Source organism: Scyliorhinus torazame, chromosome 3 (assembly GCF_047496885.1).
Source record: "Scyliorhinus torazame isolate Kashiwa2021f chromosome 3, sScyTor2.1, whole genome shotgun sequence".
Classification (NCBI taxonomy): domain Eukaryota; kingdom Metazoa; phylum Chordata; class Chondrichthyes; order Carcharhiniformes; family Scyliorhinidae; genus Scyliorhinus; species Scyliorhinus torazame.
Genome location: NC_092709.1, coordinates 304465071 through 304581426, shown reverse-complemented (window position 1 = coordinate 304581426; position 116356 = coordinate 304465071). Strand labels below are relative to the sequence as shown.

Genomic DNA, 116356 nt, shown 5'->3' with positions numbered 1-116356 from the left:
TTTTGCAGCCATGTTAAGAAATAGCTAAAACAGATTTGAGGTGAGATTTGGTTTAAAAACACATTGCCACTTGTTTTTACAGGAAATATATATTTCTTGAGGGGGTCTTGTTCACACTTGTCATACCATAATCAACATATATTTTAATCAAAGGGTCCCCTTCACCCAAATTATGTTAGAGACACTGTTTACAATTAAATACCCAGATAAATAGTTGCTATGAAAAAGTAGTAGTGTATGCTATGCACAAGCTAAAGAGAGGAAGAAATTAACCTGTTGATATATGTTAGAGTTCAGCGGTATCCTGTGAGCACTATTCTGTGCTGCAGAATAGGCTTGAGGTCTGGCTTATCTAGATTAACAGTACTGTGGTTCACTCTTTCACTACCTTCATGGTTTGGCTCAGTTGGCGAGACAGCTGGTTTGTGATGCAGAACAAGGCCAGGAGTGCGGATTCAATTCCTGTACCACAGGTTATTCATGAATTATAGACTCATAGAATTTACAGTGCAGAAGGAGGCCATTTGGCCCATCGAGCCTGCACCAGCTCTTGGAAAGCACCCCACACCTCCACCCTGTCCCCGTAACCCCACCTAACCCAAGGGCAATTTAGATTTGGCCAATCCACCTAATCGGCACGACTGTGGGAGGAAACCAGAGCACCCGGAGGAAACCCACGCAGAACGTGCAGACTCCGCCCAGGCAGTCACCCAAGCCGGGATTCGAACCTGGGACCCTGGAGCTGTGAAGCCACTGTGCTGCCCTGCTCAATTATGCCCCTTGCCCAAGGTGTGGTGATCCTCGGGTTAAATTGCTACCAGTCAGTCAGCTCTTCCCCCCTCAAAGGGGAAAGCAGCCAAAGGTCATCTGGGACTATGGCAACTTTACCCTCTGAAAGGGCCCAGCAAGCCACGCAGTTGTATCAAATCACAATAGAAAAGCGGAATAAATTTAAAACTGGCTGGGTCATCTTGCATTGACCAGGACACGAAGCAAAGGCACACTCTGGCCAGTCAATACTGCAATGTTGTCCATGACTGGGACCTCTGTCAAAAGTGGGAGAACTGTCCCACAGACTAGTCAAGCAACAACATGACAAAGTTATGATCATCGACTCATACCTTGCAGCCAATGTCCCAGACTTGTGCATTACTATCTCTGGATAATTCCCCCCTCACTGATGTGGCAGCAGTGATACACAATCAGCAGAGGGTGGCCCTGGGAGTCCTCAACATCAAATCTGCATCCCATGCCGTCTAATTGCATTACGTTAAGCAGAGACAAGGAAACCTGATTACCGTTTGACACCCTTCCTCAAGTGAAGCAGTGCTCCTCCCATATTGAACACTTTGCAGAAGCACTAAGCATACTGATGCACAATCAATACTCTTGAGACAGAGGAGTCATATCGAATCAGCTTTAACCAGCTAGAACTGTATCCAGCAGCGATGATACAGAAAGTGAAGGCTGCTGGGACGCCATTGGTTCTTAGCCCTGCCCTGAGAGGCGGGGTATATGTACATTAGCCAATGGTAGACCCCTAGGTCTAGCCAATGGTCATTCACCTCTCGGGTACTGCAATACCTGGTATTACCACATTCACCCCCTGTTAAAAAAAGAACCCAGCGGGGTGATGGCCAGCTATTACTGTCGCCTTTTGCATGGTAGGACCAGGTATAGAGGTACCGTGATGTTGAGGGTAACGGAAGAAGAGTCTACAGTGCAGCAATCAGACGATCGGGTGGCCTGGTCGTCCTTCTGGAGCATCTGAGTTTCGGCGACGATCCTGGTGGTGGCTCCGTGAACGTGGTGTCTTCCAGGCAGCTTCGTCACCCTGAGGTGGCGCTGTTGGGGTGAAAAGTGGGCAGGGGGGGGGGGTGCCTGTAGGGGGCGGCGGTGCCTGTTCAGCGCTGGGTAGGGGCTCCGGCGGCAGTACTGACCCTCCGGTCAGGTGCTGCGGGGGGTGTGGGGGTGGGGGCAATGGTATGGGTGCGCGTGGGGCTCCGGTGGGCGCCAGGTCCCGAAGGGAGACCGTGTCTTGGCAGCCGTCGGGGAACGCTACGTAGGCGTACTGGGGGTTGGCATGCAGCAGGTGGACCCTCTCGACCAACGGGTCCGACTTGTGCGCCCTCACATGTTTCCGCAGCAGGACGGGTCCGGGTGTCGCTAGCCAGATGGGGAGCGAGGTCCCGGAGGAGGACTTCCTGGGGAAAACAAGGAGACGTTCGTGAGGTGTCTGGTTTGTGGTAGTACATAGCAGCAACCGAATGGAGTGAAGGGCCACTGGGAGGACTTCTTGCCAGCGGGAGACTGGGAGATTCCTAGACCGAAGGGCCAGCAGGACGGTCTTCCAGACGGTTCCGTTCTCCCTTTCTACCTGCCCGTTTCCCCGGGGGTTGTAACTGGTCGTCCTGCTCGAGGCGATGCCTTTGCTGAGCAGGAACTGACGCAGTTCGTCGCACATAAAGGAGGACCCCCCCTATCACTGTGGATGTATACGGGGAAACTGAACAGTGTAAAAATACTTTGGAGGGCCTTGATGACGGTGGTTGTGGTCATGTCCTGGCAGGGGATGACGAAAGGGAACCGGGAGTACTCGTCAAATCATGTTCAGGAAGTACGTGTTGCGGTCGGTGGAGGGGAGGGGGCCTTTGAAGTCTATGCTGAGGCGTTCAAAAGGACGGGAAGCCTTTATCAGATGCGCCCTCTCTGGTCGGTAGAAGTGCGGTTTGCACTTGGCACAGATTCGACAGTCCCTGGTGACTGTCCTGACCCCCTCGATGGAGTAGGGCAGGTTTTGGGTCTTAACGAAATGAAAGAACAGAGTGACCCCCGGGTGGCAGAAGTCCTCGTGGCGGGCTCGGAAGCGGTCTACTTGTGCGGTGGCACAAGTGCCGCAGGACAGGGCTTCAGGAGGTTCGTTCAGGTTCCCGGGACGGTACAAGATCTCGTAATTGTAGGTGGAGAGTTCGATCCTCCACCGCAAGATCTTGTCGTTTTTTATCTTGCCCCGCTGCGCATTATCGAACATGAAGGCCACCGACCGTTGGTCCGTGAGGAGAGTGAATCTCCTGCCGGCCAGGTAATGCCTCCAGTGTCGCACAGCCTCCACTATGGCCTGGGCCTCCTTTTCGACCGAGGAGTGGCGAATTTCAGAAGCATGGAGAGTGCGGGGGAAGAAAGCCACGGAACTGCCCGCTTGGTTGAGGGTGACCGCCAGAGCGACGTCAGACACATCGCTCTCGACCTGGAAGGGGAGGGACTTGTCGATGGCACGCATCGTGGCTTTTGTGATGTCCGCTTTGATGCGGCAGAAGGCCTGGCGGGCCTCCGTCGACAGGGGGAAGGTTGTGGACTGGATCAGGGGTCAAGCCTTGTCGGCGTAATTAGGGACCCATTGTGCATAATAGCTAAAAAAACCGAGGCAGCGCTTTAGGGCCTTGGGGCAGTGAGGGAGGGGGAATTCCATGAGGGGGCGCATGCGTTCAGGGTCGGGGCCTATGACTCCACTTCGCACTACGTAGCCTAGGATGGCTAGACGGTCGGTGCTAAACACGCATTTCTCCTTATTGTAGGTCAGATTGAGGAGGTGCGCGGTCTGGAGACATTTTCGGAGGTTGGTGTCGTGGTCCTGCTGGTCATGGCCGCAGATGGTGACGTTATCAAGATACGGGAACGTTGCGCGTAAGCCGTACCGGTCAACCATTCAGTCCATCTCACGCTGGAAGACCGAGACCCCGTTCGTGACACCGAAGGGAACCCTTAAAAAGTGGTAGAGCCGCCCATCTGCTTTGAAGGCAGTGTACTGACGGTCACTAGTACGGAGGGGTAGCTGGTGGTAGGCAGACTTGAGATCCACCGTGGAGAAGACCTTGTATTGCGCAGTCCTGTTTACCAGGTCGGCTATACGGGGCAGAGGGTACACGTCCAGCTGCGTAAAACCGGTTGATGGTCTGGCTATAGTCTATGACCATTCTATGTTTTTCCCCGGTCTTTACCACCACTACTTGAGCCCTCCAGGGGCTGTTGCTCGCTTCGATGACCCCTTCCTTCAGCAGCCGTTGGACCTCGGACTTGATGAAGGTCCGGTACTGGGCACTGTACCATCTGCTCCTGGCGGCGACGGGTTTGCAATCCGGGGTGAGGTTCGCAAACAGGGAAGGCGGGTCGACCTTAAGGGTCGCGAGGCCGCAGACACTTAAGGGGGGGGGGGGTATAGGGCCTCCAAATATAAAAGTCAGGCTTTGTAGGTGGCACTGGAAATCCAGCCCAAGAAGGGTGGTGGCTGCGCAGAGGTGCGGCAGCACGTACAGGCGGAAATTGCGGAATTCCCTGCCTTGGACAGTGAGGTTCGCGAGGCAGAACCCCTTTATCTGCACTGCGTGTGACCCGGAGGCCAGGGAGATCCTTTGTTTGACGGGATGGGTGAGAAGAGAACAGCGCCTTACCGTGTCAGGGTGGACAAAGCTTTCCGTGCTCCCGGAGTCGATCAGGCACGACGTCACGTGGCCGTTCATGGCGATCGTTGTGGTGGCCTTCGCTAGCGTCCAGGACTGACTCTGATCCAGGGTAACAGAGGCCAGCTGCAGCAAGGGGAGTTCTGGTCAGGCAGCGCATAGTCAGCAGTGCTGGGGGCTTGAGGCCCCATCCAAGATGGCGCCGGCCATGGTTCGCACATGGAGACTGGGGACGGGAGTCCGAAGATGGCGGCGGCGAGGGACAAAATGGCGGCGCCCACCCATCCAGCGTGGTTGCCGGAGGGGGGGGGGGGGGGGGGGGCAAAATGGCCACGGCCGCGGGTCGCACGCTGCCTGGCGAGAAAAAGGCGGCGGTGGGCGTTGGACGGCCGGGACCTGCAAGAAAGACTGCGGTGGGCCTTGGGCTGCCGGGACCTGAAAGAACGGCTGCGGTGGGCCTTGGACGGCCGGGACCTGGAACAAAGGCTGTTGGTAGTTGCTGGAGACCGCGGCCACAGCGCAGGCCAGGCAGACCGCGGCATAGTGACCTTTCTTGCCGCACCCTTTGCAGGTGACGGTGCGGGCCGGGCAGCGCGTGCGCGGGTGATTCGCCTGGCCGCAGAAGAAGCAGCGTTGGCCGGCGGCGGTAGATGGCTGTCTTGCCCGCAGGCCTGCGGGGTTAGCGGGTAAGTCTGGGGGGCTGCCGCAGCGGGGTGCCACGCAGCCCAGGGGGGGCGCCATGCGAGCGGGGGCATAAGCAAGTGCGGTCTTGTACGCAACATCCATGGACCCTGCCAGGGCCCGTGCCTCAGTAAGGCCCAGTGTGTCCATTTTAAGGAGCCTTCGGCGGATGTCGGGGGAAGCCATACCTGCCACGAAAGCGTCCCAAATTAAAAGTTCCGCGTGCTCGTTCCCCGTCACTGCTGGGCAGCCGCAGTTTTGGCCCAGCACTATCAGTGCCCGGTAGAAGTCTTCCAGTGTCTCATCTGGGCTCTGCCGTCTTGTTGCCAGCAGGTGACGGGCGTAGACCTGGTTCAGTGGACGGATGTAATGTCCTTCTAGCAGCTCCATAGCTGCAGCATAGTTCACCGCCCCCTTCGTAGGAGGTGTATCTACTGCCTTTCCGTGGGGCTGTCGGCAGCCGTGTCGAGGTAGCTCTCAAAACACGCCAGCCAATGCTTAAAAATAGCAGCGGGGTTGTCTGCGTGGGGGCTGAGATGAAGGCACGCCCACTTGATGCAGAGATCCATCCTTCAAAAGTACTAGCTGATTAAATTGATGCACAATCAATACTCTCGAGACAAAGAGGAGTCATATCTAATCGGCTTTAATCAGCTAGAACTGTACCCAGCAGCGATGATACAGAAAGTGAAGGCTGCTGGGACGGCATCGGTTCTTATACCCCACCTCTCAGGGCAGGGCTATGTACATTAGCCAATGGTAGACCCCTAGGTCTAGCCAATGGTCATTCACCTCTCAGGTACTGCAATACCTGGTATTACCACACATACCTAGAGGGCACAGGATATACTTTGGTGAGAAACCTCAATGTCCATCATCGAGTAGTCCAGTAGCACCAGTAATAACGAGCTAGCTGATTCCTGAAGACTTTCTTGCCAGACTGGGACTTTGATAACAAGAAGGAAAACCTTCTTCACCAAGCTACCTTTCACAGATGCATCAGATGGTACTAGTCAGAGTTTATCTTTTTAATTGTACATGTGGGCATCACTAATTGCCCTTGAACTGAGTGGCTTGCTAGCCCATTTCAGAGGGCAGTTTGGAGTCACATGCAGGCTATTTTTTTTCCACCTAAAGGGCATTAGTGAACCAGATGGGATTTTATGACAACCAACAACGGTTTCATGGTCATCACAAGACTTATGAATTCAAATTTCAACATCTGTCATGCTGGGATTCGAACCTGGGTCCCCAGAGCATTACCCTGGGTGCCAGGATTCATCATCCAGTGATAATGCCACTCACTACACCACCGCCTTCCTTGACAATTAGTCCTTGGAGAGACAAAGCCATTATCAAGGTGCTAAATGGGATACATTCAAAATGAATGCAGAAATTCAATGCAACCTCTTGGCCTAGCATTTTCCTCACTGTATCATGACATTCAAGCCAGGAAACCAACCGATTCTATGAGAGCATGCGGGAGTAGAACAAGGCGTACCATAAAATGAGAAGCCAACCTGGTAAAATTGAAACACAACACTGCATGCATGAGTGGAAGAATAATACTATAGACAGAGCTAAGTGATCCCACAACCAACGGGTCAGAACAAAGTTCTGACATTCTACCACATCTAGTACTGCCTCATCCAGGCATGAATAGTGAACATTCAAACGACTAACAGCAGGGTGAAGCTTTACAAACATTCCCAACCTCAATGAATGTGAAATCCAATAGACCAGAGCAAAAGCTAAGCATTTATAACCATCATCAACTTGAAGTACCAAGATGATCTATCTCCACCTCCTCCTGAGGACCCAAGTATCATAGATGCCAGTCTTCATTCAATTCATAGACATAGGAGGCCATTCAGCCCATCAAGTCTGCACTGGCCCTTGGAAAGAGCACCCCACTTAAGCCCATCTGTAACCCAGCAGCCTCGCCCAAACCCTTTGGACACTAAGGGCAATTTACCATGGCCATCCATCTAATCTGCACATCTTTGTGGACTGTGGGAGGAACCCAGAACTCCCGGAGGAAACTCACGCAGACACGGAGAACGTGCAGACTCCGCACAGTGACCCAAGCCGAGAGTCAAACCTGGGACCCTGGAGCTGTGAAGCGACAGTGCTAACCACTGTGCTACCGTGCCACCTGAGATATCAAAGTGGACAATGTGGGCATCGATCCCACTACCTCTTGCATGCAAAGCAAGCGCTCCGCCATTTGAGCTAATTCCCCCAATCTGTGTGACATTGAGAAATAGTTGAAGACCCTGGATAGAAAATCAGTCGTTCTAAAGACTTGTGCTCCAGCAATAGCCACATCACAATTCACAAGAGTTAGGAGCAGAGGGGGTGCAATTTTTCGATTCTGGGGCTATGTCCTCACAACTGCATGGGAACGGTGGCGTTTAGCCTTTAAAGTGATAAAACTTGCCACAGTTGCTTCACTGAGATGTATCCAGAAATAAAATTGTTTGAGCCAAAGGAGGAGATATTAGGGACCAAAATGTGTTATAGTGGTGTTTGAGGGGGACCATGTTGAGGGTTTTAGAAAGAGAATTGCAGAATGTTGATCATTGGTATTTGCCTTCAGCTGCAAAAGGGCAAAGGAATGCATGAGAAATTAGAGTCAGAGACATGGAGAGCGAGATGGGCTTTGGATGGTTACAAAGTTAAACTCTGTGTGGAGTCTACACGTTCTCCCAGTGTCTGTGGGTTTCCTCCAGGTGTCCAGTTTCCTCCCACACCCCAAAGATGTGTAGGTTAGGTGGATTGGCCATGTTAAATTGTCCCTTAGGTGTCCAAAGCTGCGCTGTTTGAATGGGGTTGCATGGATAGGGCGGGATGTGGGCCTAGGTAGCGTGTTCTTTCGGGGAGGTCGGTGCAGCCTCCTTTTGCACTCAAGGAATTCTATGGTTCTACAGTAGTTACAGCAAAAATGTATGATTAAATTTCACAGTGACTCCAATGAACAAAGATGACTAAGCTGCTTTTTTGAAAAACAGTTCTGAATATATTGATCAAGCACTGCATTCAAGTGAAGAACCAATGAAATAATTGACTCCAGTTACAATGTAATTTTATTGTGCTTGGTACTGTACGTCCCTTAAGCTTTGACAGTTCAACCAGCTGCCTAAACACATGAAAACCAATTATGGCTGTGCATACTTTAAACTGCACACATTTCCCATAGAAAATCTAATTATTTTACATCTTACACTGTACGAGAGAGCATGCAAAAGAAAGAGTGAGAAACCTAGAATCTTTACAGCTGTACAAAAAATAGAAAAATGTTGTTAAATCATGCTGCCTCTGCAACAAATACTTTACAAAACTCAATGTGACTTTGCGAAGGCACCAGATACCAGGAAATCTGGCTTTCCAGTTCAAATCCCTCCGTTAAAAGTGAACCAAATCTAAGCTGCTAAATGATCTCCCCACAGTACAAACCAACTCAAGGCTGCAGCTACATGGTTCTCCTTTCAGCCGTAACTAAGGTCCACATGCTTTTCACAAATCAGAGTTTTCATGCTGGAGTTGTTGGTGTAGCTGGAGACTGGACCATCATTGAAAAAGACATCGACACCACAGGAGACAAAAAAAAAAAAACATCAATTGCAGGAAATCACTTCTCTATTCATCACATCCCACTCTCTGGTGGCCCCACATTCTGTGCCACAATCTGTTATATAGGTGTCCCCTGCAAATGTTTTAGAACCGTCTGTAAATACAATCATTGAAGCTCAGGTCAGTGGTAGTCAGGATAACAACATTGGATTTGGTCCACGGGTTCTTGGTCCTGGGGAATTCTCAGGACACGTTTGTGATAGGCTTGTACTTCTTCAGTCTGGTCCATTGGCCTGTGGCATAGTTCATTTCAAAGACTGTGTCTACCAGCATTGTGGTGCTCCCTGTGCCATCTGCCTTTGGTAGAACCTCTGTATGCTCGCTCAGTTTGATTTGAATGATATCACCTTGCTCTGGACATGGATTTTCTGCAGGAATGAAACAATAATCAGTTTTGCACAGTAAGCCATCCCGAAGCGGACTATTAACAGAAGTGCCGGTCAGACTATAGGCTTTTCCAATCAGTGATTCTACCACTTTGGCTATTTTCCTTCAAAATGAAACTAGAAACATATTCAGCTTCCTGCATTTTCCAGCACTGTTTGGCCCCAATTAACTTTCACCCATTTTGCCGCAACTGTGGAAGAGGAACATTAACATACATTTCGACGTCTAACATTGATGGGAGACAAATGTTTTAAAAAGTTTTTTTTAAAATTCCAATTAAGGGGCAATTGAGCATGACCAATCCACCTACCCCACCTTTGGGTTGTTGGGGGGGGGGGGGGGGGGGGGGGGGGAGAAAGAGAGAAATAGAAGGAAGATGGGGAAACCACAAGATAAGAGATGGGGAGATGGGAAAAATCCCTTTTCCCAGAAAAGAAAAGAAAAACACAGCTGAAGCCAAAGGGGGGGGGGGGAAAGAGAGGGGTCAACGGGGAAGGGGGAGGAACTATAGACCAATCCAGAGGGCAGTGAAATGTACAGAGGGTCAGTTAAACAAAGGACAAAATAAACCTCTCTGTACAATAAAGTAAATTAGTGCGGGCAAGAAAATATGTAATGTAGATATACAACTGTTTATAAATAAATATGAGAAATGCCAATAAAAAGATTTCCCCCCAGAAAGTATCTTTGGGTTGTGGGGTTGAGACCCACGCAGCCACTGAGAATGTGCAAACACCACACGGACAGTGACCTGGGACCGGGATCGAACCGGAGATCTCTCAGTGCCGTGAAGCAGCTGTGCTAACCACCGCACCACCATGCCGCCCTTGATGGGAGATAAAACTGGGACTTTCAACAAAAATAGAGAAAATCCAAAGGGTACCGCTCAATGGCACAGATGGTTAAGGCAATAGACTAAATCCCCAATCTGCTAAATTAATTAGCTCAGTGGGCTAGACAGCTGGTTTGTGATGCAGAACAAGGCCAGCAGCGCGGGTTCAATTCCTGCACCAGCTTACCTGAACAGGCACCGGAATGTGGCGACTAGGGGCTTTTCACAGTAACTTCATACTTGTGACAATAAAAGATTATTATTAGTATTAATTGAGCTATACGGACACTACAGGCGACCAGGGGTGGACGGTGACACAGTGGTTAGCACTGCTGCCTCACAGTGCGAGGAACTGGGGTTCAATCCGGCCACGGGTGACTGTGGAGTTTGTACATTTCCCCCAGTGCCTGCTTGGGTTTCCTCCAGGTGCTCCGGTTTCCCCACAGTCAAAGATGTGCAAATTAGGTGGATTGGTCATGCTAAAATTGCTCCTTACGTGTCCAAAGATGTGCAGGTTAGGCGGGGTTACGGGACGAGGGCGGGGGAATAGACCTAGGTCAGGCATTTTCAAACTGGGTGTCGCAACCCGTGAGTGGGTCGTGGGCAGGTGAGTCCAGCACAATGAGAGTTCTTCTTTTCGTGCCTCCACCTGTACTCATTTCTTTGGCCAGGAGTACCCCCCCAAACCAGTGAACCTGCATCCACTTATATCCAATATTCCCCCTATACCTGGATTCCCTCTAGCTCCTACTTTTCTTGATCTTTTGAGAACTGCTGACGTGATTTCTCAGCTCCCCTCCCTCACTCTAACCGGCTCCCCTCTGAACTTGCTGTACTCCATTCAATCTTTTTTTATTCAAGTAATTACAGCAGGTCAACACCTGTCCTTTTAGCTCCCGTCTCAATGTCCAAGGCCCAAAAAACTTCAACAATTTACTTCTACCTCTTTCAATTTAGGAGATTGTTGCTCACAACGTGATTGCCTCTACATTGGGGAGATCAAATGCAGAGAACTCTCACGTGGGCCACAAGTGCGGCCTTGAGCTTCCGGCTGCTTGCCACTTTCATTCACCACCTTGTTCTCACACTCACATTACTGTCCTCAGCCTGCTACAGTGTTTCGGTAAAGCTGAACACAAGTTCGAGGCCCAACACCTCTTCTGATTAGGCATTTTACACTCTTCTGGACTCACGTTGAGTTCAACAATTTCAGACTATGAAATTGTAATTTTTGCATTGTGCCAGGTTTGAATCTTGTTTTTGCTTTCAGAAAGAGTTGTTTACCATTCTGGCATTTACACTCTGGACAATTGCTTTGGTGGAATTTTGCATGAGTGTTGGCTGAGATGAAAACTGTCGTGCAGCTCTCCAGCTGCATAGCTGGGTTTTTTCTTCAGATAATCCAGCACCCTGTGCACAAAAAAACGTGGTCTAGCTGTCATGGTGGCGTGCGCAGCCTGATAGAAGGGTGCAATGGTCTGCGCTTAAAAATGCAACCCCTGCCACACCAATGTGGGAACGCCCCCTCCAAAAGGTACAGGACAATAACCTGCCACGCATACACAAGGGGAACCTCCTTTCCAATGGAGGTCCCAGAGGCCCCCCAAGCAGGTTCCCTTCGACTGCGACACGTTTTTAGAAAGCAGTTCTAAACCTCGTCGACAGAGAATTCTAAGTGTGGGGGGGGGGGGGGGGGGGGATTATCTGGCGGGGAAACCCGCTAATCAAAAGGGTGCGGACCTCGTTACGTCACCGGTGAGGGATGGGGAAAATCAGAATCTTGTTCATGTTGTAAAAGTAAAAATGGGAAAATATGTCATTTGAAACATGGAAGTCTGGCAATACCTGGATAAGGTACATGAGAAAATGTAGGGGAAAATCCCATGAAGGGTTAATAGCAGCTGCAAAAGAAGGTTTTGAAATGCAGATAGCCTTTATCAAACAGGCGTTAAGAAAACAGCTTGTGACTGTTCAAGCTGTAAAACTGATGCTGGTCTTTTAAGTCACAGCATATTGAACTTTTAGTTATATGGAAAAAAGCAATATTTCGGGGCAGTACGGTGGGGCAGTGGGTGAGCCCTGCAACCTCACGGCATCGAGGTCCCAGGTTCGATTCCGGCTCTGGGTCACTTCGTGTGAAGTTTGCACATTCTCCCAGTGTTTGCGTGGGTTTCGCCCCCACATCCCAAAAGATGTGCAGGCTAGGTGGATTGGCCACGCTAAAATTGCCCCTTAATTAGAAAAAATGAATTGGGTACTGTAAATTTAATTTTAAAAAAAGCAATATTTTGCACCTTCTTTGAAGTTAATTATTTTAGTAAGCAGCTAAAAAAAGAATTGCTAGGATCGTCAGGTGAATTGGGTGACCAAGTGTTTAGGTGTGAAATTCTGCTGACACCAGGTGAATATGGGAAGCTGGAAACAACGTGACAACCGGAACACACGTTAGCCCCAAATCGGAATCAGAGTTCTGAGCTGGGGCACTATTTGGTAATAAAGCAACTTTAGAAGTGACAGGAACCAGGGGCGAGATTCTCCGACCCCCCGCTGGGTCGGAGAATCGCCGGGGGCTGGCGTGAATCCCGCCCCCTCCAGTTGCCGAATTCTCCTGCACCGGAGATTCAGCAGGGGCGGGAATCGCTCTGCGCCAGTTGGCGGCCCCCCCCCTGGCGATTCTCCGGCCCGGATGGGCCGAAGTCCCGCTGCTAGAATGCCTGTCCCGCCGGCGTAGATTAAACCACCTACCTTACCAGCGGGACAAGGCAGCGCGGGCGGGCTCCAAGGCGATCAGGCCCCGGGGGGTGCCCCCACGGTGGCCTGGCCCGCGATCGGGGCACACCGATCCGTGGGCGGGCCTGTGCCGTGGGGGCACTCTTTTCCTTCCGCCTTTGCCACGGTCTCCACCATAGCGGAGGCAGAAGAGACTGCCTCCACTGCGCATGCGCGGGAATGCCGTCAGCAACCGCTAACGCTCCCGCGCAGCTGCTGCCCGGAGAGGTCATTTCCACGCCAGCTGGCGGGGCACCAAAGGCCTTTTCCGCCAGCTGGCGAGGCGGAAATTCATCTGGCGCGGGCCTAGCCCCTTAAGGTTGGGGCTCGGCCCCCAAAGATGCAGAGCATTCTGCATCTTTGGGGCGGCGCGATGCCCGACTTATTTGCACCGTTTTGGGCGCCAGTCGGCGGACATCGCGCCGATACCGGAGAATTTCGCCCCAGATGTAACACCCCTCTAGGATCAAAGCACTTTTGAACATCACAAGGGAAACAATGTAATCAGAGTTCGATGAGCTGAAGTCATGCTCAATATGAATACATAGTCGTGTTAGAAATAATTCAGATTAAAGGTCCTTGTACAATCAAGAGTAAAATAAAGTTACTTTACGATAATGTCATATAAACTTAATAACTGCTAGAAGAGGAATATAAACCCTAAAAAAGGAGACAACCAGCAGAGTCAGCTCTCATAGCTGCCCTCGGTCATGGGAAAGATAGAGCACAAAAACCGAGCAGAACAGCGAGTCCACCTGAGGAAGACCAAAAGCTAAAGAAGAGAGATTGTTAAGGTAGACCTGAAGGTCTTTTCAACCAACCAGGAGAATCCAGAAGCAAGATCTTTTTACTTTTCTGTAAAGACAGTGAATGCATCTTTTAAAAGAACAAAACTTAAAAGTTTTAACCTGAAACAGTGGTTATTACAAAGTCTACTTTACTTACTAAGCAACGCAGGACCCAGGAGCAAAGCTACTAAGTGGTAAGTAGATAAAATTCTTCTATGACGATGTGGGATATACCGGGGGATAATTTGAAAATATAGATTGAGCCGTAAAGCACCCACCTAAGTCTGCATAGGAGTCAGGGAGTGAGAATCCCTGTTCACCATTTAGAATGTCTTATTGACCCTTTTTGGTATTGGGGGAATTCTAAGAATAGTGGTGAGTTTTTTTACTTAGTGTCCCCATTCGTGCTCGCGGTGGCAGCACGGTAGCATTGTGGATAGCACAATTGCTTCACAGCTCCAGGGTCCCAGGTTCGATTCCGGCATGGGTCGCTGTCTGTGCGGAGTCTGCACATTCTCCAGTGTGTGCGTGGGTTTCCTCCGGGTGCTCCGGTTTCCTCCCACTGTCCAAAGATGTGCAGGTTAGGTGGATTGGCCATGATAAATTGCCATTAGTGTCCAAAATTGCCCTTGGTATTGGGTGGGGTTACTGGATTATGGCGATAGGGTGGAGGTGTTGACCTTGGGTGGGGTGCTTTCCAAGAGCCGGTGCAGACTTGATGGGCCGAATGGCCTCCTTCTGCACTGTAAATTCTATGAAAAAAAATTTGCACCCAATGTCTCTTTATTACAACGATTATCACTCCCTTTGACTTTGTTCCAAGACATTTGTCATTTAATCTCTCCCACCCTCCACCTGACTCCAGTCCTTCTTCCTCCTAGTTCCCCTTTCAAAGGCATATAACCCATAACCCATCACATTTCTACCTTCCTTCTGTTCTGAAGAGTCATATTTGACTTGAAACGTCAACTCAGTGTCTCTCTCCATAAGATGCAGCTGGGCCTGTTGAGTGTTTCCAACATTTACTGCTTTTTAAAAAGATTGTAGATTTTACCTTTCCTGAAGAATGAAACACTGGGTGAAGCCCACCAAACCACATTGCAGCAGGAATCAACACCTATGTTCAAGAGGTGGTCAGGATAAAAAGAAAAGTTTCAACGTACCTCTTGACCCTGCCATAAACCCAAGAATAAGGGCTTTCTCTGGCCGGGTAACCTTGTTGGCAGTCTTGAACATTTCTTGGGCTGCATACATTTGGTCTCTCTGTAACATTCGAATAAAACAAGCATTGGTGAAAATAACTGGAAGGAACTAAATGGCCTTACTTCCGCTCCTATGTCTTATGGTCTTAACCTTCTCAAGAGTCAAGAATTCCAGCAGGTCCCCCCCCCGCCACGCCAGGGAACAGGGTGGAGAGGTTGCTCTCCAACCCATCAGGATCCGCCTTCAGGCGATCAACGAGGCGAAGGTTACAACATCTGCCTCCGCACCCGTTTCCAACCCTGGCTGGTCCGACACCCTGAATATGGCCACCCAGGGGCCCGGGTCCAGTTTCACGTGCACCACTTTAGAAATTACCCTAAAAACCTCCTTCCAGTAATCCTCTAGCTTTGGACAGGACCAAAACATATGAACGTGATTAGCGGGGCCCCCCCTCCGCAACGTTCACACACATCTCCTACTCCTTCAAAGAATCAGTTCATCCTCGCCCTAGTGAGGTGTGCTCTGTATACCACCTTCAGCTGTATCAGCCCCAACCTTGCGCATGCGGTGGAGGCATCCACTCTCCGGAGCACCTCACACCAGAACCCCTCCTCCATATCCTCTCCCAACTCTTCCTTCCACTTTGCTTTGATCCCTTCCAGTGGTGCCTTCTCCTCTTCCAAAATAGCTCCGTAAACCGCTGACACTACCCCCTTCTCCAGTCCCCCCGTCGTCAGCATCTCCACCAGCAATGTGGAGGCCGGCTCTCCCAGGAAGCTCTATCTCCTTTCTGGCAAAATCTCGAACCTGCATGTATCTAAACATTTCCCCCTGCTCCAGTCTATACTTCACTTCCAGCTCCTTCAGTCCTGCAAATCGATCCCCAAGAAACAAATCTTTTAGTGTCTTAATCCCCTTCTCCTCCCATTTCTAAAAATTTCCATCCCACCTCCCTGGCTCAAATCTGTGGTTCCCCCGAATCGGCATTTCCCTTGACCGTGCCCCCAACCCGAAGTGTTGGCGAAGCTGCCTCCAAATTCTCAATGAAGCTATTATAACCAGACTCCGAGTATTTCCCTGGGGCTATCGGGAGCGGCGCTGTTGCTCGTGCTTTCAATCCCGACCCCCTGCATTCTCTCCTCCATTCTGACCCACTGAGAATCAACCCCTCTGACCCAGCGCCGCACCTTCTGCACATTCGCCGCCCAGTAGTAATACATCAGATTCAGAAGACCCAAACCCTCTGCCTGACTTCCCCTCTGTAGCAGCACCTTTCTAGATCTGGCCACCTTCCCTCCCCATATGAACGACGTAATCCTTCCCTCAATCTCTCTGAAAAAAGCCTTTGGCAGGAAAATCGGCAGGCATTGAAAGATAAACAGAAATCGCGGCAACACGTCCATTTTAACCGCCTGTACCCGACTCGCCAGTGACAGAGGGAGACCATCCCACCTTGCCAGATCAGCTTTCAATCTCCCCACCAAACTAGAAATGTTGTGAGTTCCTGCCCTACGGAATGGCAACTCCCCCAATCCCGGCCGAGACACCACAAAATACTCACACTTGTCTAGATTTAGTTTGTACCCCGAGAGAGACCCAAACACTCTAAGCAGCTCCAATATTCCCCCTATCGACACACTCAGTTCCGACATGTATAACAGCAAGTCATCGGCATACAAGGACACCCTATGTCTATCCCCCCCCGCACTATTCCTTTCCATACCCCCGAACTTCTTATTGCGATGGCCAATGGCTCAATCGCGAGTGCAAACAGCAGGGGGAACATAGGACATCCCTGCCTAGTCCCACGGTGGACAGAAAAGTATCTCGAGCTGATGTTGTTTGTGCGGACACTCGCCCTCGGCTCCTTATATAGTAGCTTTACCCAGTTCACAAATCTTGGTCCAATCCCAAACCGCTCCAGAACTGCCATCAAGTACCCCATTCTACCCGGTCAAACGCCTTCTCAGCATCCAATGCCACAACCACCTGTTTCCTTCCTCTCTGCTGGTGCCATAACGACATTCAATACCCTTCTAACGTTTGAAACGAGCTGCCTCCCTCTCACGAACACCGTCAGATCTTCACCCATCACCTTCAGGAGGCACACCTCCAGCCTACCCGTCAGCACCTTCGCCAATACGTTTGCGTCCACATTCAGAAGCAATATGGGCCTATACGACCCACACTCCGTCGGATCCTTATCTTTTTTTAGCAACAGGGAAATCGACGCCTGCCCCAAAGATTGTGGCAATACCCCCTTCCCTATCGCCTCTTCAAACATCCCCACCATCAGGGGTGGCAGCTTGTCCTTGAATTTCTTACAATATTCCACCGGAAACCCATTCGGCCCTGCTACCTTCCCTGACTGCATCCTCCCAACCGCATCCTTTATCTCCTGCTCCACTATCGCTCCTTCTGATGTAGCCCTGTCCCCCTCCCCTAACCTCGGGTACTCCAACCCATCTAGAAATTCCTGCATCTCTCGGTCTCCCCCAGGCGGCTCTGACCTGTACAACCACTCATAAAATTCCTCAAAAACCTTGTTAATCAGATCCGGATATTTGAGTTGTTGACTGATCATCAATCTCAATTAGTCTACAACAGACCCAGACATGATGGGAGGGAACCCAAGGTGGAGAAGTTGGGAATCATAAATACAAAATGTCCAATATGTTCCTATGTTTTAACATCATATCTCAAATTATTTATATGGTGCTTCAATATAAATAATAAATAAATTAAGGGGCAATTTACCTAACCTGCACATCTTTGGATTGTGGGGATGAGACCCACGCAGACTTGGGGAGAATGTGGAAACTGCACACACACACACAGTGACCCAGGGCTAGGATCCGAGCCAGGTCCTCGGCGCCTTGAGGCAGCAGTGCTAACCACTGCGCCACTGTGCTACCCTTGCTTGTGAGTGCGGAAACCCCCACCAGGTCCTGATCTCTCCTGATTGCCTGGAATCAGTTGGCCTCCTGGTTTTTTTTTTTTTACTTTCTCTAGATGGAAATTAGAAGTAGAATGATAACGAGGTCCTGCCATTAAATTTAACAGTATCTCAGCATCCTCAGGATTTCTAGGATTCTCCACCTGTGACCATGCACTCGTTCTTGTTTCCTGGAAACATCCAGGTCAGTAAATGAATTGGGTACTCTAAATTTATTTTAAAAAAACACCAAGGTAATGTAATACTTCATACAAATGCGTAAAATGCCGTTGCAAAATTCTGAGTCAATGATTATTATTCAACTGTCAAACATTTATTAGGGCCCAGTGATTAGGAGTAGTGAAGGAAAGATCAAGGCTTTGGTGGGGGATTGGGGACAGAAGGGATGTGATTGCAGGAATTGGCTGGAGATTATAGAATCCCTACAGTGCAGGAGGTCATTCAGCCCATCAAGTCTGCACCGACCGGACTTCCGGGTGCGGCGATGACCAGCTGAGTCGCACGTTTCGGCAGCTCCCGGTGAAACGGACTTTTGGGCTCTTGATAGGAGCCCCAACGGCAATTTTGACGGCTAAAAACACTGTACGGTAAACCAGAAGGGAATCCCCCCTGGATACGGATGAAAAAAGGAGGAGAAAGTGGCCGGATTGCAGTGGATCCTTTAGAACAGCGGCAAGGAAGGCAAGCAAAAACCAAGATGGCGTCGGAAGGTGGCAGTTTAACATGGGGCCCTGAACAACAAGAGTTCTTGAAATGCTGTGTGGAAGAGCTCAAAAAGGAAATGAAGAAAGAGCTGTTGGCCCCGATACTACAGGCGATCGAAGGGCTAAAGGAGGAACAAAAGACCCAGGAGCGGGAGCTTCGGGTCGTGAAGGCAAAGGCAGCCGAGAATGAGGACGACATACAGGGCCTGGTGGTGAAGACGGAGACGCATGAGGCACATCAGAAACGATGTGTGGAAAGGTTGGAGGCACTGGAGAACAACGCAAGGAGGAACAACCTGAGGATTCTTGGTCTTCCTGAAGGTGTGGAGGGAGCGGACGTCGGGGCATATGTGAGCACGATGCTGCACTTGTTAATGGGAGCGGAGGCCCCGGCGGGTCCGTTGGAGGTGGAGGGAGCATACCGAGTGATGGCGCGAGGGCCGAGAGCAGGAGAAATTTCCAGAGCCATAGTGGTGAGATTCCTCCGTTTTAAGGATAGAGAAATGGTCCTTAGATGGGCAAAGAAAACTCGGAGCAGTAAATGGGAGAACGCGGTGATCCGCGTTTATCAAGACTGGAGTGCGGAGGTGGTGAGAAGGAGGGCGAGCTTTAATCGGGCCAAGGCGGTGCTTCATAAAAAGATGATAAAATTTGGAATGCTGCAACCGGCAAGACTGTGGGTCACATATCGAGGGAGGCACCACTACTTTGAGACGGCGGATGAAGCATGGACTTTTATTGTGGAAGAAAAACTGGAATGAGCGGGTTATTAAAAAGAACGTTTGAACAAAGTGGTGGGGCGAATGTGGGGGGCAAAGAGGGGGGTTAAAAAGGGGGGAAAGAGGAGTTTTATGTACTAATCCTGCGATGTGGTAACTTTTCTCTCTTCCACAGGTGGTGATGGGGGAGGAGGGGAGGTGGAGGAGATGGGGCGTTGGCCATTGGGGGCGGGGCCAAGGGAGAAGCACGGGCTTGGTTCCCGCGCTATGATAATCATGGCGGGAATAGAGAAGCAGGAAGGAGGGGGCGTCGCACGGTGCGAGCCGAGGTCACGGGGGGGAAGCCGAGGTCGGCCAGAGTTTGCTGACTTCTGGGAGCAACATGGGGGGAGTAATTACGCTAGCGGGGGGGGGGGGTGGGTGGGAGGGGGGAATTACTGGGTTGCTGCTGCTGGGGAGAGGGGGGAGCTGGTATGGGGGGGGGGAATGGGCGGGGGGGCACCGCCTGGGGGAGATACAGCTGCGTGGGAACCGGGTGAGGAGCTGGAAAAAGGTGATGGCTAATCGACAAGGGGGGGTAGGAAGCCCCCCAACCCGGCTGATCACGTGGAACGTGAGGGCTGAACGGGCTGATAAAGAGGGCACAGGTACTCGCACACCTTAAGAAACTTAAGGCAGATGTGGTTATGTTACAGGAAACGCACCTGAAACTGATAGACCAGGTTAGGCTACGCAAAGGATGGGTGGGGCAGGTGTTCCATTCGGGGCTAGATGCGAAAAACAGGGGGGTGGCTATATTAGTGGGGAAGCGGGTAATGTTCGAGTCAAAGGCTATTGTGGCGGATAACGGGGGCAGATATGTGATGGTGAGTGGCAAACTACAGGGGGAGACGGTGGTTTTGGTAAACGTATATGCCCCGAACTGGGATGATGCCAATTTTATGAGGCGGATGCTAGGACGCATTCCGGACCTAGAGATGGGAAAGCTGATAATGGGGGGAGATTTTAATACGGTGTTGGAACCAGGGCTGGATAGGTCGAAGTCCAGGACTGGAAGGAGGCCGGCAGCAGCCAAGGTACTTAAAGATTTTATGGAGCAGATGGGAGGTGTAGACCCGTGGAGATTTAGCAGACCTAGGAGTAAGGAGTTCTCGTTTTTCTCCTATGTCCATAAAGTCTACTCGCGAATAGACTTTTTTGTGCTGGGAAGGGCGTTGATCCCGAAGGTGAGGGGAACGGAGTATACGGCTATAGCCATTTCGGATCACGCTCCACACTGGGTAGACTTGGAGATAGGGGAGGAAACAGGAGGGCGCCCACCCTGGAGAATGGACATGGGACTAATGGCAGATGAGGGGGTGTGTCTAAGGGTGAGGGGGTGCATTGAAAAGTACTTGGAACTCAATGATAATGGGGAGGTCCAGGTGGGAGTGGTCTGGGAGGCGTTGAAGGCGGTGGTTAGAGGGGAGCTGATATCAATAAGGGCACATAAAGGGAAGCAGGAGAGTAAGGAACGGGAGCGGTTGCTGCAAGAACTTTTGAGGGTGGACAGACAACATGCGGAAGCACCGGAGGAGGGACTGTACAGGGAAAGGCAAAGGCTACATGTAGAATTTGACTTGCTGACTACGGGCACTGCAGAGGCACAATGGAGGAAGGCACAGGGTGTACAGTACGAATATGGGGAGAAGGCGAGCAGGTTGCTGGCACACCAATTGAGGAAAAGGGGAGCAGCGAGGGAAATAGGGGGAGTGAGGGATGAGGAAGGAGAGATGGAGCGGGGAGCGGAGAGAGTGAATGGAGTGTTCAAGACATTTTATAAAAAAATTATATGAAGCTCAACCCCCGGATGGGAGGGAGAGAATGATGGGCTTCTTGGATCGGCTGGAATTTCCCAAGGTGGAAGAGCAGGAAAGGGTGGGACTGGGAGCACAGATCGAGGTAGAAGAAGTGGTGAAAGGAATTAGGAGCATGCAGGCGGGAAAGGCCCCGGGACCGGATGGATTCCCAGTCGAATTCTATAGAAAATATGTGGACTTGCTCGCCCCGGTATTGACGAGGACCTTTAATGAGGCAAAGGAAAGGGGACAACTGCCCCCGACTATGTCTGAAGCAACGATATCGCTTCTCTTAAAGAAGGAAAAGGACCCGCTACAATGCGGGTCCTATAGACCTATTTCCCTCCTAAATGTAGATGCCAAGATCCTGGCCAAGGTAATGGCAATGAGAATAGAGGAATGTGTCCCGGGGGTGGTCCACGAGGACCAAACTGGGTTTGTGAAGGGGAGACAGCTGAACACGAATATACGGAGGCTGTTAGGGGTAATGATGATGGCCCCACCAGAGGGGGGAAACGGAGATAGTAGTGGCGATGGATGCCGAGAAAGCATTTGATAGAGTGGAGTGGGATTATTTGTGGGAGGTGTTGAGGAGATTTGGTTTTGGAGAGGGGTATGTTAGATGGTGCAGCTGTTGTATAGGGCCCCGATGGCGAGCGTGGTCACGAATGGACGGGGATCTGCATATTTTCAGCTCCATAGAGGGACAAGGCAGGGATGCCCTCTGTCCCCATTATTGTTTGCACTGGCGATTGAGCCCCTGGCGATAGCGTTGAGGGGTTCCAAGAAGTGGAGGGGAGTACTTAGAGGAGGAGAAGAACACCGGGTATCTTTGTATGCGGACGATTTGCTACTATACGTGGCAGACCCGGCGGAGGGGATGCTAGAAATAATGTGGATACTTGGGGAGTTTGGGATTTTTCAGGGTATAAATTGAACATGGGGAAAAGTGAGTTGTTTGTGGTGCATCCAGGGGAGCAGAGTAGAGAAATAGAGGCCCTACCGTTGAGGAAGGCAACAGGGGACTTTAGTTACCTGGGGATCCAGATAGCCAAGAATTGGGGCACATTGCATAGGTTAAATTTAACGCGGTTGGTGGAACAAATGGAGGAGGATTTTAAGAGATGGGATATGGTATCCCTGTCACTGGCAGGGAGGGTGCAGGCGGTTAAGATGGTGGTCCTCCCGAGATTCCTCTTTGTGTTTCAGTGCCTCCCGGTGGTGATCACGAAGGCTTTTTTTCAAAGGATTGAAAAGAGCATCATGGGTTTTGTGTGGGCCGGGAAGACCCCGAGAGTGAGGAAGGGATTCTTACAGCGTAGCAGGGATAGGGGGGGCTGGCACTACCGAGCCTAAGTGAGTATTATTGGGCCGCTAATATTTCAATGGTGAGTAAGTGGATGGGAGAGGAGGAGGGAGCGGCGTGGAAGAGATTAGAGAGGGCGTCCTGTAGGGGGACTAGCCTACAGGCTATGGTGACAGCCCCATTGCCGTTCTCACCGAGGAACTACACCACAAGCCCAGTGGTGGTGGCTACACTGAAGATTTGGGGACAGTGGAGACGGCATAGGGGAAAGACTAGAGCCTTGGGGGGAGGGGGGGGGGGGGGGGGGGGTCCCCGATAAGAAACAACCATAGGTTTGCCCCGGGGGATATGGAATGTGGCAAAGAGCAGGAATAACGCAACTGAAAGATCTGTTTGTGGATGGGAAGTTCGCGAGTCTGGGAGCGCTGACCGAGAAATATGGGTTGTCCCAAGGGAATGCATTCAGGTATATGCAACTGAGGGCTTTTGTGAGGCAACAGGTGAGGGAATTCCCGCAGCTCCCGACACAAGAGGTGCAGGACAGAGTGATCTCAAAGACATGGGTGGGGGATGGTAAGGCGTCAGATATATATAGGGAAATGAGGGACGAAGGGGAGACTATGGTGGATGAACTAAAAGGGAAATGGGAAGAAGAGCTGGGGGAGGAGATCGAGGAGGGGCTGTGGGCAGATGCCCAAAGCAGGGTAAACTCGTCGTCCTCGTGTGCCAGGCTAAGCCTGATTCAGTTTAAGGTATTACACAGGGCGCATATGACTGGAGCACGGCTCAGTAAATTTTTTGGGGTGGAGGATAGGTGTGCGAGGTGCTCGAGAAGCCCAGCGAATCATACCCATATGTTTTGGTTATGCCCGGCACTACAGGGGTTTTGGATGGGGGTGACAAAGGTGCTTTCAAAAGTAGTGGGGGTCCGGGTCGAACCAAGCTGGGGGTTGGCTATATTTGGGGTTGCACAAGAGCCGGGAGTGCAGGAGGCGAGAGAGGCCGATGTTTTGGCCTTTGCGTCCCTAGTAGCCCGGCGCAGGATATTGTTAATGTGGAAAGAAGCCAAGCCCCCGGGGGTGGAGACCTGGATAAATGACATGGCAGGGTTTATAAAGCTAGAGCGGATTAAGTTCGTTCTAAGGGGGTCGGCTCAAGGGTTCACCAGGCGGTGGCAACCGTTCGTCGAATACCTCGCAGAAAGATAGATGGAATGGAAAAAAGAAGGCAGCAGCAGCAGCCCAGGATCGGGGGGTGGGGGGTGAGAAGGGGGGGGGGGGGGGGGAGGGGAGAGAGGAGGAACCAGAAGGACTCTCAGGGTTGTTAATATATACTGTATAATATGTATAGGTCGTTGCGACAGATAATTATATATTGGACTGTTAAATTATATTTTTGGAGAGTGTTACTTGTGATAAGGCAGTTGCCAATTAGGGTTAGTTTTCATTTTTGTTATTTATTATTTATTCATTTTTTGTTTATAAAATAGGCCATTGTTATTTGTGTTGTTATAATATTGTGTAAAGGATGCACAATGTACTGTGTTGGTTGACCAAAAATTTTCAATAAAATATTTATTTAAAAAAAAGTCTACACCGACCCTCCGAAGGGGGACCCAACCTCTGCCCATGCCACAACCCTGTAAAACCACCTTTTAAAAAAACAAACACCAAGGGCAATTTATCATGGCCAATCCACCTAACCTGCACATCTCTGGACTGTGGGAGGAAACCGGAGCACCAGGAAGAGCACACAGACACAGGCAGAACGTGCAAACTCTGCACACAGATAGTCACCCAAGGCCGGAATCAAACCCTGGTGCTGAGAGTCAGCAGTGCTGTGCCACCCTTCAGTGGGGGCTGGAGGTCAGTCAGTCTCAGTAGTGAGAAAAGGCCGTATTCGGCAGAGCGGAGGCCGAAGGTTTGCACGAGGGGCCCTGGGGAATATTCCTACATCCTGTGGCTCACAAGCAGTGCTCTAAAAAAAGCAAATACCTTTAAGGGCTGGGGACTCCCATCTCAACTTCACTGCTCAGTTTCCAGGGCTCTGGGAACGGAGCAATTTGCTTCTAGAGGAAGTAGAATCATTGCTGTGCAATTCATTATTTGACAACCTGGGGCATGCTTTCCAACAATTGATGGAATAAATGCGTGTCACGATTACTCGTCACAATTAACAAAGTAGCAAATGCAGCACCGCACAAATGCCTAACAGAACTCTAGGCTGCACGCGACTTCAGGGAGGCTTTAAAAACACATCTCAGTTGTTCTTCCACTGCAATCACAGCAATATCCTGTCCTATGTGGAGACCAAACATTTAATTCATTCAATACCTTGAAATGTTCTTTTTACTTACTGTGAGGGAAAGACTCTTGCGAGGTTGCTGCAGTGGCTGCGCCTGCTGCGGTTGTGTCTGCTGTTGGGTCTGCTGCGGTGTGGGTGTTGTTGGTGCTGTTGTAGTGACAGCTGCAGTACCTGGGGTAGTGGTGGTCGAGGTAGATGATGTCGTTGAGCTGCTGTTATAAATTGGGGGTCTTTGTTTGAACTGACCAGGTAGACCGGAAGTAGGCGCTGTTGACTCTTCTGGCAGTCTATTAGTCTGTGAAGCCTCCCGGACTGATCCAGCTGTATTAGCTGCATGACCATCCGTGGTGGGGAGAAAAGGAGGAGGAGAAAAAGAAACCATAAGTATAACAAAAAGCTGCCATCTCCCAATAATCAAATTGGTTACATTCTAATGCGTTATAGAGAGGAATGTGATCCTACTACTAATCTCATCATGTAAGCTGCATATTAAACATTTTATTTCAAAACATTTACCATCATTTCCTCCTCCTCATTCTATCTCTCAGAGCTACAGGCTCTTGCATAGAATCTTGCAAAAAACAGGCCATTTGTTCCATGTTGGTGTTCAGTCCACACAATCCCCTCTTCACCATACTTTGTCTCACACCATCAACATATCCTACTATTATTTCCTTGCTCACAATGTATTTAGCCTCCATCATTCCACGTGAAGGAGAATTCCACATGGTCATCATTCTCTGGGTAAAGATGTTCTCTCCGTATTCCTTACAGAATTTAGTGGTGATTGTTTTACCATATTGGAAATATCCTCTCCATGTCCAGGATATTGAACCCCTTCTTCCACTGGGCAGCACGGTAGCATAGTGGATAGCACAATTGCTTCACAGCTCCAGGGTCCCAGGTTCGATTCCCGACTTGGGTCGTTGTCTGTGTGGAGTCTACACGTTCTCCCCGTGTGTGCGTGGGTTTCCTCCGCGTGCTCCGGTTTCCTCCCACCCCAAAGATGTGCAGGTTAGGTGGATTGGCCACACTAAATTGCCCTTAGTGTCCAAAATTGCCCTTAGTGCTGGGTGGGGTTACTGGGTTATGGGGATAGGGTGGAGGTGGGCTTGGGTAGGGTGCTCTTTCTAAGAGCCAGTGCAGACTCGATGGGCCGAATGGCCTCCTTCTGCACTATAAATTCTATGTTTCTATGGTGCTTGATGACCCTCAGATCTTTCCCACACCCTAAAAGGGAGGTCTCTGATTTCTGGTGGCGGCCATGACCTGATCGGTCGCACACAGGGTGGCGCCTGCTTAAAGGTTTTGCTTTTGCCCCTGGCTGCCCGATTAATGGGCTCTTTGGTCGGAAATGGAGTGGAATAAATGGTGGGAATTGAATTCCCATCAGAGGTGGAATGTCAACAGGTTACTGCATCCGACAAGTCGAATAAGGAGATGGTGCTGGAGGATCTGTGCAGCACAATTACAGAAGACACGGCAGAGATGGGGAGGCGTTGTCGCCGTCCACCCCATTGTCAGTGGAGCTGTTGTAGGGATTAAGGGACAGCATCGGCTAGAGATGCAAGAGGATTGGTCGAAGGCGATTGAGGGAATGGTAGCCTCTCTTTACGGGGCCATGGAATGGGTGGAGAAGCGCCTGGAGTCGCAAGGTGCGACGATCCAATAGGTGGAAAGGGTGCAGAGTAATTGGATTGTGGAGTTGGAGGCAGAGGTGGTGATGTTGGAAGCGGTCTATAAGGAGCTGAAAGCAAAGGTGGACGATCAAGAGGATCGGTCCAGGCGACAGAATTTACACATTGTAGGCCTGCCGGAGGGGGTGGAGGGAACGAGAGTCACGGCTTATGCCTCAAAGATGTTGGCGAAGCTGGTGTATGAGGGGGTCGGTGAGAAGGCCCTGGATGTGGACAGGGCACATTGAACACTAAGGCAGAGGCCGAGAGCAGGAGAGCCACCAAGGGCGATGATAGTGAGAATGCACCAATTGCAGGAGAAGGAGCTGATCTTGAGGTGAGCGAGGATGACGAGAGATTGTACTTGGGAGGGCCAGCGGATCAGAATATACCAAGACGGGCAGCATGGTGGCGCAGTGGGTTAGCCCTGCTGCCTCATTGCGCCGAGGTCCCAGGTTCTATCCCGGCTCTGGGTCACTGACCGTGTGGAGTTCGCACATTCTCCCAGTGTTTGCGTGGGCTTCGCCGCCACAACCCAAAGATGTGCAAGGTAGGTGGATTGGCCACACTAAATTGCCCCTTAATTGGAAAAATGTAATTGGGTATTCTAAATTTATTTTTAAAAAGAATATACCAAGACCTGGCCAAGCGGTGAGGGGACTTTAATCGGGCCAAGACAGTGCTCCTCCGAAATAAGGTCCAGTTGAGGGCGCTGTACCTGGCTAAACCTCGGGTGACTTTGAAGTGGAAGGAATATTATTTTACGATGTCCAAAGAGTCACATGGTTTTATTAAGGAGCATGATTTGGAGGAGGGTTGATTGGGGAATATTCTTGATGTTTTGGTTTCTGAGATGTTTGTATAATGTTTTGTTCTGTTTTCACATGTTGGCCTTAGGCCATAAGACATAGGAGCAGAATTAGGCTACTCGGCCCATCACGTCTGCTCCGCCATTCAATCATGGCTGATATTTTTCCCATCCCCATTCTCCTGCCTTTTCCCCATAACCCTTGATCCCCTTATTAATCAAGAACCTATCTATCTCGGTCTTAAAGACACTCAGTGATATGACCGCCACAGCCTTCTTGGTAAGGAGTTCCACAGATTCACCACCCTCTGGCTGAAGAAATTCTTCCTCTTCTCGGTTTTAAAGGATCGTCCCTTTAGTCTGAGATTGTGCCCTCTGGTTCTAGTTTTTCCTACTAGTGGAAACATCCTCTCCACGTCCACTCTATCCAGGCCTCGCAGTATCTTGTAAGTTTCAATAAGATCCCCCGCTCATCCTTCTAAACTCCCAATGAGTACAGACCCAGAGTCCTTGTTGGTATTTTACAATCGTTGGGGGGGGGGGGGGGGGGGGGGGGGGGGGGGGGGGGGGGGGGGGGGGGGGAGAAAAGAGATGGATCGGAGTCCTGGGTGCCTCTCACCTGTTGGTAGAGGGGAGGGCGAGGGGTCTAGGTAGGGGTGGGGGGGGGGAGGAAGCGTGAGGTCAGGGTTAGGATCCCTCCAAAGATTAGATGTGGGAAGGCATTGTGGGGGAGGGGCAGTTTGGGCGTTATGGGCGGGGGCCTTTGTCTCAGTCTTCAGGCGGGTGTTGCCACGCTAGCAAGTATGCTGATGAATGGAAGCAATGTGGAGGTGGGGGTGCAACAGGTAGTTGAGGGGGGGGGGGGGGCACTGGTGACACAGGTGCGGCAGATAATTTATTGGGCAAAGGCAGACAGAGGGGAGCGGGTGGTTATTTTGGGTGAGTTGGACAAGAAAGTAAAATGGTTGACAAAGAATCATCCAGACTCTAAACATTTGCTCCCTCTTTCCATAGATACTGTCAGACCTGCTGAGATCATCCAGTATTCACTGCTTTTGTTTCAGATTCCAGCATCCGCAGTAATTTAGTTTTATTTTATATAAATTTAAGAGTACCCAATTCTTTTTCTTCGCCAATTAAGGGGCAATTTAGCATGGCCAATTCACCTACTCTGCACATCATTTTAGGTTGTGGGGGTGAGACCCACATAGACTCGGGGAGAATGTGCAAACTCCACACGGACAGTGACCCAGGTCAGGATTGAACCTGGGTCCTTGGCGACGTGAGGAAGCAGTGCTAACCACTGCGCCACCCGGTAATTTGCTTTTATAAAGGAAATGGGGCTGGGGTGGTTTGGTGATGGATTGGGATGGCAGATTCAACTGGTGGTGGTGGGAGGGGGGAATTCAATTCCAAGTTGAGAGGACAGTTTGTGATGGCCAGTGGGGCATTGGCAGTGCTGGTAAATGTTTAAGCGCCTAATTGGGATGATGTGGAGTTTGTTAAGCAGATGGTGGCAGACATCCTGGATCTGGACTCACAAATTAATAATGATGGGTGATTTCAACTGCCCGTTAGATCCTTGGTTGGACGTTCAAGCCCAAAGATATTGGTAGGTCGGGAAGGAGCTGTGGGACCAGATTTTTTGGGGGGGTTTGGGGGGGGGGGGTAAAGAGTTGGATCCTTGGAGTTTAGGCATCCGGGAGAGAGGGCCTTTTCTTACTTCTCCCATGTGCATTGGGTGTACTCCCATATAGATTTTCTTTGTGGTGGCCAATTTGATTCTCCCGGGATCGTGGGGATGGGGTATGGGACGATTATGGTTTTGGACCATGCGCCACATTTTATGGATGTGAGGCTTGGAGTGGGCCAGGCACAGGGACCCTCGGAGGATGGACTTGGTGTTACCAGCGGACAAAGAGTTGTGTGGAAAGCTTAACCAGAATGGGAAGGTTTCACCCTCCATTTTGGGAGGGTGTGAAAGCAGTGGTACAGGGGGTGATCTCATACAAGGTCCAGAGAGATAAGGTGAAGAGGATGAAAAGGCAGCGATCAGTGGATGCAATTTTGGAGGTTGATTGGAGGTACTCTATGGCCCTGACCAGGGAGCTCTTAGTGGGCGGAAGCAGTAAGGGGAATTTGATTTGCTGACGACAAGGAAGGCAGTGGGCCAGCCTTGCAGAGCGAGGGGGGTTCAGTATGAGAATAGGGAGAAGGCCAGCCACCTGTTAACGCATCAATTGAGACGAAAGTGGCCGCGTGGGGGATAGTACATGTGTCGCTGGGGCTACAGGAGATTATGAAAGCAATCAGGTTCATGCAGTCAAGGACGATGCCAGGTTTCCCAGTTGACATTTATAAACAGTTTCAGCGGAAGCGGAGCAACATCTCCTGGAGTAGTTTTTCAACTCTTTGGCATGGGTGGAATGTGGGTCACATAGGTCCATTTTCAAATTAAACACAGATGTGAAGTGCTGGCTAAAGTATTGGCGAAGCGGTTGGAGGACTCTGTGTTGGAGGATCAGACAGATTTTGTGAAGGGAGGCAGCTGTTGAGTAATATTAGACGTTTACTGAATGTGGTTATGACGCCGTCCAAGGGCAGGGCGCCGGAGGTTACTGTGTCTATGGCTGCGGAGAAGGAGTTTGATAGGCTAGAGTGGAGGTTTGATAGGGTAGAGTGGAGGTATTTGTTAAATGTTCTGGGGGAGGTTTGGGCCCAAGTTTCTCTCATGGGTGTGGTTGTTACATGCGTTAGGACAAATTTGATTAATTCGGGGACATTTCCGGTTACGCAGGAGTATAAGACAGTGGTGCCCAAACTTCTTGTATTATTACTGGGCTGTGAACGTGGAGAAGGCCTGGCAGTGGTGGGGCAGGAGGGGGTGGAGTGGGTGCAGGAGGCATTGTGTGTGGGGGTATGTTTGAGGGCTCTGGCTGCAGCGCCGCTTCGGTTTGCCCCGGGGAGATATACAGTGAGACCACGGGTGGCTTAGTCCTTAAAAGTCTGGTACCAGCTAAGGCAGCATTCTGGTGTGGGGGTATGTTGTGGAGAAAAGTACAGCTATTCGACCTTAAGTGTACTTCACTCATGAGGAACCAGACAAAGACTTTTGGAGTAAAGGATCCAGTTTATTCAGGTTATAGCTCTGGCTGCTTGCATTCCAAGTGGGACACCAGAGAAGCCCAGATTGCTTTAAAATTTAGAGTACCCAATTCTTTTTTTCCCAATTAAGGAGCAATTTACCTACCCTATACATCTTTTGGGTGGGGGCGAGACCCATGCAAACATGGGGAGAATGTGCAAACACCACACGGATATTTACCCGGGGCCGGGATTGAACCCGGGCCCTCGGCGTCGGAGGCCCAGTGTAGACAGTTTACTTCAAGATTCGATTACAAGAAATTAGCATATACCAATCATTTGCTACTAGTTATCTATGTTCAATCAGGATTATTGATTAAGGTTACATCATGAATAGTATGAGAATAATTAACCAAACACATTAAAGCTCGCAAGCTTAACTAAACAAAGGCAGGTATGATGGTTTGCAATTAGTCATATCAGTGATCTGATATCTCGGGTGTAGCCATCGATCTCTTTCCCCCCCCCCCCCCCCCCCCCCCACCCCCCCTCTGCCGTTTTACTGGCTCCTGTCAAAGTATGGATGCCATCCATGTATCCTTCCCACTGTTATCAGCAGACAGGTTGGAGCCACAGCAAATGGTACAGTGTCCCACACTGAACAACAAACCTTGAGACCCAACACCTGCAAATTCCACCCCTGGAACTGGCCTCTTCAGAGACAAATCATGTCCTTGTATTATTATACTCGTTTGTTTTAAACTGTGCAACTCTGTACCTTCTCCCAGTTTAATGAAACTATAGGTTCTAAACTTGCTGCATTGCAATATCTATCCTCTAATGCTGCCCAAATGACACTCTTCAGGGTGTGTCAGTGCTGGCTCCGATTTGTGGGGAACCACCTGTTCGCCCCGGCAGGGATGGATGCAAAATACAGGCGGTGGCATAGGAAAGGGGTGGAATGGGTGAGGGACTTGTTAGTGGAAGAAAGGTTTACAAGTTACAGGAGAAATAAGAGTTTGCAGGGCAGTTTGGAGTGAGATTATGCACCAGATGTCATCCTATACTAAATGAGCTTGGTACAGTTCGACATGGGCACAGATGAGTGGGTTCTTTTCCTTTTTGCAAAATACATTTAGAGTACCTGATTATTTTTTCTTCCCCAATTGAGGGCCAATTTAGTGTGGCCAATCCACCTAGCCTGCACATTTTTTGGGTTGTGGGGATGAGACCCACGCAAATTCAGGGAGAATGTGCAAACTCCACACGGACAGTGGCCCAGGGCCGCGATCGAACCCGGGTCCTCAGCGCTGTGAGGCAGTAGTGCTAACCACTGTGTCACCGTTCTGCCATAAGTGGATTATTTTCCGACGTAAAGAATAAGAGAGAGATGGGGTAGGGCGGGGGGCAAATCATGTCCGCATGTTTTGGTCAGGTCCAAGATTGGCGGGGATCTAGGGCCCAATATTTGAAGCATTATCAAAAACCGTGGAGTGGAGAGGTCACTGGGCCCCTCTGGTGGTGATCTTCGGGGTTTCGGTGCTGCCAGAGGGGAACGGGGCCGATGTGGTGGCCTTCGCCACTGGCGGAAGCGGGGATCGCGCCGCGCTCTTCGGGGGCCGTTGACAGTGGCCCCCCCAGGCGATTCTCCGGTCCCCGATGGGCCGAGCAGCCGCCCATTTTCGGCCAGTATCGCCGGCATGGATTAGACCAGGTCCGTACTGGCGGGATCTGGATCTGAGGGCGGCTAGCGAAGTCCTCGGGGGGAGGGGGCTGCGGGGGGGGGGGGGAGAGGAAAAAAATAAAAAAAACGGGATCCGGCCCGGGGTGGGCCCACAGTGGCCTGGCCCGCGATCGGGGCCCACCGATCTGCGGGCGGCCCTGTGCCGTGGACGCACTCTTTCACTCCGCGTCGGCCTCTGTAAAGCTCCGCCATGGCCGGCTCGGAGAAGAAATCCCTGCGCATGCGCAGGAAACACGGCAGCGGTTCTGGGAACACGCTGGCGCTCCTGCGCATGCGCCAAATCACGCCGGCCGACGGAGGCCCTTCGGCGCCGGTTGACGCGGCGCCAATCACTCCAGCGCTGGCCTAGCCCCCGAAGGTGCGGAGGATTCCACACCTTCCGGGCGGCCCGATGCCGGAGTGGTTCACGCCGCTCTTTGGCGCGGGCACGGCCCGCCAGATACCGGAAAATCCCAGCCAAAGTCACTGACGGCATTTCACATTAAGATAGCCAAAATTAACTACACATTGGCATTGAGGTGGAGCCTGCATTCTCCAACTGCCATGACTCAATTAACCTTAGTTTAATGAAGCTAATCCAAGGATAACTGACATACAACACAACAAATATTTCAGACTGTCACCTCTTTATTAGTGATGGTTCCTTACTATTGTGTTCATATTGCTGTCCACACAGTGATAAGATAGCGGCAGAAACATAGTAATAACCAGGAGGAGGCCATCTGGCCCCTTGAGCCTGCTCCGCCATTCAATAAGATCATGGCTGATGCTTTTGTGGCTCAGCTCCACTTACCCGCACGCTCACCGTAATCCTGAATTCCTTTACTGTTAAAAATCTATCTACCTGTACCTTAAAAACATTTAACGAGGTAGCCTCAACTGCTTCAGCGGGCAGGGAATTCCACAGATTCACATCCCTTTGGGTGAAGACGTTCCTCCTCAACTCGGGCCTAAATCTGCTCCTCCTTATTTTTTGGCTATGCCCCCTAGTTCAAGTTTCACCCCGCCAGTGGAAACAACCTCCTACTTCTATCTCATCTATTCCTTTCATAATTTTATATGTTTCTATAAGATCCCCCCATATTCTTCTAAATCCAAAAACAGCCTCTTTCTAAATGTTGGATTGACCAAGGAACTGATCATCTACTTCAGGAAGCGTAGCATGACACACACCCATCTACATCAATGGCTCCGAAGTGGAGATGGTCGATAGCTTTAGGTTTCTGAGGGTCACCATCACCAACAGTCTGTCCTCGTCAATTCACGTTGATGCAACAGTCAAGAAAGCCCAACGTCTCTACTTCTCTACTTCCTACAGAAGCTAAAGAAATTTGGCATGTCTACATCGACTCTCAAATTTCTACAGATGTGCCATAGAGAGCATCCTATCCAGCTGCATCACAGCTTGGTATGGCAACTGCTCGGCCCAAGATCGCAAGAAACTGCAGAGTGTGGTGAACTCAGCCCAACGCATCACATAAGTTTGCCACCCTCCCATTGATTCTGTCTACACCTCCCGTTGCCTCAGGAAGGCAGACAGCATTATCAGAGACCCCTCCCACCCAGGCCTTGCCCTTTTCCAGACCCTTCCATCAGCCAGAAGTTACAGAAGTCTGAAGTCCCACACATCCAGACATAGGAACAGCTTCTTCCCCACAGCTACTAGACTCCTCAATGACTCCCCGTTGGACTGATCTGTTCCCTGTAAGAACACTATTCATGACGCCCTATGCTGCTCTCCAATCACTATTTGTTGATGTACCATTTGTCAATGTACTCTGTCGAGACTTCCGGTGGCACCCTCGAGGAAGCAGGTCACAGGTCGGATCGCTCCCGCCCGCGATGGGCAAACGGACCTGTTTTGCAGGATTTCTTCGGGACCTGGCGGCCTGAATCGGCGGAGGAGACGAAAAGAAGAGGTTTTCCTCCCGGGGTATGGACAGTCGGACCAGAAGTGGTCGAGTGGAGCGGCGAAGTTCGAAGCAGGAGCAGCGGGGACCTCTGACCGGGCGGCGAAGCATGGCGGCCAGCAGGGAACAGGGAGCGGAGGCTCACTGGCCAAGGGAGCAGCAGATGGAGTTTTTCCGGAGCTGCTTCGCCGACTTGAAGAGGGACACGTTGGACCCGATGAGGGCGGTGATGGATTGAATGGTCGAGGCACAGGCGGTCCAAGAGAAGCTGCTCAGGGAGGTCGAGGTGAAGCTCTCCACCCAGGCGGACACAGTAACGGAGCTGGAGCACGAAGTAGAGGAGCTGAACACCCGCCAGAGGAGGATGCAGGAGCAGCTTGAAGAGCTGGGGAACAGAGCCAGGAGGCAGAACCTGAGGATCGTGTGCCTCCCCGAGGGCTGTGAGGGATCGGATGCGGGCGCATACGTGATGGGTATGCTCGAGGCGCTGATGGGACCGGAGGCCTTCCCTCGACCCCTGGAGTTGGATGGGGCGCATAGAACCCCCGCAAGGAAGCCCAGGACGGGTGACCGACCGAGGCCCTTGGTGGTTCGCTTTCACCGGCTTGCCGACAGGGATCGGGTGCTGCGATGGGCCAAGGCAGAGAGGAGCAGCAGATGGGAGAACTGCGAGGTGCGCATCTACCAGGACTTGGGAGCGGAGCTGGCCAAGAGGTGTGCAGGATTCATCAAGGTAAAGGCAGCCCTCTTCAAAAAGCAGGTGAGATTTGGAATGCTGTATCCTGCGAAGCTTTGGGTGACGTTTGAGGAACTTCATTACTACTTCGAGACACCAGAACAGGTTTGGGCCTTTATTAAAGAGAGGAAGCTGGACTTGAACTAACGGACATTTGGTTTGTTTTCCAATGCTCTACAGTGGCGGCGGTATGTTAACCTAACTTGTTTTGACAAGAAATGGACTTTTATTAAAAGAAGCTGGACTTGAACTAAAGGACTCTGGGCTCACAGAGCTGTTGTGTGGCAGTGGTCCGTTAAATTATCCTGCACTGTAATGTTTTATTTAAGATTGTATTCAGCCTGGACAGAGAACGGGGACTGGAGGGCACACTGCTTAGGGAGAGTTTGGGCGCTTGCAATGGGGGGGGGGGGGGGGGGGGTTAGAGCCACATTAGGTTAGTTGAGCACGTGGGGCATGGGTAAATAGAGCTGGTTGGGGAAGTGCTTTATTAATATGTTTATTCTCTCCCACTGTTCGTTTTCAATATGTTAAGGTTTTTGTATATGGCCTTTTTTCTCTGTAAATGTTACAAATCTGTTTTAAATTAAAAATTTCAACAAAAAAAAAAAAAAAAAAAAAAAAAAAAAAAAAAAAAAAAAAAAGGTACTCTGTCGATTATTCCTTTGTCTACTATGTACGTACTTGGCCGCAGAAAAATACTTTTCACTGTACTTTGGTACACATGACAATAAATATCAATCAATCAATTCCAATGAGTATAGTCCCAGTCCACTAAGTCTCTCCTCATAAGCCAATCCTCTCAACTCCAGAATCAACCTAGTGAATCTCCTCTGCTCCCCCTCCAGTGGCAGTACATCCTTTCTCAAGTAAGGAGACCAAAACTGTACACAGTACTCCAGGTGTGTCCTCACCAACACCCTATACAGCTGCAACATAACCTCTCTTGTTTTTAAACTCCATCCCTCTAACAATGAAGGACAAAATTCCATTTGCCTTCTTAATTACTTGCTGCACCTGCAAACCAACTTTTTGTGATTCATGCACAAGGACACCCAGGTCCCTCTGCACAGCAGCATGCTGCAATTTTTTATCATTTTAAAGACTATCAAAAACTGAGATGGTTGTTCTCAAAGTTGATTGCAACAAAGAGACATGCCCTATATTCCAAACATTTCTGCCGCTTACCTGCTCGTATACCATAAAAGGGCATGGCATTGTAAAAATGTTAATTCTCAGGATGTAGGCATCACTGGCAAGGTAAGCATTTATTGCCCACCCTTAGTTGTCCCGAATACAACTAAGTGGCTTGCTAGGCCACTTCAAAGGGCAGTTACAAGTCAACAATATTGGTGTGGGACAGAATTTATATGCAGCCTAGACAGGGCAAGGACAAATCAGACAGTTTCATAGCCACTTTCGCCATTATTTTCTTTTTAAAAAAAAAAGACAAACTCTAAGTATTTTTAAAACAGGAGTCACATTCACAAACTGAATTTCTTTGAATTCACCATCTGGATTCTTAATTCAAACCTCCAGATTGCTAGCTCAATAACATGGCTGTGTGTGGGTAGTTTAAAAAAAAAATGAGCCTGTATTTCAACTTCTGTTTTCAGTACAGCAAGATATTTTATAATCCACAAAATATGCAGGGCCAAACACTTCAGCCAATTAACCACTTATGGGAAAAATTCCATCCCAATATCAATCTTACATGACCAATAAAATTAGACAAGCCTGTGAACAATTGGCTTCAATTACAGTATGCAGCCACAATCAGCCCACTGTGTTCCTTACGCAATTTGTGAAACAAGTCAGATTTTTCCTGGAAGTTTATGATGAATCCCTCTTGATAAATTAATCAAATCAAAGGTCAGATTTTTCCTGAAAGTTTATGATGAATCCCTCTTGATAAAATAATCAAATCAAAGGTCAGCATTTCCTTCAAGTTACTTGGTACTTGACTTCCGGGTGCGGCGATGACCAGCTGAGTCGCACGTTTCGGCAGCTCCCGGTGAAACGGACTTTTGGGCTCTTGATAGGAGCCCCAACGGCAATTTTGACGGCTAAAAACACTGTGTGGTAAACCAGAAGGGAATCCCCCCTGGATACGGATGAAAAAAGGAGAAAGTGGCCGGATTGCAGTGGATCCTTTAGAACAGCGGCAAGGAAGGCAAGCAAAAACCAAGATGGCGTCGGAAGGTGGCAGTTTAACATGGGGCCCTGAACAACAAGAGTTCTTGAAATGCTGTGTGGAAGAGCTCAAAAAGGAAATGAAGAAAGAGCTGTTGGCCCCGATACTACAGGCGATCGAAGGGCTAAAGGAGGAACAAAAGACCCAGGAGCGGGAGCTTCGGGTCGTGAAGGCAAAGGCAGCCGAGAATGAGGATGACATACAGGGCCTGGTGGTGAAGACGGAGACGCATGAGGCACATCAGAAACGGTGTGTGGAAAGGTTGGAGGCACTGGAGAACAACGCAAGGAGGAACAACCTGAGGATTCTTGGTCTTCCTGAAGGTGTGGAGGGAGCGGACGTCGGGGCATATGTGAGCACGATGCTGCACTCGTTAATGGGAGCGGAGGCCCCGGCGGGTCCGTTGGAGCTGGAGGGAGCATACCGAGTGATGGCGCGAGGACCGAGAGCAGGAGGAATTCCCAGAGCCATAGTGGTGAGATTCCTCCGTTTTAAGGATAGAGAAATGGTCCTTAGATGGGCAAAGAAAACTCGGAGCATTAAATGGGAGAACGCGGTGATCCGCGTTTATCAAGACTGGAGTGCGGAGGTGGCGAGAAGGAGGGCGAGCTTTAATCGGGCCAAGGCGGTGCTTCATAAAAAGAAGATAAAGTTTGGAATGCTGCAACCGGCAAGACTGTGGGTCACATATCGAGGGAGGCACCACTACTTTGAGACGGCGGATGAAGCGTGGACTTTTATTGTGGAAGAAAAACTGGAATGAGCGGGTTATTAAAAAGAACGTTTGAACAAAGTGGTGGGGCGAATGTGGGGGGTTAAAAGGGGGGGGGGGGGGAAGAGGAGTTTTATGTACTAATCCTGCGATGTGGTAACTTTTCTCTCTTCCACAGGTGGTGATGGGGGGAGGAGGGGAGGTGGAGGAGATGGGGCGTTGGCCATTGGGGGCGGGGCCAAGGGAGAAGCGCGGGCTTGGTTCCCGCGCTATGATAATCATGGCGGGAATAGAGAAGCAGGAAGGAGGGGGCGTCGCACGGTGCGAGCCGAGGTCACGGGGGGAAGCCGAGGTCGGCCAGAGTTTGCTGACTTCTGGGAGCAACATGGGGGGAGTAATTACGCTAGCGGGGGATCTAGCAGGGGGGGGTGGGAGGGGGGAATTACTGGGTTGCTGCTGCTGGGGAGAGGGGGGAGCTGGTATGGGAGGGGATGGGCGGGGGGGCACCGCCTGGGGGAGATACAGCTGCGTGGGAACCGGGTGAGGAGCTGGAAAAAGGGGATGGCTAATCGACAAGGGGGGGGGGGGGGGGGGGGGGGGGGGTAGGAAGCCCCCCAACCCGGCTGATCACGTGGAACGTGAGAGGGCTGAACGGGCCGATAAAGAGGGCACGGGTACTCGCACACCTTAAGAAACTTAAGGCAGATGTGGTTATGTTACAGGAAACGCACCTGAAACTGATAGACCAGGTTAGGCTACGCAAAGGATGGGTGGGGCAGGTGTTCCATTCGGGGCTAGATGCGAAAAACAGGGGGGTGGCTATATTAGTGGGGAAGCGGGTAATGTTCGAGGCAAAGACTATAGTGGCGGATAACGGGGGCAGATACGTGATGGTGAGTGGCAAACTACAGGGGGAGACGGTGGTTTTGGTAAACGTATATGCCCGGAACTGGGATGATGCCAATTTTATGAGGCGGATGCTAGGACGCATTCCGGACCTAGAGATGGGAAAGCTGATAATGGGGGGAGATTTTAATACGGTGTTGGAACCAGGGCTGGATAGGTCGAAGTCCAGGACTGGAAGGAGGCCGGCAGCAGCCAAGGTACTTAAAGATTTTATGGAGCAGATGGGAGGTGTAGACCCGTGGAGATTTAGCAGACCTAGGAGTAAGGAGTTCTCGTTTTTCTCCTATGTCCATAAAGTCTACTCGCGAATAGACTTTTTTGTGCTGGGAAGGGCGTTGATCCCGAAGGTGAGGGGAACGGAGTATACGGCTATAGCCATTTCGGATCACGCTCCACACTGGGTAGACTTGGAGATAGGGGAGGAAACAGGAGGGCGCCCACCCTGGAGAATGGACATGGGACTAATGGCAGATGAGGGGGTGTGTCTAAGGGTGAGGGGGTGCATTGAAAAAGTACTTGGAACTCAATGATAATGGGGAGGTCCAGGTGGGAGTGGTCTGGGAGGCGTTGAAGGCGGTGGTTAGAGGGGAGCTGATATCAATAAGGGCACATAAAGGGAAGCAGGAGAGTAAGGAACGGGAGCGGTTGCTGCAAGAACTTTTGAGGGTGGACAGACAATATGCGGAAGCACCGGAGGAGGGACTGTACAGGGAAAGGCAAAGGCTACATGTAGAATTTGACTTGCTGACTACGGGCACTGCAGAGGCACAATGGAGGAAGGCACAGGGTGTACAGTACGAATATGGGGAGAAGGCGAGCAGGTTGCTGGCACACCAATTGAGGAAAAGGGGAGCAGCGAGGGAAATAGGGGGAGTGAGGGATGAGGAAGGAGAGATGGAGCGGGGAGCAGAGAGAGTGAATGGAGTGTTCAAGACATTTTATAAAAAAATTATATGAAGCTCAACCCCCGGATGGGAGGGAGAGAATGATGGGCTTCTTGGATCGGCTGGAATTTCCCAAGGTGGAAGAGCAGGAAAGGGTGGGACTGGGAGCACAGGTCGAGGTAGAAGAAGTGGTGAAAGGAATTAGGAGCATGCAGGCGGGAAAGGCCCCGGGACCGGATGGATTCCCAGTCGAATTCTATAGAAAATATGTGGACTTGCTCGCCCCGGTATTGACGAGGACCTTTAATGAGGCAAAGGAAAGGGGACAACTGCCCCCGACTATGTCTGAAGCAACGATATCGCTTCTCTTAAAAAAGGAAAAGGACCCGCTACAATGCGGGTCCTATAGACCTATTTCCCTCCTAAATGTACATGCCAAGATCCTGGCCAAGGTAATGGCAATGAGAATAGAGGAATGTGTCCCGGGGGTGGTCCACGAGGACCAAACTGGGTTTGTGAAGGGGAGACAGCTGAACACGAATATACGGAGGCTGTTAGGGGTAATGATGATGGCCCCACCAGAGGGGGAAACGGAGAAAGTAGTGGCGATGGATGCCGAGAAAGCATTTGATAGAGTGGAGTGGGATTATTTGTGGGAGGTGTTGAGGAGATTTGGTTTTGGAGAGGGATATGTTAGATGGGTGCAGCTGTTGTATAGGGCCCCGATGGCGAGCGTGGTCACGAATGGACGGGGATCTGCATATTTTCGGCTCCATAGAGGGACAAGGCAGGGATGCCCTCTGTCCCCATTATTGTTTGCACTGGCGATTGAGCCCCTGGCGATAGCGTTGAGGGGTTCCAAGAAGTGGAGGGGAGTACTTAGAGGAGGAGAAGAACACCGGGTATCTTTGTATGCGGACGATTTGTTACTATACGTGGCAGACCCGGCGGAGGGGATGCCAGAAATAATGCGGATACTTGGGGAGTTTGGGATTTTTCAGGGTATAAATTGAACATGGGGAAAAGTGAGTTGTTGAGGTGCATCCAGGGGAGCAGAGTAGAGAAATAGAGGACCTACCGTTGAGGAAGGTAACAAGGGACTTTCGTTACCTGGGGATCCAGATAGCCAGGAATTGGGGCACATTGCATAGGTTAAATTTAACGCGGTTGGTGGAACAAATGGAGGAGGATTTCAAGAGATGGGATATGGTATCCCGGTCACTGGCAGGGAGGGTGCAGGCGGTTAAGATGGTGGTCCTCCCGAGATTCCTCTTTGTGTTTCAGTGCCTCCCGGTGGTGATCACGAAGGCTATTTTTAAAAGGATTGAAAAGAGCATCATGGGTTTTGTGTGGGCCGGGAAGACCCCGAGAGTGAGGAAGGGATTCTTACAGCGTAGCAGGGATAGGGGGGGGGCAGGCACTACCGAGCCTAAGTGAGTATTATTGGGCCGCTAATATTTCAATGGTGAGTAAGTGGATGGGAGAGGAGGAGGGAGCGGCGTGGAAGAGATTAGAGAGGGCGTCCTATAGGGGGACTAGCCTACAGGCTATGGTGACAGCCCCATTGCCGTTCTCACCGAGGAACTACACCACAAGCCCGGCGGTGGTGGCTACGCTGAAGATTTGGGGACAGTGGAGACGGCATAGGGGAAAGACTGGAGCCTTGGGGGGGGGGGGGGTCCCCGATAAGAAACAACCATAGGTTTGCCCCGGGGGGAATGGATGGGGGATATGGAATGTGGCAAAGAGCAGGAATAACGCAACTGAAAGATCAGTTTGTGGATGGGAAGTTCGCGAGTCTGGGAGCGCTGACCGAGAAATATGGGTTGCCCCAAGGGAATGCATTCAGGTATATGCAACTGAGGGCTTTTGTGAGGCAACAGGTGAGGGAATTCCCGCAGCTCCCGACACAAGAGGTGCAGGACAGAGTGATCTCAAAGACATGGGTGGGGGATGGTAAGGTGTCAGATATATATAGGGAAATGAGGGACGAAGGGGAGGCTATGGTAGATGAACTAAAAGGGAAATGGGAAGTAGAGCTGGGGGAGGAGATCGAGGAGGGGCTGTGGGCAGGCAGATGCCCTAAGCAGGGTAAACTCGTAGTCCTCGTGTGCCAGGCTAAGCCTGATTCAGTTTAAGGTATTACACAGGGCGCATATGACTGGAGCACGGCTCAGTAAATTTTTTGGGGTGGAGGATAGGTGTGCGAGGTGCTCGAGAAGCCCAGCGAATCATACCCATATGTTTTGGTCATGCCCGGCACTACAGGGGTTTTGGATGGGGGTGACAAAGGTGCTTTCAAAAGTAGTGGGGGTCCGGGTCGAACCAAGCTGGGGGTTGGCTATATTTGCGGTTGCACAAGAGCCGGGAGTGCAGGAGGCGAGAGTGGCCGATGTTTTGGCCTTTGCGTCCCTAGTAGCCCGGCGCAGGATATTGTTAATGTGGAAAGAGGCCAAGCCCCCGGGGGTGGAGACCTGGATAAATGACATGGCAGGGTTTATAAAGCTAGAGCGGATTAAATTCGTTCTAAGGGGGTCGGCTCAAGGGTTCACCAGGCGGTGGCAACCGTTCGTCGAATACCTCGCAGAAAGATAGACGGAATGGGAAAAAGGCAGCAGCAGCAGCCCAGGATCGGGGGGGAGGAACCAGAAGGACTCTCAGGGTTGTTAATATATACTGTATAATATGTATAGGTCGTTGCGACAGATAATTATATATTGGACTGTTAAATTATATTTTTGGAGAGTGTTACTTGTGATAAGGCAGTTGCCAATTAGGGTTAGTTTTCATTTTTGTTATTTATTATTTATTCATTTTTTGTTTATAAAATAGGTCATTGTTATTTGTGTTGTTATAATATTGTGTAAAGGATGCACAATGTACTGTGTTGGTTGACCAAAAATTTTCAATAAAATATTTATTAAAAAAACAAGTTACTTGGTACTTACCTTGTGGCGTTTCAGAGCTGGGAATGTAGGAAGATGATGGCACCATACTTGGTGTAGCAGGCAAGTAACTAGTAGACGGTAGTGCATTATCATTATTCAAAGCACCAAGTTTCTGAGGGGAACATAGGGGAATAGGTTAGAAAAAGATCAATCATAAGAGTACAAGCATTTCTGAGTAGATGGCTGATTGAGGATGTGAAGCTTAAGGTCATACCGGTGAAATTAAAAAGCAAGACAGGTCACCATGGTTCCTTCCAACCCCTTAACTTACTCCTCTTTTTAATTCAACAATTTACTAAACTCTAAATTGTACAGCACAAAGATTACCAACTTCAAACAGTGCCATACTATCTCACAACAAACAAGCTATCCAAAATATTACTCAGCTCCACTCGGTTCCCCCTAAAAAACCCAAAACTATTCAAACCCCCAGACTTACTTGAAATATCTTTACAAATAATAGTAAAATTCAGAAGTGATTTTTAAGGTTAGAAGTAATAAAGATATCTCATAGCTGAAGTCTGCTAAGCAGTTCCAAACAGCAGGAAGAAACTATTAAATTATATCCTTAAATCAAATTACCAGTTGATTAAACAAAAATATTTACTGCCCTTAAGTCTGTCAATTAATTTTACTTGAACCAAAAACATCACAAGTTAGAACGATCTTTGAATTCTGCTGAGACACCAATTTACCTGTGTAGAGACCAGTCCAACAGCATAATCTGGTGTGACACTATCAACAACTGTTTCTTCTTTGGCAGGTTTTTCTGCGACTTCGGCATCTACATTTAAAAATGAATATTCAGTGAGCAATTTGAATTTTTATCCACTTATGGAACTAAAAATAAAATAATTTCTAAGAGTTCAAAAAAAATATTGACAACTTCTGAAATTATGTACACTTTGTATACTGGGATGAGGCAATTGTGAACAAGTTACCCACGGTTGAAAAGGAAGTTACCCTTGAACATCAACAGAATATCATTTACTGATATTTGAGAAGCAGGCGGATAATTCTCAAGTCCCAAATGATGCACATTTTCCTCGATTACATACGCAGAATGGGAGGTGGAATATGGAGTTTGTTTTTGTTAATTGTGATGGATGTCTGTGAGGTGACAGTGAACAGCAATATCTTTAGGGGCTGTTTAGCACAGGGCTAAATCGCGGGCTTTGAAAGCAGACCAAGGCAGGCCAGCAGCACAGTTCAATTCCCGTAACAACCTCCCCGAACAGGCGCCGGAATGTGGCGACTAGGGGCTTTTCACAGTAACTTCATTTGAAGTCTACTTGTGACAATAAGCGATTTTCATTTCATTTAGTAAAAGTGTAAACTAACAGGACCCATGTATCTCACTGTACTTGTTGTTTGTGGGATGTGTATGAATAATTAGAACTGTTTTCAGTCCTGCTAAACATTGATGCTTTGTGAAACAGGCAGAGTTTAAAAAAAAAAAAAATTAGAGTACCCAATTATTTTTTTCCAATTAAGGGGCAATTTAGTGGGGCACAACTTTTTGGGTTGAGGGGGTGAGACCCACGCAGACACGGGGAGAATGTGCAAATTCCACATGGACAGTGACCTGGGGCCGGGCTCGAACCCTGGTCCTCAGCACCATGAGGCAGCAGTGCTAACCACTGTGTTGCTCTTGAAGCTGGCCGAATTAAGCAAAGGTAATTTATCCATATCTTAAGGAGCATGTTGGTTTGGTCATTGTTCATAGTCTAAACTTACTGGGGAGCTTAAGTGGATCATATAATCACGGTAACTGAATCATTGGGAGAGATTAAGATGAACTCAAGTGCATCTTCTTAGCTCCAGGTTATAAATCTTTGTTAAAATATTTAGAGTACCCAATTAGTTTTTTCCAAATAAGGGGCAATTTAGCATAGACAATCTACCTACCCTGCACATCTTTTGGGTTGTGGGAGTGAGACCCACGCAGACACAGAGAATGTGCAAACTCCTCACAGTGACCCGGGGCCGGGTTCGAACCCGGTCCTCGACCCCATGAAGCAGCAGTGCAAACCACTGCGCCACCGTGCCGCCATCTTACTTTACTACTGATGTTACAAATTTTAAAACGTGCAATCCTTCTACCTAGCAAGACCACATTTATCTAGTGCCTGATGTCATTCATGTTGTTTCAAAAGCGGCAGCAGGTGGCATAGTGGCTAGCACTGCTGCCTCACAGCGCCCGGGACACGGGTTTGATTCTGGCCTTGGGCGACTGTCTGTATGGAGTTTGTACATTCTCACCGTGTCTGCGTCGGTTTCCTTCCACAGTCCAAAAATGTGCAGATTGGCTATGATTAATTGTCCCTTAATGTCCAAAGGTTGGGTGGGGTTATGGGGATTGGGCGGGCAATTGAACATGGGTAGGGTGCTATTTCGCAGACTCGATGAGCTGAATGGACTCCTGCACTTTATGGCTGTGTCTCACATGCAAGGAATTTGGAATGTGCTTAAATGTTTGTACCATGTATATCAATGTAAAATTTGTCAGAGGAAACTATTTATCATCAGTCTTGGAAGATTTATGCCAACCTACCGTTCATTTCAGCTGCACCATCCAGTTACAGAATTAATAAATCAGATAGCATGCTTTGACAAAGGGATGCCAGATAAATTCCGATAGAAGGGAATTTCATACACAGAGCACCACAAGATTTTTAGAAAATGAAGGCTGCCAAAACTTCCAAATGTTTTACCCAAATTCAAATATATGGTACAACTAATTACAACTCAGGGCAGCACGGTGGCGCAGTGGGTTAGCCCTGCTGCCTCACGGTGCCGAGGTCCCAGGTTTGATCCCGGCTCTGGGTCACTGTCCGTGTGGAGTTTGCACATTCTCCCCGTGTTTGCGTGGGTTTCGCCCCCACAACCCAAAGGTGTGCAGGCTAGGTGGATTGGCCATGCTAAATTGCCCCTTAATTGGAAAAAATGAATTGGGTACTCTGAATTAAAAAAACAAAAACAATTCAAGTTACAGAAAGTCAGGCAATGATTACACGGACGTGTAACTTTTCCTCTTCCTCTGAATTTGAATTATATGATTATAACTTAATGAAAGATCCCGACTTCATGGTGAGGAGGTGGGAAAGAGAGAGAATCACAGAACTAAAGTTGGAAGATGATTGGGGAAAGGTATGAAAGCATGGCAGAAGAGGCTGGTTTTGATAAGGCACTTGAAAGGCCTGAGGCATCATGGCGCACAAGTGGCTAAGGAAGAGAGTCACTCATTCTGAAGGTTCTGCCACTGGTATGAGAGTAATCAAAGTCAGAGTAGCAGAGGATGGAAATTAACATGTAGTTCTAAAAGCATACCATAGAATTTACAGTACAGAAGCACAGTGGTTAGCACTGCTGCTTCACAGCTCCAGAGTCCCAAGTTCAATTCCCGGCTTGGGTAACTGTCTGTGTGGAGTTTGCACGTTCTCCTCGTGTCTGTCTGGGTTTCCTCTGGGTGCTCCATTTCCTCCCACAGTCCAAAGATGTGCAGGTTGGGTGGATTGGCCATGCTAAATTGCCCCTTAGAGACCAAAGGTTAGGTGGGGTTACGGGGATAGGGTGGAGGTGTGTGCTTAAGTGGTGCTCTTTCCAAGGGCCGGTGCAGATTCGATGGGCCTAATGGCCTCCTTCATTAGATTCTATGAAGGAGGCCATTAGGCCCATCGAGTCTGCACCGCCTCTTGGAAAGAGCACCACTTAAGCACAGACCTCCACCCCATCCCCGTAACCCAGTAACCCCATCTAACCACCCGGAGGAAACCCACCCAGACTTGGGGATAAAGTGCAAACTCCACAGTCACCCAAGGCTGGAATTGAACCCGGGTCCCTGGAGCTGTGAAGCAGCAATGCTAACCACTGTGCCACTATGTTACCCTATGGCAGAGGTGAAGTGATACAACTCTAATACAAAGCCATGAGTGATTTGAATCCATCTCGGGACAAGAAGCCAGCTTATGAGCAAGTAGCAATTACAACAAGACAGAATATGAATGATGGACTTGAAGCTCGGCTTAGGGTCAAATAGATACCAAAGGCACTTGTAATTTTTATTGTGTCTGATTGGAAGTGCTTTTTGCATGAAATAATCAAACATTTTTTAAAAAGCCAACGTGTGCTATTCTCCTGGGATAGGTCAACAGGGCGTTTTATCAGTCATTCATCATCATTTGCAATCCCTGCTGGCAGACATGCAATGCCATACCCCAGACATCTGTATAAGACTGAAACAATGAGGAAGACAGGAAAATGTCAGCTCAGACTGGAAAACAAACTTTGCTTCCCTCTCGGGTCTCTCTCCCAACTCAGTTACAAACCCAAAGCATTTTTTAGAAAAGTCAGATTTTACTAACCCAATGTCTTCCTTCTCCTTTTTGCTTCCCGACCAGCACCTACCATATCCAGCTCTGATATGTCCAGCAACTAAAACAGAAGAGGATAATGTTAATATTGCAGTTAGGTTTTGGAATCTGGTCCTGACAGTACATCCCAAAGTACACAGATATTCTTTCCCACGTTCAGAAAATCACTTTCTACATCGTTCAAGTGATAGAACTGCTCATATTTGTTAGCAAGCAGTGAACTCAACCAAGTAACAAGTGAGAAGCAGCTCTCTTTTTCCCACCTCCCAATTTATGCATGGTTACAATTCAACAAACCAACAGTAATGAGCTACCATGCATTTACTAGTTGAATGACTGAAATTTGTACATTAAGTTTAAAAATAAATGAAGAATGCAACTTCTAATAGCCTTGACACTTTGTAGAATATGACTTCTTCAGACATACAGACAGATGGATGCACATTAAATTGGCACTGATATGTTTAGAGGTTTCAAATGAATGCTCTACTTTGTAGTAAGGACACCAAAATAAAATTAAGATTTTACCCACTACAAAATAAATGTTTTGTCACATTTAGAAACCTAGCTGCTGTTGGGGGGGGGGGGGGGGGGGGGGGGTATGGATGGGGTGAGAGTAGGGGTTGAAGCACAAAAAGAAAATCAATATTTTTTAAAAATACGAAGGCAAACCCCGAATACTTTAAGCCATTTTGACAGCAAGAAAAAAAAAGCACATGCCCCGAGCACAAGGTTGGGATTTTTCAAATAGAAATGAAAACTTGCAATTGTACCAGTTGCTCAAAATGAATTCCTCCAGAAATAACTAAACCATTCCATGGAATGGTTCACACTATGATCGCTTCGCGCTAAATAAACTCATATCAGGATCATACTCCAAAACGTCAAACCCATTAACAGAGACTTAATACTGTTAAAACGTACAAATTCTGCAACAAACTAAACTCACCTTTACGCCTCTCTCCTTGCGCATAGGTGTCCGAACAGCCATTGGCGTTCTGTTTGTTGATGGACTGAACACACTGGGCGTAGTGGGACTCCGGAAGGGAGCTTGCTTTGGAATCCCTTTGAGGGGAGCTGCATAGCCAAATAGTTGTTATAAATACATGAAGCCATAAGTTCATCTTTAGAAAAAAATAGCCTTTTTAGCTTAACTATTAAGTGCAAAACAAAGCATATTTTCCAAAGGTGAAATGTTCAAACAATTACTCAACACAAGGTAATTAGTTTAAAATTTTTCATCTACCGTTTTGTCAAGTCAGATTACTGAATTGAAGATAATTGAACTTTATTCCAGTAACTATTAATACATACTAGTGGTATCGAGTTTCTTAACCAAACCTCGTCCTTTGGCTAGAAAAGGCACTCCAGAGGTCTTTTTGAGCTGCTGAGCAGTTTCTGTTGCTGAAAAACAATAAAATAAATTTATTTTGAGTAATCTTCTGAAGGAGGATAAACAGGAGATAGAGAGAGAGAGAGAGAGAGAGAGAGAGAGAGAGAGAGAGAGAGAGAGAGAGAGAGAGAGAGAGAGAGAGAGAAAACAACTGAAAAATCCACTGAATCGCAAAAAACATCCGAGACTGGTTATTGCTCGAATAGCTTAAATGCAACAAATTGAATCCATAATTTGACAAAAATACTTTCTGTAAACAGTGAAAACAAGAAGCTACTCTGTCCCTTAACCTGAATGGTACATTGTGTTGTCAAACCACAAGACATGGGAGCAGAATTAGGCTACTCAGCCCATTGAGTTTGCTCTGCCATTCAATCATGGCTGATGTTTCTCATCCCCATTCTCCTGCCTTTGCCCCATAACCCCTGATCCCCTTATTAATCAAGAACCTATCTGTCTCTGCCTTAAAGACACTCAGTGATTTGGCCTCCTCAGCCTTCTGCGGCAAAGAGTTCCAAAGATTCACCACCGTCTGGCTGAAGAAATTCCTCCTCATCTAAGGATCATCTCTTCAGTCTGAGGCTGTGCCCTCAGGTTCTAGTTTTCGCTCTTAAATGAAAACATCCTCTCCATGTCCACTCTTTCCAAGCCTTGCAGTATCCTTTAAGTTTCATTAAGATCCCCCCTCATCCTTCTAAACTCCAACGAGTACAGACCCAGATTTCTCAACCGTTCTTCATACGACAAGCTCTTCATTCCAAGGATCATTCTTGTGAACCTCCTCTGGACTCTTTCCAAGGCCAGAATATCCTTCTTAGATATGAGGCCCAAAACTGCTCACAATACTCCAAATGGTGTCTGACCAGAGCTTTATACAGCCTCAGAAGTACATCCCTGCTTTTGTATTCTAGTCCTCTCGACATAAATATATTTGCCTTCCTAACTGCCTACTGAAGTAAGTCAGTCACTGAACTGGCATTTTCCATGCTGCTCTTTTTAAAAAAAAGACAATTTCCCCATCCTAATTTTAGTCACTTTCTTCCTTTCCCGTGATGCCAACTGTTATTGTGTACAGTAGGCACAGTCAGTTCCCTAGCACTGCGTGCAAGTGGTCAATCGCCTTTTTGTTTATTTACTCTTGAGATATGGGCGATGTTGGATAAGCAACATGCAGAGTTGTTATAGCACAGGAGGCCATTCAGCCCATCGAGTCCATTGGTTGCTCACCGGCACTTGCCTGAAGACAAAAGTCCACTCCACAGTTTGGGGTTGGAATAGTGTAGTTGGTCCCCTTTCCTGGAGGACATTAGTGAACAATTTGGGCTTTTGCAAAAGGTTAGCAGTTTCTCATGGTCATTATTTTCTGATATTATCCTACAAATGACCAGATTTGTTGAATTCAATTTCACAACCTGCCCTGGCAGGATTTGAACCACATAACTTGAGCTTAAGATAACTTGAGCTTAAGATAATGAGACCTGGCAAATTATTTGAAGACATCTCAACAAAGCAGTATTTTCCTCATCCAACATCCTCGAAACCCACCCCAGGTTATGCACGTCAATTAGCAAAAAGGTACCCTAACTAATTTTACCCCATCCCACAGCTAAGCAGTGAGAATAAATCTGGAATCTTTTGGTTTACTTAATTCTATGCTGGGCAGTGCATGTAGACACTCGGTCATTAGAACAGCATAGTCCACCTTCCAAACTCACAACCATTACCATCTAGAAGGGCAAGAGCAGCAGATACATGGGAACACGATCACCTGCAGTTTCCCTTACAAGTCACTCACCATCCTGACTTGGAAATATATCGCTGTTCCTTTACTGTCGCTGGGTCAAATTCCTGGAACTCCCTTCCCATCAGCACTGTGTGTGTACCTACACCACATGGACAGCAGTGGTTCAAGAAGGCAGTTCACCACCACCTTCTCAAGGGCAACTAGGGATGGGCAATAAAAGCTTGTCTCCACAGCAAAGCCCAGATCCCGTAAATTTTTTTTAGAAGTGCTTAACCAAAATATTCTCACAACCGTGTCTTCATTTGACCATAATAGCATTTTATATTTTATCTTTGTTCTGTTCCTTCCATTTATTTGATGGGTTGGGCTGGGGGGTGGGGTTTGCAGTTTTGAAATTGGATTCATTATCCAGAAATATAATTTTCTTATTACATATTACATTAAAGAATAACTTACATTTTTGTAACAGTTCTGCTCTAAGTGTGGCACTTTTGGGTTTTCTTTTCAGCTGAAAATGTTTTACTGGGGGTGTGAGTGGTCCCACGAGGGTGGTCAGGGCATTCTTATTCAAGTACTGGCACTCCAAAGGCAACATAGCAGAGGCTTCACATTCATTAACTGATTAGAAAGAAAATGCATATTAGAGAGACAAGAACCAGTGATGGTCAAAAACAACATTCTTTAAATTAGAGACATTTAGAACATAGAACATAGAACAATACAGCGCAGTACAGGCCCTTCGGCCCACGATGTTGCACCGAAACAAAAGCCATCTAACCTACACTATGCCATTATCATCCATATGTTTATCCAATAAACTTTTAAATGCCCTCAATGTTGGCGAGTTCACTACTGTAGCAGGTAGGGCATTCCACGGCCTCACTACACTTTGCGTAAAGAACCCACCTCTGACCTCTGTCCTATATCTATTACCCCTCAGTTTAAAGTTATGTCCCCTCGTGCCAGCCATATCCATCCGCGGGAGAAGGCTCTCACTGTCCACCCTATCCAACCCCCTGATCATTTTGTATGCCTCTATTAAGTCTCCTCTTAACCTTCTTCTCTCGAACGAAAACAACCTCAAGTCCATCAGCCTTTCCTCATAAGATTTTCCCTCCATACCAGGCAACATCCTGGTAAATCTCCTCTGCACCCGCTCCAAAGCCTCCACATCCTTGCGTACAGTTCTGGTCACCGCATTATAGGAAGGACGTGGAGGCTTTGGAGCGGGTGCAGAGGAGATTTACCAGGATGTTGCCTGGTATGGAGGGAAAATCTTATGAGGAAAGGCTGATGGACTTGAGGTTGTTTTCGTTGGAGAGAAGAAGGTTAAGAGGAGACTTAATAGAGGCATACAAAATGATCAGGGGGTTGGATAGGGTGGACAGTGAGAGCCTTCTCCCGCGGATGGATATGGCTGGCACGAGGGGACATAACTTTAAACTGAGGGGTAATAGATATAGGACAGAGGTCAGAGGTAGGTTCTTTACACAAAGAGTAGTGAGGCCGTGGAATGCCCTACCTGCTACAGTAGTGAACTCGCCAACATTGAGGGCATTTAAAAGTTTATTGGATAAACATATGGATGATAATGGCATAGTGTAGGTTAGATGGCTTTTGTTTCGGTGCAACATCGTGGGCCGAAGGGCCTGTACTGCGCTGTATTGTTCTATGTTCTATGTTCTATGTTCTATCCTTCCTATAATGCGGTGACCAGAACTGTACGCAATACTCCAAATGCGGCCGTACCAGAGTTCTGTACAGCTGCAACATGACCTCCCGACTCCGGAACTCAATCCCTCTACCAATAAAGGCCAACACTCCATAGGCCTTCTTCACAACCCTATCAACCTGGGTGGCAACTTTCAGGGATCTATGTACATGGACACCTAGATCCCTCTGCTCATCCACACTTTCAAGAACTTTACCATTAGCCAAATATTCCGCATTCCTGTTATTCCTTCCAAAGTGAATCACCTCACGCTTCTCTACATTAAACTCCATTTGCCACCTCTCAGCCCAGCTCTGCAGCTTATCTATATCCCTCTGTAACCTGCTACATCCTTCCACACTATCGACAACACCACCGACTTTAGTATCGTCTGCAAATTTACTCACCCACCCTTCTGCGCCTTCCTCTAGGTCATTGATAAAAATGACAAACAGCAACGGCCCCAGAACAGATCCTTGTGGTACTCCACTTGTGACTGTACTCCATTCTGAACATTTCCCATCAACCACCACCCTCTGTCTTCTTTCAGCTAGCCAATTTCTGATCCACATCTCTAAATCACCCTCAATCCCCAGCCTCCGTATTTTTTGCAATAGCCTACCGTGGGGAACCTTATCAAACGCTTTGCTGAAATCCATATACACCACATCAACTGCTCTACCCTCGTCTACCTGTTCAGTCACCTTCTCAAAGAACTCAATAAGGTTTGTGAGGCATGACCTACCCTTCACAAAGCCATGCTGACTATCCCTGATCATATTATTCCTATCTAGATGAATGCACATAAGGGACCCATTTTTGCCTGTGCGGATTCTTTTAAAGTGCACACATGTTTAGCCCTACATCCATGCTTTTTTTCTAATCCTGCAAGTTCCTCATCCTCAAATACACGTTCAATTCCCTTTTAAAATAATTTATGAAGTCAGCTTGCACCAACTTTTCCAGTACAGTGTTCCAGATTTCTTCCACTGAGTTGGAAAATCTTTGTTCATCTTGTCTCTGGAGCTTTAGCCAATGATTTTCAATCCAAGACTTCTAATTATTGATCTACTTTCCAGAGAGAATTAATTATTCTCTATCTACTCCATCCAATTCCTCATTGTAAGAATATAGAACTTGGGAGCAGGAGTAGGTCATTTAGTCCTTCAGGCCTGCTCCACTATTCAATAAGATAGTGGCCGATTTGGTTGTGGTCTCAACTCCATTTCTTGTCTGTCTGCCCCCCTCCTGCCCGCCTTCTGGGGAAGAGAATTCCGCATGCTAACAGCCCTCAGGAGAACGAAAACTCTCCACCTCTCAGTTTTAAAAGGAAGCTCATGGGCAAAATGTAGGAACGTGGAGGCTGGGTGGCTCGTTTTACAACCAACACAGACATTATGGACAAGTGGCCTCTTTCTGTGCCATAAGCTTTTGGGATTTTATTTTTAAACGGTATCCTCCAGTTCTAGTCTCCCCACAAGAAGAAACATCCATCCTTATCAAGTTCCCGCAGGACCTTGTATGTTTCAGTAAGACCAACTCTCTCCAAAACCATTAGATCACCTCTTCATGATGCTTTTATACCCCAAATCATTTAAAGTAGCCAATGTGACAAAACTGGAGGGTCAAACCAGTTATTTAATAATGCAAGTTCTAACTTGGCAGCTTCAAACAGTGTAATACATCCAGTACAAAGTGTTCCCATATTTAACAGCGGCATTCAAAATTATACAAAGTTTTGATAGAATAGGTAGGGAGAATTGTGTCTACCAGCAAGAGGATCAGTGACTAGAGGACACAGTTTTAAGATAATTGCCAAAATATCCATGGTGGGTAGTGGTGAGAAATCAGGAGAATTAAAAAAAAAATACACAGCACGTTGTAACAATTTGCAATGTACTGTCTGAAATGAGTAGAAACAGATCAAATAATACATTTTTGAAAGGAAATTGGATGTATACTTCAAAAGAAAAAGTTTTGAACTAAAGTACGGTGATATTTTGTTTAAAAATATTCATGAACTACAATCTAAAGCTTAAAGCCATTTATCTGAATTCAGACATACTCCTCTTTAGAAACAATTATTTTGCTCTCCATTCAAGGTAAATGTAAAGAAACCCAATAAAATGGTCAAATTATGGTAATATGGTAGAGTTCAACCTTAAAGTACCTTTTTCTCGGAGTTCCCCAAGAATTTCTTGCAGGTTCTGATTGTGTTCCTCGAGCTCAAGGTTGAGAGATCCAGTCTCAGGAAAGGTTTTCAGAATGTCTGCCACCATGTGAACCCAGGAATCCGTGTCCATTGCAGCAAGATGAACTATTTCAGTCAAGGAACTTTTCATCTGCAAACAAGCAGAGAGATGGATATATGATGATGGGTAGTTAAATACAGAAAATAGCCCACACTGGGGTTCCAATGCAAAAATATTCTCAACATTGAAATAATTTTGAAATGTTGACCATTCTGTGAATAGATCTTATTCCAGGTTTCTACAAAGGAGAGGGTGCCCCAAATTAGCAAGTTACAAACGAGGAAGCAGCAAAAGGCAGAGTAAAACTCTTTGCATAGCAAAAAATAAATTCCATCTCAAGAGGATTACCTTCTTTCAAATCGAAGAAGCATTTAGATTACACATTGATTACATGCGCCACCCCCTCCCCACGTAGAGGAAAGTGGGGGTTTAGGGATAGGAGAGGGAGGTTTGGTGGGCTCAGGGGGAAAGGAATGAAACAGGAAGGGCTGCTAAAAGAATGGACTCAAATCAGTGACAAAAGTAGCCAATGGGTTTCTTGCGCTTGCTGTTGGATGCAAGGGTGGAAGGAGTTGGAGAGTGATGCTTAAGGAAACCATTGGTACTTCAGAAAATAAGTCAAAGCTCATCTCTGCTTAGTGGAATGATACTGGAGCAGTGAGCAGTTTGGCTGAAGGAGAATGAGACCTGGCAGCAATTGATGTGGCCTCGTCAATTTTGGTCAAGCATGCCTTAACCAACTGTGTGTCAGATGTGCACAACTGCATCCTTTGGACCTGAAGGAGCAAAGACAGAGAGACAGTGCTGGTGATTATGTATGGGGTAAAAGAATAGTTGAGCAGATTAATAGCTGCAGCAGTGACCTCTGCTGGTAATTCTGTATTCATACATGAACCACACATTGGGCTTGTGAACTGGATAATATGAAGGTTACGCCGTACAATTACAATTGACCTTATGGTACTTACAATGGGAAGGGGGCAGCATAGTGGTAATGTCACGGGACTAGTCATGACGCCGTGAGACTGCAGTGCTACCACTGCGCCACCATGCCTCACTGGGAAAAACCTACTTGACCTCATCTTCACAACTTTATCAGTCACAGAGGCAGCTGACCATGACAATACTTTTTAAAATATAAATTTAGAGTACCCAATTCATTTTTTCCCAATTAAGGGGCAATTTAGCATGGCCAATCCACTTAACCTGCACATCTTTGGACTGTGGGAGGAAACCAGAGCATCCGGAGGAACCCCACGCACACACAGGGCGAAAGTGCAAACTCCACATAGACAGTGACCCAAGCCAGGAATCGAACCTGGGACCCTGGAGCTGTGAAACTACTGTGCTTACCACGCCGCCCTTCAAGAAGTTTTTTTAAATGCATTTTTGTACCTTATCATCATATATAAATTTCAAACCGGTTCAATGATTCAATTAGATCATTGCTGGTCCGTACATTAACCTAATTTAACTGCCTTTGAATCACAACCCTAACTAAACCCTATTGTCCTCAATAAATTGCAACTGACCTAGACTCCACTGTCTTTTAGGGGAGTGAGTTCAAGGTTTCCAATACATTGAGTATGAAAGTGCATCCCAATTTTACTCCTAAATAATCCAACTTCATTTTAAAACTTTGCCTTTGAATTTGCATCTACATTATATACCACAAAAGGAATGAAACTGGATGGACCACCCGGCATCGTCTTAGGCACCAGAAACAACAACTGCAAACTCTGTTGACGCTGCAAAGTTCTCCTTACTAACATCTGGGGGTTTGGGCCAAAATTGGGAGCGCCACCTCAGACTAGTCAAGCAATAGCCTGACATACTGGAATCATACCTTACAGACAATGTCCCAGACACCATTATCACCATTCCTGGGTATGTCCTGTCTCACCGGCAGGACAGACCCAGCAGACGTGGCAGCACAGTGGTATACAGTCAGGAGGGAGTTTACATGGGAGTCCTCAACATTGACTCTGGACTGCATGAAGTCACATGAAATCAGGTCAAACATGGGCAAGGAGCTCTGTACGGTTACATAGATTACATGTTAATGACCACGTACCGTCCCGCCTCAGCTGATGAATCAGTACTCCTCCATGTTGAACATCACCTGGAGGAAGCACTGAGGATGGCAAGAGTACAGAATGTACTCTGGGTGGAGAACTTCAATGTCCATCACCAAGAATGCTCAGTAGCACACCACAGTCTAAGCTGACAGGATCCTAAAGGACATGAGCTACTAGACTGGGACAAGTGGTAAGTGAACTAACAGGAGGGAAAAGCATACTTGACATCATTTTCACCAACCTGCTTGCCACAGATGCATCTGTCCATGACAGTATTGGTAGGAGTGACCACCACACAGTCCTTGTGGAGACTAAGTCCCATCTATACACTGAGGATACCCTCCAGCGCGTTGTGTGGCACTGCCACCATCCTAAATGGTACAGATTGAGAACAGATATAGCAACTCACACTCGACATCCATGAGGCACAGTGGGCCATCAACAGTAGGAGAATTGCACTCAACCACAATCTGTAACTCATGGCCAGGTATATTAGAATAATCTTTCTTGTCACAAGTAGGCTTACATTAACACTGCAATGAAGTTACTGTGAAAACCCCCAAGTCGTCACATTCCGGCGCCTGTTCGGGTACACAGAGGGAGGATTTCATAATGTCCAAATTACCCAACAGCATGTCTTTCAGGACTCGTGGGAGGAAACCGGAGCACCCAGAGGAAATCCACGCAGACAGAGAGAACGTGCAGATTCTGCACAGACAGTGACCCAAGCTGGTCAGTCTTCAGCCAATTCGATTCACTCCACATGGTATCAAAAAATCGGATACTGCAAAGGCTATGGGCCATGACAATATTCCGGCAATAGTACTGAAGACTTGTAATCCAGAACTTGGTGCCCATAGCCAAGCTGTTCCAGTACAGTTACAACACTGGCATTTACCTGGCAATGTGGAAAATTGCCCAGGTATGGTCTGTACACCAGAAACAGGACAAATCCAACCCAGTCAATTACCACCCTATCAGTCTACTCTCAATCATCAGCAAGTGATGGACGGTGTCATCAACTGCATTACAAGCATCACTAACTCAGCAATAACCTGCTCACTGAGGCTCAGATGGGGTTCTGACAGGGTCACTCAGCTTCTGACCTCTTAACAGCTTTGATTCAAACATGGACAAAAGAGCTGAATGTCAGAGGTATGGTGAGAGTGACTGCTCTTGACATCAAGGCAGCATTTGACTGAATATGGGGCCCTAGCTAAACTGGAGTCAGTGGGAATCAGGGGGGAAACTCTCCGCTGATTGGAGTCATACCTGATACAAAGGAAGGTGGTTGGAGATCAATCATCTCAGCTCCAGGACATCACTGCAGGGTTCCTCAGGAATAGAGTCTTAGGCCCAACTATCTTCAGTTGCTTCAATGATCTTTCTTCCATCACAAGGTCAGAAGTGGGGATGTTCGCAGATGACTGCACAATGTTCAGCACCATACGCAACTCAGATAATGAAGCAGTCCATGTTCAAATGCATAATCTCCAGACTTGGGCTGACAAGTGGCAAATATCATTCGCGCCAAACAAGTGTCAGGGAATGACCACCTTCAACAAGAGAGGATCTCATCATCGACCCTTGACATTCCATCGCTGAATCCCCCACGATCAACATCCTGGGGAGTTACCATTGACCAGAAACTGAACTGGACTAGCCACCAGAGCAGGGCAGAGGTAAGGAATCCTGCATTGTGTAACTCACCTCCTTCACGGTCTCTGGTCAAAATCCTGTAACTCCCTCAGCACCGTAAATATACCTACACTTAAGGGACTGCAGCGGTTCAAGAATGCAGACCACCACCACCTTCTGAAGGGTAACTGGGAATGGACAATATATGCTGGTCTAGCCAATGATGCCCACATCCTTTAAATGAATGGGGAAAAAATCCCCAAATCACTTTAAACACTTCAATTAGATCATCCCTCAAAGTAATACTCGACAAGTTTACTACACCCCTATCCTCATAACTCAACACATTAAGCCACGTGGTATAATTAAGGTGAATTTGCACATTACCGGCTCCCAGACCAATGCATCTTTCTTGAGCTGCAATGCCCAAAACCGGCTCCCAGACCAATGCATCTTTCCTGAGCTGCAATGCCCAAAACCAAACTGACCAAAGTTCAATACGACTGAAGCATATCTTCTTCCTTCCCTATTCCTGGCCCCAGGGCACTGTCTGTGTGGGTCTCACCTCCACAACCCAGTAAGATGTGCAGGATAGGTAGATTTTTTTTAATTTTTTTTTTTTATAAAATAATTTTTATTAAAGGTTTTCATAAAATATCAAGAACAAAATGAGAAAGAAAAAAGAACCCAACAGGGTTAAGTACAAAACACAATCTAAAAAAAGCCACCCCCCAAACCCCTCCCCCCATACCCGAATAATAAATTAACATTAACACCCCGACTTAAGACAACAGGTGTATACACCCCCTCAGACCCTCCAGTGTAAATAACATAAACAAACATAAAGTAAACCCCCCACCCCCCGAGCTGCTGCTGCCATTGACCAATGTCTAGCGTTCTGCCAGAAAGTCTAAGAACGGTTGCCACCGCCTAAAGAACCCTTGTACCGACCCTCTCAAGGCGAATTTCACCCTCTCCAATTTAATGAACCCTGCTATATCGCTGATCCAGGATTCCACGCTTGGGGGCCTCGTATCTTTCCACTGAAGGAGAATCCTTCGCCGGGCTACCAGGGACGCAAAGGCCAGAATTCCGGCCTCTTTCGCCTCCTGCACTCCCGGCTCCTCTGCCACCCCAAATATTGCGAGCCCCCAGCCCGGTTTGACCCTGGATCCTACCACCCTAGACACTGTCCTCGCTACGCCCTTCCAAAATTCCTCCAGCGCTGGGCATGCCCAGAACATATGGGTGTGATTTGCTGGGCTCCCTGAGCACCTAACACAACTGTCCTCACCCCCAAAGAACCTACTCATCCTTGTCCCGGTCATGTGTGCCCTGTGCAGCACCTTAAACTGTATGAGGCTGAGCCTCGCGCATGAAGAGGAATAGTTCACCCTACCTAGGGCATCTGCCCACGTCCCCTCTTCGATCTCCTCCTCCCACTTACCTTTCAACTCCACCACCGAGGCCGCCTCCTCCTCCTGCATCACCTGGTAAGTTTCCGAGATCTTCCCCACTCCCATCCACGCCGAGGCCCTAACTGCCCCCCTATGCCGCCTCCACTGCCCCCAAACTTTGAGGGCCGCCACCACCACTGGGCTCGTGGTATACCTCCTTGGAGGGAGTGGCAGCGGTGCCGTTGCCAGCGCCCCCAGACTCGTACCCACACAGGACGCAGTCTCCAGCCTCTTCCATGCAGCCCTCTCCCCCTCCATCACCCACTTGCGCACCATTGTCGCATTGGTGGCCCAGTAGTACCCACAGAGGTTGGGCAGCGCCAGCCCCACCCCTATCTCTACTCCGCTCCAGGAACACCCTTCTCACCCTCGGAGTCCCTCGCGCCCACACAAACCCCATTACACTCCTGTTAACCCACCTGAAAAAAGCCTTTGAGATAAACACGGGGAGGCACTGGAACAGGAACAAAAACCTTGGGAGCACCGTCATTTTGATTGACTGCACCCTACCCGCCAGGGACAGCGGCAACGCGTCCCACCTCTTGAACTCCTCCTCCATTTGCTCCACCAGCCTTGTAAAGTTAAGCCTATGCAGGGCCCCCCAGCTCCTGGCCACCTGGACCCCCAAATATCTGAAACTCCTCTCCGCCCTTTTTAGTGAGAGCTCGCCAATCCCCCTCTCCTGGTCCCCTAGCTGAACTACGAACAGCTCGCTCTTCCCCATATTGAGCTTGTACCCTGAAAAGTCCCCGAATTCCCTAAGCATCCTCATTACCTCTGGCATTCCTCCCACCGGGTCCGCCACATACAGCAGCAGGTCGTCCGCATAAAGCGACACCCTATGCTCCTCCCCATCCCGCACCAACCCCCTCCAGTTCCGCGACTCTCAGTGCCATAGCCAGGGGTTCAATCGCCAGTGCGAAGAGCAGGGGGGACAGGGGACACCCCTGCCTCGACCCTCGGTGCAACCAAAAGTACTCGGCCCTCCTCCTATTTGTGGCCACACTCGCCATCGGGACCTCGTACAACAGCCTAACCCACCTGACAAACCCCTCCCCAAACCCGAACCTCTTCAGCACCTCCCACAGGTACCCCCACTCTAACCTATCGAAGGCCTTCTCAGCGTCCATCGCCACCACTATCTCCGCCTCCCCCTCCCTCGACGGCATCATGATAACGTTCAAAAGCCTCCGCACATTCGCGTTCAACTGTCTCCCCTTCACAAACCCAGTCTGGTCTTCATGGATGATCTGCGGCACACAATCCTCAATCCTCGTGGCTAAGACCTTCGCCAGCACCTTGGCATTTAGCAAGGAAATCAGTCTGTAAGACCCACATTGCAGGGGATCCTTGTCCCGCTTCAAGATCAAGGAGATCAGTGCCCGGGACATCATCGGGGGTAAAGCCCCCCCCTCCCTTGCCTCATTGAAGGTCCTAACTAACAGCAGGCCCAACAGGTCCATATTTTTATAAGAGAACTCGACCGGGAAACCATCCGGCCCCGGTGCCTTCCCCGCCTGCATGCTTTCTATCCCTTTGATCAGCTCCTCCAGCCCAATCGGGGCCCCCAGTCCCGCCACCAGTCCCTCTTCCACCTTTGGAAACCGCAATTGGTCCAGGAAACGGCCCATCCCTCCCTCCACCCGTGGGGGCTCGGATCGGTACAATTCCTTGTAGAAGTCCCTGAAGACCCCATTGATGCCAACCCCACTCCGCACCACGCTCCCCCCTGTCCTTAACTCCCCCGATCTCCCTAGCTGCGTCCCGCTTCCAAAGCTGATGCGCCAGCATCCGGCTTGCCTTTTCCCCATACTCGTAGACCGCCCCCTGGGCCTTCCTCCACTGCACATCCGCCTTCCTGGTGGTCACCAGGTCGAATTCGGCCTGGAGGCTGCGCCTCTTCCTCAACAATCCTTCCTCAGGTTCTTCCGCATACCTCCTGTCTATCCTCACCATCTCCCCCACCAGCCTCTCCCTCCGCTCCTTGTGGGCCCTGATGGAGATCAGCTCTCCCCTCACCACCGCCTTCAGTGCCTCCCATACCATCCCCACTCGGACCTCCCCGTTGTCGTTGGTCTCCAGGTACCTCTTTATACTTCCTCTGACCCGCTCGCTCACCTCCTCGTCCGCCAACAGCCTCACCTCCAAGCGCCACAGCGGGCGCTGGTCCCTCGCCTCCCCCATCTCCAAGTCCACCCAACGCGGGGCGTGGTCCGAAATGGCTATTGCCGAATACTCGGTATCCTCTACTCTCGCTATCAGCGCCCTACTCAAAATGAAAAAGTCGATTCGAGAATAAGCCTTATGGACATGTGAGAAGAATGAAAATTCCCTAGCCCCCGGCCTTGCAAATCTCCAAGGGTCCACCCCTCCCATTTGGTCCATAAATCCCCTCAACACTCTAGCCGCCGCCGGCTTCCTACCCGTCCTAGACCTGGAGCGATCCAGTGCAGGATCCAACACCGTGTTAAAGTCTCCCCCCATTATCAGGCCCCCCACTTCCAAGTCTGGGATCCGACCCAACATACGCCGCATAAAACCCGCATCGTCCCAGTTCGGAGCATACACATTGACCAGTACCACCCTCTCTCCCTGCAACTTACCACTTACCATTATGTACCTACCGCCATTATCTGCCACAATGCTCGACGCCTCGAATAACACCTTCTTTCCCACCAAGATCACCACCCCTCGAATTTTGGCATCTAGCCCGAGTGAAACACCTGACCTACCCACCCTTTCCTCAGTCTTACCTGTTCTGCCACCTTCAGGTGTGTCTCCTGGAGCATAACCACATTCGCCTTGAGCCCCTTCAGGTGCGCGAACACGCAGGCCCGCTTAACCGGCCCAGTCAGTCCCCTTACATTCCAGGTTATCAGCCGGATTAGGGGGCTACTCGCCCCCCTCCCCCACCGACTAGCCATGACCCCTCCTCGGCCAGCCACGTGCCCGCACCCCACACCCGGCCCGTTCCCCTCAGCGGCATACCCCCGTCTTGACCCACCCCACTCGCTCCAGCTCCTCCTTGATCTTAGCAGCAACAACCCGATTTCCCCCCCCCACGGCTAGGACCCATCCTAGCTGGTTTACTCCCCCCATTGCACTTCCGCAAGTCACCTGACTCCTGCTGACCCCGGCCACTCCCGCCTCCCCTTTGACTCCTCCCATTGTGTGGCACACCCTCCTCTCCCGCTCCCCATTCACAGGCTCTCCCCCTCCGTTCTAAGCGCGGGAAACAATCCTCGCTTCCTCGCCCCGGTCCCACCCCCCCCCAGTCCCAAAAAAATCCCACGCTCTCCACCTACCAGACCCCGCCACCAACCAAAACAGTGCCCAACCCGCCCCATCCACCCTCCCTAACCCCAAAAGAGAAAAACAGAGAAAAAGAAACCCAAAATAATGCAAAGGCCCCCCCCCCCCCCGCCGAACCAAAAACAGGCATAACATATCCACCGCAGTCCCCAATCGCCCATCCCGACCCTCAGTCTGTGTCCAGCTTCTCGGCCTGAACAAAGGCCCACGCCTCCTCCGGAGACTCAAAATAATGGCGCCGGTCCTTGTAGGTAACCCACAATCGCGCCGGCTGCAACATGCCAAACTTCACCCCCTTCCTGTGCAGCACCGCCTTCGCTCGATTGTACCGGGCCCTCCTCTTAGTCACCTCCGCACTCCAGTCCCGATATATCCGAACCTCCGCGTTCTCCCACCTGCTGCTCCTCTCCTTCTTGGCCCACCTGAGCACACACTCCCGATCGACGAACCGATGGAACCGCACCAGCACCGCCCGCGGAGGCTCGTTAGCCTTGGGCCTCCTCGCCAACCCTCTATGGGCCCCTTCCAGCTCCAGGGGCCCCTGGAAGGACCCCGCTCCCATCAGCGAGTTTAACATGGTGACTACATAGGCCCCCACGTCCAGCCCCTCCGGGAGGCCCAGAATCCGCAGATTCTTCCGCCTCGACCGATTCTCCATCTCCTCGAACCGCTCCTGCCATTTCTTGTGGAGCGTCTCGTGCGCCTCCACCTTTACCGCCAGGGCTGAGATCTCGTCCTCATTGTCAGAGATCTTTTGTTGAGCCTCTCGGATCGCCACCCCCTGGGCCGTCTGCGTCTCCAGCAGCTTATCAATAGAAGCCTTCATCGGCTCTAGCAGGTCCTTTTTAATCTCTCTGAGGCAGCGTTGGATACCCTCCTGTTGCTCCTCTGCCCACTGCCTCCATGCTGCCTGGTCTCCGCCCGCCGCCATTTTGTCCTTCTTCCCTCCCTTCTTCTGGTCCACCACCACCTTTTTTGTCACCCCGCTCCTAGTTAAAGCCATATACTGACGGGGAACTATTAACTCCTTCCCACACTGGGAAACGTCGAAAAAGTGTCCGTGGGGGCCCTGAAAAGAGCCCAAAAGTCTCGAGAGGGAATACTTTTGGCAGTGTTCGCTTCACCAATCTGCCCCAAAATGTCCGTGGAAGCTCCTGAAAAAGGTCTAAGTGTCCGTTCCAGACGGGAGCTGCCAAATGCGTGACCTACTCCTCCATGGCCGCCACCGGAAGCCTCGTCCCCGATTCTTCAGTGGCCCTGGTGAGATCTTTTCACAGTTGTTCCCTCTGCTGTTAGAATTCACTTTTGATAAAGGTCCTCAGGTCAGTTTGCAGCTTTAAGCTTGCCCTTCCCCCGCTTGCATGCTGGAAGGGGCCCCGTTTATCCTGTTTGCAGCCAAATCTTCCACTGCTTCTGCCGGGCCTGGCAGCCAAAAGACACAACACTCCTGTGGGACACCGTCAGGGGAGTGTTGCAGTCCTCTTGCCACACCGGGAAATGTCAAACAAATGCCGTGGGGGCCCTGCAAAAGAGCCCAAAAGTCCGTTCCAAGCAGGAGCTACCGAATATGCGACCTAGCTCTGCATAGCCGCACCCGGAAGCGGATAGGTAGATTGGCCATGCAAAATTACCTCTTAATTGGGAAAAATGAATTGGGTACTCTAAATTCATACAAAAGATATCATGGTTAGTCATTCTCAGATCCAAAATAAATGTCCTCACATTGAATTTTATCCATTATAATTTTGCCTTTGCACTTAGTCTCTGTTCCTTTTTAATTTCTAGCTTCCATCAGCAGAAATTGCTGTAAGGGACCCAGGTTCAATTCCCAGCTTGGTTCACTATCTGCACGGAGTTGGAAAGTTCTCTCCGTGTCTGCATTGGGTTTCTTCCAGGTGCTCCGGTTTCCTCCCACAAGTCCCGAAAGAATTTGGACATTTTGAATTCTCCCTCTGTGTACCCAAACAGGCACCGGAGTGTGGCAACTAGGGGATTTTCACAGTAACTTCATTGCAGTATTAATGTAAGCCTACTTGTGACAATAATAAAGATTATTGAAAGAAATTCATTACCTTTACTATTTGGGCTAAGTGAAAATTAAAACCTCCCAAAGAAACCCTGTTGTTTTTTGCTGCATGCTTCCAGAATGAAATTAAATGAAAATGAAATGAAATGAAAAATGAAAAAATGAAATGAAAATCGCTTGTCACAAGTAGGCTTCAAATAAAGTTACTGTGAAAAGCCCCTAGTCGCCACATTCCGGCACCTGTTTGGGGAGGCTGTTACGGGAATCGCTGGATTTGTACATTCTCCTCCCCCCCCCACCCCCTTCCCCCCCAATACATACGAGGAGACCTGTAGACAATTCCTATCAGAGTCATGTTCCATAATGATGCCCATCATGTTGCCACTGCCTTTCTCTTACTATATATAGTAACAGATGGCACGTTTTCCAAAGTCTGGCTGTTCTAGATATGTTCTGAATGGAAAAGATTTGGTGAGTTATCTGGTCTGCCTGTGTATGTAGCATGCTGTTTTTATAATTTTTCAAAATATAAACTGCTAGTAACTTTTCCACAAACCTACACAGCTTCCATCTAGTTGACACCAAGAAGTTTCTAAAGTTGCAAGACTTCCAATCTTATTTTCTGCCACATTAAAATGCTATAGGAATAATGTTCCATTGTAAATCCCAATATAATCCAATTCAAATTTACATCCTTGTACAACTGCAACGATGCTTGTAGGCAGTGCCGTTCAGTAGTAACATCTTCCTCGTCATTTAACCCTGGATCCTGCAGAGTACTGACTGTACTGCTCAAGATATTTAGCCTGCAGTCGCAGGGCTCCCACTGCTGGTGACTCAGTGATATCATTTGCTTTGGTGCATGTGGCGGGGGGGGGGGGGGGGTCAGTTGTGTAGTTACCCAGGAATTATCCAGGTATGTAAATCTGAACTGTCTCCAACTCGAACTCATTGTTGCATATTTTTGCAGAGGTTCCCGGGAAATTGCCCATTGGAACTTCAAGCTTCCCAGGCAAATCACACGGAGATCAGCATGTTGGGATTTCCACAGGGTCTTGATTCATACCTGAAGTTGCCCATTTCGGCACAGGGGGGCCTTCCCATCAGGTTTCCTCTCTTCAATTTTATGCTTGGACAGGTGGGGACTAGGCCAACCGCCCTTACTGCAAATGAGGTCCTTAAGTTGTCAAATCCTGGCCAGCCTCAGTTTTCAGGCTGGTACGAGGAGGAATAATAATAAATAATCTTTATTAATTTTAAAAAAAAATTTAGAGTACCCAATTTATTTTTTTAAATTTTCAAATTTAGTGTGGCCAATCCATCTACCCTGCACATCTTTTGGGTTGTAGGGGTGAAACCCACGCAAACAAGGGGAGAATGTGCAAACTCCACGTGGACAGTGACCCAGAGCCGGGATCGAACCCGGGACCTCGGTATTGTGAGCTGCAGCATTAACCATTGCGTCCCATGCTGCCCTAATAATCTTTCTTATTGTCACAAGTAGGCTTACATTAACACTGCAATGCAGTTACTGTGAAAATCCCCTAGTGGCCACACTCCGGCGCCAGTTCAGGTACACTGGAGGAGAATTCAGAATGTCCAATTTATCTAACAAGCATGTCATAGATTATCATAGAATTTACAGTGCAGAAGGAGGCCATTCAGCCCATCGAGTCTACACCGGCTCTTGGAAAGAGCACCTGACCCAAGGTCAACACCTCCACCCTATCCCCATAACCCAGTAACCCCACCCAATACTCAGGGCAATTTTGGACACTAAGGGCAATTTTAGCAAGGCCAATCCACCTAACCTGCACATCTTTGGACTGTGGGAGGAAACCGGAGCACCCGGAGGAAACCCACGCACACACGGGGAGGATGTGCAGACGCCGCACAGACAGTGACCCAAGCCGGAATCGAACCTGGGACCCTGGAGCTGTGAAGCAATTGTGCTATCCACAATGCTACCGTGCTGCCCCTCATTAAAACCCTCTTTCACAACAATGCGGTTTGCATTCCAAAATACAGTTCAGATTTTCCAAATTACTCTTTGAAACAAAGTTCCCCCTTCATTTTTATCAACAAATCCAGTGTACAGGGTTTTACAACTCCCCCTTCAGGATTACTTTGTCTTGACTGCTGTACAAACCGTTCACAATTTATTTTTACTCTTGATGCCCAACTCTGTTGAAATGGCATCAAACGTTTGATTTACTTCTTGTGGACCTCGAGCCACTTAGTGCGGGCATCCACCATGATGAGGAAAGTTGCACCCTGGAACGGCCCGGCAAAGTCAATGTGGACACGGTCCATGGCTTCCCTGGCCATTCCTTCGGGAATCGTGGGAGGACGCTAGAGCACCTGGAGGAAACCCATGCAGACACGGTGAGAAAGTGCAGATTCCGCACAGACAGTGACCCAAGCCGGGATTCGAACCCAGGTCCCTGGCGCTGTGATGCAACAGTGCTAACCACTGTGCTACCACGCTGCCTATAAAGAGAGAGAGCCCAAAACGCAATACTATTCAGCCCTCTGGAGGTACCGACTACTCAGATGGTGAGAAGGCAAACCTCGCCACTTGAAAATTTCTGAACGAGGTGAGTCTGACTAGCAATGCTAGTGTTAGATCTGTCTTACTGGGAGCTGCACGGTGGCGCAGTGGGTAACACTGCTGCCTCAGGGTGTCGCGGTCCCAGGTTCGATCCCGGCTTTGGGTTACTGTCCGTATCAAGTCTGTACATTCTCCTCATATCTGCGTGGATCTCACCCCCACGACCCACAGATGTGCAGGCTAGGTGGATTGGCGACACTAAATTGCCCTTAATTGGAAAAAATGAATTGATTACTCAATTTATTTTAAAAAACAGGACTGTCTTATTGGATCTCACTGTGGGCACAGCATAGAACAGCAGTGCGCCATTCATGATGAGGAAGGTTCTGGCTGGGATTAGAGAAGTCATGTAACTATACATGATTCAATGTCACATTCTGAGTAACCACGCATGCACAAAAATGCTTGGTAGATAATCCTAATTACACACTAAATTGTTCCTTAATTGGAAAAAAATTGGGTAATCTAAATTTATTTAAAAAAAGAACGGATACAAGGTAAAACATGGACATTTTAAAAGTTGCTGTACAAGATGGTGTCTTTGTGAAAACTGCATTTTGCTGTCTGCTTCATCATTGAAAATGACATCAAGTTTCTGTTACAGAAAATCTAAGTCTTGCCATTTCAGTCCAAGTCTCCTTTTAAGAATGCAAAAAGTGTTAATTACGGTCAAGCAGCCTCTGGCAACGAAACTTACCAGTACAGGTATGGTGTCACTTTCTTTCAGGTTTAGTTTGTCAACATTTTAAATAATAAACCTTCCTTTGCCTTTTATTTCTCTCTCGCTAAAACCAATCTTTCTTTCCCTCCTCCTGCCTGATCAGACATCAAGTGCACCTACTCTGCTTTATACTTCCTTCTTTGCTCTGTTAATTTCACAATCTTTCAATATGATTTATTACAGAGATGCTTGCCCTATTTACTCAGCTCCCACATGCCCTGTTTTCCACAATGCATCATTATCAGCACGCACGCTCAAAAGATGCAAAAACCTAGACGTGGAAAGTGTAATTCTAACCAATGGCAGACACCGTTCGAATCCCTGCCACACCAAAATGCAGCTCATTACGCATAATGGAAACCTTGCCAAAGTTAACTCAGACAGGCACTTCATAGCAGACAGGTCGCCATGGCAACACCACCATGACATTTCTTGTTGGCTAGTGAGATCTTTCCGATACAAGGAAAAAACAGAATAGTCTTTCATTAATCAGTTTATAAACTTAAAGCAGAGTAACAGGATAGATTTGATTATGTGATATTTATACCCATGATTATGAAACTACACAAACAAGTATTATTAATAGTAGGCAAATATAATTGAGGGATGAAAAAAACACTGAAGAAAAGCAAGTGAATGTCGAAAAGTACTAAAGAATGGGTCTTCTAATTTACAGATGAGTGGTTCTGGCTGACCTTTACTCGTTTACAGTCAGTACCCACAAAGACGACGAACAAAAAAAAGAGCCAGGTGGATCATTACATGATGCAGCACAGAAGGCAGCCATTGATGCATCGTGTCAATGGTAGACACATAAATGTAAGATTCAGTGGCTACAGAAACAATACTAATCATATATTTCTTTAGATTCTATAACCTATTAGTTATTCGGATAAGGCACAGCCAGAATCTTACAAAGCTGTTCCTATTTCTGAATTGATATGTTCAAGGAGTAGCCTGGGAATGAGGAATGGGAAGGAGCTTGAAACATTCCCATGATAATCTAGTGGGGTAGGACAATATTGTTATGAATCTTGTACAGAAATGATTTACTGTTTTCAACCCTCAGTAAGTTGTGATCAATTAACTAGTCGATATGTTATGCAGTAGTGCACAAAAAGACCACGGTACCAATGCCACTTTCTATGGTTTACAGCTGCATCTCACATTTTGGCATTTGACCGTTATTTTTTTAAAAAATATGTTTTATTGAAATTTTTTTCCCAAACAACAATTTTTCCCCTCTTACAAAACAAACGCAACAATAACAATACAGAAATTTTTAACAATACACAAGTAACAAAACCCCTTTATCTTTGACCTAAACTAAACTAAACCCCCCCCCCTCCCCCCTTCCCCCTGGGTTGCTGCTGCTGGTCATCTGTCTTCCCTCTAACGTTCCCCTAGGTAGTCGAGAAATGGCTGCCACCGCCTGGTGAACCCTTGAGCCGATCCTCTCAGGGCAAACTTTATCTGCTCCAGTTTAATGAACCCCGCCATATCATTTACCCAGGCCTCCAGTCCGGGGGGTTTCGCCTCCTTCCACGAGTAGGATCCTGCACCGGGCTACTAGGGACGCAAAGGCCACAACGTCGGCCTCTTTCGCCTCCTGCACTCCCGGCTCTTCCGCAACTCCAAATAGAGCTAACCCCCAGCCTGGTTTGACCCGGGCCTTCACCACCCGCAAAATCACTCCCGTCACTCCCTTCCAATACCGGGCACGCCCAAAACATATGTGCGTGGTTTGCCGGGCTCCCGCCACACCTCCCACATTTGTCCTCCACTCCAAAGAACCTGCTCAATCTTGCTCCCGTTATGTGTGCTCTATGTAGCACCTTAAATTGAATCAGGCTAAGCCTGGCGCATGAGGAAGAGGAATTTACCCTGCTTAGGGCATCAGCCCACATACCCTCCTCTATCTCCTCCCCTAGTTCTTCTTCCCACTTTCCTTTTAGTTCGCCCACCGACTCCTCCCCCTCTTCCCTCATCTCTCGGTAAATCTCTGACACCTTGCCCTCGCCGACCCACACCCCTGAAAGCACCCTGTCCTGTATCCCCTGTGTCGGGAGCAACGGAAATTCCCTCACCTGTTGGCATTTGACCGTTATATAAACAAAACTGGTTTCACTGCTCATGCAGGCACAATGGGTCGAATAGCCTCCTTCTGCGCCATAACAATTCTGTGCCTTTCCAAGTGTCTATTGATAACTGCATTCAAGCTATGCCAACACATTCCTGATGCAAGTATTGGAAATCGTGGATAGGTACAATGGGATGGGAGCTGGAGAGAAAATGTCGGAGTCGAGGAAACAAATCAAAGAAAGAAAGAAAGCAGCTTCGAAAAATACCAATTGGTCATTGAAGTAATGAAATGCTCAAATGTGATAGAAGCCTCAGTCAATGCCACATCTACTTCACATTCATACCCACATTTCAAGCAGATAATTTTGAATAACAGTTTACAACAAATTTATATTGGTTTGAAGGCACAAAAATCCAACATGAAAAGTGATCCAACCATCTTTAACAAACAGATGATTGAAGAGAGAGGCTTGTAAAGTTGCCAAAAATAGTAAACCGGAGAATTGGGTGAAATTAATGAGACGGAATGCTGGTAATTCCACTGAAGCCTTGATCCACATCCCAGAGCATTGTAAGAGGTGACTGTGGAGATAGTGGCTGCATTGGTGGTCATCTTCCAAAATTCTATAAATTCTGGAATGGTTCCTGCAAATTGGAACAGTAAAAAGTCTTACAACACCAGGTTAAAGTCCAACAGGTTTGTTTCAAATTACTAGCTTTCGGAGCACTGCTCCTTCCTCAGGTGAATGAATAGGTAGGTTCCAGAAACATTTATATAGACAAAGTCTATGCCTGCAAATGCTTGCATTAAAAGTATCGTTTTGCATCTTTGACTTTGTCTATATAAATGTTTCTGGAACCTACCTCTTCATTCGCCCGATGAAGGAGCAGTGCTCTGAAAGCTGGTGAATCGAAACAAACCTGTTGGGCTTTAACCTGGTGTTGTAAGACTTCTTACTGTGCTCACACCAGTCCAACGTCAGCATCTCCACAACATACAAACTGGAAAGTAGCACATGCACATTATCAAGAAAGGAGGGAGAAAACAACCACAGGCCTGTCAGCCTGGCATTAGTAGTAGAGAAAATGCTAGAATCTATTATAGAAGACATGATAACTTGGCACTTCGGAAGTAATGGTAGGATTTGGCAGAGTTAACATGGATTTATGAAAGGGAAATCATGTTTGACAGACTTTGAGGATCTATCTTGTAGAATACATACAGGAGAACCAATGGATGTGGTATATTTGGATTTTCAGAAGGCTTCCCCTCGGTCTCCTCCTCACTCTCTCCTGCACTTGCTCCCTCCTTTCTGAAAACTGGTTCCCCTTCATTACGAGGGATATAGTCCCGCGCAAATTGTTCATTTGTTTTCTCTGCCTCCTGTGTGTCCACCTCATCACAGTCTCCCCTGTTGCTTATTCAGTCCATTCTTTTGAACAAACTCCTCCGCATCAGCAGGGGCAGTAAAATAATGTTCTCTGTTCTAGGACGTTACGTAGAGCCTGGCTGGTATATTATCCTGAACTTGATATTGTTCTTGTACAGGGCCGACTTCACCCTGTTAAATTCTGCCTGGTGCTTTGTCAGGTCTGCCCGAAAAACCCCTCATCTGCGTCCCTCCCAGCTGCAGACCTTCATTTGCCTGGCCCAGCGGCGGATCTTTTCCCAGTCCTGGTATCTATGCAACTTGGCAATGATCACTCTCAGCTATTCCCCTGCCTTGGGTTTTGGTCGGAGCGACACGTGGGCCCTGTTGATCTCTGGAGGCTTGGGGAAGCGGCCTCTCCCCACTAGGCTCCCTAGCATCTGGGCCACGTAGTCAGTTGTGTCCCTGCCCTGGATTCCTTCTGGCAGGCCCACTATCCAGTGGGTGGTTTAGCACAGTGGGCGGTTTAGCACAGTGGGCTAAACATCTGGCTTGTAATGCAGAACAATGCCAGCTGCGCAGGTTCAATTCCCTTACCGGCCACCCGGAACATGCGCCGGGATGTGGCGACTAGGGGCTTTTCACAGTAACTTTGTTGAAGCCGACTTGTGACAATAAGCGTTTATTATTATTATTATCCTAATATTTTGGCACCTTGACCGGATTTCCTGGTCCTCCACCAACCCCTCCAGCCTTCCCTGAGTCGCCATCAACCTCTTTATTTCAGCCTCCAGGGCGATGATTCGGTCACTCTAGTCTGTTGAGGCTTGCTCCAGTTCCTTTATTGTGTTCTTCTGGGCCTCCAATCTCTTTCCCATACTGTCGAGGGACACATGTATAGCGGCCCAGTACCTCCGTCACCTTGATCTTGATGTCCTCCTTCATCTCTTTTAGTTCCCTAGTGAGGGGGGGCTCTGCTCGTTTTTCGGGTCACTGGGCTCCCTCTCTCTGGAGTGGCTGGGGACCCTTGTGGATCCGCTCGCTCGCCTCTCCTGTCTCTCGTCACCATTTGTGGTGTCTCTGCAGCCTCTGGAAATGCTGTTCCTGGCACCTTTGGTGTTCTTTGTATTGTTGAGGGTGAGGGGATGTTTTAGTCCGGTTATTATGGCCTAATTTCAGCTAAAAGTGCCCATTTTCTGGTCTTTCAGAGGAGAGCGACCTGATGTGCAACTGCTCAGCACATCCTGTCACCCGAAGCCTTCAGTATGTTACTCTTTATTGCAAAAGAATTTGCATATAGGAGTAAAGAAGTCTTGCTGAACTGGTGTAGAACCCTACTGAGACAGCACCTGGCGTAGTGTGTACAGTTTTGGTCCCTCGAAAGTCTCAGGCTTTAGAACTAGTGCAGAGGTTCACCAGACTGATCCCGGACATTGGGATTGTCCTACAAGGAGAGGTGGAGGTGAACCTGTAATCTCTAGAGTTTAAAAGAATGAGAGGCCACTTCATTTAAGCATCCAAATTCTTACAGGGCTCAACTCAGTAGATGCAGGAATGATGTATTCCCTGGCAGGTGGGGTGGGAAAGAGAAGGAAGATAAGGAGGTCTAGAACCAGGGGACACGGTGTCAGAATAAGAGGTGGGACATTTATAGACGAGGAGGAATGATTCTGTGGGATTCTCTACTTCAGAGGGCTGTGGATGCTCAGCCATTGAGTATGTTCAAGACAAGTAATCGATAGATTTCTAGATATTAAACAGATCAAGAAATATAGAGATAGTGCAGGGAAAATGGCTCTGAGGTAGAAGCTCAGCCATGATCATTTTGAATGGCCGAGCAAGCTCGAGGGCCAAATGACCATTTCCTATGTAATCACTCCAGGGTAAGGAAAAGATTACTGGCAATATTCATTTGACATTCGACTGAATTCTAGCTTTAACCTTTCGTAATCAAACGAAGAAGCAAACGCAGGTTATTTATCTCTTAAAACAAAGGTTTGCCAAACAACGACTTTGATGTCTGCAGATGACAGACATGCTGACTCACTGCAAACTTTACCACGTGGAAAATCTTAGCTGTGAATTAGCTGCTTATTATCCTGCTGGGTATTATCATGATGAAAATCACTCTTCAGTTTTCCCCCAATTAGATGCTGGATAGTTTGCATTTATTGTGACAAATACTGTTTTTTCAACAACAAATTCCCAATGGCTTCTCATAGCTCAACTTCTGTCCAGGATTACCAAAAACACTGAACTATAATCAAACATCTGCAGATGTTATTTTGAACATTCAGAGAATATAGGCACTGTAAGAGTAACTGATGGATACACTTAATTTCTGCCTAAAATATAGCACAGCTGATGCAAAAATCTCTCCAAATTACAGGAAACACTAAGCATTAAGTATAGCTTCTGATATAATCATCTATCAAATTCACCAATGTGATCATTTTTGGTATTTCAGGGCCGAGGCAATATTAGTATATCTCAGCAGTATATTTACAAATGAGATTGAGCTGATCTCAAACACATCACAAATTGAACACGGAGGGACTTCCGGTGACGGCCATGGAGTGAGTGGTTGCACACAATACAGCTACGTCTCAAAGGTGTTGGTTTGAGTTATTTTTACCCGTAGGTGGGGGAATTTTGACAGGAAAGTGTAGCTGAAGGTAGCACTCCTGAATGGATCAATGGAGAGAGTTGAGAAGGACACACAGGGATCACAGTAATCGGATGGTGGCGTTAGAGGTGGAGGTGGGGCTCCTGGCGGACCATTGGAAGTCGCTAAGGGCAAAGGTAGAGGAGCAGGAGAACAGATCCAGAAGGCAGAACCTGCGCATCGGTGGCTTGCCTGAGGGTGTGGAAGACACGAGTGCCATGAGGTAAGACAGCAGGATGCTGGTGGAGGGGGTGCTGGACAAGGCCCCGGAGGTGGACAGGGTGCACAGGTCCCCAAGGCAGAGAGCATGGGAGCCACCACGGGCAGTGATTGGGAGGCTCCATTGGTTTCTGGAGAAGATCATCCTGTGATGGGCCAGGTAGAAGCAGAAGCAGAACTGCAAATGGAATCGATCAGGACTTGAGTGGAGCTGGTGAAAAGGCGTGTCGGGTTCAACAAGGCCAAAGCGGGCTATACTGAAGGCAGATCCGGTTTGGGGGTACTGTACCCGGCGAACCTGTGAGTGAGGTTTGAGGTCAGGAGTACTATTTGGAAACCCCAGAGGAGACCAATGACTTCAGCAGAGAGCATAAATTGGGGGAGAACTGAATGGCTGATGGGAGACAGAGGAGCTGGAACAGAGACCAAAAGGTGTGGGTATTGTAGGGGCTGGAGGGTGAGGGGCTTTTTCTCGGGTGGGATGATTTTGTCGTTGTGATTGCTTGTTAAGCAGGCCCCTACCTTTCTTCGGGTGGGCTGATTTTGTCATGATTGCTTGTTAAGGGAGTTGGTCAAGTCGGGGCGGGGAGGAATGTGACGTGGCAATGTTGGAGAATGAGTGGGGTCATGGGTGGAGAAGGGGGCCATCTTGGAGAGGCCCAGTTCAGGGGGAAATCAAAGGAATTGGAAGGGGATGATGGTGGACGGTAGAGGGCAGTGGAGACACAAGCCTCCGGTAAGGTTCATTACATGGAATGTACAGGGACTGAACAGGCCGGTGAAGAGGGCTTGGGTCTTTGTACACTTGAGGAGCTTGAAGGCAGGGTTGGTCTTTCTGCTGGAGACGCACCTCCGGGTGAAGTATCAGGTCAGGTTGAGAAAGGGATGGGTGGGTTAGGTATTTCACTGGGGGTGTGAATCAAAAGTCATGAGGGGGTGGCCATCCTGCTCAGCAAAAGGGCGGAGTTTGTAGGGACCAAGGAAGTGCAGGATCCAGGTGGGAGGTATGCGATAGTGAGCGGGGTATTGGAGGGGACACTGGTGGTGTTCGTGAACATTTATGCACCAAATTAGGACGATGTGGGGTTTGTAAAGGGGTTGCTGGTAATGATTCCGGAGCTAGACACGTATCAGTTGATTATGGGGGGGGGGGGTGATTTTAATTGCGTGGATGGATAGGTCGAGCCCCAAGTCAAGGGGAAGGTAGAGGATGGTGAGGGGGCTGGGAATCTTTATGGAAAGGATGGAAATCACGGAGGTTTAGGAACTCAGAGGAGAGAGAGTACTCCTTCTTGCATGTGTACAAGGTATCCTTTAGAATTGACTTTTTTGTAGTGAGCCAAGCAGTGTTGGTGGGGGCAGGAGTTGTGATCTCAGACCATGCGCCACACTGGCTGGAGGTCAGGATTAGTTCGAGGCAGGAGCAGAGGCTGGAATGAAGGATAGATTCAGGGCTTTTACAGACGAGGGGTTCTGTGAGAAGATGTGGTCGGTGATCAGAGACTATGTGGAGGTGAATCAAAACTGGGAGGTATTGGTGGCCACATTTTGGGAGGTGTTGAAGGCGGTGGTTTGGGGGGGGGACAGAGACAGGAGGAGAGAGGAGTATGGGCAGATGTTGGACGAGATAGTCGACGTGGACAGGAAGTATTCGAGTGCCCCCACCAAGGAGGAGTTGGCGAAGAGAAAGAGATTACAGGGCAGTTCGATAGGTTGACGACGGGGAAGGCAGTGGGGCAGCTATGGAGGGCCATGGGGGTGCAGTATGAATATGGAGAGAAGGCGAGCTGTATGCCAGCCCATCAGCTATGGAGGCAGGCCACGTCCAGAGAAATTCTGAGGGTATGGACAGGGAAGGGGAGGTAGTGTTGGAGCTGGGGAACATTAACGAGGTGTTCAAGGAGTATTACGAGAAGTTATATAGGGCCAAGCCGGGTGGGGAGGAAGGGGATATGGAGCAGTTTTTGGACGAGCTGGAATTCCCACGGCTGGATGAGGAGAAGAGGCAGACACTGGAGGAACTGCTAGGGTTGAGAGGTGATGGATAGCGTAAAAGGGATGAAGTTGGGGAAGGCCCCGGGACCGGACGGCTGCCTGGCAGAGTTCTACAAGGAGTTTGCAACGGAGTTGGCACCATATTTACTGAGGATATTTGGAGAGGCACTGGAGAAGGGGGAGCTACCAGAGACACTGACCCAGATGTCAATCACGCTAATCTCGAAGAAGGGGAAGGACCCATTGGGAGTGTGGGTCATATAGGCCGATATCACTGTTAACCACAGATGTGAAAGAGTTGGCTAAGTTAGTGACGGGGTGAATGGAAGGATGCATCCTCGGGTGGTCGCAGAGGACTAAATGGGTTTCGTCAAGGTCAGGCAGCTTTCCAGTCACTATAGGCGATTAGGGGTTGGTTTAGCACAGTGGGCTAAACAGCTGGCTTGTAATGCAGAACAAGGCCAGCAGCGCGGATTCAATTCCCGTACCGACCTCCCCGAACAGGTGCCGGAATGTGGCGACTAGGGTCTGTTCACAGTAACTTCATTGAAGCCTACTTGTGACAATTAGCGATTATTATTATTAAACATGATCATGACCCCGAAGGGTGGGTACTGGAAGTAGTGGTCTCTACGGACGAGGAGAAGGCTTTCGACTGGGTGGAGTGGCAGTTCCTGTTTGAAATTCCGGGAATGTTTAGTTTGGGCCGAAGTTTGTGGCCCCAGTGACGAGTGTTCGGACAAACGAGATGAGTTTATGGAGCTTCGGGTTGCATGGGAATGTGGCAGGGGTGTCCGCTGCCGCCGCTGTTGTTTGTGCTGGTGTTAGAGCCCTTGCCAATGGCCCTTAGGGGGCCGGTAGAGTGGCAGAGAATTGTGAGGCGTATAAGGAACACTGGATCGTGCTGTACGCAGATGACCTGCTGCTGTTCGTGTCGGACCCACTGGAGAAGAATGGGGAGAATTATAGACATTCTAGAGAGGTTCGGGGCCTTGTCGGGATAGAAGTGACTGTGAGATGTTTCTGGTGAATGCGGCGGGTCAGGGAGCCAATCTTGGGACATTGCCATTAAGGGTAGATAGGGAAAAGTTCAGGTGACAGGGGAGTGGTCGACTATGCGCAACTGGAATCTGACAAAGTTGGTGGAAGAGGTTAGAGAGGACTTTAGGAGATGGGATATGCTACACCAGACATTGGCAGGAAGGGTCCTGGTGGTAAAAATTAACGTTCTGCCAAAGTTCCAGTTTGGATTCCAGACCCTTGCGGTCTTCAATCCGAAGGCCTTTTTACAGAAACTGGTGCAACCATTTTGGAGTTCACATGGGCGGGAAAGAAAGGGAGTTGGGAGTTGCGTTACTATTGGGCGGCGAATGCGGAGAAGGTGAGGCAGTGGTGGGAAGGACGGGGGATGTGGTGGGTTAGGATGGAGAAGGAGTCCTGTAGAGGGTCCAGCCAGAGGTCCATGGTGACAGCGTCACTTCCGCTGGCACCAAGGAGGTACACATTGAGCCCGGTGGTGCAGTCTACGATTAGGGTGTGGAACCACTTGAAGAGACACTTTAGGATGGATGGGATGTCAGTATGACACCGTTGTGTGGGAACCATAGGTTTAAGCCGGACGAGACGGATGGAATGTATTAGGAAATGGAGAGAGGTGGAACTGGTGAGGGATCTATCTGGAGGAGAGGTTTACAAGTCTGGAAGAGCTGCAGGAGAGGGTGAAGCTGCTGAAGGGAAGCAAGTTCAGGTATATGCAAGTGAGGGGCTTTGCGCCGAAGGAATGGAGAGGGTTTTCCTAGCTGCTGAAGTATACCCCACTGGAGCTGTTGCTGTTCCCAGATGTGGAAGTGGAGGGTAGGATTGGTAATATATATTTGGGTGGCTGGGGCAGCAGGGGGAAGCTCCGGTGGTGAGGATTAATGAGAAATGGGTGGGGTAGATGTGGGTGGGCAGGTTGGGGGGGGGGGGGGGGGGGGGGGGGGAGAGAAGAGAAGATAGGTTGGAGTGTGTGGAGTGAGGCGATATGGAGGGTGAATTTGACTAAGAGTGTGGGTGAGGCGATGCAGAGGGTGAATTCGACTTCCGCGTATGGGAGGAAGAGTTGGATTCAGTTTAAGGTGGTGCATATGACTCGGGCGAGGATGAGTCGGTTCTTTCAGTGGGTGGCAGACAAGCGCAAGAAGTGTGGACGAAGACCAGCAAATCACGTGCATATGTTTTGGGGCTGCGAGAAGTTGGAGATACTGGGAGGGGGCATTTGCAACGCTATCAGAGATTGTGGGGGTAGAGGTCAGGACGAACCCTATGGTGGCCATTTTTGGGGTATCAGAAATGCCGGAGCTGATGGAGGGGAGGAGGGCAGACGTTGTAGCCCTCGCCTCTCGTTGCCCGGCAAAGGATTCTGTTCGAATGGCGGGCGAAGGGGGGGGGGCGTCGAGTGGGGAAAACCAGCACAAACTGTGAACTGTGGGGTGTGGCGAATGTTTTCTGAGTTATGTTTTTGTATTTTTGAATATGTTTGGAATAAAATACAATTAAAAAACAAATTGAACATGGAGATTTGACTAGAAATATGTAAACATTTGGATACAATCACATCTGTTGCGAGGCAACAGTTAATAGAAAGCTCAATTTAAAATTACTTTATTACCAAATGCAGGCATTGAATTCAGAACAATTAACAGAAACATTTTTCCAGGTCTCTATTCCAAGCTGTGAGCCAGCACAGAAAACATAAATATGCCCACTTTTCATGTCCCTGGAAGAGAATAAAGAGGAGGATTCTGCAAATATATACAAACATAGGCTGGCATCAGAAAAGACTATTCAGCATAACCAGCCCACCCACGTCCTTATGCTCCAGTTGAACCACCTCTCATCTTTCATCATCTAAATCTACCATTGAAATCCTCTATCCCCTCCAACTTCCCCTTAAATGTAACCACTCCCTGTAGTAGAAAGTTTCACATTCTCATGACTCTTTGGGTAAAGAAGTTGTAGTAATCTTTGTGAGGTTGACTTCAGGATGGAAAGCGTAGTGGGCAGCACAGTAGAGGTGGTCAGCACAGTTACTTCACAGTGACAAGATCCCAGGTTCGATTCGCGGCTTGGGTCACTGTCTGTGCAGAGTCTGCATGTTCTCCCCTCGCCTCCCTCAGTGTACCCAAACAGGCACCGGAATGTGGCAACGAGGAGATTTTCACAGTAACTTCATTGCAGTGTTAATGTAAGACTACTTGTGACAATAAAGCTTATATTCGTTTCACAAAGACACTTGAAGCTCTTTTCATGAACTTTATTTGCACTACTTGATTTAGAGTTTGACACTTATTCCTATGGTAAAGAAATAGATTATTAAACTACACTCGTTAACTCTAATTCTATATTCTAAATGTAACTATATTCTGCCTTCTCTAGCTCCACAATGCACTTTACTTCAGTCTCTTCGACCTCTACTCCACTCTCTCCCAGAAGCCTAAAGAGTCAGTGCCTTTTATAGTACTGTCCATTAGCTCCATCTAGTGGCTAGTTTTAACATACTCTTCACATGCTGTACATTTGTATAATGTCACAGAGGTTTCTTCTGAATTCCCTACTGGACCTCTTGGTGACTATCTTATAATTATGGCGTCCAGTTATGCTCTTCCTCACAAAAGGGAACAGTCTCTTTGTATCCACTCTATCAAAACCTTTCAGAATTTTAAAGACCTCTATCTGGCCACTCCTCAGCCTTTTCCTTTCAAGAGAAGAGAGGTCCAGTGTGAGAATCCTACCCTGAAATACACCCACATTTCTTGGATCATCTTTGCAATCTTCTCCACACCCCTTCCAGTGCCTCTATATCAAAGAACAAAACAGCACAGGAACAGGCTCTTCAGCCCTCCAAGCCTCTACCGGTCCTCCATTTTACAATGGGGTGATCAGAACTGCATGCAGGTTTGGGACAGTATTACGACGCATCGGCACCAAAGTTAGATGATGAACCAGTAGACTCTGGGTGACACGGTAGCACAGTGGCTAGCACTGTTGCGTCACAGCTCCAGGGTCCCAGGTTTGATTCCCGGCTTGGATCACTGCGTGTGCGGAGGTCTGCACGTTCTCCCGTGTCTGCCTGGGTTTCCTCCGGGTGCTCCGGTTTCCTCCCACAGTCCAAAGATGTGCAGGTTAGGTGGATTGGCCATGCTAAGTTGCCCTTGGTGTCCAAAAAGGTTAGGTTGGGCTACTGGTTTACAGAAATGGGGTGGCGACGTGGGCTTAAGTGAGGTGTTCTTTCTAAGAGCCGGTGCAGACACGATGTGCCGAATGGCCTCCTTCTGCACTGTAAATTCTATGACTGGGACCCATAGACAGATTTCAGGGCCCAGAGGCAGATTTCAGAGAGTCATAGAATCTCTTCAAATATTTGTGGTCTGCATACGACTGAGGTTTGTCAGCTTTCAGAATTAGTCAAGAGCCCTGCGTCTCTCGGAGCTTTCATTGGACAGTCATGTGGGTGTTTCAGTAGGCATCGTGCTTGGATGATTTTTTTTTGAGGTAAACACAGTGCCCATCTTGAAGTCAGCTCCATGAGCATTCAGGCAAAACTCTTGCAAAAAAACAACATTGTTGGACTGGACAATGTATCCGGATGGTTGAAAACGAAAGGAACTTGCCAATCCTGCCACAATCATCTCACACCTCTCCATTGCTGCAAATCCATTGCTGTAAAATCTTTGCCAGAATTCTTCCGAACTGCTTGATGCAACATCCTGACCAGCCTCTGTTGCCAGGGAGTCAAGTGCGGTTTCAGAAAAGGTTGGGGAACCATTGATGTGGTGGTTGCAGTTCCAAACTCACAGGCAAGAACATAGCCGTCAGCAGACTTCAAACACCATTCTCAGAATGAAGCGGAGTAAGGCGCTTAACAAATCTGCTTCCACCACCCCAAGACAGGGCATTCCAGATCCTAACCACATGTTACATAAAAATATTTTTCATGTTAGCTTTGCTTCTTTTCACAATTACCTTAAAATTAGTGTCCTCAGGTGCTTGACCTCTCCACCAACAGGACCAGTTTCTCCCCATCTATACAATCCAAACCACTCATGATTTTTAAAGCCTCTATCAAATCAGTCATAATTTTTCTTCACGTGCCTGTAAAATATTTTACTAACTTCTTTTATGTTCCTTGATAATTTAACTTCATAGCTCTTTTGCCTATCTAATTGTTGTTCTCTCCTTTCATTGTATTCACTTGTCAGGCACTCTGTGCTGTCTACAAACTTAATGCATGTCTCTTTCTTAACCCTGTGAAAGTGAGTATGTTCAAGACTGAGGTCGCTAGATTTTTTCAAATCAAAAGCATCAAGGGGTATGGGGATAGTGCAGGAAAATGGTGTTACAGTGGGAGATCAGCCATGACCTCACTGAATGGCGGAGTGAGCTCAAAGGGCTGAATGACCTACTCCTATTTCTTATGTTATGTTCTTTCCCCTCAGCCATGGATCACATCATGGTTCAAAGGGAGCCCACCTCATTGGTACAGCTCCTTCCTATCCCAACATTTGATGAAAAGGAACCCCACTTTTCCACACCAATCCACATGTTAATTCTCCTGATCGGTCTGCTCCTATGCCAATCTGCAAATGGTTCAGGCAACAATCTAGGTGATTCTTATCTGCTAGGTTCTGCTTTTTAATTTGCAGCCAAACTCTTGACAGACCCTCCAAGCCCGTGGTGATCATGATGCCCCAACTTTAAAAAAAACCTTCTGCCCTTACTCTGTCCATATCCCTCTTCTATTTCCTCCCTATTCATGTACCCATCCAGATGCCTCTTAAATGTTGCTAATGTGCCTGCTTCAACCACATCCTCCGGCAGCGCGTTCCAGGCACCCACCACTCTGGTGTGTGAAAAGCTTACCCCGCACATCTCCTTTAAACTGTTCCCCTCTCACCTTGAACCTGTGCCCCCTTGTAATTGACACTTCCTGCCTTGGAATAAGCCTCTGACTATCCACCTTGTTTATACCTCATAATTTTGTAGACCTCTATCAGGTCACTCTCTCTTTCCCCCCCCCCCCTCTTCTGTCTTTCCAGTGAAAACAATCCTAGTGTATTCAATCTCTCCTCATAGCCAACACCCTCGAGTCCAGGCAACGCTGTGGTGAACCTTCTTTGCACGCTCTCCAAAGCTTCCACGTCCTTCTGATAATGTGGTTCCTGAACTGCATGCAATACTCCAAATGCATCCTAAACAAGGTGTTATATAGCTGCAACATGCTTTCCCAGCTCTTGTACTCAATGCCCCGGCTGATGAAGGCAAGCATACCATATGCCTTCTTAATCACCTTAACTCTATCCAAGATGGCGCCGGAACATGGCGACACTCTTGAGAGCTTTCCCAAACAGATCCTCGTCTTACATCTCTTATAATCGTACTAATCTTTTATAATTTAATTTTTAATTTTTTAAAATTTAAATATATTTATTCAAATTTTGCAACAAATTTTCAACAAACCCCCCACCCCCAACAAGAAAAAAGAAACAAGAACACAACAAGCAGAAATTATACATTGGATTTCCCCCATATACAATAATCCCCATATAACAGTAAAAAAAAAAACCACAAATAGGGAAAAAACCCCACCTTAACCCAAACGCCACCCCAAAAGAACCCCCCGCCCCCACTTCTGGGCTGCTGCTGCTGACCTCCTCCTAACGCTCCACGAGATAGTCTAGGAACAGTTGCCACCGCCTGAGGAACCCTTGCACAGACCCTCGCAATGCAAACTTTATCCTCTCCAGCTTGATGAACTCTGCCATGTCATTGATCCAAGCTTCCACACTAGGGGGCTTTGCATCCTTCCATAGTAGCAAAATCCTCCACCGGGCTACCAGGGACGCAAAGGCCAGAATATCGGCCTCTTTCGCCTCCTGTACTCCCGGCTCGTCCGATACCCCAAATAATGCTAATCCCCAGCTCGGCTTGACCCGGGCGTTCACCACCTTGGACATAGCCCTCGCAAAACCCCCCCAAAACCCATCCAGCGCCAGGCACGACCAGAACATATGGACGTGATTTGCCGGGCTCCCCGAGCACCTCCCATATCTGTCCTCCACCCCAAAGAACCTACTCAACCTCGCCCGTCATATGTGCTCTGTGAGTAACTTTAACTGTATTAGGCTGAGCCTGGCGCAAGAGGAGGAAGAATTAACCCTACTCAGGGCATCAGCCAACAGACCCTAATCTATCGCCTCCCCCAGCTCCTCCTCTCACTTGCCCTTTAACTCCTCCACCGAGGCCTCCTCCTCTTCCTTCAGCTCCTGGTAAATCGCCAAAACCTTGCCTTCTCCAACCCATACACCCGAAATCACCCTATCCTGAATCCCACATGCCGGAAGAAGCGGGAATTCCCTCACCTGCCACCTCACAAACACCCTCACTTGCATATACCTGAAAACATTTCCCGGGGGTAGCCCAAACTTCTCCTCCAGCGCCCCTAGGCTCACAAACGTCCCATCGTTGAACAGGTCCCCCATTCTTCTAATTCCTGCCCGATGCCAGCTCCGAAACCCCCCATCCAGTCTTCTGGGACGAACCGATGGTTCTCCAGAATCGGGGACCAAACCGAGGGTCCCACCTCGCCCCTGTTATATGCGCTCTGTGAGTAACTTTAACTGTATTAGGCTGAGCCTAGTGCAAGAGGAGGAAGAATTAACCCTACTCGGGGCATCAGCCCACAGACCCTCATCTATCTCCGCCCCCAGCTCCTCCTCCCACTTGCCCTTTAACTTCTCCACCGAGGCCTCCTCCTCTTCCTTCAGCTCCTGGTAAATCGCCAAAACCTTGCCTTCTCCCACCCATACACCCGAAACCACCCTATCCAGAATCCCACGTGCCAGAAGCAGTGGGAATTCACTCACCTGCCGCCTCACAAACACCCTCACTTGCATATACCTGAAAACGTTTCCCGGGGATAGCCCAAACATCTCCTCCAGAGCCCCTAGGCTCGCAAACGTCCCATCGATGAACAGGTCCCCCATTCTTCTAATCCCTGCCCGATGCCATCTCCGAAACCCCCCATCCATCCTTCCCGGAACAAACCGATGATTCTCCCGAATCGGGGACCAAACCGAGGCTTCCCCCTCCACCGAGGGCATCATAATCACATTGAGGAGCCTCCGCACATTTGTATTTAGCTGCCTATCCGTCACAAATCCCGTCTGGTCCTCATGAATCACCCCCGGGTCACAGTCCTCAATTCTTGTAGCCAGCACCTTTGCGTCAACATTGAGGAGCGAGATCGGTCTATACGACCCACATTGCAATGGATCCTTGTCCCGCTTCAAGATCAAAGAAATCAGCGCCCTGGACATGGTCGGGGGAAAGGTCCCCTCTTCCCTTGCCTTATTAAAAGTCCTCACTAGCAACGGGCCCAGGTCCACGTATTTCCTGTAAAATTCAACCGGGAACCCATCCGGCCCCGGGGCCTTCCCCGCCTGCATGTTCCCCAATCCTTTAACCAGCTCCTCCAGCCCAATCGGCGCCCCCAAACCAGCCACCTGCTCCTCCCCCACCCTCAGGAACCTCAGCTGATCTAGGAATCGTCGCATCCCCTCCTCCCCCGCTGGGGGCTCAGACCTGTACAGATCCCCATAGAAGTCCCTAAATACCTTGTTTATTCTCACCGCACTCCACACCGTATTCCCCCCCTCTATCCCTAACTCCACCAATCTCCCTCGCTGCCTCCCTCTTACAAAGCTGATGTGCCAGCATCCGACTCGCCTTCTCCCCATACTCATACACCGCCCCTTGCGCTTTCCTCCACTGTGCCTCTGCTTTCCCAGTGATCAACAGGTCGAACTCCGTCTGGAGGTTCCATCGCTCCCCAAGTAGCCCCTCCTCGGGGACCTCTGCATAACTCCTGTCCACCCTCAAAATCTCCCCCACCAACCTCTCTCTCTCTCTCTTCTCCCTGTGGGCCCTAATGGAGATTAGCTCTCCCCTGACCACCGCCTTCAACGCCTCCCAGACTACCCCCACCTGCACCTCCCCGTTGCCGTTGGCCTCCAAGCATCTTTCAATACACCCCCGCACCCGCCAACAGTCCGACATAGAGGTGCCACAGCGGGCGTTGGTCCCTCTCCTCCCCCAACTCCAGCTCCACCCAATGCGGGGCGTGATCAGAGATGGCTATGGCCGAATATTCCGTTCCCTCCACTTTCAGGATTAGCACCCTACTCAAAATGAAAAAAATCTACCTGGGAGTAGGCTCTATGGACGTGGGAAAAGGAGGAAAATTCCCTGGCCTGCGGCCTGGCAAACCTCCATGGATCCACTCCCTCCATCTGGTCCTAAACCCCGAGCACCTTGGCCGCAGCCGGCCTCTTACCTGTCCTGGACCTAGAACGGTCCAGTGCTGGGTCCAGCACCGTGTTGAAGTCTCCCCCCATTATCAAGCTTCCTACCTCCAGATCCGGAATCCAACCAAACATGCATTTCATTCTCCCCCCCCCCCCCACCTCTGGCGCAGCTCCTTTTTGCGGCCTTACCCCAACTCCCCATTCCTGGGCCTCCACCCCCCCCTCTTCCTCCGCGGGGCCCTGCCCCTCCAACACCGACGCCCACACTCTCCCACAGCAAATCCATTCACCCATCCCCACCCAGCACCAAAACAAAAAGAACATTCCCCAACCGCAATAAACACAGTAAACATCCCCCCACGGCAAACCCTCAGTTTGAGTCCAACTTTTCAGACTGGATAAAGTTCCATGCTTCATCAGGCGTTTCAAAATAGTGGTGCCGATCCTGGAACGTGACCCACAATCACGCTGGCTGCAGCATCCCAAACTTCACCTCCTTCAGATGGAGAACCGCCTTAGCCCGGTTAAAACCAGCCCTCTTCTTAGCCGCCTCCGCACTCCAGTCCTGGTAGATTCGGATCTCCGTGTTCTCCCACCTGCTGCTCCGTTCTTTTTGGGCCCATCTCAGGACACACTGTCCATAAAGCGGTGGAACCCCACCCCTACAGCCCTTGGCGGCTCGTTGGCTTTGGGTCTCCTTGCCAGGACCCGATGAGCCCCATCCAGCTCCAGGGGCCTCGGGAAAGCTCCAGCGCCCATCAGCGAATTGAGCATCGTGCTCATATATGCCCCAGCATCGGGCCCTCCACTCCTTCAGGGAGACCCAGAATCCGAAGATTCTTCCTCCTCGACCTATTCTGCAGCTCCTCAAATTTTTCCTGCCACCTCTTGTGCAGCGCCTCGTGCGCCTCCACCTTCACCGCCAGGCCGAAGATCTCGTCCTCATTCTCAGAGGCTTTTTGCCACACCTCACGGATCGCCGCCACTTGGGCCTTCTGGGGCTCCACAAGCTTCTCAATCGCCACCTTCATTGGCGCCAGCATTTCTGTCTTTAGCTCCGCAAAGTAGCATTTAAGGAACTCCTGCTGTTCCTGCGACCACTGCGCCCACGCTGCTTGGTCTCCACCCGCCGCCATCTTGCTTTTCCTCCCTCGCACTTTCCGCTGCACCAGGATCACTTTTTTTAAACCGCTCCACTCCTGGTCCAATCCATATAGTGTCAGGGGAACCTTGCTGTCACCTGCCCACACTGGGAGCCGTCGAACAATTACTGTTGGGGCCCCTCTGAAGAGCCCAAAAGTCCATTCCCGGCAGGAGCTGCCGAACGTGCGACCTACCTAGGCATAGCCGCAACCGGAAGTCTATAATTTAATTTTAACACTACCTTGTGTTGCCCGATTATGTATTTTCTTTTCTTTTTATGTACTGAATGATCTGTTTGAGCCGCTTGCAGAAAAATACTTTTCTCTGTACCTCGATACACGTGACAATAAACAAATCCAATCCAATCCACCCGTGTTGCCAGAGAACTGTGGACCTGCATGCCCAGATCCCTTTGTATGTTAATGTTCTTATTTGCCAGGATTAAACTCCATCTGCCATTTCTGTGCCCAAGTCTCCAATCTATCTCGATCTATATCCTGTTGTATCTCCTGACAATCCTCGGCACTATCAGCAACTCCGCCAATCTTCGTGTCATCCGCAAATTTACTAATCAGACCACCCACATTTTCCTCCAGATTATTTAAAAATACTGCAAACAACAGGGTCCCTGTAGAGTCTCTAATAACAAAAACAATGCTACTATTCTTCTCCCTGCCACCCCAAATTCATCTGGACAGCCTTCCAAGCTATGGTGCCTTGGTCTTCATTGTGGCTATACTCCCTGCAGTCTTTGCCTTGTCCTCACAGTTAACCAGCACATCATACCTAAATCCCCCTTACCTGGCTCCCTTCCTTTCTTGAACCTTCTCTTCTGGGGTGTTACTATATTCTGGATAAAACTGTCTAGAAATTCCCACCCCTTCCCTGTAACTCCACCTTGCACTGCACTCCAGAGGCATGGATTCGAGATGGGAGACAGAGACATCTCCAGCAGACATGTTTGTTTGACAATCTTGCTTTCACAAACTCACATTCTACAGTCGAAGCACATGAATGTGCTCAATGTCAAGCAATGCTGTGGGACCCTAGCTAAATAAACAAAAGATAAAAAGCACAGACAATAATAGGCCACAGAAGCAAAGTGGTTGTATCACAGCTTGAAATTGATGCTACAGAAGCACTCGACAACAGAACAGTAATTGATCAAAATCAATGGTTCACCAGTAACAAAGAAGGACAGCCTGTAAGAGATCTGCAAACAGCCTGTAAGAGATCTGCAAACAGAGTTCACTATGTGGGAGCGGAGAACAAGCAATTGCTAGGAGCTGGAGTGCTGTTAAATTACATTCAGAATTACTGAGGCACTGCAAGTTTAACTTTCCTTGTCTAGTACAGTATTATTAACGGAGCAAACAGACAGATAAAAACAAATCTCATTAAGGAATTAGGTCTACATTGGCTGGGCATATGCAAGACACAGAAGTTGGCATGGTTTGCCCAACACTTCAATTGCCTTCAATGCCCTCAAGTCACTTTGCTGTTTCCCAGCCGATTTTTTTCTCCTATAATAATAATATTTATTAGTGTCACAAGTAGGCTTACATTAACACTGCAATGAATTTACTGTGAAAACTCCCTAGTCGTTACAGCACTGCACCTGTTCGGGTACACTGAGGGAGAATTCAGAAGATCCAATTCACGTAACAGCACGTCTTTTGGGACCCGTGGGAGGAAACCGGAGCGCCCGGAGGAAAGCCAAGCAGGCACGAGGAGAACGTGCAGACTGCACAGACAGTAACCCAAACATGGGAATCGAACCTAGGACCCTGGCACTGTGAAACAGCCGTGCCATCCACGATACAACCCCCATCTCTACACTTTTATTGTCACGTCTCTCCTCTTATTATGCACTCGCCAATTTAATCTCCCCAAGACCGAACTTATTCTTCAATCTCTTATCAACCCAAATCCTCACCACAAGTATCTCTTCAAGAAAGAGAATGAACATACCAGAGAGGAGGTGAGCACGTATGGAGGATAGAGGATTGGGGGAGGTGTGTGTGGGCACAGGCAAGGGAGAGAAAAAGGGAAACGAACCCCAAAACAAAAGCGAGTCAAAAAACAAAAGCAAGGAGAGGGGGAGGAAGTGAGAGATTGCAATTTACTTCACAAATCAGGTGATACTCATTGGGGATTTACAGACACCTGCCCCAAAGCAACTTCCCTCACATCAGTAAACATGCAATTACCTCAGATCTGTTCAAGAGCAACAATGTTGGGCTCGACCTCGGATGTGCCTATTTACAGAATTAAGATCTTGAGAGCTTATAGTGGCAAACTAGTTGGGCATGGTCCCAACTAGAAGACCATAGTATTAAATGGCATACAGCAAGTTTAAAATGCATCCTGCAGTTTACCTCAGAGATATTTCAAATTGGCTTAACTAAAGAGCCACTCACATCTGTATTAGTGAATATGAAGCCCACAAATAGCTATTTAACCTGTACTCCAAAGTACATGTCCTCTATCATTGAAGTGAGAAGAATTGCTGAATAATAATCTTTATTAGTGTCTCAAGTAGGCTTACATTAATACTGCAATGAAGTTACCGTGAAAATCCCCTAGTCTCCACATTCCGGCGCCAGTTCGGGTACACAGAGGGAGAATTCAGAATGTCCGATTCACCTAACAGCACATCTTTTAGGACTCGTGGGAGGAAACCGGAGCACCCGGCAGAAACCCACGCAGACACGGGAAGAACGTGCAGACTCCGCACAGACAGTGACCCAAGCCAGCAATCGAACCTGGAACCATAGCGCTGCGAACCAAGTGCTAATCAGTGTGCTACTGTGCCACCAAACTGAAGCAGTGTGTAGCCACACTGTAACTAACTGTAAAGAGGCATATGGAATTTGCTACACATGACCTATGCCATTCTTCCCTCAATGAGACAAATGCTTTAATAAAAACATTGCCATGCAGCAATCTGGTCTTTGCCACGTAACAAGTTGGAGTTTTCTCTACAATCTTAACAATCAGATATGATAAAGCTTTAGCAAGTCATTTTTGATACCATACTTGAGGTATAAGGAGGCTTTTGTTTGAGGAGTTCAATTTAATTCATTTACCACAGACAGTTAATCATAGAATATGGCATGGAGACAGGCACTTCAGCCCGAATTGGTCCATGTCAACCAAAAAGTCCATCTAAGCTAACCCCATTTGCCTGCATTTGGCCCATATTCCTCTAAACTTTCCTAATAGTTGAGGGCCAGATGATCTGGAAGGTAAATAACTCAATAGCTGCCCAAAACTCATGGAATCATTCAAAGTCAACTGCATTCGAGAGAGTAATAGCAATGGCGTGGTTTGGGAAGAGTTACCACAGAGAAAACTACTAGATCGATTTATTGTACACAAAGACCCCAAAGAGGTCCTACAATTTTTCTCCCTCGTCTACTTTCATAAAAAGAAGTGACAGCCTAAGGTAGTCTTGTCAGTTGCCTTAAGTTTTACTAAAGTGATACAAGTTTTAATGTAAACAGAAATACTTGTCAACAGCTATCACCCAGTTACCAAACAAAATCAGTCTTTCCTCAAAGATGAAAATATACCTGACACTGCAACTCGACAGCAAAACCTTTTCATTTTCAACGTTCTCAATCATTTTTGTCATGTCTATCACACGTTTCAGTATTACTAAGTTACTTTAAACTCCTCAACCACAAGCTGTCTATCACAATTTTGGAAGCAGTTCACTATCACCTGTCTATTATGAGAATGTTTTGCCACCCACCCCTTCCACACCCACAATTCTTATTATCCACATTAATTGTGAAAGTGACAACTGAAATGCACAGTGGTAAACCCAATGATACAGTGAGACACAATTTCCAAAAGATCACACATTAAACTGATTTACTAGTGCCAAATTTGTGCGACTGTCGACTTCCATTGGCAGCCATGGTGTGAGTGGTCACGCACAGGGCAGCTCCTGCTTGAAGACGTAGAAAAGAGCACTTTTTATCCAAAATTAGGGTGCAACTTCAACAGTGTAACTGAAGATCGGAGAAGTGTCGCCCCCCCCCCCCCCCACCCATCCCGAGAGTGGTACGTCTGCTGGTTACCAAACCCGGCAAAAGATCTGGCCAAGGAGTTGGAAGAGACCTGTGGAGCAGCAGCCAGTGGAAGGATGGCAGAGGGGGAAGGGCTCGTGCAAGTAGCAAAGCCCCAGATGGAACAGTTATTGGCCTTCATCGAGGAAGGGTTCTGCCAGCAGAGGAAGGAGATGCAGGAGGATCGCACGAAGGCCATCAAAGGGGCTGTGGCACCGCTGAAGGGCTCGATGGAGAGGGTGGAGAAAAGTTGGAGGCACAGGGGTCGCAGATCCGAGAGATTAAGAAGGTGATGTCGGACCACAGCGATCGGGTGGTGGCATTGGAAGCGGGGGGTGGGGCTTTGAGGAGCAAAGGTGGAGAAGCAGGATCTGCGGATAGTGGGCCTGCCTGAAGGAGAGGAAGATGCGAGTGCCACGAGGTACGTTTTGAGGATGCTAGCTGAGCTGGTGGCAGAGGGGGTGTTGGATAAGACCCCTGAAGTGGACAGAGCGCACAGGTCTTGGAGGCAGAAACCTACAGCGGGGGAGCCGCCACAGGCGGTGATCGTGAGGCTCCTTAAGTTCGTGGAGAAAGAAGATTCTGTGGTGGACCAGAGAGAAGCGCAACTGTGAATGGCAGGGGAACAAAGGAGTGAAGCGACGAGGCGAGGTTGGAGAATAAACATGGTCAGGAGCAGAGAAAGGGGCCATCTTAGTGGGCCGGATGTAGGGTGAAATTAACAGGGGAGAAGAGCCAAAAGGGAAGAATGGCGGACAGTAGAAGGGATGGAAGTGCAAGCACCCGGTAAGATTTATAACGTGGCACCTGCGAGGGCTCAATGGGCGGTCAAAAGATCTTGTGTCTTTGCGCGCCTTTAGGAGCTTGAAAGCGGAGGTGGTCTGTCTGCAGGGTTTGAAGTCGCAGTATGACAATTTTGATGAGTAAGTGCAAAGGAAGTGAGGGACCGGGGTAGGAATATGTGAGTAGGGTATTAGAAGGGACGCCAGTGGGGTTGGTGAATGTGTATGCACCGAATTGGTGTATGTAGGTTTGATGAGGGGATTGCTGGCAGCAACCCCGGATTGGCCAATCACTAGTTGATTATGGAAGGAGATTTTAATTGTGTCCGAGAGACGAGGGTAAATGAGATCGAGCCCAGGTCAATAGGTTGAGTACAAATGGCAAAGGAGCTTGGTGGAAAAGATGGGTATGGTGGACCCCTGGTGCCTCAAGAACCCGGGGAAAGGACGTATTCCTTTTTTTCGCATGCGTACAAGGTATATTCCAGAATTGACTTTTTTGTGGTGAGCTGGGAGATTTTGGTTGGGGTGGAAGGGCAGAGTATACAGGGATAGTTATCTCAGACCATGCGTCCCATCGGCTGGAGATTCGACTTAGATTGGGAAGGGAGCAGAGGCCAGGGTGGAGGCTCGATTCGGGGTTGTTAGCAGAGAGAGGGTTTTGTGATAAAGTGCAGGATGTGATTAAAGATTAAAGCCCACTAGGGATCAGGCAATTCTGGATTTGGTGATGTGTAATGAGGCAGACTTGATTAGGGATCTTAAGGTGAAGGAACAGTTAGGGAGCAGTGACCACAATATGATAGAATTTACCCTGCAGTTTGAGAGGGAGAATTTACCCTGCAGTTTGAGAGGGAAAAGCTGGAGTCAGATGTAATGGTATTACAATTAAATAAGGGTAACTACAAAGACATGAGGGAGGAGCTGGCCAGAGTTGATTGGAAAAGGAGACAAGCAGGGAAGACAGTGGAACCGAAAGACAGGAGTTTTTGGGAGTTATTCGGGAGGCACATCAGAAATTCATCCCCAGGAGGAGGAAACATGCAGTGCAGGACAAGGCATCCATGGTTGACGAGGGAAGTCAAGGACAGCATAAAAGCAAAAGAAAAAGCATACAAAGTGGCAAGAATTAGTGGGAAGCCAGAGCATTGGGAATCATTGGGAATCAAAAGCGAGCAGAGGACAACTAAAAAAATTAATAAGGGGCGAGAAGATGAAATATGAGTGCAAGTTAGCTAGTAATATAAAAGAAGATAGGAAGAGTTTCTTTCAATATATAAAAATGTAAGAGAGGCAAAAATAGACATTGGACCACTGGAAAACGTGGCTGGAGAAGTAATAATAGGGTACAAAGAACGGCAGACGAACTGAATAGTTACTTTGCATCAGTCTTCATGGTGGAAGACACCAGTGGGTGCCAGAGCTCCAGGAGAACCAGGGGGAAGAGGTGAGTGCAATGACCATTACTAAGGAGAAGGTTCTGGAGAAACTGAAAGATCTGAAGGTGGATAAGTCACCTCGACCGGATGGACTACACTCCAGGGTCCTAAAAGAGACAGCTGAGGAAATTGTGGAGTCACTGGAGGCAGGAACGGTTCCAGAGGACTGGAAAGTGGCTAATCTAACACCACTGTTCAAGAAGGGAGGGAGGCAGAAGATGGGAAATTATAGGGCGGATAACCTGACTTCGGTCATTGGTAAGATTTTAGAGTCGTTATTAAAGATGAGATTGCGAAGTACTTGGAAGTGCATGGTAAAATAGGACTGAGTCAGCACGACTTTGTCAAAGGGAGATCACGTTTGACAAATCTGTTAGAGGTCTTTGAGGAGGTAACAAGGAAGTTAGACAAAGGGGAACCAGTGGACGTGATTCATTTGGATTCCAGTAGGCCTTCGACAAGGTGTTGCATAGCAGACTGTTAAATAAGTTAAGAGCCCATGGTGTCAAGGATAAGATCCTGGCATGGATAGAGGATGGGCTGACTGGCAGAGAGTGGGGATAAAGGGGTCTTTTTCAGGATGGCAGCCGGTGACTAGTGGTGTGCCTCAAGGGTCTGTGCTGGGACCACAACTTTTCACAATATACATTAATGATCTGGAAGAAGTAACTGAATGCACTGTTGCTAAGTTTGCAGCTGATACAAAGATCTGGAGAGGGACAGGTAGTATTGAGGAAGCAAGGGGGCTGCAGAAGGATTTGGACAAGCTAGGAGAGGGGGCAATGAAGTGGCAAATTAAATACAATGTGGGAAAGTGCGAGGTTATGCACGTTGGAAGGAGGAATTTAGGCATAGACTATTTTCTAAATGGGGAAAGGCTTCGGAAATCAGAAACACAAAAGGGACTTGGGTGTCCTTGTTCACGATTCTCTTAAGGTTAACGTGAAGGTTCAGTCAACAGTTAAGAAGGCAAATGCAATGTTAGCATTCTTGTCAAGAGGGCTAGAATACAAGACCAGGGATGTACGTCTGAGGTTGTACAAGATTCTGGTCAGACCCCATTTGGAGTATTGCGAGCAGTTTTGGGCCCCATATCCAAGGAAGGACGTGCTGGCCTTGGAAATGGTCCAGTGGAGGTTCACAAGAATGATCCCTGGAATGACGAGCTTGCCGTATGAGGAACGGTTGAGGGCTCTGGATTTGTACTCATTGGAGTTTAGAAGGAGGAGGTGGGGACCTTATTGAAACTTCCAGGATACTGCGAGGCCTGGATAGAGTGGGCATGGAGAGGGTGTTTCCACTTGTAGGAAAAACTAGAACCAGAGAACACCATCTCAGACTAAAGGGACGATCTTCAATACAGATGAGGAGGAATTTCTTCAGCCAGAGGGTGGTGAATCTGTGGAACACTTTGCCACAGAAGGCTGTGGAGGCCAAATCACTGAGTGTCTTTAAGACAGAGATAGATAGGTTCTTGATTAATAAGGGGATCAGGGGTTATGGGGAGCAGGCAGGAGAACAGGGATCAGAAAATATCAGCCACGATTGAATGGCGGAGCAGACCCGATGGGCTGAGTGGCCTAATTCTGCTCCTATGTCTTATGGTCCGAGGGGAGATTATCTCGTTCAAGATTCATGCGACTAGGAAAAGGAGGGAGGAATATGAACAGCTAATGAACAAGATGGTGGTGGTAGATAGGGAGTACTCGAGGGTGCCCACCAGAGGCATTGACGAGGAGGCAAAAATTACTGGGGCAATTTGATAGGCTGACATCGGGGAGGGAGGTAGGACAGCTGCGTAGGGCAAGAGGGGGTGCAGTACGAATATGGGGAAGGTGACTCGAATGTTAGCACATCAACTACTGAGGCAGGCCATGTTCAGGGAAACATTGAAGATACTGACTGGGGCAGGGGATATGGTGTCAGAGTCGGGGAGGATAAACGAGGTGTTTGGGGGGGGGGGGGGTGAAGAGGGGGGTCATGGGACGGTTCTTAGACGAACTGGAGTTACCACAGTTGGAGGAAGAGAAGAGGCAGGCACTAGAGGAACCACTGGGGCTGAGGGAGATATTGGACAGTATAAGGGGTATGAAGTCGGCGAAGGCCCCGGAGCCGGATGGCTACCCGGCAGAATTGTATAAGGAGTTCACGACGGACCTGGCACCACATCACTTGGGGGCATTTAATGAGGTGCTGGAGAAGAGGGGGGGGGGGGGGTGGAAGTACCGGAGTCGATGACGCAGGCAACGATCACATTAATACCGAAAAAGGGGAAGGATCCGTTGGAATGTGGGTCGTAGAGGCCCATAATCGCTGTTAAATACAGACGTGAAAGTGGTGGCTAAGTTGGTGGTGGGCAGGATGGAAGTTTGTGTCCTGGGTTGGTTGCGGAGGACCAAACAGGCTTCATAAACGGCGGGCAGCTTTCTAGTAATATAAGGAGGCTGTTAACTGCGATTATGACCCCGTCGGGAGCTCAGGTAGCGAGGAAGTGGTGCCCATGAATGCAGAGAAGGCATTCGACCTGGTGGAGTGGCGGTACCTGTTGGGAAGTCCTGGGAAGATTTGGGTTTGTGCCACGGGTTAAGAGGCAGAGGCAGCCTTTGTTATAGAGGCAGAGGCAGAAGGGAGGGTTGGTGTTGCCAAACTTGCTATAATATTGGACGGCAAATGTGGAGAAGGTGAGGCGATGGTGGGAAGGAGAAGGGGTAGAATAGAGGAGGAATCCTGTTGGTGGTCCTGCTTAAGGACTATGGTGACGACGACATTGCCAATGACGCCAAGCAGATACTTGGAGAGCCCGGTGATGCAGCCCACGGTGAAGATCTGGATCCAGTTAAGGTGGAACTTTAGGATAAAGGGTTTAGGATAGAGGGGTTATTGGTGTTGATGCAGTTGTGTGAAAACCATGGTTTTGAGCTGTGGGGAATAGATGGCACATATAGGAAGTGGAAAGAAGGGGGGCTGGTGAAGGTGAGGGATGAGAAGCGGGGCTGGTGAAGGTGAGGGGATTTGTAGTTGGAAGAAGGGTTTGCCAGTATAGATGAATTGAAGGAGAGGGTAGAACTCCCAAGAGGAGGTGAGTTTAGGTACCAGCGGGGAAGAGACTTTGCATGGAAGATTTGGAAAGAGTTCCCCAGGTTGCTGAGGTACACCCTGCTGAAGCAACTGTTGCTTCCGGATGGGGAAAGGGAGGGCAGGATTGGAGACATATACAAGTGATTGGGAGAATGGAGGGGGGGGGGGTGATGGAGACATATACAAGGGATTGGGAGAACCGGGGGGGGGGGGGGGGGGGGGGGGGAGCTGGGGAGTATGAAGTGAGGCGCTACAAAGGGTAAATACGACATCCTCGTGCGCAAGAATGAGCCTGATACAGTACAAGGTCGTACGCAGGGTACCTATGACGCGGGCAAGAATGAATGGGTTCTTTCAGGGGTGGCAGGCGACCGAGTAAAGTGTGGGCGGGGCCAGCGAATCACACATTTTCTGGTGCTGCGAAAGGTTAACGGGATTCTTTGGGAGGGAGGGGTCGAGTCAGACCCTTTGGTGCCGATGTTTGGGATATCGGAGAAGCTGAATCAGATGGAGGGGAGGAGATCTGACGTTGTAGCCGTCGCTTCTCTGATTGCCCGGCGACTAATTTAATTGGAGTGGTGGTCAGCAACGCCACCGGAAGTAGCGACCTGGCTGGGTGACTTATGACGTTCTTCAGCTGGAAAAGATCAAATAAGAGTTAAGGGGTTCAGCGGAGGGTTTCGTGGCAAGGTGGGGGATGTTCGTGACCGTGTTTGAAGAGTTGTTTACAGATCCCTGGAACCATGAGGGAGCAGTACTGATTAATCACTTTGCCGCCCTATTATCATGATGTCGGATCAGAAAATAAAACAATTCCACCACTTGTTAAAATTCTCCACGTTTTATTTTCAGTATCTACCCTAATCTGTAGGGTTAACAATTATTGTTTTATCATTCGTTCATGGGATGAGCCTGTCGCAGGCTGTGCAGCATTTATTGCCCATCCCTAATTACCCTTGAGGGGGACGTTAAGAGTCAACCACATTGCTGCGGGTCTGGAGCCACATGTGGGCCTGGAGGCACATGAGCCAGACCAGGTAAGGATGGCAGATTTCATTCCCTAAAAGACATTAGTGAGCCAGGTGGGTTTTTATGATAATTGACAATGGTTTCATGGTCATCATTAGACTTTTAATTCCAGATTTTCACAGAATTAAAATTTCACCATCTGCAGTGGCGGGTTTGAACCTGGGTCCCCAGAGCATTACTCTGGGCCTCTGGGTTACTTGCCCAGTTACAATACCACTATGCTTCTGCCTCCCCTAATTTGCCAATCAGATTAAGGATAATCTCATAATTTATTTGGAAATGGGGAATGATACTGGATGAACACATATTATAACGAAGTAGTGAAAGAGGACTGCAAATGTGAAATCATCTCCATGAGGTGATAAATCTAACGGCCTAGCTATTCAAACAATCATTAAAAGCCTAACGGCAATGTGCCAGTCCAAAATATTTCTCAGTATTTGCGTCTCAAAAAAAGATTGGATTGTTCCGTTGCTGTTTGTGGAACTTCGCTATTCACAAATTGCTTCTCAATTTGTCTACATGATCGTGACTGTATTTCAAAAAGAACTCGTTGCTGTCAGGTTTTTGGAGTTTCACGAGCAACTGGAAAGATCCTATAAATGTTTTTATCTGTTCATGGGCTGTGGGCGTCACAAAAAATGTTAAGTGGGGGTTACTGGGTTACGGGGATAGGGTAGATACGTGGGCTTCAGTAGGGTGCTCTTTGTAAGGGCCGGTGCAGACTCGATGGGCCAAATGGCCCCTTTCTGCACTGTAAATTCTATGATTCTATAAGTGCAAGATTAACCAAGATTGGGAGATGAATTGGCGATTTCAGAGACGAGAACAGTTGCAAAAATGTTATTTTAGTCTTTTAAGAGGCCAACAAGATTATACCTTATTAAATGATTTTAAAAAAAATAATTTTGGGGGTACCCAATTCTTTTATTCCAATTAATGGGCAATTTAGCATGGTCAATTCACCTACCCTGCACATCTTTGCATTGTGGGGGTGAGACCCACGCAGATATGTGCAAACTCCACAAGGACAGTGACCCGGGGTCGGGATCGCACCCGGGTCCTTGGCGCCATTAGGTAGCACTGCGCCACCGTGCTGCCTCATTAAATGATGTTTAATGTAATATTAAGAAGTGGAACTTGCATTTTTTGTGGGAGGATGTGGCATGATGGTATTGTCGTTGGACTAGTAATCCAGAGACTTGGGGGAAATGCTCTGGGGACCAGAGTTTGAATCTCACCAGAGAAGATGATGCAATTAGAAATCAATAAAAATCTGGAAGTGAAAGTCTAAAGATGACCATGAAACCATTGTCAACTGTTGTAAAACCCATCTGGTTCACTAATGTCCTTTAGGGAAGGAAATGTATCATCTTTGCTGGTCTGGCCTACATGTGACTCCAGACCCACAGCATTGTAGCATGGCCAATCCACCTAATCTGCACATCTTTGAACTGTGGGAGGAAACCAGAGCACCCGGAGGAAACCCATGCAGACACGGGGAGAACGTGCAGTCTCCACACAGACAGTGACCCAAGCGGATGTCGAACCTGGGATTCTGGCGCTGTGAAGCCATAGTGCTAACCATTATGCTACCCTGCTGCCCAAAGTATGCTGCACTTAGTATGTCTTTGTGCAACATTTAACCATGTCAACTTTGGACCACATCACAAATTGTGTGCAGCCACAAACTCCTTCCATCCATGTTTACAAACCTAATAGTGCGTTAACACACACACACACACACACTTTTTTTTTCTTTTTTAAAGCTTAGAGTACCCAATTCATTTTTTTCCAGTTAAGGGGCAATTTAAAGTGTTCAATCCACCTACCCTGCACATCTTTGGGTTGTGGGGGCAAAACCCACACAAACACGGGGAGAATGTGCAAACTCCACATGGACATTGACCCAGATCCAGGATTGAACCTGGGACCTCGGCGCCGTGAGACTGCAGTGCTACCACTGCGCCACCGTGCTGCCCCCCCCCCCCCCCCCCACACACACGCTTAAGAAGCAGAAACATTGCACAGTTCTACTTCATTTTCTAGTTTGATTCCTGAAAATAATTCCAAAATCAGTCTTACTAAAAATTCAAAATTATCTGAGTGAAATCCACGATTCTTTTCCCTACTTGCAGTTACTTTATTTTAATCTCGTACATCTTTTATAAATAACAAGCTTGACCATAATTCTAATTGCTAGCCCCACATTTCAAAGATACACTGACTAAATGCATTAAACCCGGGGTCTTGAACAAGGGGCTGGAGCAAAGGCCGGGTGGGAAGCTAGGGGGTTCCACTCATCGACTCTTGCTTCGCTGAACTTTATTTTTCTTAGAAATGCCGTTAAACCCTGCTTACATCTTTGAACAAGGAAAATAACGTGAGTTAGTGCCTTCGAGCACATAGTATCTTATTGGCAAAGCAGGAACAGAGAAGAGGACTTTGTCAGCTGCAGTGAATTAGAACATCAATTCTTCCAGTGTTGGTTCCCCCGCCCCCAGCCAATTTTATAAACACAAAAAATTAACCGAGTAAGGAAACAAAGGTATATTATTAACTCCTGGGGAATTAATGAGGTGGTAAGTCCATGTTATTGGTTTTCCTGAGGTCATCTGGTTCATAAAATTCTCCTTTAAAAAAAATATTCAACTTTGTTAGAGTTAAGGAAATCGGCAAGTTGAAGTTTTGTTTAGGTTTATAAACTGATGTGATTGCAGTGTGTGGGAAAGGAACAAGAGCAGCCCATCAAGATGAAAAATAGAAAATGCAGTCCTTCCTACTTGGACATGGATTCACATTTACTGGTACTCACTGGCTTGAAATGAACACTAGAAATAACGCTCACTAACACTAATAATGCTCACTATTGTCATACATCAAATAGTAATGTCTTGCATCCACAAATCTGGAAGTTGCTGTCCCGAGTTGACCTGTCCCTCCACAAGTTGTCCTAGTGAGTGACTCAGAATTGAAATACACGCAAAAGAATGAAGTTGCTGTACTTATTTGCTGGAATCCCTGGCCATTCAAGTACAAACTAACTTTAACAGCACGTCAAGTATTAATCACTGCTAAACCACCTCTCTTTTATAAATCAGGATTTGCATTACTTCAGATTTTAGCTATTGTTGAGATTTTAAGATATTGTTTTTAAAAACAATCCCAGCTTCCTTTCTCTCCCTACTTCACTCAAATTAATATTCTAACTTGCACACCAAAATTTAGATACCGCGCTACGCTGCAGATTCTTCAATCTCATTGGTTGAGGAGATAGGCTGTCTCTTGCCTGTTTTACAGATTCTAGATGCCCTTTGCAGAAGGTACCCAGGTGCTTCAGACCCGCGATGACCAGAAGCTGCTGCTAAAAGGCCTACAACATGTTGGCGACCAGTTACAAGTGTAAATGAATGGTAAGCACGGTTTGTTCAAAATTGATCATAAAAAACAGGGCCAGTGTGCTTGTGCTCAAGATAATATGCACTTTCCACTGATAGGGAAGACAAAGGTAACAGAAGGTTGTGTTAGCCCTACCATGGCAGTTGGTGCATTCAATGCTGTCTCATTCGATTAGCAAGTTGAACCTATTACTGAATTGCCACAAGTCTTATATCTCCAGCATCGATTGACATGGCATTAATGGCAAGGACTGACAGGCCTACTCTCATAAGACCATAAGACATAGGAGCAGAATTAAGCCACTTGGCCCCAGAGTCTGCTCCGCCATTCAATCATGGCTGATATTTTCTCACCCCATTCTCCTGCCTTCTCCCCATAACCCCTGATCCCCTTATTAATCAAGAACCTATCTATCTCTGTCTTAAAGACACTCAGTGATTTGGCCTCCACAGCCTTCTGCGGCAAAGTGTTCCACAGATTCACCACCCTCTGGCTGAAGAAATTCCTCCTCATCTGTATTGAAGATCATCCCTTTAGTCTGAGATGGTGTCCTCTGGTTCGAGGTTTTCCTACAATTCAAAACACCCTCTCCACGTCCACTCTATCCAGGCCTCACAGTATCTTGTCAGTTTCAATAAGATCCCCTCTCATCCTTCTAAACTCCAACGAGTACAGACCCAGAGTCCTCAAATGTTCCCCATACGACAAGCTCTTCATTCCAGGGATCATTCTTGTGAACCTCCTCTGGACCCTTCCCAAGGCCAGCACATCCTTTCTTAGATATGGGGCCCAAAACTGCTCACAATACTCCAAACGGGGTCTGACAAGAGCCTTATACAGCCTCAGACGTACATCCCTGGTCTTGTATTCTAGCCCTCTTGACATGAATGCTAACATTGCATTTGCCTTCTTAACTGACGACTGAACCTGCACATTAACCTTAGAGAATCGTGAACAAGGACTCCCAAGTTCCTTTGTGCTTCTGCATTCCGAAGCATTTCCTCATTTAGAAAATAGTCTATGCCTAAATTCCTCCTTCCAACGTGCATAACTTCACACCTTTCCACATTGTATTTCATTTGCCACTTCCATTGCCCACTCTCCTAGCTTGTCCAAGTCCTTCTGCAGCCCCCTTGCTTCCTCAATACTACCTGTCCCTCTACAGATCTTTGTATTATCTGCAAACTCAGCAACAGTGCCTTCAGTACCTTCTTCCAGATCATTAATGTATATTGTGAAAGGTTGTGGTCCCAGCACAGATCCCTGAGGCACACCACTAGTCACTGGCTGCCATCCTGAAAAAGACCCCTTTATTCCCACTGTCTGCCTTCTGCCAGTCAGCCAATCCTCTATCCATACCAGGATCTTAGCCTGAACACCATGAGCTCGTAACTTATTTAACAGTGTCCTATGCAGCACCTTGTCAAAGACCTTCTGGAAATCTAAATAAATCACGTCCACTGGTTCTCCTTTGTCTTATTTGCTTGTTACCTCCTCAAAGAGCTCGAACAGATTTGTCAGACACGACCTCCCTTTGACAAAGCCGTGCTGACTCAGTCCTATTTTACCATGCACTTCCAAGTGCTTCGCGATCTCATCATTAATAACAGACTCTAAAATCTTACCAATGACTGAAGTCAAGCTAACCGCCCTATAATTTCCCGTATTCTGCCTCCCTCCCTTCTTAAACAGTGGTGTTACATTAGCCACCTTCCAGTCCTCTGGGACCGTTCCTGCCTCCAGTGATTCCTGAAAGATCATCACTAATGCCTCCACAATTTCCTCAGCTATCTCTTTTAGGACCCTGGGGTATAGTCCATCCGGTCCAAGTGACTTATTAACCTTCAGACCTTTCAGTTTCCCCAGAACCTTCTCCTTAGTAATGGTCACTGCACTCACCTATACCACCTGGTTCTCCTGGAGCTCTGGCATCCCACTGGTGTCTTCCACCGTGAAGAGTGATGCAAAGTAACTATTCAGTTCGTCTGCCATTTCTTTGTTTCCTATTTTTACCTCTCCAGCCACATTTTCTAGTGGTCCAATGTCTATTTTTGCCTCTCTCTTACCTTTTATATATTGAAAAAATCTCTTCCCATCTTCCTTTATATTGCTAGCTAGCTTGCACTCATACTTCATCTTCTCCCCTCTTATTGCTTTTTTAGTTGTCCTCTGCTCGCTTTTAAAGGCTTTCCAATCCTCTGGTTTCCCACTAACGCTCGCCACTTTGTATGCTTTTTCTTTAGCCTTTATGCTGTCCTTGACATCCTTCGTCAGCCATGGATGCCTGGTCCTCCCCTTAGCATGTTTCCTCCTCCTCCAGAGGCGAATGTTGTCCCCTTGTTCCAGAAAGGGAATAGGCATAACCCTGGGAATTATAGGCCGGTTAGTCTCACTTCGGTCATAGGTAAATTATTGGAAAGGGTCCTGAGGGATAGGATTTATGATCATTTGGAAAGATACAGCTTAATCCAGGATAGTCAGCACGGATTTGTGAGGGGCAAGTCTTGCCTCACAAGTTTGATTGTATTCTTTGAGGAGGTAACTAAGTAAATAGATGAAGGTAGACAATGTTGATGTCGTATACATGGATTTTAGTAAAACGTTTGATAAGGTGCCCCATGGTGCTCATGCAGAAAGTAAGGAGGCATGGCATAGAGGGAAATTTGGCTGATTGGATCAGTAACTGGCTATCACATAGAAGACAGAGGGTGGTGGTAGATGGTAAATTTTCATCCTGGAGCCCAGTCATCAGCGGTGTACCATAGGGATCAGTGCTGGGTCCTCTGCTATTTGTGATTTTTATCAATGACTTGGATGATGGATTTGAAGGTTGGGTTAGTAAATTTGCTGATGACACCAAGATTGGTGGAGTAGTGGATAATGTGGAGGGCTGTTGCAAAGAGACATTGATAGGATGCAGAGCTGGGCTGAAAAGTGGCAGATGGAGTTTAACCATGATAAGTGAGGTGATTCATTTTGGTAGGACAAATTTGAATGCGGATTACAGGGTCAACGGCAGGGTTCTGAAGAATGTGGATGAGGAGAGAGATCTCGGAGTTCATGTCCATAGATCTCTGAAAGTTGCCACCCAAGTGGATAGAGCCGTGAAGAAAGCCTGCAGTGTGTTCGCATTTATTAACAGGGGCATTGAGTTTAAGAGCCGTGAGGTTAAGCTGCAACTGTACAAGACCTTGGTTAGACCACATTTGGAGTATTGTGTGCAGTTCTGGTCACCTCATTATAGGAAGCATTGGAAAGGGTGCAAAGGAGATTTACCAGGATGCTGCCTGGACTGGAGGGTAGGTCTTATGAGGAAAGGTTGAGGGAGCTAGGGCTTTTCTCATTGGAGCGAAGGAGGATGAGAGGTGACTTAATTGAGGTGTACAAGATGATGAGAGGGACATTCAGCGACTTTTTACTCGGGTGGATGTAGATGTTACAAGGGGGCATAACTATAAGGTTCATGGTGGAAGATATAGGAGGGATGTCAGAGGTAGGTTCTCTTTACTCAAGAGTGGTTGGGGCATGGAACGCACTCCCAGCTACGATAGTGGAGTCGGACACTTGAGGAACTTTCAAGCGGTTATTGGATAGGCATATGGAGTGCACTAGAATGATTGATTTGATCTTAATTTCAGAATAGTTCGGCACAACATTGTGGGCCGAAGGGCCTGTACTGTTCTATGTTCAGCTCTACCCACAGAGATTCTATGCCTTCTGATCCTATATCGCTCCTTGCTTTCAATTTAACTTAATTCCTTACTAACAATGAAACCCCGCCCCCTTTGCCCACCTGCCTGTCCTTTTGATAGGACATATATCCTTGGATATTTGGATCCCAGCCCTGATCCTCTTGCAGCCATGTCTCTGTGATGCCCACAACATCGTACCGGCCAATTTCAATGTGTGCAACAAGTTCATTTACCTTGTTCCGTATGCTGTTGCACATTTAGGTACAACACCCTCAATCCTGCATTGATCACCTCCCTTTTCACACTCTCCTCAGTCACTGTACCCTGTACTGTAGCCCTTTTTGATTTTTGAAGATGGCTACTCTGCCTTACACTTTCCCCCTTACTGCCTTTTGTTTCTGGCCCCGTTTTACTTCCCTCCGACTTCCTGCATCGGTACCCATCCCCCTGCCACATTAGTTCAAACCCTCCCCAACAGCACTAGCAAACCCCCCCCCCCCCCAGGACATCGGTTCCAGTCCTGCCCAGGTGCAGACCGTCCGGTTTGTACTGGGCCCACCTCCCCCAGAAGCGGTTCCAATGCCCCAGGAATTTGAATCTCTCCCTCTTGCACCATTTCTCGAGCCACGCATTCATCCTATCGATCCTGACATTCCTACTCTTACTAGCTCGTGGCACTGGTAGCAATCCTGAGATTACTACCTTTGAGGTCCTACTTTTTAGTTTAACTCTTAACTCCCTGAATTCAGCTTGTAGGACCTCATCCTGTTTTTAACCTAGATCGTTGGTGCCTATGTGCACCACGACAGCTGGCTGTTAACCTTCCTCCCAATGTCCTGCAGCGCTCCAAGATATCCTTGACCTTTGCACCAGGGAGGCAACTTACCATCCTGGAGTCTCGATTGCGTCCACAGAACCGCCTGTCTATTCCCCTTACGATTAAGTTCCCTATCACTATAGCCCTGCCATTCTTCTTCCTGCCCTCCTGCGCAGCAGAGCCAGCCACAGTACCATGAACCTGGCTGCTGCTGCTTTCTCCTGGTGAGCCATCTCCCTCAACAGTATCCAATGCGGTATGTATGTTTTGCAGGGAGATGACCACAGGGGACATCTGCACTGCCTTCCTACTCTTGCTCTGTCTTTTGGTCACCCATTTTCTATCTCCCTCAGTAATTTTCACCTGCGGTGTGACCAACTGGCTAAACATGCTATCCACGATGTCCTCAGCATCGCGGATGCTCCAAAGTGAGTCCATCCGCAGCTCCAGAGCCGTCAAGTGGTCTAACAGGAGCTGCAGCTGGACACACTTCTTGCATGTGAAGGAGTCAGGGTCAGTGGACATGTCCCTGAGCTCCCACATCGCACACGAGGAGCATGACACGGGTCTGGGATCTCCTGCCATGTCTTAAACCTTAGGTTAACTTATAGAACTACAATTCCAAAAAATGAAAGAAAAAATAAATAAATAGACAAATGAAAAGAAAAACTACTTACCTGTCACTTACCAGGAATGAAAAGCACCTCCTCCCCACCCATCTTAGAATTCCACCTAGCTTCAACTTCTCAAAACTCACTCTTCGCTGTGCCTCACTCTGGCTGTCTTTTCTCTGGCTCACTGGGAGAACTCACTGGGAGTGAGTTAAAGTTGCTCCTTTTAAATTGGCCCGAGTCATCTCACGATCGACTATATAATTGCTGATCCCTGGCAGAGGAGAGATTAGAATACAGAGCCTACGTTCTCTACAGTTTAGATGAGTGAAGTAATCTCATCGAAAGTTACAAAATTCTTGCAGGACTCCACAGGGTAGATGCAGGAAGGAGGTTTCCCCTAGCTACATGGTCTAGAACCAGGGGACAGTTTCAGAATAAAGGGTAGGCCATTTAGGGCTGAATGAGGTGGACTTCTTCACTCCGAAGATGTTGAATCTTTAACATTCTCTATCCCAGAGTGCTATGGAAGCTCATTCCTTTAGTATATTCAAGAGAAAGATTTAAACAGGGATAGTGTAGGAAAACAGTGTTGAGGTAGAAGAACAGCCACGATTCTGTTGAATGGCAGAGCAGGCTCAAGGGGCAGAACAGTCTCCTCCTGCGATATCATATCCTACGATATCATAGAATCTACTGTGCAGAAGGAGGCCATTCGGTCCATCAAGTCTGCACTGGCTCTTGGAAAGAGCACCCTACCCAAGCCCACACCCCCCAGCCTAACCCCGTAACCTCACCCACCTGTTTGGACACTAAGGGCAATTTAGCATGGGCAATCCACCTAAGCTGCACATCTTTGGACTGTGGGAGGAAATCGGAGCACCCGGAGGAAACCCACGCAGACACGGGGAGAACATGCAGACTCCGCACACGCGGTGATCCAAGCCGGGAATCGAACCTGGGACCCTGGAGCTGTGAAACAACTGTGCTAACCACTGTGCTACCCCGTATGGTAGGAGACAAGAGCATAAGAAATAGGAACACGAGGCAATAATCCCCCTTAAGCATTCTCCATCATTCAACCAGATCAACTCTGCTTTCCCACCCTATTCCCATATCCCATGCTTTCCTCAGTGTCTAAAAATCTATCGATATCAGTCCTGGACACACTCTATGTAACCACATCCTTCTGGGGTAGAAAGTACCAGAGAATCATAGAATCATAGAATTTACAGTGCAGAGGCCATTCAGTCCATCGAGTCTGCACTGGCCCTTGGAACGATCGCAATCCTGTAAGTGAAGAAACCTCTTATGTCAGTTTTAAATGGCCATTCCATTATCAGGAGATTATAAATGCTAATTTTAAACTCTCCAATCAAGGGAAGCAGCCTTTCAGCATCTTCCCTGTGAAGCCCCTTAAGAATGTTGTATGTTTCAATGAGATCTCTTCTCATTCTTCTAAATTGCAGATAATAGATACATTCTACACATCATTTGATGTTTTCGGTTACTAATTTTAAAGCTGATCAATTCTGGGTCTCAAATTTTGAAAAACGGTCCAGTTGCTCAAAAGAAAATTACTTGTCTCAGCGTATCAACGTGGAGTGGGATTTTATTCACTTACATCAGAAACAAGTAATAAGTCTTACACCAGGTTAAAGTCCAACAGGTTTGTTTCAAATCACTAGCTTTCGGAGCACTGCACCTTACTCAGGTCATTCACCCGAGGAAGGAGCAGTGCTCCAAAAGCTAGTGATTTGAAACAAACCTGTTGGACTTTAACCTGGTGTTGTAAGACTTCTTACTGTGCTCACCCCAGTCCAACGCCGGCATCTCCACATCATCAGAAACAAGCCTCGTGAATACAGATTGATTTGTAGTTGAAACTCCAAAAATCAAACCAAGATTTCACAAAATGTGCACCAACAAGTTCATTCTGATTCAGACAAGGCTGAGGCATGAAATGTTCTTTTATGTTCAAGTTAATTCAATAGGAGAGCACTCGTACTCTATTACATAGTGTTTTGTAACTTAAGCTTTGTTGTGTATTGCCAACAGAGAAAATCATCTAACTCTTTGAAAGGAAAAATGCAACTTAGGTTTGGGAAACTCTGCATAGGACCGATATGAATTTGCAGAAAACCGCTAAGGATTAGCTATTTTCAGTAGTTTTTAAAAACGTAAATGAATTTTACTGCTTAATGTTAAATGCCTCCTCCAAGACTGCATACATGTATTAATACATCTTCCCCATAAATACATATAAAAAAACTTTTTAAAAATGGATTCATCAGGTTCTTAACACACGTCTTGTATGGAGAAGGGGCGGTTATATTTAGTGATTTGACCTCTATGTTTCATGTACTTCCTGGCGCGTTCTCTTCAGATTCCCTTCCAGCCTCTGACACACATACACTCACACAGTGAGGGAGAAGCATAGGCGCCTCACCTCATCTACTGTTCGCTTGGGAAGGTGCAGGATACCCAACAGCAGTTTAAGCTTCACCGCCGACGAGAGGCCGTGAAAACACACTCGGATGTTGTCCACGACGTCCTTAGTGAGCAGCGAGGCGATACTGGGAGGCGCCCAGAGCTCGTCCGCTGAGCCGAGCTTGTTGTGCAGCCACAAGCCTGTGTCGCTCTCCCTCATGGACGCCATCTTGAAGAAGGAGATTTGAATGGACGGGCATTAACCGGGGCGACTAAAGCCTTTGCTGCGGACCACGCCCCCTTGGCAGTCAGGCCGCGCCCCTCGCGCCAAGGCCACACCCCGCCCGCCGCCATGGCCGCGCCCCTCGCGCCCAGGCCGCACCCCCTTCGCGGCCCAGACCGTGCCCTTCGCACCACGGCCGCGCCCCTCACATGCAGGCGACGCCTTATTCCCGCCTAGGCCACGCACCCAGGCCACGCCCCGCCCCCCCTCCCGTCGAATAGCGTCGGTCGGTCCGCTAGTTTGATTGATATGACCGCGTGTGGCCACGCCCCCTCGACCAGTCCGCCTCGCCAAATGGTGGGAGGCCCGCATCAATCATATTCTTGCCGTCCGGGCGGGGGGGGGAGGGGCTTGAGAGGCAGAAGCTCGAGCGGTTTTAAATTAATTTTTTGCCTCGGTTGGTTGATTTTGGCTCAGCTTATTTTGAGAACAAATTGTTTCTAGAATAAAATAAATGACATTGAGAGAGTAGTTTATTTGACGAGAAATAAAAATAACGGTGAGTTTGCTGTCACCCCCTCCCCCATTCACACACAGGCTCGCCGCCGCCATGATGGCCGCTGCTTCGCTCTGTGTCCTCATCCTGCTCACTGCTGGGCTGTCAGCCGGAGCCAACAGCGAACCCGGCACCGTTATCCCGGCTGAAAGTAAGTCCTGCTCCCTCCCTTGCTCCCCAAACCCGGGGTATGAAGTCAGTCGAAAGATAAGTGTCGACCCTGATTGAGACATAAAAGATGCTGAGCAGTCTTGGCAGGGTGGCTGTGGAGAGGATGTCTCTTGTGGGGGAACGGGGTGACTGGTCACAGAGGATGTTCCTGTTTTGACTCCCTCTGTGTGTTGAGTTGGATTAAAATAGATTACTCATGGCATGCATAGATGTGCTGAACTGGGTTAATTATAAAGTAGTTGAAATTTAATCATTAAAGCCACTGAATTAAGCCAGTTTGTTTGTATTAGATTTCCTCACATCACATTGACCCTGTTAACTCTTGGCAATTTTATAGGGCGGTGCAGTGGATAATAATAATAATCTTTATTATTGTCACAAGTACGTTTACATTAAAGACCAATTAAATTACTGTGAAAATCCCCAAGTCACCACACTCCGGAGCCTGTTTGGGTACACCGAGGGCGAGTTCAGAATAGCGCTGCTGCCTCTCGGCGCTGAGGATCTGGGTTCGATCCCGCCTCCGGATCACTGCCCGTGTGGAGTTTGCACATTCTCCCCCTGTCTGCGTGGGCCTCATCCCCAGGAATAAGAGAAATAAAGGTTGAGCTTCTGCCAACTTTGAGTATGAGCTGTCCTAATTTGAGTTGAATTTTACAGTGTGATTATTTTAACTTGTGGTGCAATAAATGCACATTAGTGTTGGCTAGGGTAATCTGTGAAATAGTTAAATCATGGCATAGGGTGGGATTTACCGACCACCCCACCCTGCGTCTTCCGGCAGGGGAAACAGCCCGCCAGCGGGATCTACTATCCCACCGTTGTCAACGGGATTTCCTGTTGCCAGCACCCCTCGCCCCAGGGAAACCCGTAAGTTGGCATGGGACACGAATTTCCTGCTGGTGTGAACAGCTGATAAATTCCACCCGTAGTATTTGTTTTTTTAATTTGAAAAGCATTGTATTCAAATTCTACTGTAAATATCTGATGGAAAGTGTGATGACTTATTTATTAGCTTGTTCTGTTAACAGTACCAACTGTAAGTTTTAAGATATATTGTTTGGAGTTAAGCTTAGCTGCTTTTATGTTTCTTCCACAGGTCGCCCCTGTGTTGACTGTCATGCTTTTGAATTCATGCAGAGAGCATTACAGGACTTGAAAAGGACTGCAAATAACCTAAACACTCGGGTAAATATGCATTCCTCACTACAGCCAGTTGATAAAATAAATTATAGCTGTACAGATTAAAATAGCTAATGCTGGGAGCAAAACAAAATGTATTCTTTGTTTATTATAAATGATGTTCTGCTGCAAAACTGGTTTACAACTTTAAGAAAAAGTGTTACCTTTCTGAAGTACTGAAAAAGGCATGATGCATTGCATTAGCACAGTACACAAATTGATAATTTTATTGCAACATAACTCCATGAGATTATCTGAGCTCCCTGTATGGTGTTGCAGTTTGAATGAGGTTAACAACATTTGGGCAAACAATGCGAAGAGTCCTATTGATCTCACAAAAGAGGATTTGGCCCATAGTTGTGGACATAGTGATGGATATTCATACGGCCAAGTTACTTTAAGTTATGTTTATGATCAGTGTTCCTAGTATTCTCATTATTTTCATCAGTATTCATAGCTAGTGTAAGGAATTCACTATTTAATTTTATGTTGCACTCATTTTCATCTTGCATTCAGCAAGAATCTAATGTAAGGGGAATCAACAAATTTATACTGTATGAGAAGAGAATGCCGATTGGTTGGCAAATGGAAGTGTTGCCATGGAGAGTGCACCGGTTAATGGTGACTGACTGTTAACTGCCAATCATAGTTTAAAATTTAAACCAGGCAGCTTGACTCTGGTCAAGGCATTGTACTGAGGAATGAACCAGTGAATGGCTATCCCTTATTTTGCTCAGCTGAAATAAGCACAATGTGTGTACATGTTCTTTCTGTCTGCGAAGCACAGGGTCCTATGTATCAATACATACAGTTTTCAAAACACACACATGCACTACACTGCAAACCCAATTGACAACTTAAATTGGTTGTCAGTGTACTTTTTGATACATAATTATATCTAATGTTGGACACTAGTTGAGTTTTGCAAGCACAGCTGGTTGGGTGCAGCCTGTACTTTGCCTGTTGCAAACAGCAGAAAGGGCATGCTGTTTGATACAATCCATCAATCTTTGGGATGTATGGCCTACCTAACTGGAATTACACTGGCACCCAAATTCATATACCCATTACTCACTTGTGTGATAGGCAGAATATCCTTTTGGCTTGATGGTAGCATCCTGTTAATAGTGAATATCACTCATGTTGCTTCTGCACAGTAGCAATGTGAGACAGCTAGCTTCAGTTATCACTCAATTTTTTAGATACCTTGCCCTTCCAGGGTAATCAAAGATAGAGTGTGTGGTTTTCAGGGCTGAAAGTGATGGCCTTGGGCCCATTCATGAGTTTGCGCAATATAAGCAGGGGCTGTTTAGCACAGGGCTAAATCTCTGGCTTTGAAAGCAGACCAAGGCAGGCCAGCAGCACGGTTCAATACCCGTAACAGCCACCCCGAACAGGCGCCGGAATGTGGCGACTAGGGGCTTTTCACGGTAACTTCATTTGAAGCCTACTTGTGACAATAATCAATTTTAGGGGCAGCACGGTAGCATTGTGGATAGCACAATTGCTTCACAGCTCCAGGGTCCCAGGTTCGATTCCGGCTTGGGTGACTGTCTGTGCGGAGTCTGCACTTCCTCCCCGTGTGTGCGTGGGTTTCCTCCGGGTGCTCCGGTTTCCTCCCACAGTCCAAAGATGTGCAGGTTAGGTGGATTGGCCATGATAAATTGCCCTTAGTGTCCAAAATTGCCCTTAGTGTTGGGTGGGGTTACTGGGTTATGGCGATAGGGTGGAGCTGTTAACCTTGGGTAGGGTGCTCTTTCCAAGAGCCAGTGCAGACTCGATGGGCCGAATGGCCTCCTTCTGCACTGTAAATTCTATGATTCTATGAATATACAGTGCAAAATAATCAGATTGGGGCCGCCATTATACCCCAGGATGTTTTTGATATACCCTATTTCAGCATAAAGCTTGCATGGTGAGCAAATGGCAGGGGCCCTCTTTGAGGTTACCGATAAGGCCCATCTGATTCCTTGTGGAACTGTAAGAATCCCAGCATATATATTGACCAGTGTATTTCCTTCACTATTTCTTCGATCTTTTAAATCTTCAAATTAACTTTTGTGTGCACGTATAAAAAATGCGTGAGCTACATAAATGTAATCCAAACTGTGGCCAAATGCTTGGACTCCAGTCAAATCCTAATATACAGAAATATAAAGAGATTCTTTTGGAGGGGAAGGAGAATTTACATTTTGCAAATGTTTGTGTTTTGTGTAAAATTTTGAAAGGTGGTCGCATGTCACATTGATATCATCTCTATTTACAGACTGACGATCTGCTGCTGAGAGTGGAAAAGCGGGCATTATGTGACTGCCTGTCTTCCAACCTGTTAGCCTGATGAATCAGAGATGGACCATGATACTTTGCTCAGAGCATAGTCCTATGAATCATGTGACACAAGTGAAATGTGTCTCAAGGACTTGAGATGAGAATGTGTTTTTGCTGGTGATACACAAAGCTAACTATTCACAGTGAAATGTTAAATGTGTTTCAGTGGCCTTTCCTTTTAAAATAAAGGGAAATAAATTATTTGATTTACGAAGCCACTGTTATTTGAAATCATCTTTCAAAACCACATTGTTCTGGTGTCAGTGTTGCTGTTTTCAAAAGTTTCCTAAAGACTTTTTTCGTTCACCATTCCTTCAATTTCTCCTTCCCCTCCCTCCCATTCCTCCGACCAGTCAATATTTTCAAATCTACTCCGACTCTTTCCCCCCCCCCCCCCCCCCCCCCCCCACTTTTTCTCTTTGCTAAATTAATTGAGATGTTTTAATGTAAGGAACCTATATAAACATGACTACCTTAAGTTTTATTTTGCAGGTCACCATCATTTGTTTGCACTTTAATTTATCCTGCACCTAATGAGAAAGCATGGAATGTGATGTAATGAATCGGTTTACTATTGTATAATTTCCATAACCTTTTTCTAAACTTCTTACAGGGATAGGGTAGGAAAATGCAGTTGAAGTACAAGATTAGCTGTGACCCTATTGAATGGCGACTAAGTTTGCAGGGCCAAGAGGCATACTCCTGTTTCTTCTAAGACTCCTTTACGTTCAATTGTTGGCGAGTAGAATGTCTTGTACTAAGAATTACATATTTAGCTGTAGAAAATGTGATATTGTTCAAGGTTGAGAAGTAGTTTTATTAACATTTATTTGATATGTATTGACGTGTTGATCCGTAAAGTGTAACTTATTTAACAATTTAAATATGCATGGTACAGTTACCATTTTTATTCGCTACATTGAATTAAAATTGTATTCAAAAAGAAGCACGTATTTATTTTGTGGTACTTTATTCATTACTTTATTTCTGTTTAGCAGCCTCAGTGATTCAAGTACATTTTTGAATTTAGTACAATTTTTTTGTAAATCTTTGCTTTGTTTCTCTCTCCAACATCTCACATGCTGTTTCCTGACTGGCATTCTGTTTCCAGGCAGATAGTTTCTGCCCATGAAGTTGCTGAAGTGGTCCACAGGAGCGGAGCCTTTGGTTGTCACTTCTACGTGTACACAAATTGCTTTGTGCTCTTTTCAGAATGCAATTAGGGAGAGGCAATAAATGCTGGCCCAGCCTGCATCACATGGATGAATAAAAAAAAACATGCTTTCATTATTTATTTTATTTATTTTTCAGAAGAATCCAAATTAATCAGGAAATAAATTTGGGACTTACACGTGGGAAACTATTGGCTGGCTTCTCTGTCTCCGTGGGTTTCCTCCGGGTGCTCCAGTTTCCTCCCATGGTCCAAAGGCGTGCAGGTTGGGTGGATTGGCCATGCTAAATTGCCCTCAGTTTCCAAAAAGGTTAGGTTGGGTTATGGGGATAGGGTGGAGGTGTTGCGCGCTCTTTCCAAGGGCCGGTGCAGACTTAATGGCCGAATGGCCTCCTGCACTGTAAATTCTATGTTCTATGTAAATTCTCATCCCATAAGACAATGGTTTACACCATGATGATTAATATCATTAAGCATCGCCTTGTGCCCCACCCCATAATGTGGCGCGATCTCTACTGCATTTGCAGTAACGAAAGACTGGGCTGCAAAGATGCGGAATTTGCTGACCGATGTTTTCTCCGTACTTCACAGCCAGCTGAGCTTTTGGTTACTGCTCATCTCTTCCAATGCCCTTCTAAATAATCAGCCACCAGAGGTCAAGGGCATCGGCTGCTGTCTCCCAGTTGTGAGTGTCAATGTCCACCATCTTATTTTGAATGCAGATGACTAGTGGAGGTGTGGACGCCCAGAGTTACCCAGCGACAGGTTTAATGTAAAAAAGATTTTTGGGTATATGGTCATCATTCATCCAATGAACGTGGCTAAACCAGCACAGACATCATTGGCTAAATGTATGCTGATGGAATTAGCATGCTTTAGGACCTCAGAGTTCATGAAGGCCAAGAGATAACAAGGATATGTCAGACAGCAAAAGTGGAAGCTGTTCAGCCTTTTCTGCCTAGCATATGTGTCCAGCTCCTGCTGCTGCAGAAGAGTGTGCTGAGGATGCAGGCTTGGTAGAATCGCAGTTTATGAAAATATGAAATAGGAGCAGAAGTAGGTCATTTGGCCCTTGAACCTGCTTCACCATTCAATAAGATCATGCCTGATCTGTTCGTGGTTCTAGTTCCATTTCCCATCTACCATCTACCCCCATTACCTTTCGATTCCCATTCCCAACAAGAATCTATATACCTCTGCCTTAAAAATATTCAATGACCCTGCTTCCATCGCCTTCTGAGGCAGAGTTCCAAAGTCACGCAGCCCTCAGAGCAAAACATTTCTCTTCTCTGCCCTATTAGGGTGACGCCTAATTTTAAAACTGCCCCCTAATCCTGGACTCAGCCACAAGAGGAAACATCATTTTCACCTCCACATTGTCAAGATTTTTAGAGATCTTGGGCTAGATTCTCCACCGGCGGGATGCTCTGTTTTGCCAGCAGCCCGGGGGCTTCCCGACGGCGTGGGGCTGCCCCACAATGGCCATTGATCAGCCGGCGAAACGGAGCACCCTGCCGGCGAGACAGAGAATCCAGCCCCCAACATATTTCTATGAAGTCACCTCTGGCTCTTCTGAATTTAAGTGGAAATAAATCCAAGCTTTCCTCCTAAGACAATGAGAAACTGCATTGGCAATGATCGGACCAGAAGATCCTGCCGCCAGCGACTGGTGCGCCGCCCTCTGCGTGAAAGCGAGACAAGGAATAGGGAGAGAGAGGAGTTGAACACGTGGCTATAGGGATGGTGCAGGAGGGAGGGTTTCAGATTTCTGGATAATTGGGGCTCATTCTGGGGTCAGTGGGACCTCTACAAACGGGATGGTCTACACCTGGACCAGAGGGGTTCCAATATCCTGGGGGTAAATTTGCTAATGCTCTTCGGGAGGGTTTAAACTAGTTCAGCAGGGGCTTGGGAACCTGAATTGTAGCTCCAGTATACAGGAGTTTGAGAGCAGTGGGGTCATGAGTAAGGTTTCAAAGTTGCAGGAGTGTGATTTAAAGTGTGTCTTCAATGCCAGGAGCATCCGGAATAAGGTGGATGAACTTGCGGCATGGGTTGGTACCTGGGACTTCGATGTTGTGGCCATTTTGGAGACATGGATAGAGCAGGGACAGGAATGGTTGTTGCAGGTGCCGGGGTTTAGATATTTCAGTAAGCTCAGGGAAGGTGGTAAAAGAGGGGGAGGGGTGGCATTGTTAGTCAAGGACAGTATTACGGTGGCAGAAAGGACGTTTGGTGAGGACACGTCTACTGAGGTAGTATGGGCTGAGGTTAGAAACAGGAAAGGAGAGGTCACCCTGTTGGGGTGTTCTATAGGCCTCTGAAAAGTTCCAGAGATGTAGAGGAAAGGATTGCAAAGATGATTCTGGATAGGAGCGAAAGCAACAGGGGGACCTTTATGGGGGACTTTAACTTTCCAAATATTGACTGGAAACGCTACAGTTCGAGTACTTTAGATGGGTCCGTTTTTGTCCAATGCGTGCAGGAGGGTTTCCTGATCTAGTATGTAGATAGGCCAACGAGAAGCAAAGCCATATTGGATTTGGTACTGGGTAATGAACCAGGACAGGTGGTAGATTTGGAGGTAGGTGAGCACTTTGGTGATAGTGACCACAATTCAATTACGTTTACTTTAGTGATGGAAAGGGATAGGTATATACCGCAGGGCAAGAGTTATATCTGGGGGAAAGGCAATTATGATGCAATGAGGCAAGACTTAGAATGCATCAGGTGGGGAGGAAAACTGCAGGGGATGGGCACAATGGAAATGTGGAGCTTGTTCAAGGAACAGCTACTGCGTGTCCTTGATAAGTATGTACCTATCAGGCAGGGAGGAAGTGGTCGAGCAAGGGAACCGTGGTTTACTAAAGCAGTCGAAACACTTGTCAAGGGGAAGAAGGAGGCTTATGTAAAGATGAGACATGAAGGTTCAGTTAGGGCGCTCAAGAGTTACAAGTTAGCTAGGAAGGACCTAAAGAGAGAGCTAAGAAGAGCCAGGAGGGGTCATGAGAAGTCTTTGGCAGGTAGGATCAAGGATAACCCTAAAGCTTTCTATAGAT

At 48.1% G+C, this 116356-nt stretch overlaps 2 protein-coding genes across 3 annotated transcripts; one reads left to right on the top strand and one right to left on the bottom strand.

The window, feature by feature from the left end:
* Positions 1–8206: 8206 nt before the first annotated feature.
* Positions 8207–107970, bottom strand: nelfa (negative elongation factor complex member A). The gene is made up of 11 exons (XM_072497489.1): positions 107686–107970; positions 53571–53742; positions 50146–50307; positions 47867–47956; positions 47502–47629; positions 46544–46613; positions 42875–42963; positions 42180–42291; positions 24630–24907; positions 14711–14810; positions 8207–9139 (listed from the first exon to the last, which is right to left on the bottom strand). Exons 1-11 carry the CDS (start codon positions 107893–107895, stop codon positions 8955–8957), a joined length of 1596 nt encoding a protein of 531 aa, XP_072353590.1. The 5' UTR covers positions 107896–107970; the 3' UTR covers positions 8207–8954.
* A 313-nt stretch (positions 107971–108283) lies between these two features.
* On the top strand, positions 108284–113072 carry nicol1 (NELL2 interacting cell ontogeny regulator 1). Of its 2 annotated transcripts, XM_072497492.1 has the most exons (4): positions 108284–108346; positions 108487–108596; positions 109716–109804; positions 112065–113072. In XM_072497492.1, exons 2-4 carry the CDS (start codon positions 108500–108502, stop codon positions 112134–112136), a joined length of 258 nt encoding a protein of 85 aa, XP_072353593.1. In that variant the 5' UTR covers positions 108284–108346; positions 108487–108499; the 3' UTR covers positions 112137–113072. The 2 variants fall into 2 exon arrangements, with proteins under 2 accessions (XP_072353593.1, XP_072353592.1); XM_072497491.1 differs by lacking the exon at positions 108284–108346 and having other exon boundaries at positions 108445–108596.
* Positions 113073–116356: the final 3284 nt, after the last annotated feature.

Coding starts and splice junctions, on each gene's coding strand:
- nelfa (XM_072497489.1), bottom strand. CDS start 107,895: ATGGCGTCCATGAGGGAGAGCGACACAGGCTTGTGGCTGCACAACAAG. Junction 46,614..47,501: donor GCAAGGAGAGAGGCGTAAAG/GTGAGTTTAGTT, acceptor CTTCTGTTTTAG/TTGCTGGACATATCAGAGCT. Junction 9,140..14,710: donor GTTTATGGCAGGGTCAAGAG/GTACGTTGAAAC, acceptor TCATTCCTGCAG/AAAATCCATGTCCAGAGCAA.
- nicol1 (XM_072497492.1), top strand. CDS start 108,500: ATGATGGCCGCTGCTTCGCTCTGTGTCCTCATCCTGCTCACTGCTGGG. Junction 108,597..109,715: donor CACCGTTATCCCGGCTGAAA/GTAAGTCCTGCT, acceptor TTTCTTCCACAG/GTCGCCCCTGTGTTGACTGT. Junction 109,805..112,064: donor CAAATAACCTAAACACTCGG/GTAAATATGCAT, acceptor CTCTATTTACAG/ACTGACGATCTGCTGCTGAG.